The sequence below is a fragment of the Barbus barbus genome (assembly GCF_936440315.1).
Source record: "Barbus barbus genome assembly, chromosome: 28".
Classification (NCBI taxonomy): domain Eukaryota; kingdom Metazoa; phylum Chordata; class Actinopteri; order Cypriniformes; family Cyprinidae; genus Barbus; species Barbus barbus.
The window spans coordinates 26,024,302-26,157,888 of record NC_136756.1 but is presented as its reverse complement, the minus strand read 5'-3'; the positions used below and the strand labels follow the sequence as shown (position 1 = coordinate 26,157,888).

Below are 133,587 nucleotides of genomic sequence, written 5' to 3'. Positions count from 1 at the left end.
TACGAGCTTTGATACGTTAGTTTTTTTTTTCAATCCTATTAGCCAAACCATGACACTATATGGCACAAGTATACATGCTATTGTTTTCCCTCATGAAACCTGGTTTATTGTACACATAATGGGTATTACTGTTATTTCAAGTACTATTATAATTATTATTGTTGATTAAATTAGTGGCAGGCCACTGGGTACCATTGTATGTTAATATCCCAATGAAATCTGTGCAAGATCATGAAAATGTTTATGAATTAAAGTAATAAAAGAGCAAAAAGAGTGTCTCATTTATTCAAAATTAAATTGTATGGGTCAAAGTTATAGATTGTTCTTTTATGCCAAAAATCATTAGTAAAGATCATGTTCTATTAAGATATTTTGTAAATTTCCTACCATAAATATATTAAAACTTAATTTTTGATTAGTAATATGCATTGCTATGAACTTTATTTGGACAACTTTAAAGGCGATATTCTCAATATTTCGTTTTTTTTTTTTTTTTGCACCCTCAGATTCCAGATTTTCAAATAGTTGTATCTCAGCCAAATATTTTACCATGCTAACAAACCATACAATAATGAAAAGCTTATTTATTCAGCTTTCAGATGATGTATAAATCTCAATTTCCAAAAATGTATCCTTATGACTGGTTTTGTGGTCCGGGATCACATATATTTATATTTGCATATAACGAGGAGATACATACATAAACTAGCTAGGCCTATATAATAATAGTTTATCAAATGTAATAGGTCTGACAAATACATAGAATTTATGCTTCTAAAGCTTTTTTTAAAAAGTACCCTGTTTTGTCAAAAACATTTAATTTAAAATTATTATATTTTTGTCAACATTTCATCGTCAATGTTATTTTAATATGGTTATTCTTTTCATTCGAATATCACAGCCAGACACAGAGCTTCATCATCTAAAACTGAAGAATGACGAAACAGTTTGTAATGTTACATCAAAGGCTGACCTAATGTTTGAAGTAAACAAGTATGCTCTCGGTCGTCTATTGGCTGATCGCTGTGAAGCCCCGCCCACCCTGCACAGCCATTGGTTCGCTCGTCTGTCTGTCCACACTCGGCTGATCATGGCGCGTCACTGTGGGGTTTTCCAGTCAGATTTACTCCCCTCAGTGTGCGGAGAAGAGAGAGCCAGACTCTGATAGAGGAACTAAGGACTTTGGACTCCCAAGACGCAATTATTTTTCATCAGGCTGTAGTGCAGACTGATAAAGAAAACCTCGACACGGGAATCTGGGGAAACGCTTAGACCAGTTGTGCAGTAAACATCTCGCTAGCGGTCCTCTGTTTTAGCCTCTTCCGAAAACAACTGGTTTTATTTTGTTTCTGAACTTTAGCTCAGATTAGTATCATTCTCGGTTACTCTAGCTCGTTTATTTTGCTCTTTTTAAGTACCAATTTACACCTGGAGAAATGTCCAGCCTGTCCTCAGTCAAACCCGAGAAGGGCAGACCGGAAGTGTCGTTACCTGGGCAACAGGCGCCGCACGAGTTTCCTCAGACCGTCTACGTCATATTAGACTCAGCCGAGTCTGTCAATCTCATCAGGTGAGTGAACGAGCATCACATAAACTCTCTGGTTTTAATGACTAGTTCAAACAACAAAGTGATTTAGTGTTGTTTTGCCGCTACATGCATTAATCTTAGTTCACTAGATTAAAATTAATTCATTTGTCGAGCATCTTAAGGGTACTTCATGTTAGAGATGTAAAGTATTGACAACTCCTGGAAGATCAACTAGATACTTTATAAGCACATCAGTGTACCTGGATGCTTGGGATTAGAGCAGTGGTCTCAAACTCAATTCCTGGAGGGTCACAGCTCTGCAGAGTTTAGCTCCAAATCACACTTGCTTGGAAGTTTCTAGTAATCCTGAAGACCTTGATTAGTTGGATCAGGCGTGTTTGATTAGGGCTGGAGCAAAACTGTGCAGAGCTGTGGCCCTCCAGGAATTGAGTTTGAGACCAGTGGATTAGAGGATGTTCTTTGTTGCATCAACATTTTGCATTCATTGCAGTGCTGATCGTAAAGTTTTAATGTGTAGATTCAGAATCCGACTGTTCCTTTTGGTTTTGCGTTTTTTAGGGTTATGCATTTTAGTTTTAGTAAAACTTGACTGTACTCAAAGGAGTGTATGCAGTTATTCAAAGGTCATTTCTATTCAAATTATTAAAATATTATGATTATTATGCTCAGTAACCAAAAGCAGATGTCGGACATTGCAAATATTGTTTTTGTGCAAGTCTCTAAATATAGCCTGCCACAGGAAGAAGCCATGGCACATCACAGTACTTTAATGCACGAGAATTCAAATGCACTCTTGACTCAACTTTATTTCTGTAGCACTTTCAGATCATAATGGGTACCAAAGTCCATTAAAAGTAACCCCGTACATGAAGTCAAAAACAACAAAAAAACTATATATTATTGAAAGCTAAAAGAAAATAAATGACTTGTGTAGGCTCCCTGAAGTGCCCCTAATGTGAGAATTTTCTGAATATTTGAAATGTTCAGAATATCAAAAGAACCATCTCCTTAAATTCCTCAAACCAAACCTCAAAGCCATTTAACCGGCATCAACCTTTAAAACTAACCTCCCTCCCTTCCACCCTGCCAAAAAAAATTCCTCTGGAATGCCTGTCTGTGTTACTCCGACCCACAAGAGCCGTTTAACCGGAGGCTTTGTTTTGTCATTTCGGTCCTGAGCCTCAGATTTCACGGGATATGACTCAGCAAATCTACCCACACATTTTCCCTTTTTCTTTATCCCTGTTTTTGCTGTCCTTCCTCTCAGGGTCTTGCTTGCATTGACTGAATGCTTGCTGAGCACACGCTATTTTGCTCCTCTTGTCCCTAAAAGCATGTGCTTTTCATTTGCTATCCTCAGGAAAAAAACATGACGTCCAATTACCATAAAAGTTTACCTTTTTATATCTTAAATAGCCATTGTTGCATAATATGCTTTCAAAGTTCAAGATTCTTTGTCACATTATCACACTGGTGTTTAGTACAATAAGAGTAAAATAAAGTATTACAACAAGGAATTATATTAGTGATGATACAATAAATACATCAGACTAATTAAACGTTTTTGAAAGTATAAAGTCTCTTTGTTTACAGTTAGAAATAATATAAAACTGATTAAAATAGATTGAAATGTGGCGGTGACTACTGATATTGGGCTTTTCCATTTGTCTATTTTTAGTAAAGCTGTAGTTTTATTAGGGGCAGTCCGCAGCTGATATTCTTGGAAAACACCGGTTATTTAAGTTAGGGAAGATTTTCTAGTATTTTAACCGTTTTCGTTGAAATTGGGGTATTGAGCGAAAGTTAAGCAGACTGAAATGCTCGAGTCTCTAAAGGCCGGGTACTTGCCGTACTACGCTGAAGGTTTGGCTCATGAATATTAATTAGCCCTCCCCAGACCGCCAAAGCGACTTACAATGTAGAAGCAAACAGGCCAATGAAAGAGCAACAAAATACTAGTCTCAGTTAGTCTAGCACAGTTCACATAGGATTTTTTTTTTTTTAAAAAGCTAGTATTAATTGGTCAGATGGTGGCGAAAAAGATGTCTTTAGATGTTTTTTTTTGGAAAATGGCTAAAACCATTTCTAGCATTCATTGATATTCACTTGTGTATGCATATTGTATCTTATATTTTAACAATATTGTATTAAAATGTGAATAATAGATGACTATAGATGAAGAAATATATTAATACAATAACACATTTTACATACTAATTCGATTTCTTATACTCTTTAAATAAGTATAATTTATTTAATCATTGTCTGTACATCCACAGGAATAGGTGTAACACAAAAACACAAAGTCATGCCTCAAGTCTCCAATCTTTATTAAGCAGTTTACACTATTTATACTTTGCATACAAAGAAATGTAACCTCCTTATCCTGTGTGTTGCATTGTACTATGTTTTAGCACCCATTAATATTATTTCCATTAAACTCCACAGACGAAATGCTACTATCAGTGTATTAAACGAATTAATCAATGGACGTTTTGTGTTAATATTTGCCGGAAAATGCTGCAAGTGTACCTGCTGTTGTTGTCTGACCCGATTAATCCCATTCAACCCGAGTTATTTGGAACTATTGAGAGTTCCATGAACCACGTGACCGCGCGGCGGCGAGATCAAAGCGTGTCGCAACTCTGTTTCTCAGCGGCTCTGTCAGCTGGCCAATTAATGAATAGCGAAGGCTTGGTCAATGAATAATAATTTGGTATTCTGACTGACAGCTCCAGGAAGGTTATCAAGCAACGTCTAAATGAGCTTTTTAATATACATGAGCTAAACCTTCATCATAGTATGTTTCGTAATTTCACCGGAGGATAGGAGCTTCGTGTGCGCGGAGTGGCATAAACATGGCCACCTAGTGAAACCAAAACACTAGCGAAACGTAAAATCTCGCCTTTACACCGTGCAAATCATCGTGACAGCGTCGTATCAATCCGGGATTCAGATGCAGATCATGAGTTGGTGGGGTTTACAAACCGGATTTACCGGAATACTTCATTTTAATAACGTTTGATCTGATTACATCACTTGGATTATTCCACTATCCAGAGGAGGCTTTAGGTATGTCATCTAGAAATGCATTTAGAGCTCTCTGTGGATGCTATCTTATTTTATGCTCATGTTGTAGATGTTTTTGCCACCTTTCTGTTATAGTAGCATACTGGTAAGGTAGTGGATGTGTCTCAAACCCTTGTGATCTGCCTACATAGACATCACTCTTTGGGATCAGTGGCAAAAATGTTGCATAGATGAGAAGCTGACTAGTTTTGGGGCATTTATGCTCTTTAAAGTTTTGATAGCCAAGAATGCTGTCCATGTAGGCACACTAGATTTAGACTGTTGATGCATACATATGCCCTAAAAGACTAGTGTATGTTCTTCATACACTAGTCTTTTAGGGCATATGTGTGTGTGTGTGTAAACGATTAATCGCATTCAAAATAAGTTTTTGTTTACATAATAAATGTATGTGTACTGTGTTTATTTATTGTGTATATATAAATACACACACATACAGTATATATTTTCAAAATATTTACATGTATATGCGTTTATTTATATTATATTTTATATGTAAATATATTTGATAAACAGAGAATATTTTTCTTAAATATTTACATTATAAATATATACCCGGCGTACACTCATATATTATGCAAACAAAAACTTTAATTTTGGATGTGATTAATCGTTTGATAGCACTAAATATATATATATATGTATGTATGCATGTATGTATGTATGTGTGACCCTGGACCACAAGTGTATATCAAGTGTAAATTTTTTGAGATTTATACATCATCCGAAAGCTGAATAAATAAGCTTTCCACTGATGTATGGTTTGTTAGGATCGGACAATATTTGGCCGAGATACAACTATTTGAAAATCTGGAATCTGAGGGTGCAAAAAAAGTCAAAATATTGAGAAAATTGCCTTTAAAGTTGTCCTAAGAAAGTTCTTAGCAAGGCATATTACTAATCAAAAATGAAGTTTTGATATATTTATGGTAAGAAATTTACAAAATATCTTCATGGAACATGATCTTTACTTAATATCCAGGGTCACAAATATAGTAAATATGTAAAATAAAGGGCATTCAGGTCTTAAGTCAAGTCAGCTTTATTGTCAATTCTTCCACATGTACAGCACATACATACAGAGAATTGAAATTGCGTTACTCTCAGACCCTTGGTGCATACAGTTAACATTTAAGATACTGACAGTAGACGTTCAAATACAGATAAACGTTCAAATACAGGTAAATACAGTCAAAAAAGCATGCTTAAAGTAATAATAAATGAATGCGTTTTAATTAAATTAATGCTTTTAAAACTGGTTTTATGTGTGTGTGTATGAATATGCATGAATTAAGATTTTGCATATTTAAAGTGCATGATGATAACATTAAAACTTTGGTTTGGGTGTATGTATTAAATGATAGATTGTACTGTATTCTGTGTAATTTATAGGCATGGTTTTTCCCGCCATCAAAGAGAGTGATGTATTAACAGTATTGGGAATGAGGAACTGTGGTTAGTGACTGGGAGTCTTTATTAATTCCAGGATTTTACTTTACACCCCTCCTGTTCACGGTCTCTGCATCAACATGTCAGATTACAGGAGAAGTTTGTGGACTGACAGTAATTGATGTAGCTGTGTTCTTCTTTTCTCAGTGTTGAACCCCTTCTTCCTGAGTCTGGGATTGTGGCAGACATTGAGGTAGAAGACGTTTTTTCCAACGATTCGGACACTTTCTACGAGCTGAAGAGTCAACCCATCACCCCAAGGTGAGTCTGGTTACCACAATTATAAAAGCACACTTCCTGTTTGTTTCTGTACTTTCATCTGCACATTTAGACTGTGACCGCATGCCAGATACGCTTATGAGAGAACCGCAATCGTATCTGATTTACTTCCTGCATGCTCTGTATTAGATGTCTAGAAGTTTTGATCATATTTTGCTGCATACCTGTGACGTATTGATTTGGTGTACGGTATAATCAGCATCACCCCGCGGGAGTTTACTGGCAGTTAATGTACTTCTGAATTGTTGAGATCTTTTACATTCTTCTGGTTTTTTGTATTCAATACACTGCTTATTTTATGTGAAATTAAGCACTGTTTTTGTGCCCATTTGTGTGAGTGCCGCATGTTTAGTTTTTTTCTGCGACGAGGCAGGTCAGTGCATGTTATCCTGAAGGTGTTTAGACTGGGCATTGGGTTTCTGTTGACAGAACTTCCCAGTGTCTGTTTTCAGGGACTTCCCGGTGATTCAGCACAAATCTAAACACCCCGATCAATCATAATACCTCTTTCCACAGCTCTTCTTACTAAAAGACATATTGATTATGGAGGAATCTGTTTAGGATAGTGGTTTGTGTTTGCAGAATTACATAGCCGAGTGTTTTTTAAGATAAATCAATTATACGAGTGTTTCAAAGTTCACACGCTGCTGTCTCCCACAGTCTTATCTGACAGGATGATCAGCCTGACATAGTATTCTTTGTTTTTTTCTTCTTGCAAACAGTGTGTTTGAGGCAGCGTGGTCTTGGCTGCTTGCTCTGGGACTTCCCAGAATGACTCATCAGAAAAAACGAGTCCGTGTGAAGGGAATGTGAAGGCCGAATTGTAGGAAATGTGAGACTGTACAGAGAGATTTGATTTATTTTGCTCTGTTGTTATGTAAGCAGTGTTCATTGATAGCACAGCTTGATAATGTTACAAAGGACATTTTCTGTTTGTATTATTCACATTCTTAAGTCTTTTAGGAAAAAAGTGTTTGCTAAAGGAGTAAAATGTTGATGGTTGTATTTAAACACTAATAGTAGTTTCAGAGGTGATTGTTTACATTTTATTTAAATAAATGTATATTTTTAAATGCATAGTTTTTCAAAAGTTTTATTCATATTTTTTTATTTTATTATTTTTATAAGTAATTTATTTAGATTTTGATTAAATATTATGAAAACAAACATTTTGTTTCTTTGGAATAACGTACACTGATGAAAATGTATACCAGGAATTTGAGTGAATACGTAATTACGAAAGTAAATGCATCAATTATGTTGACATGTTGACAACATAAAATAGCATTTGCACTGCATTTAACGTCCACAATGTGATGTGTTTCCAGGTATGCTGATGGAATAATGTGGAGCAGTCTCATTATTGGTTAAATATATTCTCCCGATTTGCTTCAGGCAGAAAGTCATTAAATTGTTCTTCAAAGAAGAATGCAAAACAAGACATAATAAATAATAAATTTACAGTAGTTTTTGGTTTTATGAGAAATGCAGTTTTGAAGTTTGACGTGACAAGTAAAATTTCATGCTATGGCAAATAGAGCATTATTTTTAACCGTCTTGTTTTAAGTTGATGTTCTCATGCTGTCTGTCTTAAATTGATCTCTGTCTCGGCGGAGAACTCTCAGCCCTGTGTTTCAGAAATAGCTTGTGGTAATATGATTACAGCGTGGGGGTGTAGCGTGTTACTCTAAGCTGATTTACATTCTCATCGTCTGCCCCTGTAGTGGCTCTGTGACCTCTGCTGACCTCGTGACCCCAGCCGGCTCCGTGATGACGTCACGCGTGTTGATGAGGCAGGAGCTGATGCGACAGCAGGCTCAGGACCAGGAGAGACGGGAGGCCCAAAAACAGGCCTCTAGTGCTCAGCAGCGGCCCACTGACGCCACCCCTGCCATCTCTGTCGCATCTGCCCTGCCGGCCACCCCGACCCAGGTGCCTGTGGAAGTGCTGAAGGTATGACCATCTATAAAAAATAAACATGAAATATGATGATTTGGATGTTGAAATACTGTTTACTCTATGGGTTGTCCTGTGTTTGAATCTCAGGTTCAAACTCACTTGGAAAACCCGACAAAGTATCACATCCAGCAAGCTCAGAGGCAGCAAGTGAAGCAATACCTCTCTCACACCATTGGCAATAAATTAGCCAATCAGACTCTGGCGACATCGCCCTTGCCCCAGCCCACCTCCGCCCCTGAGTTGGCCCCTGCCGCCAGTAGCACTCCCAGCAGCCCGCTGGCTGTGCTCAGCCTGGGATCAAACAAAGAAGAGGTATGAACTGAACCCAGATCAGATGTTTCTGTTTTAGCATTTATATTGCCAAGAAAGTGGTTAGCAGCATAGATGATGGTTTTGAAGCAAAAGAAATGTACTTTAAAAAAAAAAAACTTATTCATCAAGGATGCATTAAATTGATAAAAAGTGAAAGTAAAGTCCTTTACAGTGTTACAAAAGACTTTTATTTCAAATAAATGCTGTTCTTCTGAAATTCCTATTCATCAAAGAATCCTGAAAATATGCATCAGGGTTTCCACAAAAGTAAGAAATTTCCACAATAATATGAAATATTTTTTTGAGCAGCAGATCAGCATATTAGAATGATTTCTGAAGGACACTGAAGACTGGAGTAATGATGCGGAAAATTCAGCTTTGCGTCACAGGAATAAATTACATTTTAAAATATATTCACATAGAAAACAGTTTCTTTAATTTTTAATAATATTTCACAGTATTACTGACTTTACAATATGTTATAATATATATGTTCTAATTAATATGCTCAAAAACATTTACCAACCAATCTTACAGTTCAGACTTTTGAACAGTAGTGTATGCAGCCTTGGTGAGCATAAGACACTTCTTTTAAAAATAAAAACATTAAAAAACTTTACCAACCCCAAACATTTGAATAATAGTTTATCTTAGTTTATTTATTTAATTCTCCAAATTGTCATTTTAATTGTATTACATCATGGCAATAAAGTTATAAAAAATTGTAAAGCTAAAAGTCATTGAGCCAATGCCATAATAAAAGATGACCCATTTACACAAACAGTGACAGCATAGCATAATCCTCTGTGCTCTGACCTACTTTCACACGCACAAGTACAATATAACCTTTACTATCTCTGCTCAGTAACTACATTTTAGTGTTACTTGATACCATGATTCTAGGCTCCAGTCCCTTCTTCAATGTAACTCTAGCATTATTTGTGTCTGTTGTATTGTCCGCCTGGCAAAAATCGTAATATTTGATTGGTTAGAAAAGTACTCACAAATATTTATATTTTTGCATTTGGTAGAAGCTTTTATCTAATGTGACCCTACATTGAATTTGAGGTATGTGATTTATTAGCTCATGCATTTGTGCATGGAATTGAACCTGTAGGCCTGGCTGTTAAAAATATTGTTAGCGGTTCAAATTTAAATTAAAAATAGGGATTCTTACTTTTGAAATTAATATTTTAACATGAAATGGCTTTTGTGGTGAGAATTTTCTGCAGGAAGTAATGTAGATGGGCTTGATTGTCTTTGCTGGGATTTTATTGGATCATAAAAAGTTTTGCTAAAATAATAAAAACTACTATTATTGGTTCATTTTATTTCCCTCCACCTGTTTGCCCTTAGATACATTAGCAGAGAAATCAAGAGATGGCTTTCTTCACCTCTAGACCTGATTTTGATGGTAGCTTATGAAAATATTTACGTAACGTGCTCTGATGAATCGTTGATGATAGACCAGGAACATTTAATTTAGAAAGTTAAAGGTGTCATATTGATTTTATTTATATACATTAACATTCAAAAATGTGGGGTCTCTTCTGCTCAACAAGGCTAAATTTATTTGACCCAAAATACTGTGAAAACTTTCAAATAACTGATTTCTCTTTTGATATATTTTAAAATGTAATTTATTTCTCTGATGCAAAGCTGAATATTCATCATCATTACTCCAGTCTTCAGTGTCACATGATCCTTCAGAAATCATTTTAATACGCTGATTTGCTGCTCAATAATTTATTATTATTATTATTATCAGTTGAAATCAGCTGTACTGCTTAATATTTTTGTTGAAACTGTAATGCATCAGGATTCTTTGATGAATAAATGAAGGTTAATTTGAAATAGAAACTTTTGTAACATTATACATGTCTTTATTGTCATACACATGCTTTGGCCTATTTTCACATGAAAAATTACAAGGTAACCTTTACAATTCCTGCTCCTAATTACAATAGAGATATTCCTGTAGATTTCTTCAACATACAGTATCTCAAATCTGCCCCAGTAAGATAACAGCACATCCACCATTCACTTTCATTCTGAATATGATAAACAACTTGTGTGAGAAGTCAAAGTTTAGCGTTGTGTTATCAAACAATGCTATATTGACAGGAAAAGGTTTTACTCTCCAGCCAGCTTGTACTTTAGGCCACTTATGTTGCTAGACATAGTCTGTGAATTTCACATGCTTACAAAGCCGTGCTAACCAGTAATTATTGTCCTAATAATCTCAAGTCTTAAGCCATTTAGAGTATGCTAGACAACTAATGAAGTGTTTGGCTCTGAGACTCGGAAAGATCCTTTTGAAGAATGCGCCTCGCGTTTGCTAAATACAATAGCGCGCTTTGTCGAGTCTGCGTGAAGTCGGCCAGACTCTCTTGGGCACTTTGCTTTTGGTACCACATTGTGCTGGTAAATATCACACTCATGGCTCAATGACCCCAGCACACTTTGCACTTTGTGTGGGCTTGGCTATTAAAGTCTTTCAGTCCTGTATTTCTCCTGTGTACGTACTGAAGGACCCTTCCCAGTCAAAACCACTGACTGGAAAACGCTACGATGAAATACAAGCTGGCTAAGGTTCGAGACTTTTATCCGGCTTTGAATCGGATGTCTGTGTTTCTCATCTCCATGTGGCCGGTGTGTCACTCTGGAAACTGCTGTGTAGTGTGTTATTTAAACATCCATCTGACTCATGGCGGAAATCCACTTTAAAGCAGATTTTTGTGTCGCGAGGAATCTAAAACTTTATCTACAAGCTGTTTTTTTTTCTCTGTTTTAAATGCACAGATCGAAGACGTCATCGATGACATCATCAGCCTGGAATCGAGTTTAAACGATGAATTTATGACACTGATCGACTCGGGTTTGCAGCTTCCCAACACGGTATGTAGCAACATCCTCAACTTTGTGAAGGATCAATTGAGCAACGCAAATGCTTTTGTCATCTATTTCTTAAGAACTGAGTAAAGTTTGTTGAACTTATTTTGCATTTAAATGTATTTTTAATTCACTGATGATAATGATGATACAACAGCCATTTATCATAATTTCCCGTAATTAATTTAAGCCCACAATTCTGCCTTAGTCTTATGCAAGCAAATTCGTCTCCAAGTGAATCCTGCTCTGACATGCCATTGCTTTGGAAATACAATTTGGGTTTTCAAATCAGTAATTTTCAGTTGAGTCTGGGAGGAGTTCAGGTAGAGGCGCTTGTGTAACCAGTTATGATTAAAAGTTAACTTAGACTCATATGCTTGCATATTGTCAGTGTAGTGTTTGCATTCGGGACGTTTGGGTTGAATGTGGGCTTGAAACACTGGAAGCAAATATAAACTTCTAACACATGGCTCACAATGGGTGGGGTCGGCACGCCACGGAGGAGTGACGGAGAGTCGCCGCACACACACACACACACACACACACACACATGCAGAAACACTGGCCACTGAACGTGTGTGTGCACAAGTTGATTTCTGTGGCAAGCTTGCCCTTTTTTTTTAAGTCTCCAAAAGATATTTCCCCATTTCTAAACGTCCCTTTTCACGGAGAGACGCACAGAAAGAGGAAGCATTTTGCGGGTGTGTAAGAGAACATGAGGATTCTGGTTTTACTGCCGGAGAATGAAAAGAAAAAAGGCAAGATTGAGGTAAATTTGAGTGTATTTTATTGCTTGTCCTGTGTAAATGCCGTGGGAAGATGGTAGGTTTGGGTTTTAGTTTTGCTTTAAAGACAGATTGATTTGTTTTATGGAATTTTAAATAATCTTAGCATGTTGTGAACGATCTGTTGGGTTTATTTGAGCATCTCAATTCCTCAGAACAGCAGATTCAGCTTAAGGTGGATTGTAAATAATTGATTTCTGCACACTTAATCAGTTTTACAAAATAAAAAGTCGCCTTTCAGGCTGGCTCTGTTTATCAAGATGAATGAAATGCTTTTTCTGGTTTGAAACTTCAAGCATGTTTATGAATCTTCTGTAACTGGTTTAAATATTCCAACAATGTCAAGGTTGTAGTTTGTAGTTTTGTTTTCAGCGCTCTTAATGCATCTGCTGCTGCTCATTTATGAAACGCAAGCAGGATAACTTGGTTATTGTGTGGAGATTTACATGAATGTTTTTATTAAGAAATTAAACAAATTTGTGGTTAGATGTGCTCTGTGTTCTCAAATGTTCAGTAAGGACTAACAGAGGACAGTTATGTATTTGTATTTTTTCCCTCTGAATTGCTTTTTATTTACGCATATTTGCAGATATTCCTAGCCTTGTCTGGCTTGCTTCACTTTACAAATAAGCGTGCACACAGAGCCGTTTGGCCATTGTTAAAGATCAGATATGAAGGTTCATGTTTGTGGTTATCTGAACTGAATGAAGGTTATCCTTACGGTGCACCATGTGGCAGTGAGGCAGCTTCTGACCAGATAATGCAGTGGGCAGGGTCCTGGTTTAATTCGTTGTGATTGGTTTTCAACAGCTGCCGGTCTCAGGAAACCTCCTGGATGTGTACAGCAGTCAGGGCATGGTGGCCCCCACCATCACCGTCAGCAGCTCCTGCCCTGCAGACCTGCAAAACGTCAAGAGAGAGCTGAGCGGTGTGTATCTCCATCTGTGGTCTTCCATCTCTTTATTTTGCTGCTTCCTCTTCCTCATTTCTCTGGCACCGATCCTTCACTGGCCAGCCGAGTCAGTCTGACTGTATCAGCAGAGTTACACACCACATTTGCCATTTCCCAATTTCACAGCATTTCAGATATGCAACAGTCATCGTTGCATATGATTCATTGTCGTATCAGTGGATATTTATGCTTTTGCACTAACTTGTGATTAAGTGATTAGTCTAAATACCCATCATTCATTAGTCACTGCCCAGCGTGGATTAAAAATTTAAACAAATTATAGAAGTAAAATTATGTTTTAGTAGCAGTTGCAATAAATTAGCAGTGACATTTGGAATAATAGAAGTGCAGATGTTCTTTGTGAATGTTATTTGGCTAACTTAATAGCTTAAAGGTGAAGTGATATACTTCCTTTCTCATTTTACTATCAGAGGCCACGATAATAAATAAGGTATTTGTTGGTTGATTCTCACAAAAAGTCCCACATCTCAGTGAAACGATGCTATAACTTTAATTTAATAAGTAGTATGAGTTTGAGACAACCATCGGAGACGGAGAGGATACCTGTTTGGAAACAGTCATTATTTTGGCATTTTTGTCTGGTGATGCAAGTGACAAAGAAATTGCACACTTCCCCTGTAAGATTAAATTTAAATTGCTATATTGTGTTTTTTTTTTTATAGATGCCGAGACAAAAGCTTTTATGAAGGAGAGACAGAAAAAAGACAACCATAACTTGAGTGAGTTTGATTTCTTGCAGATTTTACCTGTAGTTTCTCTTTCATCTCTGAGAACTGTCATCACTATGTGCACATGAAAACCTGAAGGTTAATCAACCTCGGTAGAGTATAAGGAAGTGAATTATATTTCAGTTTGTCTGTAACAAACATCTTGCCTGTCTAGTCATTCCCATCAATTTAATGTATGTGTGTTTTTGTGTGTTTTGCAGTTGAGAGGAGAAGAAGGTTCAACATTAACGACCGCATTAAGGAACTTGGAGCTCTCATTCCAAAGTCCTCTGACCCGTCAGTATCACTGCTCTCGTTCTCACTTCTGTCTGGTTTTCAACAGTGACTGTTTTCAGTGGTGAATGAATTCAATTTAAAAGATCTTTTAAGTTATGACAGTACAAAAAGTCTTAAGAGTATTATTTTGTTGTATCTGAATTTTCTTTTTAAGTGGTAATTGGTTTTAGACTTTTTCCTCCCTCTAGTTGTCTTATTAAGATCATTTTTAATGCAGTGCATGTGTCTATAAGAGTGCCTGCATGTGTTTTCTCAACAGCGAGATGCGCTGGAACAAGGGCACCATCCTAAAGGCGTCTGTTGACTACATCCGTAAGCTACAGAAGGAGCAGCAGAGGGCCAAAGAGATGGAGACGAGACAGAGGAAACTTGAGCACGCCAACCGCAGCCTGCTGCTGCGCATTCAGGTATGCTGCCGCATAGATTTCCACAAAAACTCTTTTACTCTATTTAAATCCATTCCGCAAATTTTCCCCAAATCACCACAGAAGTATTATTAGTAATAATAGTATTATTTATATACTGTTATTGTACTATTTATAATTAGCTTTTATTTTCAGTTTTCATTTTTACTTTAGTTTGTTTTAGCAGTTTTGTAATTTTTTTGGTCATTTTTATTTTTTTGTCGTCATTTTCTTAATAGTTCTATTTTTTTTATTTTTTAATATTCCATTCCACAGGTTTTCCCCAAAATCTCCATGGAAGCAGTGTAATTTTACTATTATTTATGAACAATTATCATACTATTTATTATTATTATTTGTTTTTTAGCTTCTATAATTTCATATTTAGTTTTGATTTGAATTTTAGTTTAAGTTTTAGTAATTTTGTTATGGGCTTTTTTTTAATTTTTTTATGTTTTTCAGCATTTTTATTTAGCTTTTTGGTTTTCGTAATTTTAGTACTTAAAATGACACTTATTTTATTTCAAGGCAATTTTTTTCTCGATTTCTTTTTTTAATGAAAATTATTTTATTTATTTATTTTTTAAGTAAAAGTAATTTTTTAATATTTTTAGTTTTAGTGAATAACAACATTACACAGGAAATGTGAAACGTGAGTGATGATTTAGGTTTCTTTTATTTTATATATTATTTTATTTTTCATTTAGGCACATTTTAGTTTATTATTTTACCCCAAAATTTCCCTCCTCTTCTCAAAGTTGACAGTAATATGGAATGGCTTGGAGCAATGGTCTAGCGCAGGGGTGCCCAAACTCGGTCCTGGAGGGCCGGTGTCTTAGCTCCAACCCCAATTAAACACACCTGAAGCAGATAATCAAGCTCTTAATAGGCATACTAGAAACTTCCCAGCAGTGTTGAGGCAAGTTGGAACTAAAGTCTGCAGGACACCGGCCCTCCAGGACCGAGTTTGGTCACTCCTGGTCTAGCGGTTAAGCACACGTTCCAGACATACTTAAGACTAAATGGACTGTAATTTGCTTCCAGCTTGAATTATGTGTCCTGATCCCATACCTACTTTCTTCCACACCATTTCTGTCAAAAAAGAAAGATGTATTTAAGCGACATTGACAGCGATTAAATCACTGAAGGTCGAAGAGTCTGTACACTGTTGCTCTCTGATAGCCACTCATGCTAAACTGCTGTATCCATGTGTATCAGGCAGCAGTTAAATGTCTACAATCCCGCCAGTAGTTTGCATAAAGCTGACCTTTGTTTAACTCTAATTGGCATCTTGAGACAGATGTGCCTAATTGTCTTAAGTTGTGATTTGACATGCGTGTTGTACGGATGTAAATGCAGTTTAATGATTGAGCCTGTGTGATCGACAGGAGCTGGAAATGCAAGCTCGTCTCCACGGCATCTCATCATCTCAGATCTCTGACTCCACACTGACCCAGACTCAGACTTTAACTCTGGATCACAACCCCAGCAACGACCTCTCCAAGACCCTTCTGTCCCTCAACCAGACCACGCCCTCTTCGTTTTTATCTCCGCCTTCTTCCACCTCCTCAGTAGGCGGGACGGTCACCAGCCCTCTGGACCTCGGGACACTCAGCTTCGCCGAGCTGGACGACCCCGTGGCCTCTGTGTTCAATCCAGCCCTGATGGCGGATATGGGGTTAGGGGATATTTTGATGGATGACAGCGGCGCTCTGTCGCCCGTAGGGGGCGCCGATCCTCTGCTTTCCTCGGTTTCCCCGGGAGCGTCCAAAACGAGCAGTCGTAGAAGTAGCTTCAGCATGGAAGAAGACTTGTGACGTCTTCAAATCGGACGATAGTTTTGCTTTACGTTGCAAATCCTGCTTGCACGCTCCTTTGTCGGCCAGTAGAGGGTAGTGTAATCCGAAGGTCTTTAGTAATCGCCGTACTGTAGAAGTCTGAGATCCTCAAGATGTTTTATTTTTTCTAGAGGTGACACAAGTATAGAAAGACTTCGGGAGCAGACACTGACATTTAGAGCCTTGTTTATTATCTGGACCTCTGATAAATATATAGAAGAATATATGTACATAGAGTAGATTTAGTGCTAAACATCTATTTTGTGTTTTTAATATGCAGTTGTATATAAAGTAGCACTATAATATTAACTCGTGGACACTCACCACATGAATTTATTAGACATGTTGGGGGGGGGGGGGGGGGGGGGGGGGGGACATGCCTGAATAGTAAAACATATGATTATTTTTAGTTTCAGACCTCACTCAATAGTGAGCTCCAAAAGTGTGAGATGTCAAACCTGGAAATATGCAGGATTTTGAATCGTAAATGAATAAAAGAAACATAAAAATATTTTAGATTCTGCATTTAAAAAGAGACAAACCAAATACTAAGGACTTTTAAATTATGCTAATAATATACACTATCATTCAAAAGTTTGCAGTCAGTTTTGAAAGAAATAATACTTTTATTCAGAAGTGATGCATTAAATTGATCAAAAGTGACAGTGAAGACATTTATAATGTTAAAAAAGATTTCTATTTCAAATAAAGCTTTAATTTCATCAAAGAATAATGTATCACAGTTTCCACAAAAATATTAACTTTAATTTAAAAAATAATTTAAATATAAAGACACTGTTAATAATTAAAAAAAAAAAATTATTGAGCAGCAAATCAGCATATTAGAATGATTTCTGAAGGATCATGTGACACTGAAGACTGGAGAAATGATGCTGAAAATTCAGCTTTGATCACAGAAATAAATTCTATATTCAAATGGAAAACATTTATTTCAAATTGTAATAATATTTTAAAATATTTACCGTATTTTGATCAAATAAATGCAACAAATGACTTATTTCGCAAAGGTAAAAAAACCTTTTTTAACAGTAGTGTAATTTCTAATAAATGTTATATTAAATGATAAATGTCTCAGACGTTTGGAGCTGACAGTATGTCAGTGTTTACAATAGTAGCTCATCAAATGCAAAAGGGACAATTGTGTTTTGTTTTCCTTTTTTTTATATGTGTGAGTGTGTGCATCTGCACATCATGCATCCGTGCATTTGATAAAGGTGGCAGTAAACCTGTTCCAGAACCTGCTTTTAATGTTCTCAGGAAAGAGCAAGAGACCGAACAGAGAACATCCTGTTCAGCTCGGCTTTCATTTCCTGCTGGGATTTTTGTGTTGTTCTGTGAAACTGGTGTTTGATTCTGGACTAAATGAAACCCAGCTTCACGTCGAGGGTCTGAAAGATGCATGTTTGATTTACAGGGATCACTGATGGCACGAGGAAACACTTCAAGAGTCAAAGTAGTGTTTATATCATAAAAAAAACAATACGATCAATAAGTCATAGCAACGAAACTTTAACTCGTCAAAATAATTAAACCAATTTCAACTTCTTGTTTTAAGTTATATGAGATTCAACTCAATTTTTTTTAAGTCAGTTTAATATAATTGAAGCTGAAATGACTCGTACAGCCAATTTGATATTTAAAATATACTTAAAAATTGAAGTTGCAGTAGGTGGAATTTGTTTACAATAACCTACTGTATTTGTGCCATTGATCTGCATCGCGTCTCAGCCTCTCTAACTTTGATTTTCTCTAGTCATGTGCTGATGTCAGATTGTCTATGCAAGTACTTTCATAGTGAAGTAGCAGAGGTTTATGTGAGCAAATGACAGTCATGTTTCCTTTGACATTCAAAGACCTTCCAGCTCTGAATATTGTTCTTGTTCTCTGCCAGAGAGCAGCCAATGAATCATCAAACCCTCATTCTCGTGAATTTCTTACTGCAATCCAACGTCTTTACATCCCTTATCAGGAGTAGTGTGACATTCAGAAGTTCTGTTTTCATTTCTGCAGAGACTCGTTCTGCTATTAATGGCTTTTATACACGCTTATAGTCAGATGCTGTTTTATAAACCCTGTTTTTGAGCTAAAAGCAAAGGAAATCAGAAGAAAACCATTCGTTTTTTTATGAATCTGTACAATGAGATATGACAGTTTTTTTTTTTTTTTTTAAGGTTTTGGCATTGAATTTTAAATATCTAATATTTTAGATCTGAATAGGAGGAGTAGTTTTATTGTGTACATTAGCAATAGCAGCTTGGGAAACTACTGTAGTTATGCAATATTACAGCTCATCTATGTGTTGAGGTCTTCTGTGTGTCTAGATATTATAAGCTGATTAGCACAATGGCTAACGTACATTCAGAAAAGAGTTTTTACCACGTATATCAAGTTATATCGTGTATTTAAGATTAAACAATATATTTTCACTGCTGTTTACTGAAAAATAAAACCGAATGACGTTAATATCCACAATGGAGGATGGTTTTAGTAGCTAGCTGGTGAAGAGGCAAAGAGATTAACTTTTCTAAATGTGTAGAAAATACCTTTTAGAGGTTAGTTTATGATAAAGCTGTCAAACCTTGCAGAAATCTTTGACCTAATTTAGTGTTTTGGTCAAAAATGAAAGTTCTGGTAAATCTGTCGTTGTGCTATATTATCACCAAATATTGGATTCAATCTTGACGACTTGTTTTCTTTTAATTACCACAGGTTTTATATTTGGATCTGATTGGTCAGGTCTCATTCATCTGAGTGGATTTTGAGTGAAAAAGCATTATTTGTGGATAATTTTGGCAATGTTCTCGCAAAAACTGAGGTGGATAAGTCCAGATCAGTGAGGCCTACAATCAGTCAGTTTAAAAAAGAAATACAAAATATGTGCTACGTGAAAGAAAAAAAAAAAATCCAATATTTGGTAATAATATACCATAAGAAGATTTTTTTTTTTTTTTTGGTAGGCTGGTCATTTTTGACTGGGAACACCACAAGTGTAAGTTTTTTTTTTTTTTGGCAAGTTGTGAGTAAAATCAGTAGGTTTTAGTCAAATGCAATAACATTAACAAGCATGTTCGGAGAAAAAGAAAAGCCCCTGGATTTTTGGGATCTATGCAATGTCTGTGTGATCCCTGTATCGTCGTGTTCTGGTGGTTTTGTGTGTTGTCTACAGCTCGTGTTCAGCCGCCTTGTGAGTGCATGATCACCGCTAAAGCTCAGTAACCATATGGAATCGCCTCCTCTGTGGCTTTTTCAGCTAAATTATTAAATACTTTTGTATATATTTCTTTGATGCCTCCATGTTGGATGTCCAGCGATGGGATTTGGGCATTTCTTGTGTGTTTTGGAGGTTGTGGTGCCTGATAAAATGTCCTCAAACGTTCATCAGTTCTGTGGTCGGTGCTGTTAAAAGAGCTAAAACTGTCTACAAATTCATTACAAACCTTAAGTAAGTGTCCAACTGTACTGCAGGAGACTAGAGAAGACTTAGACAGTGTTTACATTCATCTTGTCAATATGTTCTTGATCATATCCTGTAGATGTCCACTGTCCGGTCAGGCTTGAGCAAAGGGAACGTATGTTGTTTATTCTGTATTTCAGTATGTCCGCAGTGCTTGTGGATGTTTATTCCTGCATTTTCTTTACAACATTGAAACAAGCAACAGTTATGCAGATTTCTTTTTGTACTCTTCATTATATAGATTTTTTTCTTTTTTAGGAAAAATGTATAAATAAAGTTGTAAAACAGCTATGCGTTTGTATGAGTGTTTTCATGTTTTAATGCAACTCCATATATATTTTTGCAAACATCTGAAGGACAGAATGCTTGAAAATGACAGTATAGTGCTAAATAATATAGTTTCCACTTTTCAGGATCATTCAGGCCTCAGTTTAGCCCCCAAAACATGACAAGGTGAACAAGCCCTGGTCAGTTTGTTTATTTATTAAAAAAAATATTTTGTGCATTTATTTCATGTTTTATTATTTATTTTGAAATCTCATTAATAATTCTGATCAGATTCTCATTAATGCAATACAGTAATGAATATCATCCTGTCGGGACTCAATTAGCATTATTTTTTTAATTAAACTAAATAAATTTAAAGCCATATAACAAATGCTTTAATTTAAATAATATATCATTAACTGCATTACAGTAATAAACACACAATGTTCTTCTAATGAGATCTGGGGGGACCTATCCTGGGGTATCTATCTACCCATCCATCCATCCAAAAACTCTTCATGGTCCTAAAAAGGCTTTCTTTTATTAATGCAATATAGTTATATTTTTCTTTTGATTTAGAGTGAAATATGCAAATTAATCCACATGTGAAAATCGATATGAAAAATTTCTAGGTACATTGGGCCACTGTTTTATTTATTTATTTTTTCTTCGAGTGTACTAATACCATCTGTACACAGTTTTATTTGTATTTATGAAGGTTGCAATAGCAGTTGTTTGTCCAGCAGAGGGCAGTAACATCACGTCTTTGTGTGTCACTCATAAACTGAACTACCAAGTGAATTAGTTTGGTCTTGTGAGTTAAACTACAGGGAATGCTGTTTAATTGTCAAACTCAGCGCTGCCGCTGAATTTGTGTTGGTTTAGCCTGACCACAGTATAACACCATATTATTGTTATTCCAGCTCCCCTGCTATAAAATGTGTTTCTGTTTCTTCTGAAATCTCACTTCCCCATATTAACTGTGTTAGTTTTGGACGAGGCCTGCCTGGGCTGCGCTGCATTCTGGGTAGATCTTCTCGATTGTGTGTTTTAATAGTTCACTTGATCCTTCATCAGGGAGCAGGAGTGTCTTTTATCACGGATAGGAGATAAAACACTGGGATGGGAAGTGTCCGCTTTGTTCTGAGATGAGATGCCAACTGGGCTGTTTTTATTAGCACTTTGAGGCAGGCCAAAATTATTTTCCAAGTGTGAAAAAAATCAGAGTCCCAGAGTAATTGAAGCATAAATCATAAAGAAGTTGCCTGTAATAAAATGCAGGCCAAGCTGTGTATTGCATTTAATTCAAACTAAGCAAATGACTGTTTGCACAGGTGGGTATACTTTTTAAAATTAATAATTAAATTAATATTTTTATATAGGCCTAGTTTTATGTATTTCTCGATAGTTTAAAATATTTTTGTAAATATTTATTTTCATTGTGTTTTTAATATGTTAATATGTTTTAATGTTGTTAATATTTAAGTAATATTTTGAATAATATTTGATATATGTGTGTATATATATATATATATATATATATATATATATATATATATATATATATATATATAAAATTTAAATAATAAATATTCTTATTACATTATTTTAATTTAATATGCTTATGTTTAATGTTAATTGTTTTTAACTATAATTATGTTTAATTGTTTTACATTTTATATATGTGTTTTATATACATTTATATGTATACACACACACACACACACACACACACATATATTTATATGCATATATATATATATATATATATATATATATACACATACATATAAATATATATGTACAGTGGTGTGAAAAAGTGTTGGCCCCCTTCCTGATTTTTTATTTTTTTGCATGTTTGTCACACTTTAATGTTTCAGATCGTCAAACCAATTTAAATATTAATCAAAGATAACACAAGTAAACACAACATGCAGTTTTTAAATGAAGGGTTTTTTTTATGAAGGGAAAACAAAATCCAAACCCACATGGCCCTGTGGGAAAAATTCCTCCACAGCGCTGTAACAGACTCATTGCAAGTTATCGCAAACTCTTGAGTGCAGTTGTTGCTGCTAAGGGTGGCCCAACCAGTTATTAGGTTTAGGGGGCAAGCACTTTTTCACACAGGACCATGTGGGTTTGGACTTTTTCCCACCTATGTATATGTGACCATGGACCACAAAACCAGTCATCAAGTCAATTTTTCGAAATTGAGCTTTATACATCATCTGAAAGCTGAATAAATAAGCTTTTCATTGATGTATGGTTTGTTAGGACAATATTTGGCTGAGATACAACTATTTGATCATCTGAAATATGAGGGTGCAGAAAAATAAAAAATATTGATAAAATCACCTTTAAAGTTGTCCAAATGAAGTTCTTAGCAATGCATATTACTAATCAAAAATTACATTTTTATATAGTTACGGTAAGAAATGTACAAAATATCTTCTTGGAACATGATCTTTACTTAATATCCTAATGATTTTTGGCATAAAAGAAAAATGGATAATTTTGACCCATACAATGTATTGTTGGCTATTGCTACAAATATACCCCAGAGACTTGAGACTGGTTTTGTGCTCCAGGGTCACATATATATATATATATATATATATATATATATATATATATATATATATATATATATATATATATATATATATATAATATGCAGTTAGAATATTTTTATTTGAACTTTTAATGAAAGTTGGTCCATATTTGGTCCATCTAGGATTTCTTAAACAAGAGAAACAGCATCACTGTAAAGGACAGAAGTTTTAGACGTCTTATAAGTGTGGTTTTCAACCTTGAGGGGCCAAATAAAGGAAGTTCTGATTATTTCTTCACCCCATTTGAATGTTGCGGTGCTCCTCGGCCATGAAGAATCTGCAGAGTTTGTTGTTCTTCATGGGTGAGAGTCTTCACGACGTCAGCACTCTTTCTTCTCCAAAACCTTGAATGAACAAAAGGAGGATTGTGGTCAGTCGTCTAGCGAACCCTTCATGCAGCCCCTGAGGAAAAGACGTCACAGATTACAGGAGACTCGCCAGATGCTCAGTTACATTGGGTTTGGAGTTCGTCATTTGTAAGCCACTACAACAAAAGCATCTACGAAATGCATAAAATAAGAAGTTCACTTCAGTTTGATTTCTGCTACTAGTATAACAGGAATATAAGGGTCTAAGTAGAGCAGACCTACTGTCCTACTGACATGTTCAGCTCTGGCAGGACATTTGGGCTTTGATGTATAAAACTGCATTTTGTCTTTTTTGGTGCAGTGATGCTGAAAGCTGCTTCCTGTCCCAGCAGACACTGAGTGGCGGCAGCTCTTTGAAACAGCAGGCAGGAGCGCTGGGTCAGAACCGGGCCTGGATTAGGGCCGTGTGGCCTATCCTGTCGCCCCAGCACTGTCATTTCAGTCACTTCCTCCACTTCCTGTTGACGCCACTTGGCACCATCTGTACAATAAACATTGCCTTCCTGCAGCCCACGGTCCAGGAGGTAAGACTCATCTCCACATGCAATCAACCTGATTGCTTTATATATATGGGTCAAAGACGAGGCGTCCTGTTTCGGTGTCTGCATCAAATTCAGTTTACAAAGGGATTTCATAAACATAAAAAGCAAATGAAATGCAAGTATCTACTTTAATGTTTCAAATAACTTTCATAAAAATATGGGTGAAATAATGTTTTATCCTCATTGAGCGTAACAAATGTCAAAACAAAAGAAACACTTATTCTAATCTGTACTAAAGAAAAAGTGATCATATTAAATGTCATATTTTAAATGATTAAAAATGTCTTGCAGACAAATGGGTAAAATCTAGTAGTTTTAAGGACAGTGGCAATGATTGTTAAAGACTTAAAATGACAATTAATTAATTTGAGTCTTTTAATGTCATCTATAATGTCGTCTTTTTCTAAATATGTCTGACAAGATTTTTATATATATATATATATATACAAACTATATAAATGTCATTTTAGTGGGTATCTTCTGTAAATCATGGTAAAATGATAGACATTATTTTTTGCACAGATAAAAAACTGAAAACTTAAACTTTAATTATAGTATTGTTTTGATGCTTAAGAAACATTTATTATTATTATTATCAATGTTGAAAGCAGTTGTGCAGCTTAATATTTTACTGTGGAAACTGAAATACCTTATTTAATATTTTGATGATGAAATAGTGTTAATTACAAATATAGTTTACATATATGCACATGCATATGTTATGGATAAATGTTTTGTATTATCATAATTAATTAATAAGATTAGCTCTCTGTTTTTTTCTTTTTGTGCTTTTAACAAAACAGATTGAATGATAAAATGAATGATAGATAGATGCATTGCTGTCTACAGAGGGTCAGAGAGCTCTCAGATTTGATCAAAAATATAAAAAAGTAAAAAAAAGTAAAGTCGTGACGTATTGTCAAGTATGGTGACCCATACTCGAAATTGGTGCTCTGCGTTTAACCCATCCAAGTGCACACACACAGCAGTGAACAAATGCACACACACACACACACCGTGAACACACACACCCGGAGCAGTGGGCAGCCATGCTGCGGCGCCCGGGGAGCAGTTGGGGGTTCGGTGCCTTGCTCAAGGGCACCTCAGTCGTGGTATTGAGGCTGGAGAGAGCGCTGGACGTTCCCTCCCCCCACCTACAATTCCTGCCGGCCTGAGACTCGAACCCGCAACCTTTCGATTACGAGTCCGACTCTCTAACCATTAGGCCACGACTTCCCCACATATCTTAATTTGTGTTCCGAAGATGAACAAAGGTCTTATGGGTTTGGAACGACATGAGGGTGAGTAATTAATGACAAAACTTTCATTTTTGGGTGAACTACCCCTTTAAGTGCTTTTAGCGAATTTCCATCGGAACTTCACGTAATCTTTTGATTCCGATCGGAACTTCGGAGCATGTATCTCGAATCTTTTTTCTGATTTATTTTTATTCTATATTTATTTATCTTTAAGGCAATAGTTACAAACACAAAACAAAGAAATAAAGTACACACAAATACAAATCCCTTAAGACAAAATGAACTGTGGTTTTACTATAGTAGACTTCTACTATAGTAAAACCACACGTAGTAATGCCTTTAACTGAAAATTGAGTGTTTAATCTTATTTTTATACATTACTGACACTCTATCCTCCAATTTGATACGGTTAAGTGCCTTGACACAATCTGTATTGTTAATAAATAAACTATATAAATAAAGCTGACTTGACTAGTAATCAGGTTTTTTATTTTTTGTATAACCAGTTTTATTACAAATACCATAGTTAAACTATTTTTAAGGACACAGGTTAAATATAGAGACTTTCTGTGTGGGTACTTTGCTAAAACAAATAAATGACATCATCCTAAAGTGACAAAAACAGCAACTCACTTCAATATCTGACTTAATATATTTATAAATTATGTCCATACGCTTAGTTTGAATTTTGGATTAACTCAATTTGTCGCTTGCCCTCTTCATATTTAAGATAGTTTCCAAAGTCAGACATCACTTGTTATGATTTTCAAGGGTGTAGAATTTAGTAGGGATGCCATGACATGTCCCTACCAATATCCAGTGACTACTAAATTGTCCCTAGCAATAATATTGATTAAACAATTAAATGTCTGTTGTCTGCCACTATGTCCCCACCAATGCCAAAATCAAACCTACACTGCTAAACACATTTTCAAATATTACAATTCGTTATTTGCTGACTTATATAATCAATAAATCAGTGATGGAGGGCAGATGTGGCGTTTTTAGCTGATGTTTATAATGTGTAACCCACAGCGGGATGAAGGGAGGTGGTGTCAGTAGAGCTTGCGTGGCTTTTGTTGGACTCTGTCCCTCTGCCAGATTCAACATCAGCTCTCTCTAGAGCAGTGCCTGCTGTCTAAACACTGGGCAGAGTCATCTGGAGAAAGCCTGCGAAATTCAACATGCCCGGAGGAATATGCAAGCGCTTATAGTCATCCTGACGGGTTATTTTTGCAACGCCTAGCCTTCCTGCCACACACACTTTAGATAAGAGTGCTGAGAACAAAGCCTCACGCCTCAATCTCAGCTGTCATGCTAAACTCTTCAAAACACAGAGAATGTATTATTAAAACACAATGTTTCTTCAGGACAAATTAAATTCAAGATTTTTTTCTTAGCAGCATAAAATCACAGTTGATGAAAATGTTTAATGCAGGCATTTCAAGCATGCATGCTTGCTTCATTATTAATGTAGAAGAGTCTGACACATCTTTAAGCTTGCTGGAGGAAAACTTTAAATCTTAAGCTCTCACAAGGGCAAGAATTATTCCACTTAAAGGTGGATTCTTTTGAGCACCAAATCAGCATATAGAATGATTTCTGAAGGATCGTGTGACACTGATGACTGAAGTAATGATGCTGAAAATTCAAGAATAAAATACATTTGAAAATGTATTCAATTTCTATTGTATTTTTTGACCAAATAAATGCAGCCTTGGTCAAAAATGTTAAACACGATTTTCTTACTAATATTTGTTTATAATAATTAATTCTTAAATCATGATACATTTACTTGAGAAGCAACCTAAGATATTAAGACTTGTCTGAAATAAGCAAAAAGTGAGTTTATGCTTAAAACAAATCAACTTAATTTAAAGGGAAAACAAGAATTGTCTTATTCTTATTTTATGCATAAACTCACTTATTTTAGATTTTTTTCCCCCCAGAAAACAAGACCTAATACCTTAAGTACCTGAAGTACTTTGATTTAACAAGGTTTAGATAAATCATGTTTTGCAGCACTGTCAACTTTTGAACGGTAATGTTAATGCAAGTGCAGTAAACTAAATCTTTTGCTCTTCACTGTTAAAGATGAAGTGTGTCATTTCTGTGCCACTAGTTTCACCAAACAGAATTTCAATAGTGATAAAGAATTCCTGAACTAATGCCTTTGGTCAATTCTCCAATAAGCGAAGCAGTGATTCACATTTAAACATGGATTTGTGTGCATTTTAACAAACACAGAATAACACACTTCAGGTTTAAGGCCTCAGAGAGTAGCCTCGTACAGAATAGGCCAACACTGATCGATGCAGCAAATTCCTTCTTCATACTGAATAAATACAAAATGCGGGATAACAATACAATATATATCCAACGCTTACAGTCCTTTGAGCACTTGATATGATTCTGTAGAGAATCCCGTTTAGGTCGGGAAACAGATGGAGCAGCATTCCAAACAGATCTCCAGACAGTCTGAAGACTGGCAACAGTCCTCCAGTATCCCACAATCCAGCAGGGCAGAGCAGGTGTCCTCAGCGCAGCACGCCAGACCACCGGTGGCCGCTTCCCCACAGCAGCAGAGAGCGTCACACTCCAGACCGCAGGCCAAACACTGAGCCACGGCCGAACACCACGACAGCACCTCGCAGAACAGACAGGCCAGGATGCAGTGCGCACAGCAGTCTGAAATCAGACACAAACATACTGCGTTTATGACAATATTTGAAACAATTTGACATGCAATGATATAATTAATTGGACTGTCATATTATTTGAAAGATTTAAAACTGTAGATCTAATGCAAAGGACTTTTTGATGTTTTTGAAGGTCTCTTCTGTTCCCCAAGACTGTATTTATTTAATCAAAAATGCAGTAGAAACAACAATATTGTGAAATATTGTTGCAATTTAAAACAACTGTTTTCTATTTGAATCATTTAAAAATGTAATTTATTTCTGTGATGCAAAGCTGATTTTTCTGCATAATTATTTCGGTCTTCAGTGTCACATGATCCTTCAGAAATGCTGATTTGCTGCTCAAGAAACATTTCTTACTATTACTTTTGGAAACGGTTTTGCTGCTTAATATTTTTGTGGAAACAGTGATACTGTTTTCAGAATTCTTGAACAGAAATGGGGGAAAAAACAGCATTTATTTGAAATAAAAATGTTTTAATATTATAAATGTCTTTAGTATCACTTTGATCTATTTAATGTGAAAAATAACTATAAAAGTATTACATATTGGCTTTATTTTAGAATTTTTTTTGAAATTACAACATCCTGCCACTGTGCAATTTTTTTTCCAAAAATGTTTTATGCACTTTTATGCACTTTTTCCCCCCAACCTTTTTATGCTTTAATTTCTTTTGTGTGATGGTTTTAACTTTGATGTTAATATAATCAAGAGAGTTACATTATAATTTTTTCACAGTATTCAAACTTTACTGGCCTTTATTAGCATTTAGTTATGTTTACACTTATATTACCCTCTGAAAACTTACAGCTGTCTTTTTTTCTACATTCAAAAATATTGACTATAAATAATGTAGTAAACAAGGTCATTTTTGTAAGTCGTTTCTATTTCAAGCACACAAAAACATAGTGATACCACTAGAATGTTGTTATTTTATCTATTTAAATCATGTGAATTCCTTCACAACATTTGAAAAAAATGTCACAAACTCATGATTTTATCAAAACAGAGTGTTTAAAGTCACTGATATCTAATATAGAAGAATATATTTATCTGCTAATGTGAGTTAGTCATCAAACAGAGATGTTTGACCTAATGGAAAGAATTATCAAGCGCTGACGTGAAGGGACCATTAAACACATGAAGATAAAACCACAGGCCCGTCCTAGTGTCGCTGAAAGATAAGACCAGGCCCTATATTTACGAATAGCCCTGTGGGTGGAGGCCTCTTTTCAAACATGCCCCACGTGCTCTAAAAATACATAAAAATATTGACACTAAATGGTTGATGGTTTGATTATGGGTTGAACCAAGAGATATATTTTTGAAAGAGCTAATGATTTTCTTACCGTCTCCAGCTACTCTCTGTATCTGCGAAGCATCAGCTTTGAAGCTCTGCTGGCTCGTGGAGGTGGAGGGCGTGTGTTTTCTGTGAGGATGTTTGTGTCCGTTGCACTTTGCATGTCCGTTGCATTTCTGTTGTGTTGTTGGGCGAGGTGTCGATCCTCCTGATGAAGAAGCCGGCGGTGTACGGATGATAGCAGACCCATTGGCTGGAGGAGAAGAGCCATTGGGAAGACTGGGCTTCACTGAAATGTGTTCAATTCACATTTTAATATAGGCCTCTTAAAATTCAGATAATAAGACATTTAAATACATTATAGATTGTATAAAATGTAAATACCATTGCCTTTCTCTATTTTGCGTGAAATTGTAGGCATGTGGTCAGGAAGCAGTAAAGCGTCATCATTGGTTGTAACACCGTCTGTCAGCGACTCGTTGCTTCTGCTGTGAACAATCTCAGCTGAGACAGGACCTGTTAGTCACAGACAATTATTTAAAGGAATAGTTCATCATAAAATAACAATGTACTTACTCTCAGGCCATCCAAGTTGCATATGAGTTTGTTTCTTCATGAGAACAGATTTGGAGAAATCTAGCATTACATCACTTGCTTGTAATCGATCCTCTGCAGTGAATGGGTGCCGTCAGAATGAGTGTCCAAACAGCTGATAAAAACATCACATCAATAATCCACACCACTCCAGTCCATCAATGAATGTCCTGTGAAGTGAAAAGATGCGTGTTTGTAACAAACATATCCATTATTAAGAGGTTTTAATTTTAAACCATCACATCTGGTCAAAAAAAAACAAAAAGTGTCCATAACAACGCTTCCTCCAGTGAAAAACTCAATCTCCTGTTGTTTCTTACATCAAATTTTTTTTTACTGTTTTGGACTTTGCTTGTAGATGCTGTGCATTAATATTATGGATAGACATTAATTGATGGACTGGAGTGATGCGGATTACTTGTGGATTATTGATGTGATGTTTTTATCAGCTGTTTGGACTCTCATTCTGATGGCACCCATTCACTGCAGAGGATCCATTGATGAGCAAGTGATATAATGCTACATTTCTCCAAATCTGTTCACAAACTCATCTACATCCTGGATGGCCTGAGGGTGAGTAAATGTGCAGCAAACTTTCATTTTTGGGTGAAATGTCATTATGATTTCAAATATGTTGCCATGTAAATGTTACAATTTTAAATACATTTTCTCCAATGCAAACTAAGCTTAAAAGCTACATATGCTCAAAAATATGATTCATAAACATCCTTCTCACCAGTGATGTCAGGGGTGGCCTGTGGTTGTGTCGTGTGGACATGATTCTCCTGGGGCACGACCCTGTCTGGTGTGCCGTCCTGCTGTTGGACTTCCATGGCTTCTGTCTCCATTTGAGACGCTTGACTCTAACTCTGAGAAAACATCCAGAAAGACGCATTTAGCACAGATGACTGTGTGGAGTCAGTCTGGGTGTTTGTGGGGTAAGGGAATGCTAATGGAAACCTCTAATATGATGACTTTTATCCCCCAAGACAATCCAAGAAACATTTCAAAATGTGACGAGTGCACGAAAGACAATTATGCTGCTGCTCTGAAATGATCTGAGGTGATTTGGGAAGGTGACTCATCTGAACATCCTAATGAGTCAGACAGATCTGACAATATTATCAAAGCCCTGAGTCTTAAATGCTTGTAATTATCTGACCCTGATTCTGAATCAATGCATGTTCCAACTGTACCATTGCTAATATTTTTTTAATGTTATTTAATACTAAGTGTCTATAAAATTAATTAGAATAAAATATATCCGATGCTAATGAGATCTAGGTAGCCTACAGATTTTTCTGAAATATAATAAAAGGACAGCACTTTTAAAACATTGACTAATACTTGCTTTAATATTCCTTTTTCAAGGTAAATTAAAAATGCACCCTTTAACATTAACAAACATTATAACATTGATATGATTAATGTATATTTTAGATGTAAGACATGACATATTAATTTATTTACATCTATGTATTGAACAGAAGCGATGATTAATAATAATTAGTAGTATCACAACAAACAGTGTCGTAAATGTGTGTGCATAAAAGATTAACGTTTGAATTTAATTATGCAAAATATTGTTTGTCTAAATTAACCACGCGTTATTTGGAAAATTAAAGTTTGTACATACATTTGCACTTAAAGAAGTAAACTTTCAGACTCTCAATTTCTACTGACCCAGAATGAAGCGAAATTACCAAAGCATAAAGACACAAGGCTGAATTGAAGTTTTACCTTAACTCGAATAACTCCAGTCTTGTACCGAGGACGTTTTAATTGACTTTAATTCAGAATGAATGCGCGAGCTGCATCTGCTCTGAGCGCGTGCGCGTGGAGATCTCTAGCGCGTGCGCGTGCACGACATCCTTCCTGCACTGCAGGGAATGGACAACTTTAGTAACTATTTATTTTATTTCGTTGTGGTTTATCACGTGATTTTCCAGCAGTACTGTGCTAAAACAGAAAAAAAAAGTCCTAAAATGAAATTCTGGTTTATATCGCATTTATCAAACTTTCTGACTGTTGTCTGACGCTATTTTAAGGATTAATTGTTATTCATAATTTAATAATTATATTACTGACTATATTTACTCCAATTTCTTTCAGGCTTTCTCTCTGAATTGGTATTATCAGCATTAATTAGCCTACATAATTATAACACTCTCATCTGATTCTAATAGTAGAAATATTAATAAACTTTTCAACAATCAAATCACTTAAAACATTAACTCAATGCAAAATACAGGTATTTTATTAGTGTTAAAATATTTATTTGTTTGTTTATTTTACTGAATAACATTAAAAGGAAATGTTTGATCTCTTTTTGCAGCTACCAAAGTTTATTTTATATCATTACAATACTATTATCGTTTTTATTAATATTTTTGTATTACTATTTTCCTTTTTTATTTTAGGTTTAGTTATAATTTGAGTAATTTTGCTGTGTATTATTTATGAAAAAATGTTGACTTGGGAACTACCTGAAATAAATAACGGTTAAGGTTTATATATATATATATATATATATATATATATATATATATATATATATATATATATATATATATATATATATATATATATATATATATATATAATTTCATTAACATTTATTTTACGTCAAGTAACGAAAATGTATTTTATGGTTTTAGATTTAGTTAACTTTGTCTGTGTGTCGGTGCGCGTCACGTCCAGTAGGTGGCAGCGGATCATTTGTCATCTAAACCGTAGAAGAAGAAGTCAGAGGAAGCGGAAGTACATGTTGTTCTGCTTTGTAAACAAACGGAGTGAAATATTAAATTAATTCACTGCACACCTGTTTAGTTCACCTTGGTTATGACAGCCTATTAGTTTTTGTGCTTCAGATGTTCTGAATGACTGTGGTGGCATTCCTTTCTTTTGGACATTAACCGGACAAATCTGTCATGGTACGTGAAATATTTGTACAATTGTTGTTGTTTTGTCATTATAATAAGAACTGGGCGGTACAGTGGTACAGGTGTATCACAATATTGAATCAAGATATGTGAAAGAATACCATGGTTCTTGTCAAAAACATAGTACTGTTTTGTTAAAACGATATAAAAAAAAAAGGTCAATAAAGCTGGTGTGTGTGTGTGTGTGTGTGTGTGTGTGTGTGTGTGTGTGTGTGTGTGTGTGTGTGGAGAGAGAGAGAGAATGTAATACAAATGTAATGACAGCTTACACAAATGTGCCATCGTTCAAATGGAGGTTTGGCATCGCAAAAGTATCAGAGAATACATAAAATGTAGCAGCATAATAAACTGTGTTTATACAGTATGCAAAATATAAATTGTACAGGTAGACTGTATAACAGGAAACTTGTTGATACGTAAATGTCTGGATTGAAGTAGTTACAGAACATACAGATAATGTAAAATTAAATGCACATTCATTTCCTTCTCTTATAGGACAGTGAAGTGTCAGATTTGGAGCAAACTCCTGGACCGGAGACGAGTCTGAACCGGAGCAATGCACCTGTTTATTGTGTTTGTCGCAAACCAGACATCAACTGCTTTATGATGTAAGATGTGTCTCTCTTCAGGTGTTTGCATGCAGTTTTTTAAGGATGCTTTTTCTTTGTAAAACTAAATATTTTTAGTTGCGTGTTTCAAGTTATTTTCATGTACACAGTGGCTGTGACAACTGCAATGAGTGGTTTCACGGAGACTGCATTCATATATCAGAGAAGACGGCCAAAACTATCCGTGTTTGGTACTGTGAAAAGTGTCGAAGTAAGGAAATTTGAATTATTCATTTTATTTTATATAATTGTTTTTATTTGTTTTGTTTTAAAAATTCTAATTCAATTTATTTTATTTTTAATTATTAAGACTTTATGATATTTGTTTGTTTATATGTTATTTTTTTAAAACTGTATGACAGTATAGCATCAACAACAGCCCTGAGTATGTACATCCTGCGATCTAGGTAAAAATGAATCCTTAGAGATCAAATTCCGCCCCAAGAAAAGCAGAGAGAAAGAATCGGAGGCAGACGGGACCGATAACCAGCAAGACACTCCGGATTTCAAGTCGGATGGACGTCGTGGGTCACGGGTGAGAAAGTTTGATTGATAAAGCTACTCTCTCGTACAATGACCTTTGTGAAGACCGTGACTGAAAAAAAGTGTTGTTTGTTGACCTTTGGACTGGCTGTGGGGAATATTTGGGATTTGTCCTCAGATTAAGCGCTCAGCTCGCATGTGTGGAGAATGTGAACCCTGCATGCGCACAGAGGACTGTGGACTGTGTGACTTCTGTAAAGACATGAAGAAGTTCGGTGGCCCGAATAAGATCAGGCAGAAGTGTCGGCTGAGACAGTGTGAAGTGCGCGCTAGGGTGAGTTTCACTTTTCTAAAAGAGACAACATCCAAGTTATAGTGCCAGTGATTTGTCTTTTCTCTCATATGCCTTTATGGTATAATGTTTCTTGAGCCTGTGTATGAAATGATGCATTTCAGCAATTATTCCCAAATGGTTCTGTAAGTTTTAAGATGTTTTTATTGATTGTTAGTAGTTTCCATTTAGCAGACATCAGGGCAATTTCAGTACACTTATTACAGAGAAACTTAGTCTGAAGTGAGTCTGGGTTATTATAGTTAACTAAAACTAAAACCATAAAAGCATTTTTGTTACTTAAAATAAAAATAACAATAACTGAAAAATAAAATAAAGTCTTAAAAACTTGCATTTCTTTTATTTAATCTAGTTGCCAAGGAAACATTTCTCATTTTTATTAAGTTTAAGTTCATTTACTAAAATAACTGAAATAAAAATAAGTTACTATATAGATAGATATTAAAATATGACAAAGACGTATCAAAATTACTAAAATTTAAATGAAAATCTAAAAAAAAAAAAATATTACACATTTTTATGTAAATTCAAATAAATTAATTATTTAACTAATTGAAGCTATTAGTTAAAACTATAATAGTATCTCAATTGAAATAACCCTGGGACCTACAACATTTCCGTTTCCAGCCCTTTTTGAACCACTATACATCCTATTTTTAATTTTTCAGAAAATGTTGCGAGTCAAGGATGAGGAGTGCTCCATGTCTAAGGGCAGAGATTATCAAGATGGCACGCTGTCTGAAGACTACAGTGAGAATGAGCTGGAGCTGTATCAGCAGTACTGTGCTGGAAAGTATGGAGACCACAGCACGGTACCTGCTTCTCCTCACTCTCACAGCACACTTAAGAGCAACATAAAATACCTTTTTACCAAGATAGCCCACTTGGATATCTTGGTTAAACTTCTGGAGACAGATTTCAAGCAATGCAAGAACAGCGCCTATGTTCTTGAATGGGAAACAATAAAAATCTACTGTTTGCAAAATGTATCAAATCATCAATAAAACCTCTAAATGTAGCTTCCTTAGATCATGCTAAATGTTTTTTTAGGTTGATGCATGTGCAGTAAATAAATTACTCAATGTCTGTAGGATGTGATTGACGATACTTCTTTTGGTAGAAATGGTTGTGCCTTAACTTTTTGTGTTTGTTTTTATTTTTAACCAGGGTTGGAACAGTGGTGATGATGATGATGGTTCATACGCTGATTCGTCTATGAGAAAGAGAGCTGTTAAAGTCAAGCACGTGAAAAGAAGAGAAAAACGGTCTGAAAAAAAGGTAAAGACTTAAAAATATGTAAACTTTTATTTACATAAATTTTTATTTAACCTGTAGACAAAATATTTAAAACAAAATGTTAAAATATACATTTTACATTATGCGTTTGTGTTTTTTGATGTGTATCATATTTGATGCATCAGGTTATGTGGATCGTATGGTAGGCTAGACGAGAATATAGAGCTCAATTTTATTCAAAGGCCCAAACTGAGTAAAAACATGCGGAATATATACAGCAAATATATTTGGTGCAGTTGCTGATATTCATATGGCCAAAAAGTAAGAAGAAATTGTGAAATTTACAGATGCATTTACAGTATAGCATAGTGTAAATATCAGATGTCTCACTGTATCGCCCAAAAACTTGGTAAGGTCTTGGTAAGGTGATATTTAAAATCTTATTTTAATTATCAAAACTCTGTGGGGGCAAAACATAATGCAGTGCGATCAAATGACAATTGAGAGACGTACAAATAAATGGTTCATATTAATAAAAGGAAGGTTCATATTTGATATCCACATTTTAACAAAAAAAAAAGATGATGTTTGGATGATCAAGTAAATCTAGTTACTTCAGTCTAGAAAGTGACTTCAAGAAGAAGTTACTTCAGTCCAGAGAGTGTTTAATATTGCTAACTATATAAATGTAATTCTTAACCTGAAGAAGGACTTTTGAACAGAAGGCATGTGTTTTGGCTTGAAGCAAATTGTGCTTAAAATGGACTTTGTTTTCATTCATAAGAAAGAGGAGAATAAGTCTCGGAAGCACAAACCCAAACAGAAGCACCGCGATAGGGTGAGACACACTGAGCGGGCAGAGGTTCGGGACAGCGGAGGAGCCAGACAGTGTCTCGGACCCGGATGTGTCGTAGCTGCACGCGCCAACTCCAAATACTGCTCTGATGACTGTGGCATGAAGCTCGCTGCAAAGTAAACCTGGAAATGCTTTGCATTTGTAGAGAGTTGTATGTAGGAGATTAGACAGACCCTGAAAATGTCTTGTTGTCTTGCCAGTCGAATCTATGAGATCTTGCCCCAGCGTATCCAGCAGTGGCAGCAGAGCCCGTGCATCGCTGAAGAACAGGGTAAGAAGCTTCTAGAGCGAATCCGCCGTGAGCAACAATCAGCTCGCATGCGACTCACTGAAATGGAGAAACGGTTCCACGAGCTGGAAGGCATCATTGCTAAAGCCAAACAGCAGGTTGTGCATCACGATGAAGAGGTGAGGGCCTTCATAAACATAGTCCAGTGCATTGGTGTCAGCATTCTGTTGCTTTGAAAACACTGTAAATACATTATAATGGATTTGTTTATTCTTATATTTTAAATGAATAAAATGCAATTAAATAAAATGTAATTTACTCCTGTGATGCAAAGCTAAATTTGCAGCAGCATCATTACTCCAGTCTTCAGTGTCACGTGATCCTTCAGACCACATAACAGTGCCCATTGCTTTTCTTTTCCCCACAGGTCAATGAGGGCGATGATGACACAGATTTGCAAATCTTCTGTGTGTCCTGCAGTCACCCAGTTAACCCCAAGGTGGCGCTGCGTCACATGGAAAGGTGCTATGCAAAGGTATGTTGTACTAAGGTGTCTGTTTTTACTAATCATGATGCATAGACCTTTAAACAGTGGTCACATGTTTTAGTGTTGTGTTTGTAAAATAATGTGATGTTCATGTTTCGTCTTTTCCTTTTAACCAGTATGAGAGTCAGACATCATTTGGCTCCATGTACCCCACTCGCATAGAGGGGTAAGTAAATATATGTATGTGTGTATGTTTTATATTCATAATTGTATTTTTTTAGATAAATTATTTTCCATGTTTTTGAAAGAAGTCTCTTATACTCACCAAGGCTGCATTTATTTTATCAAAATACAGTAAAATTTTTCAGCACCAATACTCCAGTCTTCAGTGTCACATGATCCTTCAGAAATCATTGTAATGAGCTGATCTGCTGAGACATTTTTTCTTATCATCAAAGTGGAAAACTACTATACTTTTTTTTTTTTTTTCAGAATTCTTTGAGTAAAACATTCAAAAGAACAGCATTTATTTGGAATAGAAATCTTTTGTTACATTATAAATGCCTTTACTGTCATTTTTGACCAATTTGATGTGTAAAATTAATCTTTCAGAATATTTATTGACTATATGCCTGGAGTTCTCATCTAATGTTAACATACTTGTTTATTTCTCAAGAGTACTGTTAATTTCTTTGTATTTTGTATTAATTTCTTTAATTTAATTGTATTTAATTTCTTTATATTTTGTCATATATGTAAAATGAAGGAATCATTACATGCTCCGTTAGTGCCTTTTGAAAATAGCCGATAATGTTTTGCACAAAATCTTTAAGTCTCATATTATTTCTGCCCTTTTTCTCATGGTATATAGTGCTACACGGCTTTTCTGTGATGTTTACAATCCACAAAGCAAAACCTACTGTAAGAGACTGCAGGTTCTCTGTCCAGAACACTCCAGAGACCCAAAGGTACTTTACCACAGGCATTTGATACATAAACACCCAATCTGCATAGATATTAAGGACATTATTCGTAACTGTGAATGCATGCATGCAGGTCCCTGCGGATGAGGTCTGTGGGTGTCCATTGGTTCGTGATGTATTTGAACCCACTGGAGAATACTGCAGGGTGTCCAAACGCAAGTGTAACAAACACTACTGCTGGGAGAAACTCCGCAGGGCCGAAGTGGACCTGGAACGAGTCCGAGTGGTCAGTGCATATGCAAAGGAATCATTTATTTGAAGGAAAGAAATTATTTATTTGGGCCAAAGGAAATAGTTGTGTAATGATAAACTCAAAGCCATTTCAAGACAAGATTGCATTATCCTTCATCAGTCTTACAGTTAATCTTTAATTTATTCACTCATTCCCATTATCTCTTCTCTTCCCCTAGTGGTACAAGTTGGATGAATTGTTTGAGCAGGAGCGCAATGTAAGAACAGCCATGACAAATCGTGCAGGTCTCATGGCCCTCATGCTGCATCAGACAATCCAACACGACCCAATTACCACAGACCTGAGAACTAACAAGGACAGATAAGGTTACTCTCATTCCCTTTTATCATATTTTCATCTTTTATCCATTCCGTTTGCACATGATGTTCAACCATGAAGCAACTCTCCTGACAGTCTGAGGTTTTGTCTTTGATCTTACAGAGAAAACGAACCATTGCTGCTGAAGTCGCCTCACGTTTGTGAAGAGTCAGTGTCTTAGTAGTTGAAACTGTATTTCATGAACGACACTAATTATGTTTCTGAATTGTACATGCATTCATGTAAGCCTTGGCTTCTCTCTCTGAATGGTGCTGTAACAACACTGAATTGTTGTGCTTACATTTTTTAGATTTTTAAACAATCTCATAACCATGTATTGAGCATTAAAAAAGTAAACTAGAAAAAGCTTGACATATTTTTCTTGCTGGTGAAATGTCTGTTACTTGTCTTTAGATGGTATTTCTTGAGCCTCTACACTAAGGTATCATTATTAAGGGTTTGTTGGGTTTTCTATAGTCCAAATTTGGCCAGATTATTTTAACATTTTCTAGACTAATTACAATGATAAATCTGACCAAAGTTTAGATTCTGGTGCGTTTAAACAGTACATTTATTTTTCATATAGGGTGGCATGATTGATTGAAAACTGGCTCATTCAAAAATATGTATTAAATATTATTTTTTATTTTATTTTACTTAATTATAACTCTGCTCCATGTGATCTATTAGAGGTCACTAGAGAGTAAATGTTAAAGTACCACTTTCTCTATATATAGGCCTATATTAGATATATCTCATCGGGTGAAACTGAAACAAAGGCCCTTCAGTTATAACACATTATATTTGCCATAGCAAAGATATGTTTATTTGACCCTGATAACTTTTGGCGTTTGAATTTGATAAGTTATTCTTTTAAATAAATAAAGTCCCTCTCGGATTTGGATTCTAAGTATGTGCAAAAGTCATTTGGTATAATTTTTGGTAAGTATCTCCGTAAACTAATAACTCAGATATGCTCGGAACAAAATCTGGTGTTATTAATCTTGGATAAAGGGCGATGGCACGCTATAATTCACTGTAGCGATGCACGAGACAGCGATTTTCATATAACGCTACACACGCTTATCAAATAGACCAACCAACAAACTCCGAGGACCTGCAGTTACTGTTATTCTAGCTTTATTGTTTTACATTAAAGGAGTATCGCTGCAAGAAAAACTACCGCTAAATATAATTGTTCGAAACCTCGGTCAGGACCGACTTCCCACGATGCTTGTGTAGCGCATGCGCAGTAGATCCCCGAAGTATCGCTGATCGGAGAGAAAGACTGCGCGAGCCGCGATGAGGTAAGAATGTCTAAATACTGCGGGTCTTCGGTGCACCGTTTGCTTTCGTGCATGGCAAAAACGCGTGCTTATAAAAAAGCAGATAGCGTCGTAATTTCGAGATATTTCTGTAGTAAAAGAATCGAAAGATCGGCGTGGTTTCGTGCAGCAGAAAGTCGTTTGCGAGGCTGCGTCGCTGAAAGCAATGGGGAGCGTGGAAGGGGAGGGTCAACAGTGAAGGGGGGGCTGCTTGAGCTCATTCAGCACAGCGAAATGGACGTTGTGGAGTCGTGCAAAATAAACTTATCGTGTCTTTAACATCTGTCACAATTAATAAAGAACGTTGCTAATGGAATACGCTTGCAAAACGCGCGAGTTGTGATTGTTCCGTCGTTAAATGTCACGTTGTATCGCACGCGCGTCGGGACAGCATTCATCTGCAATGGAGGCTCGCGACACTTCTTACGATCTGTTTGTTTTGCTCACCGTTCATTTTTATCACGTTATCGCAAGACGGAAATGTTAGGAATTGCACAAAATATTTAATAACATTAAGTTTGAAGTTTATTTGCACTAAAAAAGTGCATCGCGCTATTTTATTAACATTTCAGCAAATTGTTCTATCGGTACTAAGACCACGAGTCCAAACAAATCAACTTGCAATTAGCGTGTTAAGTCATTAAAAAAATATTGCAAACATATATGCATAATAATATTAATAATAACACAGCATCGTCAACTTTTAACAGATTTCGCATCTAAATATTAAATACAATGCAGAATATGTTTACTAATGTGTATGAAACGTCACTCTTCTTGGGGCATACTTCTTGTAAAAATTGATTAAAGCTTAAACAACGATTATTTTATCTCACACTGCCAGAGCAACAACACAATATTCCCAAATGATCATAAACAGTGATCTGATGATTGCATAGCTAATCAAAATGCAAACGAAAGTTTTTGCTTCTGTTGCATCACATCAAAAGGAAAACGGTTAAACGTGCATTTAGTTTTTATTATTCTTTGTGTTTCAGTATGTGAGTGTCTCTTGAGTGTAATTGAGACAATCTACTGATTTTAGAATAGTTTGAATTAATAAATATGTGCTTTTTAGGTTTATTGTGGTGCATTTCTGTGTTTCATAGCAACTAAGTCAAACTGTATATTTTGCAACAAAATCTATAGAGATATGTGTGAAAATCTAACAGACATTAATTGTGACTACATTGAATGAGCTTATCCAGAAGAGTTTACAGTTTGATCATTACTAACAAAACTTGGAAAAATCTGTTTCACAGTTGCATATTTTCTTTAGAAAATTATCATACATTTTATGCTTAAAGATGAAGAATTTAAAGTTGTGTTGATAATGAGCGACTGTATTTGTTACATTTTTGCTATGTGTGAGAGATGACAGAAATGACTAGTTTAGTAAAAGATGAAGAAACTAGGCCTAAAGTTGTGTTGACTATTAGCCGCAGCATTTGTTCATTTTTGGTTATATTAGAGATGACTGAAAATTGCTAGATCAGTATATTTTCTTCTTAGTAGTTAAAAAGATGAAGAAACTAAAAGTGTGTTGATAAAGAGCTGCTAAGTTCAGCGTTTGAGATTTTAATGTTACTGAACCGATTCGGTGAGTTACTTACTGACTTGCTAACCTTATCAAGAAATCATCATTTTTACAATATAGTTTAGTTTATTTTGCACAAGGGAAATATATATATATATATATATATATATATATATATATATATATATATATATATACAATAAAAACACGATAAACAAACAAAAAATATATAATACAATCCATATACTGTGCAGGGAGAGGCAACAAACCCAAAGGGCTCCACCTAAAAACAAATAAAGTCATGAAACTAAATGAAGAGCTAGATTGCAATAACAAATATATAGATACAAATGCATTACAACATATGTCGAAAAACAAAAACTGAATATACTCAAAATAAACCATCTATGGTACATAAAATACTAGATGAATTATTACAAAGCAGCATTTAAATGAGCTTTTATAACATATTAAAGAGGAAAATTTTTTTGCTAGATGAGATAAATTATTCCATAATTTAACACCCCTAAATCTTATCAAGTATTGACCTCTACAAATCACCCTGATTTGTATAAATATACAATAATCATATACAAATCACCCTGTGACCCACATTTGAGATGAATCCCACAGCGAGATTTTATTATTGCTGAGATGTTGATTACATCTGTTTTGTTCTTCTAATTGTGAAAGTGCTTATTACATTGGTCAACCTTTCAACAGTTTTTTTTAAGCAGCGGTTGTCTTAAACAGTTAGTCTGTTTTAATTACATATAATTAGGGTGTCAGGAAATGAAGTATTTTCCATTGAACAAACTTTAACAAGTGCTGGCTGCTTGCTGCACTGTAGCGCATTTCTTAGTCATAGTAATTGCGCTGCATTGCAGATATCGAATGTTGTCAGCCCATTTGTATTGACCTCCCTGCTATCGCTGCTGGGCTCAATTCTGTCACCATGGCAACCGCTCGTTTCAGCCCCGTTCTATAAATATTCTCCTTCACGCTAGTGTAACGTGTTTCTGCTAGCTTGAGTCTTTGCAGTAGCCCAATTTAATAGAGGGGCTTTATTTGCATCGGTTGCGTTGCATTGGCAAAGACTTTCTTAGAAGCTGTTGCTTAAGTGTTTTTATAAAATAGTGATTTGTATGTATATACAAGTATGTAAAAAATCATCTTTCTCTTTAGTCATCAGTGACTGTTAAGTTGTATGTGTGATTGGTTTGCAGTTCATCTCAATACAAAGTGTGTCGATAGAAATGCAGTATCTCTTTAGAAATGCATTAACCAGAAAAATGACCACAGACTGTGCTGTAATAATAATTTATAATTTGATGTTTAATTTAGTTCTTCCTTCTATTGTCTGCATTCTCTTTACAGGTATAATAATTCATAACCACTAAAGACATGGATGAAACACTGGATTTTTGACATTTTATGCAACCCAAGCTCTTCGTAACATTTTGATGAAATTTCTACTTCCAACTTCTATGGAGAACAAAGTCATTTTTCTCGTTTAAAAATGTGAGCCCGCGGTTCAGCATCCAGACTCTTCCTGGCATGACTCAAAACCATTGGTATCACAAATCTACTAGTAATACAGAGGCCTCAAGGCCCGAGAACGGGATCAGACATGACTGATGAGCGGAACAGGGCGTCAGCTGAACCGGAGACGACCAAACCGGAAGAGACTGTGCCGGTTATAGCAGAGGTTGATACTGTCGTTGAGGATAATGCTGTGGAGAACAGTGCACCTGGAAAGGTGATGGTCGAGTCACCGCCTGATTGGCTGAAGCCAATGGAGGAGGATGAAGATGATGGTGGTGAAGGTGTCAAGAGCAGTGACTGGATCGCCAGAAAGACCAATAATGATGTGTATGTGCTCATTTTTGTTTGATTTTAGTGGGATATATTATACTTTGTGTTAGAAGTATAACAATATTATGTCACAATATAGTAGTGTGTAAACTTCACACAACGTGATTAATTTCACACCAAATATGTGACCCTGGACCACAAAACCATTCGCTGGGGTATATTTGTAGCAATAGCCAAAAATACATTGTATGGGTCAAAATATGCATTTTTCTTTTATGCCATAAATCATTAGGATGTTAAGTAAGAGAAGATCGTGTTCCATGAAGATATTTAGTAAATTTCTTACTGTAAATATATCAAAACTTAATTTTTGATTAGTAATATGCATTGCTAAGAACTTCATTTGGACAACTTTAAAGGTGATTTTCTCAATATTTAGATTTTTGCAACCTCAGATTCCAGATTTTCAAATAGCTGTATCTCAGCCAAATATTATCCTAACAAACTATACATCAATGGAAAGCTCATTTATTCAGCTTTCAGATGATGTATAAATCTCAATTTCGAAAAATTGACACTTAAGACTGGTTTTGTGGTCCAGGGTCACGTATGGTAAACCCAGCAGATCACATGTCAATATTTATTATTAATAAATGAAAAATAAAATACATTATTTAGTAAAATACTATTTTTAAAACATAAATGACTTAATATATAAATAATAAATATCAAATTTTCTTTGTAAAGATTTGTACAGATTTCTTTTGCTTCCATTTGAAGCTTCTCAAATCATGCTGTAGAATATGATTATCAAGTTTTATTTGTGTAACTTTCAGGAGTGCTTTCATTAATCCAAATATGAAGACATTCAGAAATGCATTACATGTTTTTGTTGACTTTTTCACTCAAAACTGAATATTTAAAAAAGTGCCAAATAGAAGTATATTTACAAGTGGTCTCACACTTTTGGACCCTATTTTAAGTCTTTTTTTTTTTATGAACATTTAAATTAATTTGATAATAACTGTCCATAGGCTGATGACACACAGGGGAAATTTTTTTAACGATCAAACGTTCAATACTGTCTGGATACTTTAGATTGGTTGTGGGTCCTGTGTCTCACCTGGTTGCCCGTTGACAGCAACATAGCCCAGGGTTGCCTGGCAACATTGTTCAAAAAGTTGCCCCATGTAACATCAGCCTTAGATCTGTTGATTATGTTGACTTTCGCACTTTCCATATCCTCACAGTCCTAAAGTAAAACGACGCAGAGGGCGGCCTCCGATTGCCAGAAATGCTAGACATGGACTTACTCGTTTAGAATTCAAGAAAGGATTGCATGCAGATCGCCCTAAAACTAAGGTTTGTGTAGCTATCTGTCTTGATTTGGGTTTTGTTTGTATTGTTAGAAAGAATATTATGTATGCACAATGGGTCAGAAGTTTGGAATGATGAAAGATTCTTAAAGAAGACTCATGCTCACCAAGGCTGCATTTATTTGATCAAAAATACAGATAAAAACACTAATATTGTGAAATATTTTCTGTTGTAATTATTTCCTGAAATGAAAAGCTCGTCTAGTCATGATGCTTCAGAATTCATTCTTACATTGATCTGCTGATTTGCTGCTTAATTGCTATATGTGACCCTGGACCACAAAAAACAGTCATAAGGGTCAATTTTTCAAAACTGAGAATTAAACATCATCTGAAAGCTGAATAAACAAGCTTTGATGTATGGTTTGTTAGGATAATATTTGGCTGAGATGCAACAAAATCTGGAATCTGAGGCAGCAAAAAAATCTAAATTTTGAGAAAATCTCCTTTAAATTGTCCAAATGAAGTTCTTAGCAATGCATATTACTAATCAAAAATTAAGTATTGATATATTTACAGTAGGAAATGTACAAAATATCTTCATGGAACATGATCTTTACTTAATATCCTAATGATTTTTGGCATAAAAGAAAAATTTTGACCCATACAATGTATTTTTGGCTATTGCTACAAATATACCCCAGCGACTTAAGACTGCTTTTGTGCTCCAGGGTCACATATGTAAATAAGTCTTTCTATTTATAGGATTTTTTTGTGAATTTTATAATTTAATATAAAATCAACATTTTTGTTTAAATGCGTTAATTAGTTGAGAGACTGCTACTTTTCTAAATAACCATGAGTAAAAGTTCCAGAATTTTTTTTATTTTAAAAAAAATAATTTAATTTAACCATGTATGATACTATTATGATATTTTTAAAAGATTCTCTTCTTTTCTATGTGGTTGTTTGGCATATGTAGACTGTTTGTACTCTACCGGAAAGAACACGGTCAAGTCTCGCATCAAGAACTGCCATTCCCGTCCCAGATCCAACCCACACGCCTGAGGTTTTACCTCGAACACCCAAGAGCATCATTGACAACCCGACGTCGACATCCCAAAGACTCATCCCCATCTCACCTACAGGGGACAGCAGCCTCTCCAAGACCCCCAACGCTGAATTTCCCAGCCCTCCGCGCCTCACGAGGGTCTCGCCGCTCAATATCGACACATCTGGAACACGGAATTTCATTCACTCTCCAGCTGTAAAAGTGGGCAATGTTTCCCAACAGATCGTTTCCTCTACTGAACCTGGGAAAGATGGCACTGAGCCGCCCCTTCGACTCTGGCTTTGTCCCTCTCTGGAGCCCATTAGTCCTACAAAATCTCAGGATACATTCTCAGATCAGACTATAAATTCACCAAATTTCCCGGAGACTACACGTAATGGAAGAGCGACCATAAAGGAAAGTCTTCCTTTTCTCAGGTGAACAAATCTGACTAATTTTATACCACCTAGAAAGTCTATTTTATATGCTCTAGTTTGAACTAGGACCTTCACGCATCCGGGTTTCTGCAGGTCTTAAAAAGTTGTCCTTAATCGTCATTCCACAAATTAAGGCCTTAAAAAGGTCTTTAAAAAAGTCTGCAAAGCATGCATTGCAAGAAATGAATATGTCTGATTATTTTTGTCTTGTTTTTTTTTATTTGACATAAATATCTAAACTAAATTAAGATATATTTACTTGGGATGCAAATTGAAGAAATTAAATCTTGTTTTTTGAGAATCAAAATGAACAAAACTTGTTTTCCCCTTGAATTAAGTTGAGCCCATTGTTCTTGTTTTAATCTTAAACTCAATCTTGATCAGACATTTAAGGCCATTTTCACGCTCCGTGTGGAAAGGCACTGGAAAATAAGACAAAAATACTGAGTTTTTTTGCAGTTTGATCAGATGGTACATTATTTCCATATTTTAGGGTATAGGTTCTAGGGTGGGAGGAGAGATATTCTGCAAGTGTTAAGGCCATTGCACACTGAGTCTGAAATTTTTGCACGTAAAAAAATTTATTTGACCTCACCTTGTGTCAATCACGTTTACACACTGCCTCCGAAACCTTCGTCCGTCATAAAAAAATTAGGATCAGGTTCGATTTTCTGTGTTTTTGTATCCGTAGCATGCATTTTGATAGGAAAGGATGACGAATACGGAAAAACGTATGCGAAAATTTCGGACTCAGTGTGCAAGTACCTTTAATAAGCAGTTGTTTTTGTAAAATTAATTAATGAACAGTATTGGGGAAAGTTACTTTTAAAAGTAATGTTTTACAATATTGCATTACTCCATAAAAAAAAGTAGTTAGTTACACAGTTACTTTTTATGGAAAGTAATGCATTGTTACTTTTGCGTTTCTTTTTCTCACCTGGGCTGGGCTTTCTTATTTATTTTTAATAACTGAAAAACCCAAAAGTTATATTTTTGGCAAAGGCACCCTAGTGCACAAATGTACTTTTAGACAACTTATTGACATACTCCCTTCAATTTATTTTTAAAATGTACTTTACTTGGCCTAAAAAAGTTCCTTCATACCTTCATAAAATCAAAGTTGTTTGTCTTTCTTTAGTAAATGTGAAAGCTGTGGCGGCCCATTTTCTGCTCAGAAGTTCGGAGACACATTGTGCTTCAGATGCTACAGGACTAAACGTATGGGAATTTGAAATTACACTCTTCATTCCAGCAAACAGCAGAGGATAAGTTTGATGTTTGTGTGGTTTGTGTTGTCTGATTTCTCCATTTCTCATTTCTGCAGCAGAGAAGAAGCACTCTCCTCCAAATATTGTGTTTAGGAAGGTATGTACCATTAAATAGTCGTCGCAAGAGCTGTCAGGCCTGCTTTTCCTTACTTTCTGTCACTAATTTTTAAGACTGGGATAAAACAGGAAGTTCATGTGCCAAACAAAATTTGGGATTCATCTGTTAAATAAGATCAGAGGTATTGATCTATGTTTTGATCCTGTTTTTTCCATCTCTGAACGTCAAAATGTATCATATTTTGTCTTTTAAAGTTTAGTATGTGCATACGTTTTATACATGCATATACTAAATATGTCAGTTACACTTTACAATAAGGTGTCATTTGTTAACATGAAGGAGCAATGATCAACACATTTATTACAGTATTTATTTATCTTTGTTACTGTTAGTTCAAAAATAGTCGTTCATTGTTAGTTCATGTTCACAGTGCATTAACTAATGTTAACAAGCACAACTTGTGATCTTAATAAAGCATTAGTAAATACTGAAATTAACATTAATGTTAATAAATGCTGTAGAAGTATTGTTCAATCTTAGTTCATGCTAACTAATGTAGTTAACTAATGAACCTTATTGTAAAGTGTTACCAAGATATTTTATATTTTAATAAAAAAAAATATTTAGCAAATTTTTTTATGCATTTCCTATGTAAAGATGGTGCTTTTCCCCATGCCTCAATGCTATTGCATAGAAAGTTTTTTTTATTGTGCTTTCCAGAAAGTCATTCATGGCCTTTATCACTCATCTTTTCTGTGCTCTTGTTGTTGTTGTGAAGTGTAAGTGAAGCAGTATTGCTTTGTCTGTGTTCATGTTAGCTGTATGAGAGGTATAAGGCTTTGGCGATACTTTTGCGTTATAATATCTGAGCTAAAACAACCTAGTTTCCCTTAATTTCTGCTCTCAATATATGAGCTAAAACAGTTTGCCAGATTATCCTTGATTTCTCTGCTAGCATTCTTTACTCATTCTTTTATTTTCTTGATTATTTTCTAGCAACACTATTTCCCTTTATTTCTGATTCTGTTGAATGTAACACCTCTGTTTATATTTCCTTTGCATAATTTTTTTATGCTTTTGAATGTTTTTTATTTTAATTATTATTTTCAAGGTGGGGCAGGATCAGTGGGAGGTTGGGAAAACAAAACATCCAAGAAAACAAATGCTGGTAATAATAATATGGACACATTCATAACATTTTTAGGCTGACACATGAAACTGCAGCATACACAAAAGCATTGCCAAAGATGATCAAATAATCTGTCAGTAGCTGAACTACTTAACACCATTACCATAATGTCACTCTGTCTCCTGCAGAAACCACATCCCAAATACAAGAAAATGGTAAAAACGGTGAGTGTACATGCTTTATGTAGCTAAATCCGTGTATTGCATACTTCAAGCCTTTTCAATGTAAATCAGTTCAGTGTATAACTATTCATTCACGAGACTGGTGGATTCATTTTGTGCTGCTTATAGTGCAGAAATGACACACTTCACCACTGTTGCAACATATTCAGGAAAAAGAGCAGAGCTTAAAAGACTGATCCAGGTTTTTGTTGTATGTGTGTTTCAGGATTTTGTCCCTGATGGTGATGACGATGAGGATGACTGGGTGAGTGGTTCAGCATCACAATCTCTAACCTAGACAATCTTCCACATGTGTTCTGTCATCTGTTTGATAGTTTATACCTTTTTAGCAAGTGAGGGGCCTTTTAGTATAATTGTAAAAATGTCAGATGTAAAAAAGTTTTTTGATATCTGCTGAAAATCTTTGTAGAATTTAATAAACTAGATGTATAATATTTTAAGATGAACATGTACTGGATTGAAGCAACTTGGGTTTACTTGATTAACCATACATAATTTTTTAGAAAAGTCATGTTAAAATGTGAGCATGAAATATGCTCATCAAGTTTTTGAGGAACGTTTATTTGTCCCTCAGTCATCATTGTATTGGATTATATGTTTCCTCTCACAGCAACCACTACAGCGCTTTGATCATAAAACTAAGCATTTAAATATCATCTTACTGTGAAATATTACTGGAAGATATAGAGCGACAGCTGATATTTATATGCATTTTATGTAAGTAGTCTGCTATACTGTTGTAAGATCTCCTTGATTTACATTCCAAGCTATCAGAATTTCATATAAATATCTGCAATTGCACCAAATTGCATATTTTTGTTCTATTTTGTTCTAGCTCCATATTGCCTGCTATCATAATATATGAACCATAAAAGTGTGATGTATCAGCCAAAAAAATTTTAAATATCATGTATATTTTTAAAGGTGACCTATTATGTGAAGTTTTAGCTCAATATACCCCAGATAAATTTTTACAGCTTGTTAAAATTGCCACTTTTAACACTGTTTTGAGTGTGTTGCTTTGAGTGAGCTGTTGCTCCCGGAGAAGAGGGCGGAGCTTCTAGAGCTCTAGCTCTGCATTAGCAGTGCTAGCCTTTGCAAATAAACATTCCACTATTAATACAAGCCTGTTATCTTTACAGAAAACTGCTCAGTTTCAAAGTCAGTCATCTGATTATACTGTGCATAATAAATTTGCTTTTATGAATTACACAGACGGGGAGCACGGCGGGATAAAAATAATAGCATAGCTGGTCTCATGCTATCACAAACTTTATAAATCCCACTTCTGATCGTGAGCTCCTCGGTGACGTGAACAGAGGGAGAATCTGAAACGGTTCGTTTGGAGAGACTGTTTATGATTTATTGATTTTCTAAAAAAATGAGTTGGTGGATTTTTAACATTATAGGCTGGTTGTTTTCACACACTGCGGTCACACAACTGTGTTCAAACACCTTATAAAAGTGATTTTTGCATAATAGGTCCTCTTTAACAAATGCATACTTTTATTTATTTTGGCTAAAGGCTCAATAAACTCTTCCATTTCAAAAAAATATGATTTTCTGATTATTATCAGCTGATTTGATGTGTCAGACTTTACATGGTTAAAGCATATTATGAATTAGACATGGAATATTCTTTTCCTGGTTATCGCTGAACTCATAAAACCACGTGAAACCTTTGTTTTTAAGGTCTACTCACATCTAACAGAATCTTTATTAATGGAAAAACACATTTTCTCTGTCTACTCTTGATTTCAGGCTGCAAAGAAACGCAATCGCAGGATGTGCCGGCAGTGTGTTGCATGTCTTCTTGAAGACGACTGTGGCAAATGTGACTTCTGCATGGACAAGCCCAAGTTTGGTGGCAGTAACAAGAAAAGGCAGAAATGTCGCTTACGTCAGTGCAAGTTTCAGTCAAAGCTTCATGCTCATAGAGCAAATGTACGTATTTATGTGATTAACATCTAATGGAATCACCACATGCCAAGTACACATATGCAAGATGCATTTGGCAAGACGTTTCTCGTTTTATCGTATCATGCAGGGAATGCTAAATCCATCCCTTCCACGAAGAAGGAAAAATGTGAAACCCAAGCTCAAGAGACGGGGTAGACCAAGAAAACATCCTCCCCCTTGGGAGGATGATGACGAAGTGTCTGATAAGGATGCTGATGAAGACGACTTGAGGCATTATAAGATGAATGGCAGGAAGGGAGGAAGGAGGAAATGGAATTACACTTTTAAGGAAGATGAAGAAGATGTGTTCGTCGAGGCCGTGATTGATGACGACGAACCGTCCATCACAGAGGAGGTTTCTGATTTTTAAATGTTGCACTAAAACAGTGTAGTTTTATGCTGCTTTCACCTGAAGATGGAATTACATGCTCACAGATCTGGAGCTGATAAACTAAATTATTAGTTTCTCTGGAATAGCGAAATGGATGCATGTGCTAATTTGTTGTTGATGACGGTAAATTTTCTCACTGCATTCATTTACAACTAACTGCTTGTGTAAGGGCATAGAACTGTGCCTGAAATAAAATGCCATTATAGAAATATGTGTTGAAACTGCCTCTATTTTGGTCATATGGCATCACAAAAGTCAAGTGAGAAACATCAGAGCTGCCATTCATTTCACAACTTGTTTCCAGCTTGTGGATATGGGATCAGAAAATGATCAGTAATTATGGTTATTTCGATATGAGGAGATTGCAGCATTACACCAAAGTCACCATCAACCATGTAATTCAATCCAGAAATATGAATTAATTAGGTTCTTAAATATATTCATGATTGTATTTAATGTTATATTTCAATAATAACTATTTTTTATAGGATCCTGATATTTTGGCCAGTGAGAGGTCAGTGATGGTGTCTAATGAGATGTACTCAAACACCTCTGGACTCAATGCTCAGGTAAGGTTTTCGTCATCATTTTCTAGACTTGGTTCTGAAACGAGTTTCATAGGCCTTAAAAAATCTAGTTCTTTTTTTTTAGCCAGTCATCGGTTTTTCCAGAGAAAGTTAAATTTTGCAACATCCAGTTATGTATGGTTTGTGTTGGTGGCCATTGAAAGCGGATGTTTGTGTTTCACAAACAGGGATTATACTACAACGTGTCAGGCGTGCCGGCGGCACCTCATATGCTTGGATCGGTAGCTCTGTGTAACAACAATCCGCTGCCGATGGGTGAGGTTATCAGCTCTCTGCCGATGGGGGACGATGTGACTCAGAACGGTTTTCTTCAGATTGAGATGGTGAGAGTGGGATCACCACCATCACATTACACAGAAGAACCTCAGAACACAGAACAGCACGTGTCAGATTTTCAACAGGAGCCCACGCCGGTGGTGAGTCTGTCTTCACTGCTACTGAGTACAGTACTGTTGAAAATTTTGAAAGTCTCTTCTGATCCCGAGGTTGCATTTATTTGATCAAAAATCCAGTAAAAACAATAATATTGTGAAATGTTATTACAATTTTAAATAATTTTCTATTTGAATATATTTTGAAATGTAATTTATTCCTGTGATCAAAGCTGAATTTCCAGCATCATTACTCCAGTCTTCAGTGTCACATGATTCTTCAGAAATCATTTAATATGCTGATTTGCTGCTCAACAAACATTTCTTAAAATAGTTGTGCTGCTTTATATTTTTGTGGAAACCATAATACATTTTTCAGTGGAAAGTTCAAAAGAGCAGCATTTATTTGAAATAGAAATTATATGTAACATTATAAATACTGTCACTTATGATCAGTGACATGCATATTTGCTGAAAGAAAGTATTCATTTCTTTAATTCATTCCTATAATTTTAATTAATTTGTTATTTTTATACCTTAAATTTGAAGTAATATTATTTATTATATTTTATAATATAATATTTTTTTTAATCTTACTGACTCAAATTTTTAACAGTATTATTTCATTTATATAATTTTCATTTTATTTTTTCTTTCTTTGCATATCCAGCCTTTTTTTTTCAGACAAACTTGAACATCATTACAGTGGGGAAAAAATAATTTGATCCCCTGCTGATTTTGTATGTTTGCCCACTGACAAAGAAATGATCAATCTATAATTTTAATGGTAGGTTTATTTGAACAGTGAGAGACAGAAAACAACAAAAATCCAGAAAAACGCATTTCAAAAAAGTTTAATTTGCATTCTAATAAGTCAAGTAAGTATTTGACCCCTTTGAAAACCATGACTTAGAACTTGGTGGCAAAACTCTTGTTGGCAATCACAGAGGTCAGACGTTTCTTGTAGTTGGCCACCAGGTTTGCACACATCTCAGGAGGGATTTTGTCCCACTCCTCTTTGCAGATCCTCTCCAAGTCATTGTCAGGTTTCGAGGCTGACGTTTGGCAACTTGAACCTTCAGCTCCCGCCACAGATTTTCTATGGGATTAAGGTCTGGAGACTGGTGAGGCCACTCCAGGACCTTAATGTGCTTCTTCTTGAGCCACTCCTTTGTTGCCTTGGCCGTGTGTTTTAGGTCATTGTCATGCTGGAACCCATCCATGAACCATTTTCAATGCCCTTGCTGGCTTCAGTTCCCTGGCCCTGGCGGTACATGGCCCCGTTCATCGTCCCTTTCATGCGGTGCAGTTGTCCTGTTCCCTTAGCAGAAAAACACTCCCAAAGCATAATGTTTCCACCTCCATGTCTGACGGTGGGGATGGTGTTCTTGGGGTCATAGAAAGCATTCCTCCTCCTCCAAACACGCCGAGTTGAGTTGATGCCAAAGATCTGGATTTTGGTCTCATTTGACCACAACACTTTCACCCAGTTCTCATCTGAATCATTGGCAAACTTCAGACGGGCCTGTACATGTGCTTTCTTGAGCAGAGGGACCTTGCGGGCACTGCAGTATTTCAGTCCTTCACGGCGTAGTGTGTTACTAATTGTTTTCTTGGTGACTATGGTCCCAGCTGCCTTGAGATCATTGACAAGATCCTCCTGTGTAGTTCTGGGCTGATTCCTCACCGTTCTCAAGATCATTGAAACTCCACGAGGTGAGATCTTGTGTGGAGCCCCAGTTCGAGGGAGATTGACAGTTATTTTGTGTTTCTTCCATTTTGTGAATATTCGCACCAAATGTTGTCACCTTCTCACCAAGCTGCTTGGTGATGGTCTTGTAGCCCATTCCAGCCTTGTGTAGGTCTACAGTCCCATCCTTGGACAGCTCTTTGGTCTTGGCCATGGTGGAGAGTTTGGAATCTGATTGATTGATTGCTTCTGTGGACAGGTGTCTTTTATACAGGTAACAAGCTGAGATTAGAAGCTGTCCCTTTAAGAGAGTGCTCCTAATCTCAGCTCCTTTCCTGTATAAAAGACACCTGGGAGCCAGAAATCTTGCCGATTGATAGGGGATCAAATACTTATTTCACTCATTAAAATGCAAATCAATTTATAACTTTTTTGAAATGCATTTTTCTGGATTTTTGTTGTTGTTCCATCTCTCACTGTTCAAATAAACCTACTATTAAAATTATAGATTGATCATTTCTTTGTCAGTGGGCAAACGTACCAAATCAGCAGGGGATCAAATAATTTTTTTCCCACTGTATATAATAAAATATCTAAAAATTTTTAAAGCAAAAGCACACTTTCAAGTAAACTATTCCACATAAAGGAGGTTTTATTTATCTATTAATTTAATAAAAGGACTATGCATATTTGTCATTGTGTTTGTAAAGCGTTAGTGGATCATCTTCATCTTTTGCTATTCTTATAGCTTTGTAAACTTGAGGAGAACTCCTCATACATTCACTAAAAATCACCAGTTCGTATTTTGTTTCCTGACATTTTTTTGATGTTCTTTGATTTTATGGTTTAATTTTTTTTTTTTTGTGTATACAGTGTAATTCAGACATTTTATTAAAGTGCCCAAAAGTGTCTAAATCATCCGTTGTATACTTGAATGTAAATCATTCAAGATGAAATGATTATGATGATTTCATAAGACTTGTGTCTTCAGCGCAGTCAGAGACTTCCACAGCTACCAACCATGTCAGACCACGCAAATGTCACATCTGCTTTTGTAGATCACCCAGATCTTCAGTCTGGCGGGAGGAGAGAGCGACTGCGACCGAGACCAAGGCCTGATGGAGCTGTTCACTTCCCTAGGCCAGACCGTGCTGCCCGCTCACTGGGTGGGCGTCATGGCCAAAGGCCCCGTCCTCCAGCTCCTGCAGTGCTCCAAACTCTCCACCATGGCTGACACGGTGGTCCAGATCGAGAAGGGCTTCTTCTACCAGGTCAGCGTTCAGAACCAGCCTCTGCTGCTGATGCACGCCATCTACTCGCGCCACCCCACCTGCCTGGAGACGGTCGACGACGTGGTGTCGCTCTTGCTGGACTTGGAGAAGCTGGGCGTGTGTCAGGGCTACCAGAACTTCCACATGGGTCCTCCGTGGGAGCCCAGAATGAGCGTGCGAGCGGCTCTGTGCGATTTGCTCATTCCCAAGGACGAGGAACAGTGTCCGAAATGCACACAGCCTGTAGAGGGTTGAACAGAGAATTTACTCTACGTTTTCGAACATCTATAAGTAGTTTGATAGACTCTTCCACCAGTTCTTATAGTGCTTATAGTGCAGTCAGAGCTGTTTCTGACCTCCATGATGAATCAACATCTAAAATGGTGCTTCTTTTTTTGTTTTCTTTTTAGAAGTTAGTTACACAACTTTCGAGAAAGGACTCGCAAACCACTGAGTTTTACCAAAATCTCTTCTTTTCGTTGCTCTCCAGCTGGGATTAGGACATAAATACATTCAGTTCTCATTTAAACTACCTCTCAATCATTTTATGGACCAATTTAACCTCCCAGGTGCCCTTATTGTAGTTTATTGTAAGTTTACTGTAGTACTATGAAATGCATAGAAGCTTGTTTCTGCCATGGGATAAAAAAAATAAAAAAGGTAATTGCAACTTTTTATTACCAATTCAGAATTTTTCATATGTCATAATTCAGACTATTTTTCTTGTAATTGCAAAATATAAACTCAGAATTCTGAGAAGTTCGAATTGTATAAACTCACTATTTTTTGTGTGGCGGAAACGATAAAACAGAATTGCGAGATGTAAACTCAGAATTTAGAGTGAAAATGAATTACGAGATGTAAACTTGGAATTGCAAGGAAGAACATCAGAATTCTGAGTTTATATCTCATAATTCTGAGGGGAAAAAAGGCTGAATTGTATGATAAAGTCACAGTTACCGTATTAATTATTTTGTACTGTGGCAAGAACGGGCTTCCTGTTTCTGTGTTCTGTACTGCCTTTATTGTGATAAATTTGGGGTTGTACGTTCAAATTTAAAATTGTTTGAAGTCAATTTTAAACCAAAATCATTCAACCTTTAAAAATTCAGTTTTTTTTATTTTTTATTTATACCTTACGCTGAATTTAATTTTTACCCCAAAGCAAGCACGCTATCTTTCATTATGTTTTTACGTCTTTTTTTTCAGGATTCTCATTACATGAGTGTTTTTATGCAATGGAAGATGCACTCTGGTCTTTTTTTGTCCTGTTGTTAATCACACCTGCTTTCATGTGACTGAATTGTTACGCATGATAAAGTGCAACTAATGGCACAGCGATCCGCAGTGCATCTGTGGGCAGTTTTGCTGTTGTGCGTATTATTCCCAGCCTACAGTAGACATCCGACCGGAGGACATTTCATTGATCTGCCTTTATACGGTTTACCTATATTGTAATTCTTCCTAGGAGATAAATCGATGCAGTTAACATTTGACTAGTTTTTATGTCAGCGCAACGTTTTGTTTTTCATTTCTGAGTGATTTGAATTCAAATGTTTAAAGCTATTTTTTTTTTTTTAACCTCTACCCCTGGAGATCTGTACAAAATAAGATGTAAAATATACATAATAGTCTGAAATTATTTATAAATAGAGGATGTAAGCTAGAGGTGTTTCTGAGGGCATCTCTGTATTGTAAATCTTATCTTGCTCTTTTGGTCTGTTTAACCTCGAGTTCAGTTTTTGAAACACTGTAAAGTAAGATTTTTATGAAGGGTGGGTAAAATAAAAGTTTCTTTTTTCATATATACAGACAGTTCTTCTATTAGTTATTTATTTCTTTATTTTTCTGAAGTGACAATCAGAATCATTCTTGATCCGTGATGTAATGCAGGGGTTTTCAAACTTTTTGGTCCATGAAAAATGTACCAAGGAGAAAAAAAAAAAGATTTTACAACATTTTTTTGATGTGGTAACTTGCAATTAATGAAGTATGATTTAATGTGATGCATTTACATAATTCAGTTGACAACATTTGTAACAGTAAGACATTAAAATTTGAATTAAATTAATTTAGCAGTAAAAAAAAAACTAATGACAAGGACATGCTGTGAAAAGCAGTATATAAATATAAATTCAGATTGCATCCAGCAGTTCTCTAATAGTGAGTTAACAAACATGTATGAAATATACTCTCAACTTATGTACATTTCCAGAACAATTTGTAATAATTTGTTTTGGCTTTATTACAGTGGCGAAATAAAAGGCAATTATTTATTCAGAAGCTACATGTATAATATAATGCTTGATATTTTTGCCTCGCAGTATAAATTGGTCTTTATGCATGAAAATATAAAGGAGGCTTTAAGTTTCGTAGCAAGATGGTGATCATATATTATTTAAACCCCCTCTTTGTCATTTCTACAGTATTACACCAGAGGGCCTCATTCTCTTCATTTTAGCAACGCATATAGATACAGCAGATGCTTATGAATGGATCATTTTGGTCTTTGCTTCTTTCTTCAAAGACTGAATGGAAGACAAAACTGTATATTTCTATATTTGCTGTGACTCTTGGAGACACCTGCAGTCAGTTCCTATGGGTTAAGCAGCGAGAGAGAGAGACTCATTCATGGTGTTGTGCATCGATGTGAATGAGCTGCTTTGTTTCCAGACGGAAGTGAGAGGAAAGTGACCCCAGTGACCTTCCGTCTGATATCTGGCTTTCGTATTCAGTCACAGTCTGATATTCATATCCTCCTATTTTAGCGTGTGTGCTTTCAATGGATCTTCCCGTTACAGAGTGACCTTACCAGTTACTGTCAACAAACTTTGTTTCCTTAAAAGTGGCTCGATTTTGTAATTGCATTGTTATATTTTCGTATTCTTTTAAATTATTATTTTGTATTATTACGTCTCAGGTACAGCTTTTGAATTTTTGTGCAGGATTTCAGGCTTGTGTAGAGGATGAAAACCATTAACGAATCAAACTCGAGCAGAGATATTGAACGGGAAGCTGATTTATCCTCCGATTCATAATCTCCAACAAGGCTTTATGGATTATGGCTGCGGTTTAACCCTTGAGATGCCAGAGAAGGGTCAGTAATCAGGCACCAAGCTCAGAATCAATAACACAGCTGATGCATAACAATTTACAGTTTCATTGTGCCTTTTTGACAACATCTCTGTTTCGGTAGGAACGTTATTATACACATATATATATATATATATATATATATATATATTACACTTAATTTATTATAATATAAAATATTATACATAGGCTATATAATTTAATATTTTATATAGGATATATATATATATATATATATATATATATATATATATATATATATATATATATATATATATATATATATATATGGTTATTTGCCATTTTTAAAAATCATGTTTTTTATTATTTTATCATGTTTTTATTGTTTTGTTGTGCTAGTTAGCTGTATTTTTTAGTTATTTTTTAACCTAATCAAAATACTGCAGTTTGATTGAAATTAAGTGGAATGCACAATGAAAAAAAAAAAAAGATTTTGAAAAATGTTAAAAAATATCTGTTTTTGCAAATGAACTCTTCATATATATATATATATATATATATATATATATATATGTTGGCACATTTTATAGTAGGCAATGTCTTGTGATATTGTGTTATGATAAACGATAAACATGAATATTACATATTTTCTCATTTGTAATTTATGATGGTCTTTATTTAAATATTGGTTTAATTCAATAAAATAAAGAATAATAGTTTTTTGTATACATTTGATCTATATTTATATAGACATTAAACAATAGATATTCACTATTTGTTTTCCAGTGTTTCCAGTAGTGTGGCGCTGAACGGGTTAAACGAGACACAAGCCACTAAATGTGGATGAAATGTGATTGGTTTGGTCCCTGTGTGTAGATCAAGTCAGGATCAAATCTCCAGCCCTTGCAGATGGAGGGTGTAGAGGGGCTGTGTAAACACTGGGGTGTGTGTGTTGAAGAACAGGCGATGATCATCATGATCTGGGATCGATGAGCAGAAGACAGTCATGCAGCTCAGTGAAGGACTAAAGACGCTCTGGAGATGCTCGTGAGATGATGCAGAGGGACGCACGTGGATGACTCCAGCATCCTCTCAGGTATTTAAAAACGGGCAGATAAAGATGCAGATGTTGTGATCGCGAGGCGCTTCGACTGAACAGCTGCATTGATCGGATGTTGCATTGAGGAGCTGCTCTGTTTGCATGCATCACATGGTCTGCAGTGCAAAACAAACACATTTGAGAATGAATTCCGCGACAGTGTGCTGTTATTTACACGCGCGCTGTGTGCAGAAATGTTATTGTTTTGCGTGCGTTTTTTCGGCAGCAAGGTCTGAATTTGTGGTTGTTTGAGTACTTATGCAATTGACATTTATATTGTGTGCTCTGGCTTTAAGTGTTTTTTAGTTAATATATATATATTTTTTAACACATTCTTATCGTGCTGTATAAAGTCTGACCACTGATCTCAGTGCGGTTGGCAGTGTTTGGAGATGTGAGTGTCCTCGCGCAGATTTACGCGCAGGATCAGGTGCATTAATGGGGTCACACATGCACCTCAGCGAGTTAATTATTGGACTAATTAACAGGGAGTTGTGTTTACTTATTATGTTAATATGCTAGAGTAAAAGTGTAACTTGATGTGTGCAGTTTTTGGACATGGACAAGCGTGGGAATGTTCCGTTGCTCCTGTGCAGAGACTTGGGCGTGTTCAATTTTCATCCGCACTTACTTTTCAGCGTTAATGTTTTTTTTTGTCGCCCCTGGCCATGATTATTAATAATAATGTGACCTACAAGCTATTTCAGACGCCATTCAAACTTTATTTTGAAGATAATGTCATTCGCTATCTATTTTTTATTGTATTTATTTTTGTGCGTGGATACTAGTCTATATGTAGTTTTGTGACTATTATTTTGATTTGCAGATGTGAATATTAGTTGTTATTTAAGTCATTTTAGATTTGGCTATTTCAGAGTCTCCTGCTGACATTTTTTGTGCATATTAAATTGAGACTGGTCTTTATTTGAATCAAGAACATGATTAGGTATATTGAGACGAGTGTAGAATTATACAAACAGTACAGAACATCAAACCATTAAGGCTGTACAATTATAAAAACAAAAGAAAGTATACAAAAAATTAACTATGGTTTTACTATAGCCATGTTTTTTTTACATCCACAACTTTACTACAAAAACCACTATATGATTAGTGTGGCAAAACCATGGTTAATTACCATGGCATAATAACTATGTTTTTTTCACCCTCAAGAGGACACAGGTTGAATACAGAGATGCAGTTTTTTCACTGTGGACCAACAGAACTTTTGATAGTTTCCATTTACTTGTCTAGATCAAAAGAGAGGTTTAGAGCCAGGTTTATGTATATGAAATTTAGCTAGCAGGAAACAGAAATTAAGTTAAATACATTTTGATTGGTCTTCTTTTGCCTCTCTTTAACCATTTTATTCAAAGGTTATAGTATAATGTTGTATAATAGTGATTTTTGACTCACCCAAGTGACTTTTCCTAAAAAAAAATTCACTGATTGATTGTCATATCATACAGTATTTGATTTATTATACTACATTTCAGAACAGTGATGAACGAGTGCTAGGAGTGAGTGGGTCTAAACCTAAACTTTACCACTACTCTTTGGCTGCCTTGCAAGTACTGCTATATGCTCCTGGAAATATAATTTTAAACATAATTCCCAGTTGTGAGTTTAAAGTTCCTCATTGAAACTGAATGTGAATGTTCTTTGTACAAAATTGCAAGCATTTGCACATATTTGTGAATATATCTGGAAGCTGTTTTGCTGGATCACTCTCATATCAGTGATAACCCAGTTAAAGGGTTTCAGAAATTAAATCTGAAACTAAAAACTCAACTGTATTTATGAAACATACAATTAGACCTGATGTTTCTCCAAGATATTCTGCCTCACTTTTATGATACAAACACTCACTAAAACATAAATATTTGAAGTCTTTCTTTCTGTCTCAGATCTCTAAAACACTGCCATGTGAAAGTAATATTATCACTAAACGTCTAATACATCATGTCTCTCTCTTTAGCTGGAGGAGCCAAGGAGCCAAAATCTTAGCCCATTATCCTCTTTACAGATCATAAGTGTAATCAGAGGATTACGCTGTACTGGAGAGAAAGAGAGCAGCTCTGAATGTGCAAACTGGGTTACGCCGCTGTAGGGGTGAAAAGGTCTTGCCGAGTATAATTCTGCTAACCTAAATTAAAAGGAGCGCTCACACTAATCTGTCTCTTCCTGACCTTATGAGAGGGTGTGTGTGGATCCGTGGAGCTGGTGAACTGATTATGTTGGCCAAATGCGTGGGTGAGGTCTGGCAGAGGTCTGGTTTTAGCTCCGTTTTGTGTTGGGATGGGTTATTTGGTGTATGTTTGGCTAATCTAGCGCAGAGGATGCTGGAGGGTTTCAAGGACAGGTGGATTTGCAAAAATGGGGCATTTATATGAGGCCGTGTGAGGATACAAGGAGAACAGACAAGAATAGACTAGATCCTCCCATTCTCTGGAGAAAAAGTTGATGCTTGCCTGTGCAAATCTCTCAGGAACAGTGCTGACGTGTTCTGGGTGGTTGCCAGGGTGTTGTTATGCGGTTGCTGGGAGTTTTCTAGGGTGTTGCTATGCTGTTGCTAGGAGTGTTCTGAGTGGTTACCAGGGTGTTGCTATGGCATTGCTAGGAATGTTCAGGCTGGGTGTTGCTATGCCGTTGCTAGGACTATTCAGGGTGGTTTTTAGGGTGTTGCTATGATTTTGCTAGTGTTCTAGGTCACTCCTAGGTTATTGCTATGCTGTTGTTAGGAGTGTTCTGACTGGTTACCAGGGTGTTGCTATGCCATTGCTAGGAGTGTTCATGCCGTGTGTTGCTATGCTGTTACTGGGAGTGTTCAGGGTGTTTGCCAGGGAGTTGTTATGCTGTTGCTGGGAGTTTTCTGGGTGGTTGCCAGGGTTGCTGTGCTGTTGCTGGGAGTGTTCAGGGTGGTTTCTAGGGTGTTGCTATGCCATTTCATGAGTGTTGCCAGGATGTTGGTATGCCATTGCTAGAGTGTTCTGGGTGTGTTGCCAGGGTGTTGCTATGCCATTGCTAGAGTGTTCTGGGTGTGTTGCCAGGGTTTTATGTCATTGCTAGAGTGTTCAGAGTGATTGTCAGTTTTGCTATGTTGTTACTAGGAGTGTTGAACAGGTTTGGGAATCGAAAATCGATTCCGATTCCAGAATCGGATACTTAAGGTCAGGAATCGGATACTTGTTGTCAAATTTAAATTTCGCTGATTCAAACAGTAATGAAACAAGTACATCTTGAGTGAGTCATTGAATCATTCATTCATAAATTACATGTGATTTAGTTTAGTTGTCTTATGTTTTTTTCTTCAGAATCATGAGAGAACCACAACTTCCATTGGGAAAAAAAGAGAGAGAGAGAGAGAGAAAAAAAAACTAAATTCATCATGCAGTTCTATTTTGCACACAAACAGCTTTTAAAGAGTCCAGTTTTTATGTAGCCTGTTGATTTTTGTTCATGGTATTCAGCTCCAATAAATGTTTTGCAAAAAAGAGACACAGGATAAATGTTTGATATCATTATTTAATCACATTGGAATCGAAACTGGGAATCGAAAAGAATCAGAATCGATAAGCAGAATCGGAATTGATTAAAATTTAAACAATATCCAACCCTAGTGTTGAACCTTATTGTAAAGTGTTAAGGTGTAACTTAAATCTTACACTGTCCGTTTTCTTTTGCTGAGCCAATTAGTTAAAAATGAATTAATGGCACAGACATTTGAAGAAAAACCTATCTCCACCACATCAGCAAAGTTTAAGCATGTTAACATGATAGTTTGCCCCAAAACAAAAATACTGGCATCATTTACTGGCAAATGCTCACGCTTGTCATTTCAAACATCTATGACTTTCTTTATTTGACTTTCATTTTTCAGAATATCCTTTTTGTTCCACAGAAGCAATACATTCATACTGTTTCAGCATTAGCATTTACACAAACTGTTTCTGACTTAAGACTTAGGGTAATGGTTTGTTCAAGTCCCTAACCCTAAGAGCAACAGGAAAAGTGATGCTTGCCTTAACACTTATGTCTAAGAGAAACAGAAAAAAGAAGCTGTAGACAGGCAAAAAAAGTTTAAAGCAGAAATCAGAGGTGAGGAGAGAAAGAGTTTGTGTGTGGAGTATAATTGCAGCAGTCTCAACCTCTCATTGTCTAATTAGACATTCAGAGCAGAGCAGCTTGTGTTACTGGAGGCTCAGGGAATATTTTCAACAGAGTCTAAATCAAAGTGGCCTCTATCCCTGTCTCATCCCTTTCCTAGCCAACACACGGGCCAGGATGTGCTATAGGAAATAGTGTGGGTTGCTTTGTGGGTTGCTTTGCATAATAAAGAGTTTCCTGAAGTGAAGGTGTGTAGCTTAGCACTTAGAAAATGTGCTTCCAAAGTCCCTGGAGGTCAAACTAGTACATACAAGAACTTTTAAAGGAATAGTTCACTCAAAAATGAAAATTTCCTCAACCTTTACATATCCCTAGGCCATCCAAGATGTAATTTTGTTGCTTCATCAGAGCAGATTTGGAGAAATGTAGCATCACATCACTTGCTCAGCAATGGATCCTCTGCAGTGAATGGGTGCCGTCAGAATGAGAAACCAAACAGCTGATAAAAACATCCCAATAATCCACATGTAATCTACACAACTCCAATCCATCAATTAATGTCTTGTGAAGCCAAAAGCTGCATCTTTAAAAGAAACGAGTGCACCATTAAAGTGTTTTTAACTTTAAACCATTGTGTCTGGTCAAGATACGACTCCATAATCCATACTAACACTACCTCAAGTATAAAAGTCCGTCCCTGTTGTCCTCTCACATCAAAATCCATTTTAGAGTGGCGTTTTATTGTGGCCAGCCTAAGGCACACCTGTGCAATAATCATGCTGTCTAATCAGCATCTTGATATGCCACACCTGTGGATGGATTATCTCGGCAAAGGAGAAGTGCTCACTAACACAGATTTAGACAGATTTGTGAACAATATTTGAGATAAATAGTCCTTTTGTGTACATAGAAAAAGTCTTAGATCTTTGAGTTCAGCTCATGAAAACTGGGGGCAAAAACAAAAGTGTTGCGTTTATAATTTTTTTCAGTGTATGTTTTGAACTGTTTTCTTGCAAGCAGTGCTTGATCTGTGCATATTCCTCTCCTGATTCAGAAAATACAACATTTTCACAGAAAAGAAAGCAATATTATGGTTAGAGGACTAGAGCCAGAGGCAATAGTTTGAAGTTAAAAACATATTAATGATGAATTTGTTTTTTTCTAACATGCATCTTTTTCACAAGACATAATTGATGGACTGGAAGATTACTTGTGGATTTTTGTCTTGTTTTTGTCATCTGATTGGACTCTGATGGCACCCATTTACTGCAGAGGATCCAATGATGCAATGCTACATTTATCCAAATCGGTTCCAATGAAGAAACAAACTCAGCTACATCTTGGATGGCCTGAGGGTGAGTAAATGTTCAGCAAATTTTCATTTTTGGGAGAACTATGCCTTTAACAAACCCCACAGCCCGAGTGGAGCCTCTAGAGATGTGTAATGTTTGCCCGCTCAAGAGGTTTGGGGTAGATAAGGACGTGCAGTGGAGTTCACAGCGGCAGCGCCAGGGTGTCAGTGACAGAGCTGGGTCAACACTCAGTCTGCGTCTCTCGCTCTGGGCTCAGTTTAATGAGTTTGTAATCACTCTCATGTCAGAAGGATGCTTGCGCCCAGGAGGCTTGGACGGTGTCGGAGCGGTGAAGGAGTGCTGGAATTCATTCTGCTGAGACTCACGCTGTGCTGCTGCTGCTGCGCTGTTATTGAAATATGAAGGCTTATGAGTGATCTGAAAAGAAAAGAACACCTAAACCCCACAAAGGTTATGAAACAAATTACATAAATATTTGTCATACCTTCCAAAGAATAATAAATATACCTTTGGTCTCCTGTGAGCTTGAGAGAAAGAGAGAGGTATGGTAATGTGAAACAGCTCTAGGGAATCAGACAGTATGAAAACAGGTCGTGCTGATCCAAGAAACCTCATACAGAAAGTAGATTATCAGTTAGAAATGGATGAGCTCTGCTTTGGTGGTGGAAGATACTGTTTTTAACAATAACTTATAAATTAGAGCATTTTAATGTGATAAAGTCCATGACGTGGTCTTTAGTCAGGATGGAGGGCATGTCCATTCATTCATTCATTCATTTATGCCTTCTACATTTATTTATTTGGTGATTTGTTTGTTCCCTTTAATATTTATTTATTTATAAATGACTTCTACCTTTTTATTTATGTATATTTATTTAAAATGCCTTCTACATTATTTGTTCCTGAACTTTTTTTATATTTGTTTATTTAAATATGCTTTCTAACTTATTTTGTTTATTCACTCTATCATTTATTTTATTTATTCATTCATTCACTCACTCTTCCTTTTTTATTTGTTTATGTGAAGTGATGGTTCACCTAAAAAAAAAAATGTTAATTTTTTTCCACGCAAAATTAGTTGAATGAAGAAAGTTTGAGAAAAAAAGGTATATTTTGTATGGAAATGTTATGCTGTTTCTGTCCATGCAGTGAAAGTCAACAGGGTTCAATAAACAAAAAATAGTTTGGAATAATTTGAGGTTGCATTAATGATAGAATTTTCAATTTTAGCTCAACTTTAACATCAATGAAAACAAGACTGTGAGAGACAAACGTACAACCTGTTCAGTGGGTTTTACTCTTGTGTTTGTGTGGTGTTGATTGTTTAGCCAGCAAAACTTTGAAAATATGACTTTAAAAATTTACAAAATACAGCCTTGTTTTCATTCGCATCAAGTAAATATGATGTCAACACTATGGAGATCAAGAGATAAAGTTCATATTTACACTAAATCTCAATCAACAGATTTAAAACATCTTTGCTGATATTGATTGCTCATCTTAATCTTTTAAACCGGTGCGATGAACTTGACACCAACTAAATAAGTCGGATTCACATAGACATATAAGATCCTCTTAGACTGTGGTAACATACACGAATATCAATGCTGCGAGATGAATTTTTAATGAGGCTGGTGTGTACTTGACACAGAATCACTTGCCTTGCCTTACTTGCATATATATATTCAGTCTTATTAGCTGATAAGTGGCAACATTCCCATGTAGGTCGGAATAAATGTAAATTTCTTTTGAAAAAAGTCCCTGTTAATTTCTCAAGACTTTTAAAGGAGACCTCAAACAGTGCATCAAATTATTTCAAGAACAAATCTCTGAGCTATGGCTTGCTAGCTGTGTTTATTTTATAGTTCTAACTGTATGTCAGCAATTGTATCATTTGTGTCTAAGGAGAAACATTTGAGGCAGTGTTATTATTTTATCCACAACTGAGAACTCCATTAACAGCCTCTGAGAAATGAAACTGTTGTGATCAATGAATCTTCATTTGTTCTAAACTTTAGTAGTGAACACTGTTTTAGTGACTATTTGGCTGCAGGTTTGCTTTTTGTAAAGTGAGAAGTATTTTTTCCGTAATCTAGAGTCCAAACACTGATGCAGCTCTGTTGTCTAACTGCTGTTTTAGGGGATCAGCCGATGGATGTGTGCGGTATAGATTTTAGAAGATTAGAGGCTTTTAAGGGCTTTTCCCACGTCCTCTAGAGCATTAACTCCTGGAAGGACAGAGCTGTGCCTCAAAACCTGCCACTTAACTTCAGCTGTTTGGGTCACAGGAGGTCTGAAGCTACTTTTCACCCCACTATTAGCTAAAGCTCACTGAATTTCTACAGATGAGAGCCACACACCTGAATGCACAGCCATTATAACAATATATAATTAAATGTGTATATATATATAAGAGCATTTCAGTGCTTACACATACACACAGACATCTCTGTGTGTGTGTAAGCACTGAAATATATTTAATTATATTTAATATTTAATTGAAATATATTTAATATTTAATTTTTTAGATAGTAAATTATATATATATATATATATTACACACACACACACATTTATTTAGAAATATATGAACATTTCACTGCTACATATGTGGGTAATTTACATATAATTCATTACATAATTACATATAATTTACTAAATATACATCATTTGCATAGAAATTATGATTTATATATGTGTGTATAAATAAATTACTTTATACAATGGATGGATAGATAGATACTTTTTTAATTTTTAAAAAATGTGATTCAACTGTTTTATGTACATTTATTTATATTTATATATATATATACACACACACACACAGTGCCCTCCAAAAGTATTGGAACAGTAAAGTCAAAATTGCTCTGTTGGCTGTGGAGTCAAGATATTTACAAATATGATTAAAAGATGAATATGAGACAAAACTACAGAATGTCACATTTTATTATTAGCCGTTTCAACACATACATGTTTTACCAGCTAAGAAGTTCAGCACTTTTAGAGTTTCATCCCTCTATCTGATGTGAGCATAAGTATTGGAACAGTTGCCTCACAGGTCTTTCTAAGTGATCAGCTGTGTCCTGTTGCATTAATTCTTCAGATATTAAAAGCAGGGAATGTGTCGTATCAGTTATATCCATTACTTCTGTATTCTGAATCTTGCATTCGATGATGACACACACAAACCAGGATGAAGATGAGGGAGTTGACTTTGAGAGAAAAGCAAGCAATTTGGATGCTAAAAGAAAAGAGGAAGTCAGTAAGAGCTCTAGTAAGAACAAAGGGCATGGAGAAATCAAGAGTTTGGAAACCACCAGCAACCAACAACTACCTGATCGGCTGAGAAAACAACAGTAGTTGATGACAGACAAATCATAAAAGCTGTGAAAATGAATCCTAAAAGACGCGTCTGTAAAATCACCAACAACTTCCAGAAAGCTGGGGTGATGCTCTGACAATTTACTGTCCTCAGGAGACTTTGACACAGAATAACAGATGCTACACAGCAAGATGCAAACCTCTGACCGGCACCAAAAATAGAAAGGCAAGATTAGAGTTTGCAAAAAAGCACAAAGGTGAGCCAGAAGAGTTTTGGAACTGTGTTTATGGACCGATGAGACAAAGATGAACCTTAATCTAAGTGATGGGAAAGTAAAAATGTGGAGAAAAAAAGGGAACTGCAAATGATCCCAAGCATACAGCCTCATCTGTAAAGCATGGTGGAGGTGGTGTCATGGCATGGGCATGCATGGCTGCCTCTGGAACAGGCCCTTTCAACTTTACTGATGGCTTAATGTATGATGACAGTAGCAGAATTAATTTAGAAGGGTACAAAACCATCTTGAACATGAATTTCACCAGCTGGAGAGGAGAGTAAAGGCAGAAACTCCCCAAAACAAGCAACAATTGGAATTGGCTGCATTAAAGGCTGGGAAAAGTATTTGAAAGGATGAGAGCAAGAGTCTGGTGATGTCTATGGCTCACAGACTCACTGCTGTGATTGTGCGCAAGAGATCTGCAACTAAATAATAGCTTTTAATCTTTTATATCTGCCTTATGTTCAACTGTCCCAGTACTTATGCTCACATCAATGATTGGGATGAACTCTAAAAGTGCGGTTCTTTTTATTTGGCAAAACATATGTGTTGAAACGGCAAATAATAAAATGTGACATTCTGTAGTTTTGTCTCATATTCATCTTCTAATTATATTTGTAAATGTCTTGACTCCACAGCCAACAGAGCAATTTTGACTTTACTGTTCCAATACTTATGGAGGGCACTGTATATATATATATATAAATGCTGTCAAGTCAAACGATTGCATCCAAATCGCATCCAAAATAAAAGTTTTTGTTTACATCATATATGTATGTGTACTGTTTGTTTATTATTTATATATAAATACACACACATTCAGTATATATTTTGAAAATATTTACATGTATATACATTTATATATTTATATTATTATATTTTATATAAATATATTTAATATATAAACAACATATTTTTCTTAAATATTTGTATGCATGTGTTTGTATTTATATATACATGATAAATATACACAGTACACCTTCATATATTATGTAAACAGAAACTTTTATTTTGGATGCGATTAATCGCGATTCATTGTTTGACATGTATGTGTGTGTAGATGTGTGTGTGTATATATATATATATATATATAGATATAATGCAAATTTAATGTCTAATTGATTGAGTAATGCACACTAGCATGCATGTAATGTGTGGGTCAAAATGGTTTGTGTTCCTTCTAAATTCATGTATTTTGCTCCTAAAGGACAATAAGAGTCCCTCCAAAGTAATGCTTTGACTGATGGGCGTATTGGAAACAAACTGACTCCTGCAGCTCTCCTGAAAGCCTCATGGGATAGAAAGAAGGGCAGTGTTCAAAGAAATCACCCGAGTGAGGCAAATTGAGGAGACAGTTTGGAAGGCAGTGTGGCCAATGGCTACGACAGCTCAGGGGAATTTAAAGTGACCTGTCCGAACTCTAAAAGCGAGTAACTTTGTGGACAGGCATCCTCAAATGTGGGTTCATTGTTAGAACATGCTTCCCGAGTAGATTCGCTTTGCAAGGTTGGCGTTTTTGCATGGTTTCACCGTATGAGTGCCTCGTTGCGTGAATTTGACCCCACCGGTTCAGTGCAGACATCTGGATGAGAGTCAGTCACCCAAACATGATGGTGACGGCCTAGATCCGCCCTCCCTGTGCCAGCACCTCAGGGGTGAAAGGTTATTGGCTGCGCAGTCAGAGCTGCCAGCCTGCGATATGCCACTATTTTTAGTAGGGGATTTTTCGTGTTGTTGCCATGCAGCGGTTAGACTCCCATTCGCTCTCAGCTCAATGTGTTGCTCCTGCTCATTGTGCAGTTTAGCATCACGGCACTGTGATGTCGAACTGTGACGGATCTCTAAGCTTCACTCGAGCAGAAAAATGTAGGTCATATTATAAAGCAAACACCTAGAGAGGCAGACAGAGAGACTGGCTACAAGGCATTAAAACCTACTCCAGCATGCACATTTTAAAGATGTTTCCTAACTTGCCGTTGGCTGCCTCATGGAGGAGCGAACCAGTGAACGAGCAGGAGGGTGGGTGTGACTGTAGCGGGGCAAGAAAACCTCACAAATGTGGTGCAGTGGTGTCAAGGACAGGCTGCCTGCTGGAGAAGGAATGAGCGCAGTTATAAAGCACTCAGAAAATGGAAAGTGTAAAACAAAAGCAAACAGAGCGCAGGAAATGTCCCTGGGCCTCCAGATACAAAGAGATGCAGTTATGTCTTCATCACGTGCTCTGACTTACACAATCCTGTCCTTGAGTCCTCGGTTTGTGTTCGAAAGGTTGGACGAATATTCTTCAGGGTGACCTAAGCTGAACCTAATATTGCACACATGAACATTTCAGTGCTGAATACTTGTGCAATTTACATATCATATATGTAGTGCAAGTGTATATATATATATATATATGCAATTATTATTTGTGTTATTATTATTATTATTTAAATATATTTCTATTTAATATAAATTCTATATTATATACAATGTTACCTTACTGGAACTCTACATTATTGCCCATATTGAGCATTTCAATGCTGAATACTTGGGCAGTTTACATATCCCACACACCCACACACACACACACACACTCACACACACACACATATATATATATATATATATATATATATATATATATATATGAATTAATTTGTCATCATATTTTAAGTTAAGTTTGATGGAGGAAAACAAGCAATTCCTACAAATAATAGAAAGATGATCCATTTACATGAAAATATTATATATATGTGTTTAATTTTTATATTAATTTTTTTTTTTTTTTAATTCATCTAATTTTTTATTTAAATTTAGTTATTTTTAACAGATTCTACACCCAACTATTAACTAAACTCACTGACAGTTTGCTCTCCAGCTTAATATTTTCCATATCTGCACATCAAATGTTTTTTCTCAAAGCAATGGTTTGTTTTGTTAGTGGGGCTCATCTTTGCGGGTAGATAATATTTTCATGTAAACGGATTATCCATTTTTATGTTATTGTGAATATCTGTTATGAATTGCTCTTGTTTTCCTGCATATAAATCATACTTACCTTAAATAATGATGACAAATTAATTAAGTTCTTTTCTCTTGCTGCAGCGTGTTGCTGTAAAAGATTAATTATATGCAATTAATTTCTCTTGGCACATGTTGTGTAGACTGTGGAGATTTGTTGTTGCTGTGTGAATTAGTGTTAGAGTGAAGCCAGGTGGTGATCTATTTTTAAAACGCCCTTCTGACCTGTGTTCTGGTTTTAGGATTGTTCACACCTCTATGAAGTGCTGCAGGCAGGTTGTTGTAATGCTGCTCCTTGCCAGAGAGGGCATGCTTGCACTTGCATTTGCAAACAAACACATTTGACTTGATTGGGCACTCTGGACATTTTTCACTCAGGTGCATCAAAACAATAAATAAGATTTCACATACATATTTTAGACTATACCGCAAATATTAGGGGTGGAAATGAGCAGCAACTTGATAATATTATATTATATTTGGGTCATAATATCCTAACATTGTTTAAAAAATAATTCAAAATTATCATATATTGCAGTCGTTTTTACTCATTTGTTTCATGTTCATCAGCTCTGGAGTACAGTAAAAACTCACTTTTTAGTGAGAGAATATTCTGAAAATATTATAATATTAATAACCCTATAGTGATATGGTATTTTATAATGATGCAATTTTATAATATACATATTTTTTGTATGTATATTTATGCAAATTATATATAATTTCTTTTCCTCCATTTTCTATGCTGTGACCTACCTAGAGCTTTTTACTGCACTGCAGCACTCTTTGGCTGTAGTTTATTGTGTCTGTATTTCAGGAGGGTGCTTATATACTGTAATCTGTCCATTCTCGGCAGGCATGATATTCCATGGATCCATCACAGTGTAAAAAGCTTTACACTCCATTATCAAAATCTGTCCTGCCTTGTGTTTTGGACACCCTCTAGTGATGAAGCATCACAGACAACCTGGCAATATTGCTTACTGTGATTTTTTTAATTCAAATCATTCAATTACATAAACCATTCTGTTTTAGACTCATTGATGTCAAACCACAAATCCAATGCTCGTTTAATGCTTGTAGGTATCATATATTAATGCATTTCCTCTAATATTATACCACAAAACAAGCCTTTAATTGGATTTGTTGTTACTTTACCTTGCTGCCTTTGGTTTTGTTGGCTGATATCTTTGTTATTCTTATAATCATCAGTGCTGTTGATATGAAGCCATATGACCTGCATTCCCCCGCTGCTGCCCAGAGAGGTTTTCTGAAGACTGTGGGAACAACACGTCTTGACAAGTTAAAAGAGCAGTGAAGTATTTGGGTTATTTTTCAGTGGTTATCTCAGCCTCCCTCATGAGCCGCAGCTGTTCAGCTTCTCTGAAGCACACAAACACAAGCAGACTGGGATTAAAGCAGGTGCGTTTGGCCATTTCATCTCATCAAAGTATAACCATAAGCATAAGAGACATATAACATTACTAACATCTCTCTCTGCTAACAGAGGCGACTCATGAAAGCCAGATGCTATTGAAACACCCCCTGATTACCATTTTGAAGCCTGGTGCTGGTTGAATCCAAGCATTAGGCACAAGTACTGTAACTATTAAGATAACAATAACAATAACTACTAGCCTCCATGCCAAAGCAAAGCATCTGTTTGTTGCAAGTGTGTACTCCAGTAATGTTGCCTGTTGCTTTAAATGCTCAAGATATTGTAAATACTGTCATTAATTACTCACCCTCATGTCGTTCCAAACCCATAAGACCTTTGTTCAACTTCGTGAACACAAATTAAAATAGTTTTGATGAAATCCGAGAGCTCTCTGACCCTCCATAGACAGCAAGGGTACTACCACGATCAAGGCACAGAAACGTACTAAGGACATTGTTAAAATGGGCCATGGGACATCAGTGGTTCAACCATAATTTTATAATGCCATGAGAATACTTTGTGTGTGCAAAAAAACTAAAATAATGACTTTATTCAACAATTCTTCTCCAGCGAGTTACCATCTTCCACCATTATGGAGAGTACTACGATGCGCGTGCTTTCCTCTGCATGTAAACAAGGTGCAACGCATTTATGTTTTACGTCAGAAGCTTTGTCAAATTACGGTTTAACCAATTTCCTTACTGCATTTCTGTACCTTGACCGTGGTAGTACCCTTGCTGTCTATGGAAGGTCATAGAGCTCTTGGATTTCATCAAAAATATCTAGGCTAAATTTGTGTTTGCTGATTGGACATTGTCACGTTAGTGAAATTTTCCGTGCAAAAATAAGTCTCTCACTGTCAATGGCGTAGAGATACATGAAGCACAGTTCACACCAGAGGTTGCGTTAGACTTTAATTTTGGCCATCATTTAGCTGCAGACACCTCAGATCAAGCGATTCGCTTTACTAATATTCGCCTGTGCGTAATCAAAGGCATAGCAAAAGACTTTTATTTTTGTTCTGGAGATGATCGCGCGCTCTGCTGCCTCACTGGAGCACACTCGCCACCAACTGGACATGCCTAGGAGTTACAGTTATAAATTACAATAGATCACCCTTAGTGTAATCTGCCAAAGTGACGGATGGCCTTCAGATTTTTCCGCCACTGCTAAAAAAAATTCCATCAATGACAGAGAATTTCCGGTTAACGCGACCTCTGGTTCACACAGAAATCACTTTCAAATCTGATTTCTATTTGTCTGCAGGGCAAATTCATTTGACCAACTTGGTCTTTGTCAACTTTTTCCCCTGACGTTAACTTGCGCGTTCCTGTTGGAATGCCTGGATTTTACCAGTGCTCTTTTGATTTGTGCGACCCTGCCAGATTGTGCTACCTCCCATTAAAACAGTAGGCAGCTGCAGTACAGTTATTTGTATTACAGTAATTTTGTGTTATTCGTAGTTGTGGCTAGAAGGGATACAGTTATGGCCGGAAACCAACAATAAATAAATTGTTCTACCTAGTAGATTGTGTTTTATTAACGACTACACCTACCCCAACCCTAAACCTACGCCTTACAGTAATGCACATACAGTAATTGTTGTTCACCGTGAGAAAATGTATGCAATATTGATGTGCGCGTGCGCAGTAAGCACTGGTAGGACAATCTGATGGATAGGATCAAATGTCAGGACACCGACAGAATTTCGCATATGACTGCACCTTTATAGTTGTGATGTGGACTCTGATATTCTTTTGAATTCAGAACGCTTTTTAAAACATTACCTTTATCGTTGTAGTTGGCCTTAATACTGTGTGATGATGATGTGTTATGTAGTCTGGAGATGTGAGCTTGATAAGTTGGCACTGCAGCAGCGGGTGGTGGAGGAGGAGGGTGAGCGGAGGACACGCTGTTTGGATTTTTCTGCTTGGCAACTCGTGCCCCTCCCGTTCAGAATCAAAGCGGAGCGAAGAGGGGAACGCATGCTGTTTGAAGCTCTGCTCGCAAGTCTACGCCGGCTCCTGGCGGGAACGCACGCTCAACCACCGAGAGCCAGAGCGAGAAATTCTTCCAGGGCAGTGGGGCACTGCATGAAATAATAATCAAAACACTTAGATGAAAAATAGTCTGTGGCTGAGACTGCTGTGGTGCTGACAGAAGCTTTAATCAGAGGAAATTAATATATGCAAACAGTCTCACTGTGGACACAGACTAAAGTTTCTATTGTGCTAGAGCAGAAATTGTCTGTAGCAGTGGTTCTCAACTAGTTTGGCTTATGACCTAGATTTTGGGAAGTTGTGATTTTGACAAGATTGTGTCGGTCCAACAATATTCAAAATTAATATTCATAAACTGAATAGGAAAATTAACTTACAGCCATCTCTTTCTAAATTCTCATGAACCAATAATATGCAAAGTACTAGTTTTAGAGTAACTTGAATAGTTTGAGTGGTAGTTTAATAAGCATAATACTAAATAATTTTAATTATTAATGCTTATATGTTGTTTAGTTGCAATTTTTGTAATTTTATATTTTATAATTAATTATACATTATGCTGTATGTATATATTCCTTTCTTACATTTTATATTTTTATAATTAATTATAAAATATAATTATACGTTTATATTTTTATGCTGTATATTTGTAGAATTATTTGCATTTATATACTAATTTGCATTCTATATACACACAATTCATATATTTTTATATGTTGTTATTTTATATTATTAGCCATTTATATTATTAAATATTTGTATAATTATTTGCATTTATATAATAATTTGCATTTTATATGCATTTATATATTTATATGATGTATTTTTCCTTGCTGTCTGTTATATATCAGAACGGATACTATACTGTGGACACTCATACTTGTCATTTATGGGCTTGGATGAATGTATGTATATGTTTTGTCGCAGGACAGGCAGTTCATCAAGTGATTCATGACTTTAAGAGGAAGTAGAGGAAGTGTTGCCCAGGGATGTTCACATGACTGTATGCTTGTCTGTCATCCTGTGTGGAGTGGCGTCCTGTTGAGGGCATGTACATCTGCAACACCACACTCTCTGAAACTCTTTTCTCTCATAGAATAGATAGACAACAGACTTTTCACTCTGTCGTTGTGTATAGACACAACACACAGTATAGGGAAGAAGTTCACAGATTTAATAGATCTGTATTGATCTGGTATAATGCAGAGTTCCTTGTGCAGGATGTGTACAGAATTGTAAAAATGAGTGGGTTTTGCATTTATGTCATCTGTGGAAATAATGCTAAGGAGTTGCAGGTGGTTGCCAGGGTGTTGCTATGCATTTTTATCCACCAGGGGGCAATGTTTCTAAGATTGCTCAGAAATGTAATAATGCTCGTCTCCAGTTTACAGTTAGACTCTCATTATTAGCTTTTTAGTTGATCACTTTTTTTTAGTTGAAAAAATATATATATTATCACCCAGCTCTAATCTGCTAAATGCGACTATAAGGCATGAAGATATCATAAACATTAATATCATGATTGTCTGTAAAGCTGCTTTAAAACTATATTGTGCACTCTTCAGAAAAAAAGGTACAAAAGCTGTTACTTTTATGATATCTTTTCAAAGTGTGCAAATTTGTGCATGTTTATCCCTAGACGGTACATATTAGTACCTTAAAGGTCCATGCTTAGTACATTGTGCAATTTAGCACCGTTTAGTGGCAGCATTTTTACCTTTTTTTCTGAGAGCGTTAAAGTGCTATATAAGTACATTTGACTTGACTTGAAAATTGAGATTGAGAAGATTCCTCAAAAGAAAACATCAAAGATTTTGTACGTCATAAGAAGAGATGAGGGACAGAGAATCTTGCATGAGCTGTGGTGACTGGGACAGCCGAAGGGAGATGTTTGCCATCTGTTTAACAAATCGTGACATAAACGCGCTCCACCCCACTCACAGGTGTTTGTCATTAACCAAGACCACAAATGCTGCCCAAGGGGAGTGACCTTAAACCCAACAGCTGCCCATTCAAGAACCCCAACATAAAACAGAGCAGTGCTCAAAGAAGGATGTCGACTCTGCCACAGATTGATGACTTGGTGTCCATCCATTCACCGAAAGAAATGGACTGAGACGGATTTTCAGTGGGACTCCTTAAGCGTTGGCATGGGATGAAACAAACCATGTTTCAAGGCCTGTGAGCCGAACTGCTTATTATAACATCGAAATCACAAATCGTAATGATGTGTAAAGGACTTTAATTATTCATATACTGCTACACAAAGAACAGACTAAATATAAAGGTGTGTTTTCCTGCTGCATTTTTTAGCAGATTTAAACAAACGCACTCACACCTCCTTGATGTCTGAGTTTTCATAGGAATGCAGGAGATTTACGGAGTCTAAGACAATAGCTCCACAGCAGCCAGGCATCGTAGGAGGGAGATCTTGGGGTAACAGCTGATTCTGACATATTTAATGCTGCTCTTTTAGTTTCACGCCAGTTGACTCACTCCTCTCTCCATCTTTCTTTTCTAAAACCTCTCCAGGAGTAATCCGGGGGAAAAAACCTCAGATCCAAACTCTAAATGCTCCTCTACACTAATCCACAGCTTCGCGCTGGGTTTATCTGTGTGGTCACAGCACAGCAGATAAAAGTCCAGTGATCTACTTAACAAATACTCAATCTATTCTTAAACAGAGGACTTTATTTTAAGAATTTCAATGTGAAAATACATTTAACCCCATTTTAATGTGCTAACACAGATATTGCAGTGTAAACGCTGAGGCTGTGGCTACATTTAGAAAATAAATGCATTACTATTTTATCAGTGGACTCTACTAAATATAACTGCGTAAACATTAACATTGTACTTTTTTCATAAAGCTGCTTTGAGACAATGTGTATTATAAATCACTAGTTTACATTTTGTGACGATATAGACAATCAAGCAGTTGAGATTTGCTAGATACCACTTTAGTGTACTGTATGTATCCAAGTAATCTACTTATAATTTTTCTTTTTTTCAGGATTGGTTAAAAACTATTTCAGAGGATTTTTTTTGGGCAGAAATCTGCTCATATTTTTGATAAAATGCTTTCAAAAGCAAAACGTTTTGAGCTGTCAAGTTATGTAAAGGACATCTTTTTAGAATAAAATAATTGATTTTATTTTTAAATAATTGATTTTATAATTTATACAAATATTTATTATATTATATAAATTATAAAATCAAATAGAAATATTAAATATATTTTTATATAAAAAAAATATATATAAAAATGGAAATTAAAGTTAATAAAAACTTTTAAAAACTATGGACATTAAAAAAACAAATACTAATAAAACAATAAAAATGACAAGAACACACTAAAATACCAACATTTTAACATGAAATGGAAAATATGGAAAAAACAAACAAATTCAAAATAATAATAAAGACTATTATTTTAAATCCTACATCAATGATACTAAAAATAATAATAGATGGGAGTGATTATTAGATGGAAACTGGAATAATCCACCGAGCGCAGGATGACTCATCAATAGTTTTTTGTTATTTTTCCCACCAGACAATATGCAATTTAAATTCATATTTGTTCATAATTAGGAGGAAGCTTACAGAAATGGATTACATATTTCAAGGTGTCCTTGTTACAGTGTAATTCTACATTTAAGTACTGAGTAATATTAATGAACTATATGGTTAGAGTTAGGGTTTGGCTTAGGGTTACTTGCATGTAATTATGCATAATTTATTGTACATTTAACGTGTAACAGGCACACTGTGTTACCAGAGTGTGTACTGTACATGTTACATTAGTTTCAGAATTTCAGGCTGTATATTGTCATGTTGATTGGAGCCTCTGGTAATGGTTAATTGGATAAGCACAAAGCTGGAACCATGACACCGCAGACACCGGTGCGGTATTGTCAGTCTCATTAGGAGGAGACTGTTGTCCCGTCCTGTGGAGTGATTGATGAAGAGGCAGAGGGGTCTGGTCCCAGCAGGGTTTCTCTAAGTCTCTCTCTCCTTCAGCGGGACTCGTTGTGAGAATGTTCTTGCGGAGAATTCCAGGAAGGGCAGGAGATGCACTTTGTTCTGATCTCCAGCTGAACTTCCCTTCATTGAAATCCTCGCTCTCAAATTAAACTGCAGAGCTGATGTAAATCCCAGACGACAGGCTCTCCTCCTGTACAGCGGCTCCGTAAAAGCTCTCGCTAACCATACTGACCATTAGAACCAGAGTCATCTGTAATCCTGCCTCACTTCATGTCTAATTATATGGTGGGAGTCAAGTATAATAAAGTAGCTGGTTAAGATCAAACCATCTAATTAACGGATTAAACCTACTCACACAGCCTTTTATGAAATGTTAATTAATGATCAATGCTAGCAGGGTCTTCCCAAATGCCTAAAAACAAAATATATGGCATTAAAAGTGTTTACTTGTACTCATTTTTGAGTGTGTGGTGATGCTTTGCATTTGTCACTTACTCGTGAAAATCACAGTTCAGGAACATTAACAGCAGACGTGTTGAGCTGTGGCTGTTTCCTCAGTTAGGCTATGTAACAAGGGCCTTTTTAACAAATGGTGCTTATAGTCAATGGACTTTTAACAAAAATAAAAATAAAGAAAACACATATTCACAAAATGATGTTTCTTTTTCTTCAATATATAACATGATTGTGTATTACTTACCCTTTCATTGCCATTTTTCAGTGTAATATGAGCTCTGGGCAGCTTAAAGGATCAAACTGTTGTTTCATGTAGATGACATCCTTTACATGAGAATAGAAATCCTGTTTTAAAGCCAATTGGTTTGCAAATGAAGGCACGGCTCTGTCCCTTAGGGAAACTGAAGGTAGCCGAAACACAGTCTCAGTTTTCAGCACCTAAATTACCATGAGGCTGCTGCTCTACTTTCTTTTAGACATCTCTGAAACCTCAAGAGTCGAGAGTAATTCAAACACATATTCAATGGAAAGCACAACAGCGGTGTTGGAGAAATTTAATAGCATACCGGGTGTGAAAAAGTACTAACAAATATCTATAATTACAGTAATTTTTTTATATGTACTGTTATTTTTATAAAATTTATTTATTATTAAATATAAGTTATTAAATAACAGCAATATGAACTGCTGAATATGCTGTGTTTCAGAAGTTTAATATTTAATCCAAAATAGCATGATTTTTTATAATTATTTATTTTTATTATTATACATTTTAAAAATGACAATTTAATGAGTTAAAAGAAAGTGAATTTAATTATTTTAATGCAATGCATTCAAGCAAAACACCTCTGCTTCCGTGCAGTCGGTCAGAGACGAGAGCTGGAGATGAATTTAAAGAAATAAAAAGAAACTTTAAGTTTATATATGCGCAAATAAATTGACCATAGAGAAAACTTACCTGATAAATATAAATTTTATTATTCAGTTGTTGCGTGGTAACTCTCCTAGAGCGTCCTGTTACGTAACCTTATTAAATATTCATAAATTATGGTAGGATTCCACAATAGTATCCATTCGCCCCGCTAGAGCCCACCTTTCAGCCAATCAGTTCAACGTATCCGGCGGACGTCATGTTACGTAATTAATATTCATAAGGCTTACCCTGCGCGTGTGTTTGGATCGGTCCGCTGGAGTGCGCTGAGTTCAGAGCGAAAAACTGCACTGAAAAATCACCGGGTCTGAATGGCTCAGCATTGGACTACTGCTTTATCATTCAAACTCCACAACTTTTCAGTTTTAACTTCGTCAGCGGAATTATATCATTACTGACAGCTGAGCGACGCAGTTGCCGGTGTTTTACCTGCTCTGATGAGGATCATTTACAGCTGGTGCATGACTGCAGTCAGACTGACTTCCCTTTAAACTCAGCAGATCAGCACTAAACATTTAATGTTACAGCCAGGTAAGATTTCTAGAATGGCACCAAGCCAATTATAGTTTTTTTGGTACTTTGGAAGTATTGTGGTATATAGCCAAGTACCATGGTATTACCACACTACATTTTTTTGTTTGTTTTTTTTTGTATGGGGACAAATCAGTTGGATTTCATGACGTTTTATCAGGACATTATGTCATAATAACAGCTTGGTGTGATCTTTGTTTTTAATAATGTATAATTTTGTGGTGTAGTTAAACACACCTTATGAGAGGAGTGTTATACTGCAGCTGCTTCTCACTTAAATCACATTTTATAGGCCGTAATATAGAGAGATGATCGATATGTTGCAAAGTTTGATGACATGAGCTCGGGATACATCTGTAGAAAACCATTAGGATGCCAAACTGAAAATCCAGCCCTTCAGGGAAGAGGATGTGATAACAGGATTATTATTTAATTTATTAGGCACTCGGGCCCGATGTGTTGTGTCTGTTGGACTGGTTGGACAGCACTAACAAGACCTTCAGGGACTTGGACTTTGCTGACCATTTTGAGCAGCAGCACATGAGCATTTGCTCACCATTCAAGGTGGTGATTTTCACACAGAAAGCCTTTGTGTGGTTTGGTTTTTAGTGAACCTCCTTGAAGGTTTTTCTTTAAACAGAAAAGAATAGATCGGTTAGACTTCCAACTTTTGTAAATATTGATCAGCTGGTGATAGGCTTATCAATAGGCTTATTTGTAGCTGTCTTCTTTTCTATGCAAGCTTATTGATCACTGAGCAGCTGTCATTGCAGTCATATATTGTTTAATCATTTGTGTTTCAGCTGTGGTTTAAGTGATCTAAGCTCGTCTGTCTATATGCCGTCACTCCAGGCAAAATCTGCCAGCAAAGTTTGAGTTGACTTGCCTGCAGCGTCACTTGAAGAAGTTTATTGTTGCTTTGTGCTGAAAGAGATGATTGAAGTGTTTGTAGAGCTACCTAGAAACCAGTTTCTGTCTGTGTCACATCCCCACGCTCAACACACACACACACTCACTCACACACACACACACACACACACTCTGATAACCTCTTGAGACCACGAATAGTCAGTTCATTAAAAACAAGACCTAAACAAAACCTTGATTTAATGCAAGTCTTTATAATCAATCAGGTTAATGAATAGATATAAATTAACTTTTCTCCACTATGTTGGAGCAAGTTTATATTTAATTTCCCATTCACTTCCTCACTTAAGCAAATGTTATTCTGCTGAATCTGTGATGTATCTCTGATGAAGACGTTTCTGTGATTAATCCGACAATGACCCACAAACCCATATTGACCATAAACAGACGATGCCAACACTGGATTACTTTTATTAATTTTTTATTACTAATGTTTGCTAAAGCAAGCATTACGATTACCACTTTTACATTTAGAGATTGTGATTTGAATAAACCCTATGATTTGAATGAGATATATATATATATATATATATATATATATATATATATATATATATATATATATATATATATATATATATATATATAATAACTTAATAATTATATACTATAATTATATAAGAATTTATACATCATTGGTGTATGGTTTGTTAGGACAGGACAATATTTGACAGAGATACAACTATTTGGAATCTGAGGGTGTAAAAAAACTACCTAAATATTGAGAAAATCTCCTTTAAAGTTGTTCAAATGAAGTTCTTAGCAATGCATATTACTAATCAAAAATCAAGTTTTCATATATTTACGGTAATAAATTTACAAAATATCTTCATGGAACATGATCTTTACTTAATATCCTAATGATTTTTGGCATAAAAGAAAAATCTATAATTCTGACCCATACAATGTATTTTTGGCTATTGCTACAAATATACCCCAGAGACTTAAGACTGGTTTTGTGCTCCAGGGTCATATATATATATATACATATACATATACATATATATATATATATATATATATATATATATATATATATATGTATATGTATATATATATATATATATATATATATATATATATATATATGTGTGGTAGTAATATATATGTGTGTGTGTGTATAAACACACACACACACACAAATATATATATATATATATATTATTAGTTTTTATGTAATAAGTTTTTTTTATAAGTAAATAAATAAATCACAAAAAAATCATATCGTAATTACGTGTATGTAGTTGTTGTTGATGCTCAGTTGTGCCTCAGTGGCACTATCATGTTCAGTGTAGCTTGCCATCAGCACGTGTGTATGTGTAAGAAGCAGCTGTGAGAGTCCCACCTCTGTCAGGTTTACGGGTCACTATAATGTGGATGCCAAGACAACAGTGCTGGACTCTTGCTCCATACCTCCCATAATCAGCTGCTCGCTATATTGCCAACAAACATGAAGCTGCTTAAGGGGCGTGAGTCCAGTGACCATATGTGAGACAACTGACTGATCTAATGACATACTGTTGTGGTTCTGCCTGAACTGTGAATCACAGGCTGATTTACCAGTGGATGAGTTCTTCTGCTGTTGTTACTGATGGTGTTTGTGTGTTTGCAAGTGTAGTAGGCCTATGTCATATCATAATATTTCATATTTGATCTTTTTGAGATTGACTTTAGAAATGTTAACACCCCCTTGTGTTATTTACAATGTTTTCCCAATATATATTACATTTTGAGTGATGTAAGGAATAATTGACTTCGGTCCGTATAATGCACACGGTCCGGGCAACTCTCCATAAATCTCATATCGGGACACAAGAAATAATAAAGCTCATTTCATTTGAAATCCATTGTGGTGGTGTATAGAGCCAAAAATGTTAGAATTGTGTCGATGTCCCAATATTTATGGACCTGACTGTATATGTATATATATATATATATATATATATTTATTTTAATTTAGCCAACTGCAAACAGGACAACGCAAGCCTCGAGGAAATCTGAAGAAAGCCTGTTCTCTGCATTTCCAAGAGACTATACCTCCACAGCCTAATGTTGTATTTTACTAGTTATAGCCCTGAATGAATGGCCAGAATGACCCTGATCATATTCAAACCACCCTCTCTCCCTGGAACAGACTTCCTGGAGCATTTATAACCTTTGTAAGGGTCATTTTTAAAACAATATAATTACCTTATTAAATGTTTTTGTCAAATATTTAAAAATAACCAGTTTCATCAGTCAAATACAATACTATAGACTGCATTTAAAATGATTTACACAGGCTGTTTAATGCTGATCATGTACTGTATGTGCATTTACACAAAAACTGCTCAAAAAAATATTTATTATCATTATCACTGTTGAAAAAAGTTGTGCTGCTTAATATTTTTGTGGAAACCATTAGAATGTTTTTCTCTCTTCGATTCATATAAAGATAAAAAACAGCATTTATTTGAAAGCTTTTCTAACATTGTAAATGTCTTTACTTTTTAGAGTATTATTTAAAAAAATAAAATAAAAAAAAATTACTGACCCCAAACATTTGAACCGTAGTAACGCAAAGAACTTAAAGGAAGGAAAGCAAATTAAATTTTATGCAGACACCCGTTACGGGGCTGACGAGACGTGAGACATGCGGATCCATATGCAAAGCTTTATCATGAAACATGGTCATAAAACAGGCAGGGTCAGAGATCGGCAAACAGGTATGGCAAGGACAAGACAGAGCAATCCGTGGAGCAAGCGTGGGTCAACGATCAGCGAACAGTATCCAAAGGGGCAAGGCAGAGAGATAATCCAGAGTCGAGAGCAATAATCCAAACGGGGAGCGAGCAGAGTCCAAATGGCAAGGCAAAGGGGTAAATCCAGGAAACAAAGGCAGGTATCAAAAACACAGGAAAACAGGCTAGGCAAGACTACGACTAGGGCTCCGTAAAGTTGCTATCGCTAAATGAGTGATAAGTGCTAAACAATTACAGGAACAAAACAGAAACACGGAATGGCACGGTAAAGCAGCGCTAGGTGAGCACTAAACGCAGATCAATACTCGGCCCAGAGCAAGAGGAAGTCCCAGGTTAAATAGTGAGTGCGTGATTGTGAAATGAGCATCAGGTGTGTGTGATGAGTGAATGGTGACAGCTGTGATCTGTGCAATGCATTGTGGGAACTGTAGTCCAGTGTGCTGTGTAGTGTGAGAGTCAATGTGGTGAACGGGTGACCTCTGGTGGTGATTGTCCGGAAGAGCATGGACCAGATTCGTGACAACACCAGGAAACAAAGTGTTTAATGTGATCTCATTGTGATGCCACGTGGGGCATTCCCAAAGACGCCTACTTTAGTATACTACATCACTTATTATGTACACAGATTACTGTGCAACATGGAATGCCAGTGCGTGTCAGAACAGTTGATTTCACTCCAAAAAACCCTGAACTTATGATTAAGTAGTAAACGTTTATGATCATAGGTTAAAGATAAAAGCACATTTCAGCTCACATACTGTATTTGCTTGATCATCAATAGGTCATGCAATTACTGAAAGATGAAATGTGCAATTTTTTTTTTTTACAATTAATGACTGTTTTCAAATGGGTTTACTGAAGACTCTATTAGTTGGACCAACAGATAGTCCTGCCCTTAGCTACAAATAGATTACTAATAGTTGTCTCTGCATATTGAGCTGGAATATGAGGTATTTTAACATTGAAAACGTCATAGTTCAGTCATATTCATTGGTATTTCTGTCAGTAGCACTTCCAGACAGGGCGGTTTCCACCTTTGCACCCATTCAACACCTTAATTAAAGCATGATTTCTCTCTGTAGTTTTGTATTTGGCGGGTGGAGTGACTTTTAGCAATGGGGTGTATATGTACAGCACACAAAAGTGCTGACGCCTACAGTCCAACCCAACCCAGAATGATCTCAGTGTGCGCTATTAACCAACTGGCTCTTTGACTCACCGCCATCACAGTCTGAATGTTTCCACGCTCAAATAAAGAGCCTCAGATGCTTATACGGTAGTGCAGAAACTGAACTTGAACTGAAGTTGTCTGAAGTGGAACATTGATCTGAAACGGGATGAGATCACCTTCAAACACACAATTTCACACACATACAAAATCCTTCCCATTGGCTTTGAATATTCAAATGAGGTTCCAATTTGCATCCATGATTCCAGCGGCTTGAATGCGCCCAGTCTCCTCTTTAAAGCCCATGTGTTTCTCTTTGAGGTCTAATCCGCTCATAATTATCTCATGTTTTCAATGCTCTTTCATTTTTCTCCTTCTGGATATATCTGCACTCCTCACTTTGTCTCTGTAATTTTCTTTAAGACACCACTGAATAATGCAAATAAATGTTTTATTTAATATTTTAATGAACCATAGCAAACAATGCTTGCCACTAATAATAGTGCTTTAAAATTTAGTGATTTGATTTAATATGCAAATTTATTAAATCGCTAAACCCAAGTATGGCAAGTAATTCATCTGTTTTGGTTACAAACATGAATGGTGGCCACAATAATTATTTTTCTTAGAAGTCTTATCTTATGATTTTTCTGTAAAAATCCCATATACTGACATTGGAAGTGGGACCTGAGCTGTTGTAGAGACTTGGTGAACCTAGAAACCACCTTAGCAACTGCATAGCAACACACTTAAAACCTTTAAGAATCAGTGTAGTTTTATTATTTATAAAATATTGTAGTTTTTATTATTAATTTGAATGTTTTATTTACATTTTTCTTTTTAATTTTAGTTAAATTTTGTTTGAACTTCATTACATTTGAGATTTTTAATATCATTTTATTATGTGTCATTTTAAAATCACAATGTAGTTGTAATTTTAATTTAATTCATTTTTTTGTTACATTTGTTATTTTTTGTCATTATTATTATTTTTTAAATATTACTTTAAAATATTATTTAAAAAAAGTTTTAAAAAATATTATTTAAATTTAATTTTAGTTTAATTTGAATTAGTAATTGAATCTAAATATGATTATTAAAAAAAAACGTTAGACTTTATTTCTGTTTTCTGTGTCCTACTTGTTGCTGAAGTACTTGTCGTCATTTTTTAACATGCTCTGCTCAACCTGCATTGATTCATTGCTCAAATTTTCACCACTGAGTTCAAAGACTTCAAAGAAAGCTGTACATTTTCTTCAGGCATCAAGAGCCTATAAAAAATGTTGCCGCACACACAGTGTTCTGATTTCGAGCAGCTTCTGCATTCAGAATCACTGTTATGAAAGCCAGACTTAGACTATTAATGGTTGGGATAGATTTCTCAATCCCTGTGTGGTCTTTATATGCTGCAGCAGTGCAGTGCTTACAGTCTTTGCCAGAATCGAGTCTCTGAAGGCCATCGTCTTTGTGCTGTTCTCTAGAATGCTTATTTAATATGATGCTTTGGCTGTGGATCAATATGGAAGAGATTTCAGAGGCAGGGCTTTTGTTGTCGAAGCCTCCTGTGTGGTTCGCTGTAACGTGCCACCCAGCGGTGGATAGATGTTGTAGACACCGTCAGATGAATGTTTGTGCAACATGTGTCTTCCAGATGTACAGGTAGTTGTCCCATCCCCCATAGAACTGTATTTCCTACCCATCATCTGACTTGAAAGAGTTTTATCTGCATAGAGGCCTTTGGATGTGAGATAAAAGCATCACTTATCGTCCGTGGCCTCACAAAAGGACTATGATTAGGTTTTCATGTGGGGGACTTAATTGTCATGGTGCACTTGTAGTTTGTTGTCTTTTACTAGCATGTTGGAAAAACGTGTTCAGCGCTCTGGTGGATTAAATCCAGGAAAGTGAAGCCAGGATTTTCTTGAGGCAACCAGCATGAATCACAGTAAATAGATGTTTGCTAAATCTAAAATTGTGGAATTATTTAATGGTACAATAACTTTTTTTCTCTCCTTTTTTTATTTTTTTTTAGCTTTAATCAAGATAACTTTTCCTCAAAAAGATCACAATGTCTTTGACCACTAAAACTTATTAGGCTTGCTGCTGTTTCTTTAAAATTAATATTTACTGAAAATGTGCTCTCCCTCAGGCTATCCAATAGGTAGATGGTTTGTTTTTTTATCAGAACAGATTTGGAGAAATGTAGCATTGCATCACTTGCTCACCAGTGAATCCTCTGCAGTGAATGGGTGCCGTCAGAATGAGAGTCCAAACAGCTGATAAAAACATCACAATAATCCACAAGTTATCCATATATCTCTAGCCAATTGGTTAATGTCTTGTGAAGTAAAAAGCTGCGTGTTTGTAAAAAAACAAATCCATCAAGATGTTTTTAACTTCAAACCATTGTTTCTCTATTTTTCACTATCCATAATATTGCTTTCTCTAGAGGAAAAAGTCATGTTGTCTGAATCAGGAGAGGAATATGCGTGGATCTAGCACTGCTGACAAGTGAAAACAGTTCAAAACAAATATGTTGTATTGATTTAGATTTTTTTTCACTGGAGGAAGCATTATTATGGATTATAGTGAAGTGATGGTTTAAAGTTAAAATGCCTTGATGCATTTGTTTCTTACGAACATGCAGCTTTTCACTTCACAGGATGTTAACTGATGGACGGGAGTTGTGTGGATTACTTGTGATGTTTTTATCAGTTGTTTGGACTCTCATTCTGACGGCACCCATTCACTGCAGAGGATCCATTGGTGAGCAAGTGATATAATGCTAAATTTCTCCAATTCTGTTCTGATGAAGAAATAAACTCATCTACATCTTGGATAGTCTGAGAGTGAGTAAATTTTCAGCAATTTTTTTTTTTTTAAATGAACTATTCCTTGAATCCATTCATGCTGAATAGAAGTATAATTCTTTCTTTTCTTTTTTTTTTAAATCTTACTGACCCAAAACCCATTTTTGTTGCTTAGTTTCCATTGATGCTCTGGGTGGACTGAGGACATTTGCTGACTTTGCAATGGAAAGAAATCCGTTGCTGCATGTTTAAACTGTGCTGAACGGCAGTATGATGAAGCCAGCATCGTGACCGAACGTGACCTTTGAGCGTGAATGCATCTGGTCGTGATTGTGCTAGGACAATGAGGGCTTTGGCTCTCTTCACACTAAATTTGGACACCATGTTTACCCTCACACCTGTTCTGTGTCCAACAAGCTTCGTTTTTAGTTTCTGTTTATGTCGATAAACATGCAGAGGGACTGAGTGCATCATCTGGAAAGCATTCTGCTCTTAACTACATATTTGTGTGCACATCTCATAAACATCTTTTAAAAAGAGCATACACATACACTATAAATCCTAAATGTGACGAAAGCATCGGACAGAATGATTTAGTGTGGCATAACAGATCCAGAAATTTAATTTGATGCACATGCAAAAACTGTTTAATTACAGCAAATTTAAAGTTACATCTTGAATTTTTCATATTCCATGGAAGTTGATTTCACATATACTACATTACAATTTTTATGTTTTCAAAATGCTCACCAAAGCTGCATTTATTTGATCAAAAATACAGTAAAAATGCAAATATTGTGAAATATTATTTCAGTTTAAAAGAATTTGTATATTTTTTTAAATGTAATTTATTACTGTGACGCAAAGCTGAATTTTCAGCATCATTACTCCAGTCATCAGTGTCACATGATTCTTCAGAAATCATTCTTATATGCTGATTTGCTGCTCAAGAGACATATCTTTTAATTAGCAATGTTGAAAACCATTGTGTTGCTTATTTTTTTCCAGGATTCTTTGATGAATAGAGAATTTATTTGAAATAGAAGTTTTTTGTGTCATCAATGTCTTTACTGTCACTTTTGATCAGTTTAATGCATCCTTGCTGAATTGAAGTATTAGGTTTCACTTTATTTTAAGGTGTCCTTGTTATACATTCAAGTACTGAGTAATATTAACTACATATACTTACTATATGGTTAGGGCTAGGATTAGGGTTTGGCTTACAGTTACTTGCATGTAATTATGCATAGTTTATTGTAATTATAATAGTAAGTACATGTAACGTGTAACAAGGACACCTTAAAATAAAGTGTTACCAAGTATTAAATCGAACGCTTTGAACAGTAGTGTGCGTGGGTTATAAACTGCATTATGAAATCAGCACCCAAGAGAAGTATTGCAATGTGTCTTAGTGCAGATGGTTCTGGATCAGCAGAAAATATTGTCTCAGCACCTCAAAATATCGTCACCTTCTGTAACTCTCCAGTATCTTTATATCATTCCTGGTTTTTCATGTGTGAGCTTTGCTTTAGGTTCAGATTGAGATCGTGAAATGGGGGGGAGCTGGTTCATATGTTGGGGCCATCTGCTGTCTGCAGCCGTCCTGACTCCTCTCAGCCGGAGCTGTTGTTGCTGCCAGTCAGAGGAAATGTGCCCTCCTCCGCCCAGCCTGCTGAGAGGAGACGGAGCAGATTTTTGAGAGTAGTGAGGAAGAGAAGGATATGGAATATCATTAAGTTGCTGGTATGGTGAGAAGCAAAGAGCATCAAGGTGTGAACTAACTAGTGTTTCCTTTGGGGACCCTTGGGATAGCCCTTGGGCTGGTTTCATGACCAGGAAACTCAGCTGTAGCTGCATGGTGCATGATGCAACCATTGCAGTAAACGGCCCGTGTTTCCTTTATAAATTGTGCCAAAAGTTCAGCATGACCGAAAGGTTCATCGGCATCTCCTGACCTGTGCGTAAAGGCCAGGACCTGATTCATGCATGAGTAAAGCAGTCAAATGACTACAAGCCTCATGGGGTTCGGAAGTTGGTTTGCTTTCTTTTCACTGCGTTTTGATTTTCATTGTGAAGGAAACTCCCAGTCTCTCGAGATGAAATCTAGCTGCTATTACTGTGAATTTGGTTTCGGAGAGACTTTCGATGGCGGTTAAACATAGAAATATGCGGTCAGGCCAAAGTGGCGTGAGTTTACTGCATATATACCACATGTCCTTGAAAATAAAACCAAAGAGAAAACAAGATTTTGAGTTTCTGCAGTGGTCATTTGTGCTCCAGATCAAATCAATAGAGAACTAAGTGGATTTTAATTGGTTCCGTACTGTTTAAAGTGAATTGTGAAGTGTTTTTGTTTTCAGCTGATGAACAATAAAGACACTGACAACCAATCAGAATCCACTCATGCTTTAAAAAACTTGAGTACTTAAATCAGAAGATGACATTTGCAACTTCAAACAGATAAACAGAACATTATTTTCCAATGGAGTATGCTAAGATGGTTATTGTAATTATAGTTATTGTTCTTGGTGTGAGCATGCCTCAAGTAAGAAAATAGAAGACAGAGGGAGTTCAACTTGTTCTTGCAACTTGTTTAAAAACAATCTTTATTTTTGGAGTAGCGTTTGTTGCCAGAAATCACGCACTTCACCTTTAATTTGCATAGTGTTTGAAAGACATCCCCTTTTATTTAAAAGGCATCAATTATGCAATTCTCAAGAATAAAATAACATACTTGGTTTACCAAATTTCCTGTCTTCCTCAAAAGAGAAATGGTTGTTTTGACCATTTTGGATCTTGGGAAACGCTGTCTTTGTGGAAAACCGCAAAACTTTTAGGATTGTGTGTTTGATTATGTCTCTTTCTTGTTTTTTTTATTGTTGGTTTGTTTTTATTTTTCTCAAAGCTATTTATGAGCAATAGAAAACATTAAAGCGATAGTTCACCCAAAAATTAAAATACTGTCATCATTTGCTCACCCTCATGTTCCAAACATGTATGAATTTCTCTCTTCCATTGAACATAAAATATATTTTATAGAATGTTTGTAACCAAACAGTTGCTCTTAGCCATTGACTTGCATAGTATGTTTTCCTTACTATGGGAGTGAATACCACCAGCTACTGATTTGGTATATTCTTCAAAATATCTTCTTTTGCACTCAACAGAAGATAGAAACTCATACAGGTTTGGAACAACTTGAGGGTGAGTAAATGATGTCAGAATTTTCATTTTTGGGTGAACTATACCTTTAAGATCTTTACCGATAATTTACATGTTCCAGGCCATTCCGAACCTTATTTGATGCTATTTGGTCTCAATTGACCTTCATACGGAAGAGCAACGCCACGCATGCATCTGTTTAGCACCATTATCTGGATCAGTGGTGTGTTTCTTAAAAGCAACTATGGTCGCAAGTTACGTCATTACCAATAGAGTTCAATGGGATTTACCACCATAGTTAGCTAACAATGTTTTTGGGAAACGCGCCCCAAGGATGGCTTCAGGCAATAGTTAGGACAGCCGGATTTCTGTGCACTCACTTTCTTTTATCATACATGGGGAAAATGATAGTTTGTGTATCATTTCAAGATGCAGATAATTATAAACATAATTTTTTGTTTTATGCAGAAAATGTGAATGATGGTTGTCTCGCCTACTGTTGTAGGCTGTAACCAAAGTGTTTGTAGTCTGAGTGGTTGCTAGGTAGTTGCTTACAGGCCCAAAGGATTCAAAAGATATTCTGGTTTAGAAAAACCTTTTTTGACTAAGTGTATTTGTCATTAGTGTGACCCATACAGTGTGTGACTGCATGTCATTTTGCAGTGAAGAAAGTACGATGGTTTTAGTGCAGTCCAGTGATGTGGAAGCACAGCTGTGTCCACACTTCCTCGTTAGTGTGGGATTAATTACCGGAGGCACAGAACAGTAGAGAACACGTCTGTCTGATCCCGCTGGGATCAGAGAGGTCGCAGAGAGTCCAGGGAGCAAAAAAATCTGCTGACCCCCCACTCTTCAGCGCTTTCTGCGAGAAGGAAAGATTCAGTACAAACCTTACTCCCCAGAGGAGACCATTCTGCAGTCCTGAGGGAAAAAAGTTGCCATTCTGTTTCAATTTGAAATTGTTGATGTTATGTGAAATATCAAGGTCGTGATTGCAGCGATCAATCAGGAGATTCTTGCTGAGGGAGGAAATAAAGAGGAAACAAAACAGAAAGATGGATGTGCTGTCTGTTATGTTGTAGATCGATCTATCTGTCTGTCGGTCTGTGTAAAAGCATGCAATGCTAATTTTTATGACTTTTTAAAATATAATCTGATATAAGAACATATTTGATTGGTTTACCTATATATTACACACACATATAAAATATAATAAAAATGTAAATATTAAACTATTAAAAATGATGAAAATATATTAATTCCAGGGTCAATTCAATACAGCCAAATTTCAAGGGAAAAATAAAAAATATCCTATAAAATGCCACAAATGTGTGCAATACGACCTCTTTACATATTACGGATTAGGCAACAGGTTTACAGAGAACATAATGGAGATGATTAGAGGAACACATGCGGGAAGACTAAAAAATGGACAGACTGTGCTACAGGCTCCGACATGAGAGAGTGGAATGCTGGCAAACATTGTGAGGACCGCAGAACATTTGTCATGACATTTGGTGAATCTCACACACACACACGCGCACAGCTTGTCTGGTGCATATTTATAGTCCCAAATTAATGCTGGCTTGCAAAATCTACATTTTATCCTAGATTTGATATTTTCCAGACAATGTGAGCAGGGTTTGACTGTGCAGAACTTCCCACCATGATGCTAAGGTGTAGTGAGTTATTGTCAGAGCGTTGTGGCTGCTTTAAGGATTCTGGCACGTTGCTAGGGCACTGAGTGGTTGCTAGGTGGCCCAAGTAAAAAACACAAAATTATATTGCAGTCTCTATATTGCCTCATTCAGCATAAATCTATGAGAAGAGTTTGCCCAGTTGAAAACTGTGCAAGAGCCTTAACACCAAGTGATTATTTCCTTCGCAAACACCACTAAAGAAACAAAAACACTCCCAAAATGAGTACAACTATTCAATATGAATATGAGATCAACATATAATGCTGCTATTATGAGAAATAACTTCACGGCCAATTTAGAAAGGATAAATATTGCGAAAGGGTTTAATCAAAACATTTGAAGATTTAGGTAAATACTACAATAAATGCTTAGAAACTGGCAAATGCATCGGTTCTTCAAGATCAGGGATCTTATCAAGCTCAAACTGACAGCAGCGTGACTCCATTAGCTGAAACCCAATACTAGGCAAACCAAGACAGGCATAGACACTGTGTTTGCTCTAGCAATACGCACATATTTGTGTTACATTATCGGCCTGCTCGCTTTTATTTGTCCTCCCCTGACCCTTGAGTGTGTGTGATGGGCACGATTAGGTCATGACTGCATACAATAGCCACATTGTTCTGTTGCTTTCTTTAATTTGGACGCGTGCTTCACTCATCTGCTGCTCTTTTCTCCAAGGTAGTTCGCATATGACTCATATGGGACTTATTGATCTTTCTTTATAATTATAGAATTATATAATCGGAGACACCCATCATTCATGCAGCTGAGATAACTACTTTCTGATGCACTAGATGGGCGTCGAGACAGAAACAGTTGGGTGTTTGGCATTTATTTAAATTGCAGACAGGAAAGCGTGTGAGTTGCAGTATTTGAGGATTTTCGACCTTTCTCCTCATTGTCCGTGCCTCCTTGTTTACGGCTGATCTTTAGGAAATGACTCGTGCCCTGGGAGAGTGTTTTTGTGCATGAGGGTTTCTGCCGGCATTGTTGTTGTAGGTCATTCTGAGCCTCCCATTTCTGTTTGCCGCACTCGCTTCCTGCTTCACGATCCACTTCCTGTCCGGAGTTCCCACAGCAGTTCCATGTGAATATGAAAGGGGGAAACACACTGTATCACACATGAATGTGTCTTGGGTCAACCGGAGATCTTGAAAGTGAAAATAAACTAAAAATAAAATCTCAAATCTCTTACATATGTTATTTAAGCAGTATTGTTTTAGCGTTTATTATTTGTTTATATACTTTTATTGCATTTATAATTATTTTGAATTAGCGTCTATTTTTATATTTTAATTTTAGTTTAGGTTTTAGTAATTTTGTTCAATGTGTTTTCATTGGATTGTTTTTTGTTTATTGAAATATTCTATCTAGCTATAATTAATTTTTTATTTCAGTTTTAGTGAGTTTAGAATTTCAATTTATTGTAAGTTAGGCAACATTTCTAATTTTCAAGGTTTAAAAAAATTATATTAAATAATACTCTCTCTGTCTGTGCATGTGTGTAAGCTTTTTAATTCTTTTATTTTTTAAATAGTTTTCACTGCAGTCAATAAGAACAACAATGCTGAAGGCTCTAAAGAAACTTTAAAATCTTTGGTTATCCACTGCAACACTGCAAGCTTTTTAATATCTCAATTGTTTCTCATAGATTGAGACTTTTAATGATGTGTCAGATTGTTTTCATTTTATAAAGACTTGCAAATGTGACCCTGGACCACAAAACCAGTCTCGAGTCGCTGGGGTATATTTGTAGCAATAGCCAAAAATACATTGTATGGGTCAAAATGATAAATTTTTATTTTATGTCAAAAATCATTAGGATATTAAGTAAAGATCATGTTCCATGAAGATATTTTGTAAATTTCTTACTGTAAATATATCAAAACTTCATTTCTGATTAGTAATATGCATTGCTAAGAATTTCATTTGGACAGCTTTTAAGGAGATTTTCTCATTATTTAGATTTTTATGCACCCTCAGATTCCAGATTTTCAAATATTCAGCCAAATATTGTCTGATCCTAACAATACATCCATACATCAATGGAAAGCATATTTATTCAGCTTTCAGATTATGTATAAATCTCAATTTTGAAAAATTTACACTTAAAGACTGGTTTTGTGGTCCATGGTCACAAATGTTCATCTTAAAGAGATCTCGGTGTCTCAGATTTTTTCCAAGATACTAAAACTTGTAATCAAAGGTCAAATATCTGAACTCAAACATTTCTCATCAAATTCCACCAAAACCAAATGAACTGAGCTGCAATTCATTTAATTTCATAGCTCTGTACTCAAAATTGTCAAAAAGGCTTTCATATCTAATTTTTATTCTCCTAAGAAATTGATAAATCAGTTACATCTCCTAAACCTCACCTGTCCTATCGCTTAGATTTAGTGCAACTTTGTAGTCAGTCTGAGATTTTGTGTTCAAAGCCTGTCTCTAGATCAGAGCTCTTATGTGTGGATGGTCTCCAGTGTGTCATGTGGTTTGTTTTATGTTTCAGGGCATTGAGTTCGTGAAGCGTTGCGCAGCAGCACCGTGGCTCAGTCGCAGTACTGCAGCACCCCCCAGCCGCAAATCTGCTTCATGGCCACAAGTCCAACCCTTTCCAGTACATATGACTGTTACCAAAAGGTGAGAAGGTAAGAAATGTATTTAAACTATTTACACGCTTGTCTGGTTTTAATTTACTCTAGCTGAGTCTGCTGCCAGAAAGATTTGTCATTGTCATGCTTTCTTTGTTTTCTTCGTCTCTCTGTAGGTAAACTTACAATCAGGAGGCAGTGAGGTGACGCAAAAGACGTATGACATGGAGGTCAAAGGTCACCTGATAACAGGCCCTGGTGAGCACCTACATGTATCTGTGTGTGTTTGTTTGTTGATAAGAGCTTGTCTTTCTGCATAAGACCTGTACTTTGTAAATTGTTAGTCTGGCAAGCTTGTGTGTTTTGTTTTTGTGTATTGTGGCAACCAGGTGTTCTCACATAGACCTCACAAAACCTTACTGTGGGGACATTTGGGAGGTTTCTAAGAGAAGGACATCTTCATGAAGGGACTAAATATTATTAAATTGGAAACTGAAGTTTGCATTTGCAAGTGTTGCAGAAATTTACCTTTAAATCTTTAAATATTTTACATGTAAAAAAGGCCAAGAGCTATCCAAAAAGGAGAAGGTTAAGGGTATGTTTTTCATGCCTTTCTCAGTTATGCATGATTTCTTGGCAAGAATTTAAAGAATTAAAGATTTTAAGAACTACTTAAAATAGGGCCTACTTAAGATTTATTTATTTATTTTAACTTTTCTAGCCCTTGAAATCACAATTTTAAGACAATCCTGACAGTTGGAAAATATAATAATTTTTTTTAAATTATTTATTTATTATCTTTAATTGCTATTAAAAATTAGAACCTGTACACTACAGTTCAAACGTTTGGTGTCAGTAAGAACACTGAAAAAAAAAAAATAAGGTAAGTGGTCGCAAACAATTTATTTTAGCTACATTTAATTTAAAAAAAATTTTTTTTTTATTTAATCAACTAAATTTGTTTATTTAAATGTAGCTAAAATAGATTGATTACAACCACTTACTTTAAAAAAATGTAGTAAATTCAATGAATAATTTTTTTTCAGTTAATTTAGTCAGATTGATTTCTTAAGGATCATGTGACACTGAAAACTAGAGTAATGATGCTGAAAATTCACCTTTGCATCACAGCAATAAATTACATTTTAAAATGCATTCAAATGGAAAACTGTTATATTTATTGTTTAAAAAATGGTTAAAATTTTTTGCTATATGTTTGATCAAATAAATGCAGCCTTGGTGAGCAGAAGAGGACCTTTTAAAAAAAACTTTAAAATAAGTTGATTTGAGGTCCCTTCCATGATATATAACATGATGTGTTTGTGTTTTTCACAGAGCTGCAGGCCGCTATGGACAGTAAGCAGCGTGCGGAGCGGATGGTGGAGCTGCAGGAGCGCCGGAGGAGTCTGCAGTCGCTGCTCAACACTCGAATAGCAGAACTCAAACGTGTGTGTCTGCAGGAGGCGGTCAGTGTCAAAAAAGAAATCAGAATTTAATGAAGTAGATTCTCAGAACTCGTTCTATTTATTAAGAGCTAGAACAAGAAACTTGACATGATAAACTTTGTATTTCTCCATGGTGTCACTGGCGAACCACACATCGGTGAGCTGCCAGATCATGTGACGCCGCAGAGATGCTGCCACATGCCCAGCTAATCTTTGCTCATACTTGTATCTCAACAAGCTTGGCTTTTGAAATGCTGGTTTTACACCGCATGTGTTACTTGAGATGTGTGTGCTTTGAGTCATATCATAGAAATGAGTGATTGTGATTCTCTTTTGAAATAATGTACATGTCATACTCTAACATTCACAACGCAAAACTTCCTCACAAGACCATTTATGAATATTTAGCTGAAAAAAATAGCTGTAAATATATCAAAACTGAATTTTTGATCAGTAATAATATGCATTGCTAAGAATTTCATTTGGACATCTTTAAAGGCGATTTTCTCTCTCTCTCTCTCTCTCTCTCTCTCTCTATTATATATATATATATATATATATATATATATATATATATATATATATATATATATATATATATATATATATATAATATTTTCAGATCAGATTCCAGATTTTCAAATAGCTGTATATCGGCCAAATCTTGTCCTACCCTAACCATTGTCCTACCATTCATCAATAGAAACTTATTTATTCAGCTTTCAGATGATGTATAGATCCCGATTTCGAAAAATGTACCCTTATGAGTGGTTTTGAGGTCCAGGTCACATATGCTCAACAGTTTGGGCACATCAACGCCTATTCAGCAACTTACCAGAAACATCATAATTAATTTCATATGCAAAAACGTTAACAGAGCTCCTATATACGATATAGCAGCAATTAATTCTAAGGGTGAAAAAATAAGCATGAAAATTTAAATATTGACACTTTTTTTGTTGTGAAAACTTGGAATATGCTAAATATAATATTCTACAAAAGTGGATATGCCTGCTTTAAAATATTACAAATAAAAATGAAATAGTGTTAAGGAAAAATATACTTGTTCATGTTTGTTCTTCATTAATTTTGTCAGGAATTGACGGGGGAAGTTCCTCATGACTATCCTCTGGAAACCGGAGAGAAGCTCCCTCATGTGCGGTGCAGGGCTGGTCCGTCCCGCAGCGGGTCCAAACATAACACCAAAAATGAGGTGTGTGCGTTTGAGATGATATGGATGGCCACTAATATGATATTGGATACGTGATGGGTAAATATCATAAATTGCTCAATGTTTGTGCTGGCTTAGGAAGAGGACATCTCTCAGCGCAAGACAAAGAAAACTCTGTTCAGTGGCGCCCTCCGCAGACACATCGATTCAGAACAGAATCCTCCACACAGCAAACGAACAGTTCATAGAGGATGCCACACAGGTGGGTTTCAAGATTATACACATGAACTAAACACCATTTCATGGGCAAAATTTGTTTGGGAATATTTTAATTATGTATACAGTATACCCTACCGTTCAAAAGTTTGGGGTCTAGAAGATTTTCGAAGGCTTTTGAAAGAAGTCTTTTATGCTCACCATGGCTGCATGTATTTATAAAAGAATACAGTAAAAACAGTAATATTATGAAATATTATTATAATTTAAAATAGGTGTTTTTTATTTGAATATATTGTAAAAATGTAATTTCTGTCATGCAAAGCTGAATTTTTAGTCTTCAGTATCACATGATCCTTCAGAAATCATTCTAATATGCTGATTTGCTGCTCAAGAAACATTTCTTATTATTATCAATGTTGAAATTTGTTGGAAATAGAAATCTTTTGTAACATCATAAATGTCACTTTTGATCAATTTAATGCATCCCTGCTGAAAAGAGTATTCATTTATTTTAAAAAATGTGTTTAAGTTTACTGTATGGTTTAAAAACAAAAAGTACTTTAAAATGTATAATTTATACTAGCTGCTCAACTAATTGACAAATCAATGTTTGTCTCAGCCCTAAGCAGTGTTTTAGTCCATGGTTAAACTGAGCTACCTAGCTGTAAAAAAGCTGATGTAATGAATATAGATTTGACTGAAAAACCCCTGATGAATGTCAGTCTGGATTGTACTGAGATAACGGACATCACACTGAGACACTCAGGTTAACAGATCAAACTAAGCAAAGGTTATAGAGATCAGATTAAAGATAACATTGAATAAAGCCTTACAGGGATTCTTCATATGTAATGCTAAACTCGTGTGACTTAGACTTTGGTAAATAGAGACAGGATGAAGACTGGTTTACAGTGGATCAGACCAATTTAGTGTCAAGCTGGCAGTCTGGCTCTGGACCATGGGAACACTTCAATGTGTATGTGGTTAAATTTAGAAGAGAAAGTTTTCTCATGTGTGCAAACATGGAAAACAGTCCGCCTTAAATGAGACACGTGAGACGGGTTGGTTGTGTAACAGGAAGTGTTGAGGAACCAGCCTGTTTCCGCCCATTATTACTATAATGATGATGCAGGTTCAGTGAAAAATAAACACAAACAAGTTTTTTTTTTTAAATGTTAAAATCATGAATAAGTATTTCCACAATTTTGTATATCTAACACATAATGACATAAACAATGTTACAATATAACAACATGGAGCCAGTACAGTGTGTTTATCTAACCTCATGTATGAGTTTCATAATGTGTGAATGTTTATGTCCTCAGATAACACAGTGAAGTCAGAGAGCAGCTCCACGTCTGATTCCACCAATCAGGACACTGGTGAGTTATGGGACGGGTCAAAGCTTTGCATTAGCAGGATAATGAATTCGAGAGACTGAAATAAGAAGCACTATTACAATGGCAGGATGAGTTGAGTGGACGGAGAGACCCCGCGGGGGTCATTAGTCTTCACATCAATGAGTCAAAAGCCTGTTATTAACACTGACTGAACTAATCCTCTCCCTATGGCATTTTTGATTCTCACACATTCGCTCTCGCTTCCTCTCTCAATTTTTGATCAAGAAGTGTTGTCTTTTATTGGCATGCTGTAAACGTTTTATACACAGCATTGTCAAAGCATCAATACAAATAACGAGAAAAATAAGGAAAAAACAGTATTTGTGAAATATTACAATTAATAAAAAAACTATTTTCATATATTTTAAAATGTAATTTATGATGCAAAGATAATTTCTTTGATGAATAGAAAGTTAAAAAGAACAGCACTTATTTGAAATACATGGCAGTAATAGTTATAAAGACAAAACAAATAGTTAATATAGTAATTAAGTCAATGATTGTCCTTGGTTCCTGAAGGTGTGGCATTATAACTATGAATTTTGCTGTAATTGATACATAGGCACCCTCCTTTTAAAAGCACTTGTGTATGTTCAGTGGCCCCAAAATCTATTTATTGGTTTAAAAATATCAAACCAAGTTGCTTTTATTCATAAAGAAATATAGCACAAATATAGCTTATGCAGCATTTGAGCACAGATCACACCGAGTTTGTTTTATTTATTGCAATGAAATGATAAAATCTTCTTTATTATATACTGTTCAAAATGCATTCATTTTATTCAGAAAGGACGCATTAAATTGATCACAAGTGACAGTAAAGATTTCTACAAAAGATTTCTATTTCAAATAAATGCTGTTCCTTTGAACTTTCAGTTGATCAGAGAATTCAAATAAATGCAGCCTTGGTGGGCATAAAAACTGCCATGTTTTTAAGTCTTACTGACCCACATCTTTGAAGTGTGTAGTGTATCTTTAAAGTTTATCTCTGTGAAGTAGAAAGCATGCTTCTGACTCAACCTCACAAGTCTCTCTCTCTCTCTCTCTCTCCATCAGAAGACACCTCTGACAGCCTGTCGCCCTCACAGCCCCAGCTGGTCTCGGGGAGCCCAGACAACAGGTTTTCTCGAAAACTCTCCCCTGTGGAGATCTATTACGAGATGAAAACACGCCGCAATTCTGTGGCCAGCTCAGCCAGGTACACACTCAGCACAATCTGCTTTCAGGCTCAGCACAAGAACGTAGGAACAGCTGTTTTTCCACTTTATGGTGAATCAGGATTGACTAGCTGGCCTGAAATCACCTCATTTAGATAAAAAAAAACAGTTTAAGTGGTTTGTAATTAAAACCTGATTTTAGAATAAAGGCTCTGTAACACTCAATGACATTTAGGCAGTAAAGGAATAGTTCACCCAAAAATTAAAATTTGCTGAACATTTACTCATCCTCAGGCCATCTAAGATGTAGATGAGTTTGTTTCTTCATCAGAACAGATTTGGAGAAATGTAGCATTACATCACTTGCTCACCAATGCATCCTCTGCAGTGAATGGGTGCCATCAGAATGAGAGTCCATACAGCTGATAAAAACATCACAGTAATCCACATGACAAACATTGCACTTCACAAAGCCGATAATTGAAGGACTGGAGTTGTGTGGATTATTGTGATGTTTTTATCCTCTGTTTGGGGACTCATTCTGATGGCACCCATTCACTGCAGAGGATACACTGGTGAGCAAGTGATGTAATGCTACATTGTAATGCTAAATGCTACATGGGCAGTCGTGGCCTAATGGATAGTGACACCCTCAGGCCATCTAAGATGTATGTGAATTTTCAGCAGATTTTAAGTTTTGATAATTGTTGTTTTAAGCTAAAATACATTGTTGGCAACTGTAACAACTTCAGCTGTGACTATCATAATGTAATCATAATGTAGGAGTGATGTTTCATTAAATTATTATTGTTTTAAAAATAATAAGACTACAACATTTTTATCATCAATCAGTTTTATAAAACGGTCTTTGTCACCATATAACAACAATCCAGGTTTGTTAACTGTGTGCTAGAATCATAACTTTTAAGTCTTATTTTTCTCCCAGCCCGAGTCACTCTCTTCCAAGAAGTGTGTCGAATCTGGAAGGTAGAAGTGTCCCGGCAACTCCGCTCCTGTCCCGCAATGGAATAGTAGGAGTGCACATCAGGTTACAAATGCGCAAAACACGCATACACAAACATATGTTACAACACTGCACACATCAGCTTGAATGCTGACTCAGATCAATGCCAAGTAGACACTTGGCTAATGGTTTATATTGTAGTTAAAAGCCCTGAATTGATAATGGCACAAACATTTTGATTAAATTACTTATTTGCAATAATGTGTAATGAAGTAATGGATCTCTAAGGAGGTTGAGTGTAAAGCCCCATTATTTCGTACTCAATTTAATTACACATACAGAGCAGCTTGTTGTGCTGCAGTGCTGGGAGGCACTGCTATCAGCATATACACTGATGCATTGTGTGGCTGTCAGTTACTCAGTGCGTCGCTTGGGTAGCTTAAAGGGACAGTCCATCCAAAAGTGAAAAGTCTGTCAGTATTTGCTCACCCTCATGTCGTATGCATATCTTTGTTCTGTAGAACACAAAGGAAGATATTTGGAAAAATGGTGGTTCCCATTGACTTACATTGTTTGTCCAATGGAAGTCATTTAGAACTGAAATTGTTTGGTTACCAGAATTTGTTCAAATATCTTCTTTTATGTTCCACAGAACAAAGAAAGTCATACAGGTTTGAAGCAACATGAGGGTGAGTGGACTCCCTTTAAATAAGAAATACAATTTTGCTGCTTCATTGATGCTTTTTGAATTTATGTATTAATTAGTGTTTTCTAAAGCAGCCATCACTATATAACTATTGCTGATACTTAGGGTTAGGGTACTGATTTTACCAACCCCCTAACTGTAAATGGGTAGTTGACACACAAAAATTGGACTGTGACCTATGGTGTGACATGGCAAAAATTTATACATACAAATAACATGAGAAAAATGTATCTTTCTTCCTTAGAGAGTTACAAATAGCATGAGAGAGGTTTATCTTCAATCTTAGAGGTTATTTTCATTTTTCCGTCACACCATAGGACACATTGATACGTCATCTACCCAAATATTAAACTCTAGCATGTAAGAATGAGTTTTGTTTCTGCTGTTCTGGTTGTCACATTTGTTGCTTTTCAAATGTACACTACCATTCATATTGTTTTTGAAAGAAGTCTCTTTTGCTCACCAAGGCTGCATTTATTTGATCAAAAAATACAATAAAAACAGTAATATTGTGAAATATTTCTTACAATTTAAAATAATTGTTTTATATTTTAAAATGTCATTTATTCTGCGATGGCAAAGCTGAATTATTTGATGAATAGAAAATTGAAAAGAACAGCATTTATTTGAAATAGAAATCTTTTTCCAACATTATAAACATTAACATTATATTATAATTTATTATTGACATTATAAATTAAAACAGGTAACATTGTCTTTACTAACATGTCTTTACATGGTAATTTAATGCATTCTTGCTGAATAAAAGTATTAATTTCTTAAAAAAATAAAAATCTTATCAAAGGTGTTTGATTTGCACTTTAAAAAAACAAAACAATAAATACTGTTTTATACAACAAAAAGTGCTCTACAAAAACCCAGTAAGCAAGGACAACAATATTACACCTAAAAATACATACTATTAATAAATGTGTTTGTCACTTCTGATGAATTTAATGCATCCTTGCTGATTAAAAATATGAATTTATTAAATTGTTTATTTTAATGTCTTGTTTATTTGTGTAGGTCAGAATCATCTAGCGGCACTGCTGCTGTGAAGCAGTGGTCAGACAATCCCGAAGCGTCCCATCAGGTGCCTCTGCAGTCTCAGGAGGGGTCGTCCTCAGGGCCCTACGAGCAAGGGCACAGACGTAGCAATAGCTCCGAGACGTTACTCGAGTGGCATGGCACCGCAGCGGAGGACAGAGGTCAAAGGTCAGGCATGCCTGTACGGAACGGTCCATACAAGAGCTCTGAAGCCATCATGGACACGACTTTAAAACAAGTGCAGCGGAGCAGCCCTGAGCGGCAGGTAAATGGGCACACCGAGCTGGCCCGCATTCGTTCGGCCGCAGGAGGTCGAGGAACCAACGGAGGTGTCGGTTACAGTGAGATCCTCATGGATTATGTGTGGGGGAAGCAGCAGAAGATGCAAGCTCAGCAACAACAAAGATTGCAGGTGCAAAGTAATGCAAAATCCCGGCCGTGGCCTGATGGTCCCAATGCTCCTCCGCCTCCCTACAGGAACGGCTTTGCCCAATCGCAGCAGCTTATCCTGGGAAACGGCCCTCCGGCCTACAGTCCTCTAATGCTGAGAGGAAAACCCGGCGAGCCACGGAGGGTCAAAGTGTCGCGCACCAAATCCTGCGGCCCGTTCGTTCCCTTGCAGCAGCACCAGCAAGAGTCCATCCTGCTCTCTGCATACAACGAAACCACCACCTGCAATGGTACTGCCATTAATGCAACGCATAACCAGCAGATCGACCACCTCCACAGACCACCCCTTTACCCTCTCGACTCCTCCGCACCCACGACCCCCGACGACCCCACGCGCAGCCTGCACAAGGCCCTTGCGCTGGAGGGTTTGAGAGACTGGTATCTGAGGAACGCGCTGGGACAGACGGCTAACGGAGGGAAGGGTAAAGAGGGGACTCGGACTCAGCGCAGGCGTACCACGTCCTCTCTGCACAACTCACACCCCCATCCATCGCTCAAACACCAGCCACAGTCCTTCCAAACAGACACGTCCTATTCACAGATCCCCCAGTCGGCCACGTTTCATGGGCACCCTCTACATGGCAGGTAATTGCAGACTGAATTAAAATCTACATGCATAAAGTAAAAAAAAAAAAAAAAAAAAAGTAATATAAATGCAAAAATGTTTGTGTATATAATACACTACCAGACATTTTAGAAAACGTAATGTTTTCTAAAGAAGTCTCTTCTGCTCACCAAGCCTGCATTTATTTGATCCAAAGTACAACAAAAGCAGTAATATTGTGAAATATTTTTACTATTTAAAACAAGCATCAGCATCATTACCCCAGTCTTCAGTGTCACATGATCCTTCAGAAATCATTCTAATATGCTGATTTGCTGTTGAAAAAATTTATTATTATTATTATCAATATTTAAAACAGTTGAATACATTTTTTTTCAGGATTCTTTGATGAATAGAAAGATCCAAAGATCAACATTTATCTGAAATAAAAAGCTTTTGTAACATTATACACTATACCATGCAAAAGCTTGGAGTCAGTATAATGTTTTTATTTGGGGCGGGGGGTTATAGAAATGAATACTTTTATTTAGCAAGCATGCTCTAAAATTTAAAGTTTAAATTGGTCAAAAGTGATGATAAAGCCATTTATAATGTTACAAAAGATTTCTATTTCAGGTAAATTCAGTTCTTCTGAACTATATCTATTCATCAAAGAAACCTGAAAGAATTATTCTCAGCTGTTTTCAACATAGTAATAATAATAATAAATGCTTTTATTTTAGCAGCAAATCTGAATATTAGAGTGATTTCTGAAGGATGATGTGACTAAAGAAGAGACTTCTTTAAAAACAAAACTTTTGACTGGTAGTGTACATTTTAATACAGTTGTATTAATTAATTATTGCATTAGATATTAATACGTTCTTTTCTGCATATACTATTACATTTTCTAATGCATTTTTCATCACAATATTTTGAATGAACAGGAATAATAATATATTTTGAATGAACAATAGTATGTTTTTAATAATAAATAATAAATAACTGTTTTCTATTTTAATACTGGAGCCAGTCCTCAGTGTTACATGATCCTTGAACAAGAATTACCAATAAACAATAGAATATTTTTAAAGTGACATTTTCAATTCAAGTTTATTTGTATAGCGTTTTCAGCTTCTATTTTAAAATTTCTAAGTTATACTTCGTAGTAGCTTAGCTTATCAGTGGTGACTATGTCTAGATGATGTCCATATGGCAGAAATGTACAGTAAAATTCATCAGTTAGTTAAAGACATGTATCCATACAGACGGTGAACACTATTGACTGCAATGTTATATGATTTTGTGACCTCTTCTTTCTCGTCACTTATAGGTCGATGGAGCTTTCTTTGTACCAAGATACCTTTTCATCTAAGATGCAGGATATGACACTTAAAGAGAGCAGTAATGACAGACCCACGCCAGGCACGCTGGTCTGACGCGCAAACAAACAATCTCACACTCATGCAAACACAAAGAGACTACAGCAAACACCAGCTTACGTGTGTATAGAATGGCAGACTGAGAGAATGGACTATTAAAAAAACTTTTTGCTTCCTTTCAGCAGTTTTCTGACAGAAACCAGTCTAGCATCCTTGTTATACTAACATATGCTAAGTATACTTGTACTCAAGACCCTTTTCAGCATGAAATCAAGCTGTCTTCTAGTTTCACATCATCTCTGGGTTCCTGCAGACTTCTTATGATAGTTTCCCTTTTAATCAGTAAAAGTAGTAGCAATCTCTGGCAAAAGAGACCATATGTCAGCACATTCCTATTAGTAAACAATGTTGAGTTCATTCTATCAAACTATTTCCAGCCTTGCTATGGATTTGTCACACAAATTATACAAAGAGTTTTTGTTGTTCATGAGAATCCAGTATCGGTCGCTGGTGAGACCTTCTACAAGTAGTACTGGACATGTAAGGCCCTTTGAAAAAGAATCAGGATCTTCTCAATGTTTTTATGGAAATATTTCTATGCAAATTACAATCAAGAAGACTGTGTTTAGACAATTAATAATTTGAGTTTTGGTTTTGTCATTCTGAGTAGCAATTTTTAAATATTTAGGAGAAAAGAACCAAGCCAGATCTGATACTTTGATGGGCTGTTATAGAGTCAGGGACTCATGAAATGTATAATTCCATTAGTATCTTTATTACTAAATCACAACGTGGAGGAGTATAAATGTGCTCATTCAGGATGATGACATTAGAATGGCACAAGGGTCGCTGTGCAACATCTTTATCTGTATCACTCGTATTTATGATGCTTTCTTCCTCAGGCTGTAATTATATATCAGTATTAATATACACAGTCACAAAGAAAACAAAGAATAAATGACATTTGATGTATTAACATTTCTACAAAAATTAAACCAGAATGAAAGGTTGAGAACATATTTCACTCCATAATCACAAGAAAATTGTTTTAAAACAGTTTTATAGATCTATATTAAGTTTTGCATGATTAAAAAAGGAAATCAGTACCTGAAAAAAGATTTGCATATCACATTTTCATGACAAGAAAAAGCACTTCTCATTACTGTAAGAGAGGAAAATAATCATATTAATGGATTTAAGGATCAACATAGTATTTGTTTTGCTAGATTTATGCCGATTTTAAAAAATAATCCTTTCTGGGCAGGATTAGTTTGAATTACTGTAATAAAAATATTATGTGCATGATGACTAAGAATAATGTGAAATATAAAAATGCTCAAAAGCAAAACAACTGGATGCATTATGATAATGAAAACTAGGAGGGAATGTGCTTAGTTTTCATGAAAATCATGTCAAAATGCATAATAATAATAATAGGTCTTAAAAAATAGGCCTCATTTACGGAGAAGATCATTTAAAAATATTTTTTTAAAGGTCTAATAATAAAAATAGTAGAAAAATACGCTTTATTTAGGGAAAATATTGTTTAAAAAAAACACAAAATATAATCATTTTTCTTTTGACTTTGTGGTGAAATATGACTCATGTTACACGTTTTTCTAAACTCCTTCTAAAACTATCAGGAATTTATATGAATGACCACTAGGAGGAGCCCCATGATCTGTTTTGAGGGGGTTCTGGATCCATTCAAATCAGCAGCATCCACTGCAGATGCATGCAAAGCGTCCTGCCAGGTGCAGTGCTTGTCGCAAGAATCACCAGCTTCTTGTGTATAGCGCCTTAATTGCAATTGTTCATTGTTTTTCCTATCGGACCGACTGCAGATGTCAATATTTCCTGTATGTTTCAGTAATTAGATTGCATGAAATGAAAAGGGTTAATTAACCAAATCAGGACTTTGGCAAGACTAGTAATTTTCCCGTACCCTCCTTTAGAATTTATTTGAATTGTGATACTCAGAATGTGGCGTTGCCTACTAATGCCAGGATGCCAACCTTTGACCATTGTGCCTAGCAAATGTGGCGGGGAAGACTTGTAGAAACAATGACTTATCACTATGTGTATTTCTCACAGCCAGTTTAAATCAAGAATTAGGCTTCTGCTTATAAACTACCGATTTTATTCTCTCTTTATGAATGAAAAACAACAACAACAAAAAACAGGCATGTGGATTGCTGGCTAATCCACTCTTAGTAGCTGTAGTCTGCTATGTTTCTTAGTGTTAGTGCTCCCTTCAGGAAAAAAACTTGATGTACCAATGCATGCGGGTATCTGTTCTTCTTTTCCTTCTCTATTGTCCCTGATTTTTTATTTGGTTCACTGTGTTATGATTATGTAGGCAACTTGATGTAGGTCTTGAAAAGCTTCTACGTGTCAGATGCCTTCATGAATATATCTGTAGAATATAACACTGAGAGTTGAATTTACTGAAGCAATCTAAACTTTCTCAGATACTTTGTCACCAAATGCTGCCGTGCTTGTCTCAGGACTACACTGAAAGCTGCTTTGATTGTGGTCTGTCCATTTGAATCAACACCACTGATGCATGGAAGTGTCTTTAATAGAAATAACGTTTCTTTTCCTATTTTTTTTTTTATATATATAAAAACAGAGTTTAACACCCGTGAGACGGTTGCAGAACGTTTATGATGCTTGTAAAACCTTGCTGAGGACATTTAAGGCTATTTCAAATGTTTTGAAAGATCATGTTGCACTCACCTGACACATGATTATTTCGGTTGATAACATAGAAAACTATCAGATAATGATCTAAAGGATGATGAATATGAAGGATAACAGCCTTTTATTTTTGATTAAAGACTTAATAGCTGTTGATTCAAACTGAAGGCAAATAAAACCAATGAAGTTTGTCATATCTGTTTTGCTTTCATGGTACCAAATGTTACAACTTTTTGAAGATGTTCCCTACATGTTTTGGACACTATTGAAGATTTTATTTCCCCAGTTTCAATTTTATAATTCCTTTTCCGAAACCTCTTTATTTGCTGTTTCCCTGCTCATACGTTTTAAACCTTTCCAACTGTATATAGGCTAATTTGCTGTTTTCTCTTTGGTTTTCAACATTTTATATCTCTCTAAAAAAAAAAATTAACGAAAAACCAAGACTGTACAAAGTTTGTTTTTAATAAAGTGTTTTTGGTCATATGTCTGTGTTATTTAGCATGGCCTACATGTACTGACTGGATGACTGAAAGGTCTAGATTCAAGGGTGTATAGGTTTGATTTTGGCATTGGTGGGGACATAAATGGCAGAAAACTATAGTTATACAAAAAATAAAACAAACGGTTACTTCACTTTTACTGTAGTAAATCCACGGTTACTTTTTTTCTTAAGGGTTCTGTATTTGTGTAATTCCTTTCTTTTTCTTTGTTTTTATAACTGTACTGGCTTAATGGTTTGATGTTTTGTACCGTTTAATAAAAGAAGAAAAAGATTAGCGATAGGCGCTCTGAAGTCCCGATCTGAATGAAAAGATTCACGAACCTGCTTCGAAGTCCGATCTAAATCAAATGATTCACAATCCATGTTCCGAGGTTCCGATCTGAATCAAATACGTGCTCTGTAGTCCCGATCTGAATAATTTGTGAACCATATATTTTCAGATTGGGACTTTGGAGTGTGGATCATGAATAATTCAAGTCGCAAAATGTTTAGCGAACCCCCGCTCCAAAGTTCCGTTTTTAATTAAATGATTTGCGATACACGCTCCGAAGTCCTGATCTGAATCAAGTGATTCACGATATGCACTCCAATCGGAATCAAATGATTTGCAAACCCGCATCGAATTAGGCTATATGATTTGAACCTGCTTTGAAGTCTTGATCTAAATCAAATGATTCGCGAACCTTCCATTCGGAAGGGCTCATCCCTGTATGCCCTAATCCCTTCAAAGGGTTTACCCTCCGGAGTGAGAGCGTCGAAGGGATTAGGGCAAAGGGCATATTTTATCATTCAACTGAGCTGTGCACGTACAGTGGTGTGAAAAAGTTTTTGCCCCCTTCCTGTTTTTTGCATATTTGTCTCACTTGAATGATTCAGATCAAACAAATCTTAATATTACACAAAGATAACCTGAGTAAATACAAAATGCAGTTTTTAAATAATGATTTCATTTATTAAGGGAAAAAAGCTGTACAAACCTGCCTGGCACTACATGAAAAAGTAATTGCCCCCTAAATGTAATAACTGGTTGTGCCACCCTATGCAGCAACAACTGCAATCAAGCGTTTGCAATAACTGACACATCGCTGTGGAGGAATTTTGGCCCACTTTTCTTTGCAGAATTGTTTTAATTCAGCCACATTGGAGGGTTTTCGAGCATGAATGGACTGTTTAAGGTCATGCCACAGCATCTCAATTGGATTTAAGTCCGGACTTTGACTTGGCCACTCCAAAACCTAATTTTGTTTTTCTTGAGCCATTCAGAGGTGGACTTGCTGGTGTGTTTGGGATCATTGTCCTGCTGCATAACCCAAGTGCATTTGAGCTTGAGGTATCAAACTGGAGGCCAGACATTGCCCTTTGGGATTTTCTGATAGAGTGCAGAATTCATGGTTTCTATCATGCAGGTCCTGAAGCTGCAAAGCAGCCCCAGACCATCACACTACCACCAACATGTTTGACTGTTGGCATGATGTTCTTTTTATGAAATGCTGTGTTGATTTTATGTCGGATGTAATGGGACTAACATCTTCCAAAAAGTTCAACTTTTGTCGCATCAGTCCACAGAATATTTCCCCAAAAGTCTTGGGAATAATCAAGATATTTTTTGGCAAATGTGAGATGAGCCTTTGTTCTTTTTGGTCAGCAGTGGCTTTTGACTTGGAGCTCTCCCATGGATGCCGTTTTTGCCCGGTCTCTTTCTTATTGTTGAATCATGAACACTGACCTTAATTGAGGCGATTGAGGTCTGCAGTTCTTTAGATGTTGTTCTGGGTTCTTTTATGACCTCCTGGATGAGTTGTCGTTGCGCTCTTAGAGTAATTTTGGTAGGCCGGCCACTCCTAGGAAGGTTCACCACTGTTACAAGTTTTCTCCATTTGTGGATAATGGCTCTGACCGTGGTTCGCTGGAGTCCCAAAGCCTTAGAAATGGCTTTATAACCCTTTCCAAACTGATATATGTCAACTATTTTGTTTCACATCTGTTCTTGAATTTCTTTAGATCGCGGCATGATGTGTTGATCTTTAAGCATGCTTCAATTTGTCAGACAGGTTCTATTTAAGTATGTCTTGATTCAACAGGTCTGGCAGTAATCAGACCTGGGTGTGGCTAGTGAAATTTAACTCAGCTTTCTAAAATAATGTGGTTAATTACAGTTATTTAATGATTTAACAGGAGGGGGCAATTTATTTTTCATTTAAACATTTACAGCAAAATCAGAGTAAAGGCAGTTTTAGCTTTTTTTTTAGGCAGAATTACAAAATTATAATGGCCTATTTTGTCAGCTGATGCTAACTGGCTAGCTAACTAGCTACCTGATACTAACTTGAGGTAATTTTTAAATATAAAATCAAAATAGTTATATATTCAACCAACTAGTTAGAATACATTTGATTAAAAAACAAAGGATTTGATGTTCAGATCAGAATAACTAATTGCCCCTTGCCCCCTAGGGGCGTTTTACGCCACAGACTATGTTTGAGAAAAAAATTGTCATTCTGAAAATATAATTATAGATTTATTAAATAACACATATGTGCTACTCCCTATCTACAGGCCTTACTGTTCTCATATCATATATAACTGTGATGTTCTACAAAACAACAAGCTTTAAAATGCTCTTTTTTCTTACTGCTGAAAATTAGATCATTTACTGTGAAATCCGTTTTCTCTCTGGTACATCACCAGCGTAAGCGTTATGGTGAAAACTGGGGCGAAGTTGGATCCAGATCCATCTCCTTCCACCTTACATACACCTAAACCTACCCGTCTCCACCCCTGATCCCTAAACCCACCCATCTCCAGTAGCCCCTCACTGCAGAACAAAGATCCAGGGGTGGGGTTGGATCCACATCTAGGGGGTGGAGATTGGTAGGATTAGGGGTGGGATTCTACCAATCTCCACCCCTAAACCTACCAGTCTCCACCCCTAAACCTACCAGTCTCCACCCCTAAACCTACCAATCTCCACCCCTAAACCTACCAGTCTCCACCCCTAAACCTACCAGTCTCCACCCCTAAACCTACCAGTCTCCACCCCTAATCCTACCAATCTCCACCCCTAAACCTACCAATCTCCACCCCTAAACCTACCAGTCTCCACCCCTAATCCTACCAATCTCCACCCCTAAACCTACCAATCTCCACCCCTAAACCTACCAATCTCCACCCCTAAACCTACCAGTCTCCACCCCTAATCCTACCAGTCTCCACCCCTAAACCTACCAGTCTCCACCCCTAGATGTTGATCCAACCCCGCCCCCTGGATCTTTGTTCTGCAGTGAGGGGCTTCTGGAAAACTTCTATATCACTCTTGTCATTGTCAACATAGTCCATAGTTACAATAAAAAATTATTTGATTTTATCTTGTGGTTATTTTGGGAAAAACAATAAGAGGGCGTTTCCCCCCACTCTAATAATCATTTAAAAACTGCATGTTGTATTTACTTGCATTATCTTTGTGTAATATTAAAATTAGTTTGATGATCTGAATCGTTTAAGTGTGACAAATATGCAATAAATTAAAAGCGATATGTTCACGTCCATGTATGTGCGTCCTTTCCAAGACTATTTCTTTAACTTCTCAGGTGTGACCTATTTCAGATGAGGCCGAAATTACAACAACAGTGGTTACATACACATGTATTTCATTGTTTGATCCAAATGACTTCTGGACAATTTAATTGTTTGATCCAAATGACTTCTGGACAATTAAGTAGGAGTTTATCCAGCCCATGAAATAAATTGTTTAATAAACATTAAGTAATATTTTCAGCTGATGAGGTATTACCCATAATTTTTTAATATTGTATTATGTAGTATCATATTAATAAATGTTTTCTGCATTTATTATTACCACCTTTGGCTATATTGTGTTACCTGCAGTCGTGCCAAAGCTGTAGAGTGAATTGAATTATAGATAAAACTCTAGTGATGATGATGACGTGAGAGTAATATCCACCTATCGGCGCAGTTTGATCTGATGGACCCAGACACACACCGGCGGCTATTATTCTGCATTCGGACCGTTTATTGAGTTAAATGACAGGGACTGCATGTGCTCCTCACGATGAGGGTCTGTCACATTTCCGATCTGCTGCGAAAATGACCTTTACGTGGATTAAAACAGACGGAAAGTTGGACGGAGGAAGTTGAAGTGAATATATTAGCCAGCAGCGCTAGCAGCGCGGCTCAAACGACACTTATTTGATATTTACATGCTGTTTGATTCAATATAGTGGAGATGTAAACGTGTAAATAGTGTTTTATATAGTTTTTGTGTCAACCCGATGTTTGTTTTTAGTGCTCTCCAGTTTATTAGCTTGACTTGCTAGCTGTCATTTGAACTAAGTTACCTCACGTTGTTTGCCACTTTCAGTATATTTTACGTAAGTTGACTTATAAAATATTAACATTTAACACTTTTAACTTTATCGTATAAACCAACATTTCACAGAAATCGTTTAGAGGTGTTCTGTCATAACATTGAAGTGTCAACTGTCTCAGATGTTTCTCCTTTAAAACTCCTTAGCTGCAACAAATATAGACACAAATGAGACTGTTGACATACAGTTACAGGCCTTAATGCGTATGATATAGGCTCGGATTGTTTGTTAGAATGAGAAATATATGAGTTTATTTGTCTTCTGAAACTTAGAGGCGACACTTGTGAGATTTCAGGGTCATTTCAACAGAATTACATACAATTCTGCATTTAATCTCATTGCTGGCTCTGAAACGTTTGAGATTTACATGTTAGACATGCTGTCAGTTTGCTGAAATCACATTTATATTAGTTTACTTGAATAGACGTCCATATAGCTGTGTACATTAGCAACTTGCTTTTCAATAACTTTCATTTTGAATGATCTCAGTATTGATAAGCTACAAAGAAAAATGTCTGTGTACTCAAAACTGCCCTCCGAGCTGAAGAAACCCCTTGTGAGAAACACCATTGTCCTTCTTGTTGCGCTATATGGGGTGAAAAGACTTTCCCCTTACATATATGGCAAGCTCAAGGGAAGGACTAGTAAACAGGTTAAGGGCACCGACCCGGTTACCGCCAATGGAGAACCCCAAGAAGTGGAAGCTGCAAAGAAAAAGAAAAGCTCCCCGGCTGTGAACCGCGAATTCTTCGAGAGGTTGATTTGTCTCTTGAAAATCCTCTTTCCTCGGCTTTTCTGCAAAGAACTCGGCCTGCTCGGTTTCCACTCTCTAGCTCTAATTTCACGCACCTTTCTCTCCATCTATGTAGCCAATTTGGATGGGCAAATAGTGAAAACCATTGTGAAGAAAGACTCCAGGGCGTTTGTGGTTGAGTTAACCAAATGGCTGCTCATCGCCATTCCCGCCACGTTTGTGAACAGTGCCATCCGTTACCTGGAGGGTCAGCTGACCCTCGCATTTCGCACCCGATTGGTCACCCATGCCTACATGATGTATTTCAGTGATCAGACGTATTACCGTGTAAGCAACATGGATGGTAGGCTGGCAAACCCTGACCAGTCTTTGACTGAAGATGTGGTGATGTTCGCTGGTTCTGTGGCTCATCTGTACTCAAACCTGACCAAGCCTATCCTCGATGTAGTGGTGACCTGTTACACCCTCATTAAATCAGCCGAGTCGAAAGGTGCCAACACCACATGGCCCTCCATCATAGCTGGCATTGTGGTGGCCCTTACTGCCAAGATACTAAGAGCGTTCTCACCCCGCTTTGGTAAACTGGTGGCCGAAGAAGCCAGGAGGAAAGGCGACCTGAGATACATGCATTCACGCATCATCGCCAATTCAGAGGAGATTGCCTTCTATGGAGGACATAAGGTAAGTTTTCTGTCTCTATTTACTCACCTTCATGTCTTTCCAAATGTGTATGACTTTGGAACACAAAAGGAGATGTTTAGCAGCATGTTCATGCTGCTCTTTTTCGTACTGTGAAAACAGACCGTGACCAGCAGCGATCAAGCTCCAAAAAGGACCAAAACGTGAAGTTGTTCAGTCATACATTTCAATCTGCTTCTCACACAAAGCTGTCTTATAGTTTCAAAGGATTTAAAATATAAAACATTATTTTTGTGGTGCTTTCTTGATTTTAAAACTGTGGCCCACATTAAAAAATATTTAAAAAAGAAAATTATATATTATTTTTTATTTAATTATAAAATATTTTATTATTGTTTATCTTAATATATTTATTTTTGGCCTATATTTTATGTTGTGTTAGCTTAAGATATTAATTAAATGTTAATGCAGTGTATTTATTAATAGAATTAACTAATGGAATATTATTGTCTCATACAACATAACATTATATTAATTCTATAATATATTAATACATAATTATATAAAAATGTAATTTTTCATATAAATATAATTGGCTTGCTTGCTGGGGTTCTGTAGAATGATGTATGTTTTATAGAATAATATTCATTGAAAAATGCATTTTCAGCTTTAATCACTTCTTTAGACTTTATTACAATGACAATATAAAGGTCAGTTATTCAATTAATTATACACTACCGTTTAAAAGTTTTGTGTTAGTAAGATTTTTGGTTTTGAAAGAAATGAATGCTTTTATTTAGCAAGGATGCATTAAATTGATCAAAAGTGGGAAAAATAATTTATTATATAATTTAACATTAAATAAATAATGATTATATAATTATAATTACATAATAATAATTATATAATTATAATTAATAATAATAATAAATAATTTAAGAGGAATTTATGTCACAAGATTTCTATTTCAAATAAATGTTTTTCGATTTAACGTTTTATATATATATATATATAACTAAAAAGTATCAATGTTTTCACAAAAACATTAAGCAGCACAGCTGTTTTCAACATTGACTTTTTTTTGTGTATTCTATGAAAGAAAAAGTCATATCCTGCAGGTTTGTGGGTGAGGGTAAGTAAATGATGGCAGAATTTCCATTTATGGGTGAACTATCCCTTTAAGACTGTAAAACAGGTGTTTGAGGTCATTTTGCTCATGTGTCCCAATGACAAAGCAAATGTCCCTGCTGAACAAACAGTGCCCCATGCCTGCAATGGGAAATGTTCCCGAACTTCACAGTCATATGGCCAGAGAAATGGTTCATAGAGAGAGGTCATGTGATGTGTCTGAATACAAAGAAGGCCCTGGAATTGGGCTTTTTGGAATCTTTGACCCGAGGCTTACACTTGCACACACTGCGCTTAACTCTCCTTAACCTACATGATGATTTTAATGTGCTCTGATGTTATGCTTAAAAATATATGTTTCTTATTAACACAAAAAAGTAATGGAATGGCATTATCTTGAATCAAGAAGCCTGATTGGACACTTTATTATTGGAAACCAACCTGTGTGTGAGCTCAACTTGATGTTATCTTGTTGCCTGTGTATTTGCGTGTATGCGTGTCTGCGTGTGTGTTTGCGTGCCTGCGTCTGTGCCCTGCGCAGATCGAGATGCTGCAGCTGCAGCGGAGTTACACGGCGCTGTCCGAGCAGATTAACCTGATCCTGTTCAAGAGGCTGTGGTATGTCATGCTGGAACAGTTCCTGATGAAATATCTCTGGAGCGCATCGGGCCTGGTCATGGTCGCCGTGCCCATCATCACTGCCACCGGATACTCTAAATATGGTATGGATTCAATTATGATTATCTGTAGTTCCTGTTCTTCTCTCTGCGTCTGTGGCTCTAGATGTTTTGGCTGTGTGATTGTTTCAGTCTAAAACTTCTTTGGACTTCCTTGAGCGTGTGCTGATATGGTGTTCTTAAAGGGGACAGTTTGGTACAATTAAATTTTTTTTGTACCTGATGTTCGCTTATATAGTAGCATTCAAAGTCTGGAGTTCATGTTTTTGAAATTCTATTATGCTCACCAAGGCTGCATTTATTTATTTGATTAAAAATATAGTAAAAACTGTAATATTGTGAAATATTTGTATATATTAAAATGTAATATTCCTGTGATGCAAAGCTGAATTTTCAGTGTCTTCAGTGTCACATGATCCATGAGAAATCATTCTAATATGCTGATTTGCTGCTCATTATTATTATCAATGTTGAAAACAGTTGTGCTGCCTCCTTTTTTGTGGAAACCGTAAGACATTGTCACTTTTCAATTTAATGTGTTAGTATTCATTTTTCATTTATTATTATAATCATTTTTTTTACTGACCCCATACTGCTCTCCATAATACTGCTCTTTCACCTTTATTATATTTACTTCTATTTTCCTCACAGTCTTGTTCTTGTGACATTCATTCAGATTCAGAGGATGTAAAACAGGCAGCCCTGGGGATGAAGGAGGAGGACTTGGTGAGCGAACGCACGCAGGCTTTCACCACGGCCCGGAACCTTCTGAACGCCGCAGCTGATGCAGTAGAGAGGATCATGGTCTCCTACAAAGAGGTGAGATTCATTTCACCTGCTAACTTAACAAAAAGTGCTTTCAAATCTAGATTTTGTCAGCAAAAGAACAAACTAAGACTCAACATTGACATGTAAATGTGGCAAACCTAAACACTGTGCATTCAAACCTCCCAGTAAATCATTTCCTGACTAGTCACTTCAGTCAAAGTCATTGCTTATACATGGTTTCATTTGTAAATGTGGCTAAAAAGTACTGATCTCATCACAGGTCACAGAACTGGCTGGATATACGGCTCGTGTTTATGAGATGTTTGAGGTGTTTGAGGATGTGCGTGTCGGAGTGTACCGTCGTTCGGCCTCAGAGGTGAAACCAGAAGAGACCGGGGTGGCTGGGAAGATAAAACATGGCATGAGAGTGGAGGGACCGCTGCAGATCAGAGGTGTGATCAAGTTTATTTTTATCTGTTTTAGTTGTATATTGTGTAAAGGGGGTCGCACACCGAACGAGAAGCGCAGCGCCGCGCAGCGCCGCGTCTAGGACAACTCGAGGTATCGCACACCAGACGCGTACATTCTATAATTCGAAACATGTTCTGAGCTGCAAGATGGGTGAGTTTTAACGTCATTTGTTATTATTATTATTATTATTATTATTTTAAACATATTATTTTAATTGATAATAGCTGAGTTTTCAACGTTAATCAATGAAAAGTATCTGTGTTATGAAAATCTGTTATTCTTTTGTTGTAGCTATCTGTTGACTAGGCAATTTCAACATTTCTTATTATTATGCTGTAGCTACTAATATGAATTTTTTTCTCAATAAAAACAAAGATGATACATTTTTGTGTGTAAGGTATGCTTATTTCTTTGTTAACTTCAATTATAATCATATTCCTTTTGAGGTAACGTTAGGTTGTCATAATTCAACACGATTGTTTACTTAAAATAACAATTGTCAGTTTGTGGTCAACATTATTGTTATTTTTAAGGACATTATGAAGTTAAGACAATGTCTGTACTGTACGTTATTTTATGATTGTACTGTACAATTACATGCAGTTGTTGCTAGACTGTCACTGAACATTTTACCTCAGATCGTAAATTAAACATTCTTACCTGAAAACCCGATGACATCGGCAATCTTCCCCCACGCTGATGACTTCCTTATTATGTTGTCTTTGAAGAATCTGTGGTTTGTGGCATATAATTCTGGGTATTTCCCTACTTCGTTGATTAGTTTTTCGTCGTCCATTGCGGTCCGCTACTCCGCTATTTAAATGACCTGAAGTGTGTTGTAACGGTTGTGTCCTGATAAATCCAGTAGGTGGCAGCCGACGACAGTGAATGTAATATTTTGCGTATATAAAAATGTCTCAAGAGAAATATAAAAGATTAAAAGGATTACGTTTATTATACATTTAATTAATATGTTTTCATTTTATTCAAGCTGTAAAACTAATGTAAGCTGTACAGTATTTAGCAGCAGTGGTATCTTGGTATAGGCTAATGTATTAACAACGATTTGAGACAAATATGATGTTATTTAATATAAAACAATGCAGATGGCGCGCTGTGGCGCGGCAGGAATTTGAACAGTGTCCTGAGTCGTTGCTGGGCGCCGCGGACAGACGCCGAATGACGCCGCCGGTGTGCGCACACACATAGAAAACAATGTGTTCGAATTTTAAAGACATGGCGCGACGCGACGCGGCGCTGCGCTTCTCGTTCGGTGTGCGACCCCCTTAAGTGTCATAGCTATGTTTTAAATAGTGTACTATCTACAGCTTCAGAAAGTATGTATACTTTGGACAGTATAGCAGTTTTCTATATGCAGGGAATATGCGGACGGCTTACTACATTTGGGGAAATATATCCTTTACAGTCAGTGCATACTGCTTGGAATAGTGTATTCCACAATGCAATGTGCTCAACTTTCTTCCATTTCCAGTGTGGCTAGCAAGCTAGAAGCAATTTAAAATGTGATTTAGATTTTTATGTTTTTCATTATTTGATTGGTCTTCAAAAAGTGTGCAAAAAATTGGTTTTAATTTCAAAGCAGTAACTGGACTCCACTCGCACACATTAAATTGATCAAAAGTGACAGTATGCATTTATAATATCACAAAAGAGTTCCATTTTAAATAAATAAATACCGGTTACGTAACAGTATTAAGCAGCACAGCTGTTTTCAACATTGATAATCATAATAAATGTTTTTAAATCAGCATATCAGAATGATTTCTGAAGGATCATGAGACTCTGAAGACTGGAGTGATGATGCTGGAAATTCAGCTTTGATCACAGAAATAAATTACATTTTAAAATATAGTCAAATAGAAATATAATCTTACGATGTTACAGTTTTACTGTATTTTTGATCAAATAAATGCAGCCTTGGTGAGCATAAGAAACATTTTTAAATTTCAGATTCTTTCGAACAGTACTGTATATTAAGTACATACTGAACAGTACATAGTAATCAGTATGTTTATATACTATACTAAACATTTTCATGAAGTAACTGTCTTGTCATGTTTGTGTGTGTTTGTTTAGGTAAGGTGATTGATGTGGAAGAGGGCATCAAATGTGAAAACCTGCCCATAATAACTCCTACAGGGGATGTGGTGGTTTCCAGCCTGAACATACAGGTAAATTCCCATCTTAAACCCTTCTTGAGTCATTTTAATTTAGAATCTAATTTCACCAGTGCAAAATTGGCATGCGGGTGTAGTAGGCATTGCATACTTGTTACATCCAACTAAAACCGCTCTCCGTCTTCCAGCTAAGGAGACTGTATATTAAATTATTTCTATCACTCTGCTGCAATATCTTGTGCTCATGCAGAGTAAATGAGTCAGTGGTCTGATGCAACATGCTGTTCTCTGCATGATTTATGCTCATGTGAAGTGTGAATATGTCAACGAGGCTGTTATCTGTTCTTATTTCTCTAGCCTAGTTCTGCGAGTACTTCACTGATAATACAGCATTGCTAATCAGCGCCTGACCTTTTGACAGTTTAAAGAGGGTTTAGGAGAAGATATATTATGAGACCCCCCGTGGAGAATTTGTATTTAAGTATTTTGCTCATTCACTCTTACTGTGGCAATTTTTGCTTGCATCACCTGTTATCTTACATTAGCTTATCTTTATGGAATATTTGAATTAGGTTTCCCCGCCTGTGCGCTGGTGAGAGATATAGTCAATTATTCTGTACAATCCAAAACATGTTTGCAGGACTTAAAGCCGTGAACATTAAAGCTAGCAAGATAAGCGCAGAAAAATATGTTGGAGATTTTCCTTTGATATATTCTCACCACGGCTGTTTATTATGCACATGTTTTAGATAACGCCCGCAGAGCTGATACATCGATAGTTGACTGACAACGTAGACATGTGTAAGTGGGGTTTTTTTTAGCATCAGGTTAATATTTAAGGAAAATTACACTTAAACTGGTCACTTTTCTTAAACAGTCTTAATAAACTTTCAGCTTTTTGCAGTTTTGCAGACCTGTGGATTAAAAAAATACAAATATATTAGAATGAAATAAAATTAAATATAAAAAACTTTTTATTTCATCTAGTTTCCAAGGCAGCATTTCTCATTTTAATTGAACTTAATGTACTAAAATAATTAAAACTACTAAAATAAAAGTAAAATAAAAAACAAACAAAACAACACAGGCATGTATAAAATAGACAAAAGCTACTAAAAATTACAAAAAGTATGAAAAATTGTACTAAAATGAAAATTATATTAAATTATATACATAAAAGAAAATATTAAAATATTAATTGAAATGGTATAACCCTATTTCATTTGAAAGTATATAATTGATATAATATACTGTATTAAATCTTTCTATAATATAGAGTATAATTTCTAATATACATTTATTTATTAGAAATCAGACAACTAAGTGGCCTTGAATTTATAAATTTATAATAATTTATACTGATCAGTATTAAAATGTCTGTATGCACCTGTTGTGAATCGAGGGGAAATTTGGCTCAAAATTCCTGTGCGCATCGGTACGCAACTTACATACAGTTATTATAATATGAGACCCATTGGTTGTCTGTTAAATTTACTATTTCAGTGAGTATCTTGTCTTGAATGCGCTAGTTATGAATGCAGCACATTTCTTGAGTATGGATGGAGTATCTGCTCCCTTATGATTAATTCATGTTTCCTGCTAAATTCTGAGAAAAGGGTCATGAGTACCACAGTGTGACCCCCCTGTGGTCTGCCCCGGACAATGTGCTGATTATATTCCGGTCGTGCGTTGGTGTGCTCTTAGGGTTTCCACAACAGCACCTCGATTTGCAGGGGCGACATGCTGCTAATACCCTCTCATGGCCCTGATGTCGCAGTCATGCTCATGACACAATGAACATTACCCACAAAGCTTTCTCAGATCGGGTTTGCAGCCAAAAGCAGCCAAGCCAAGAGGAAGAGAGCACAGTAGACTATGATATCAAAAATAAAACCTATCGCGGAGGCCAGATGGAATGTGGCGATGCTTTGAGGTTGATACATTTTTGGATGAACTGTTCGTTTAAGATTAATTTGTCAGTTAAATCTGCACTTTGCTGCCAGACAGCCATCAGAATAGACTAAAGTCACTCGACCTCTATACTTAGTATTATCATTAACGCCGCTTCCAGATGTTTTGAACCCAGATGATTCACATTGGTTTGGTGTTGTGTTGAAGGTCTTTTAATAGTAAATGACGCTCTAGCAGGAAGCCGTGCTGGTTTATTTATGTGTGTCTGGTGAATGGATGCCTTTAGTATAATGACAGGGTGTAGAGAGGGAGCGATCTGCTTTTCTCAGTATGTTGTGCTGCAGAGAGGCCTTTGAAAACCATCAAGCGTTTCCCATCACAGTGGCTCCTTTTAACCCTGTGGCTTTACTGAATTTGTAAACACATTTAGCTGTTTCCCGTGGTTTGTCCCTCTGTGCATCTTTCTCTCTCACTCTGTGGGGGTGTTACGCCATCGGCTGCATGTATGTTCGTTCGTGTGTCTTTAGTAACATGTTGGGGGATTTTGGTCTTTTTCCTCCAGGTTGATGAAGGCATGCATCTGCTGATCACGGGCCCCAACGGTTGTGGAAAAAGCTCTCTGTTCAGAATCCTGAGCGGCCTCTGGCCCGTCTACAGCGGAGTGCTTTACAAGCCATCACCTGAGCACATGTTTTACATACCTCAAAGGTACTGACTGCACTCTGTGACCTAAAAAGCATACACTAAAAGTAAGCACTTCACTGGTGAAGGTATATGCTTGGAGTCTGTAGTACGTAGGGCTAGATTTTATGTCTAGGGTTTATCATATCAAATGATATGTAAAATGAAGCAATGTTCATGAATATCAAAATGCATTTCAAGTTGCCATTAAGTTGTTTTGCAATCCCTAATTTTCTTGTGACTTGAAAATTTGAGTGAATTGATTGAAAATCTGATTCAGTGAATTGCTTGCATCATCATTCAATATTCATTTTTGTATATTAAAATGTTTTATATCATTATTTCATTTAATGGGTAATATTGTTATTTATATTATAAATCATTTCAAATTATTTTTATATTATTTTAAGATTGTGTTGTGTATATATATAAAGAGAGAGAGAGAGAGAGAGTTAACGGCCGGCTAAATTTAGTCTCAAAATGAATTATTCTGTTTTTGGTTTCATAAACTCAACATAGCAGCTTCATCCTTGCATTTTTTTTTTTGCAAAAGAATCAAACAAACAAAAAATATTGAAAAAATATTGCATGACCACAGAATTTGAAAACCAATATATCATCCAGGCACCTTTGATGTATTTTTGTCATTGTGGTATGATTCTGAGATGAGCTTATCTTTATCTTGCATACGAACATCATGTGCATGCCAGTAGTGTACAGATCAGGTTATGATTGTAGAAGGCTGTTGATTTCTCTTTGTTGAGGTTCAGGACCCAGTACTGAGATGCAGTCTGCTGGATTTTGTTTAAGAATTAAGATCAATTAGAAGGCAGAGACATGGGTGTGCGTGCATGTGTTTATTTCCATTTCCCACGCCGTGCCAGGTTAATTAGTGCTGATGAGTGTGCTGATTAAAAAGAGGAGCACAATCCAAAAGCAGTCAGCACATATGGTGCTCCTGTGACTGCGTTACATGGCGGCTTCATTACAAACCCAACAGGAGTACAGCATTGCTTCGTGCTCATGATCACACAACAGGATGTGTCCAACATCATTTCGAACCAGCAGCTGCTTGTCATTTGGCCTGCTTGCAGTTCACTGAATGTCTCTGTATATCAGGACTGTTAACGAGAAAAAAGATTGAATAAGACTTACAACTGCTTTTTAGAAGATGTGGCTAATGCACATGTAAAATGTGAAACACAGAGGATAGATGGATAAATAGATCAAACGAGACATACAGTGAAAATAACAGTGAGAAATATGAGTGTTATTCAGAAGTAATATCTTTTCATCAACAGAATCCTGCTATTTTAATCCACTAAAAAAAGATGTGGACTCAAATTTCCTTTGAACTCATCTGGAACAAAGAGAACTAGACGATTAAATCCCAGGATTTTAGATTCATTGTTGTTTTTCTTCTCTTTTCAGGCCTTATATGTCGGTGGGAACGCTGAGAGATCAGGTCATCTATCCTCACTCTGTTCAGGAGATGCAGGAGAAAGACATCACTGACCAGCAGCTGGAGGACATCCTCAAAACTGTGAACCTCTGCTACATCCTGGAGAGAGAAGAAGGTAAGAGACGTCACAGGAACGTTTTCAGATATTCTCTTCAATCACAGGATGGGAATATATAATTACTTTTTCTGTGGTGAGATTGGAAACAACTACTGTAACCATGTATGTTCAGGAAGAAATATTCTCTGATTACCGTTCAAAAGGTCAGTAAGACTCGAATTTTTTTTTTTTTTGGAAAAATATTAATGAAACATTTATTTGACAGCGTTGTATTAAATTGCTCAAAAGCAACAGTAAAGACATGTATAATTTTACAAAATATTTATATTTCAAATAAATAGAATAAATGTTTTATTAAGTATCCTAAAAAAATGTAAAATGTTTTTTACAAACATGTTGAGCAGCACAACTTAATATTCTAACACATATAATAATAATAATAAAAGTTTGCAGCAATCAGCATATTAGAATGATTTCTGAAGGATCATGTGACACTGAAGACTGCTGAGAATTCAGCTTTGCATCACAAGAATAAATTACAGTTAAAAATATATTCACATTGAAAAAGTTATATTTCAAAAACATGAAAAATCTTATCGACCTCAAACTTTTGAACGGTAGTGAACACAATCTGATCAATGAATGTTTATTTTCAGCAGTGTTGCGGGATAAAAGCAAGCGCAGCACATTTACTGTACTGGATGTAACGTGTTGAACTACCAGATCTTTTTAGATCAAATATTAATAGCATGTAATTAATAATGCATGTTTAAATGATTCAGTAATATGGAAGAAGCAAAACTGCATTAAACATACATTATCGTTAGTATTTACACATTATTTAATACTCTCAGGTTGGGATGCAGTGAGCGACTGGAAGGATGTGTTGTCTGGAGGAGAGAAGCAGCGGATGGGCATGGCCAGGATGTTTTATCATAAGTACATCTCTTCTTTTTGACTGACATTATATTAAATATGACACAGACATATCACTTTCAGATGATTTGAAGCAGAGACATATATAACGGAAGTACCATTTTTTTACACCATGGTTAATGCTGGACTAACATTTATTTGAATCCAATTTAATGTTAGTTAAGAATCAGGGATGTTGCTGGGATATTTTCTCAGTAATGATCTTTCAGTTGCTTGAGATAATTGGTAGAATGACTTCCTCTGTGTAAAATAAAAAAAATAAAACTTTGAAGATGCTAAGTTATGATACATATAAGAAAGCTTCTCATGGTTTCTTTAAAGCCACTGAAGTGATAAATATTCAATTACTGAACGTTATTAGCATTTAACCGGATTCAGTGGGTGTTTTTGGAATCTATACAGCTCACTTTGCATTTGAAGCGAGCAGCTGCTTTAGGGGAGATTATTGTACCACTGAGATATTTATTAATGGAGAAGGAAAAAAACACAAGTCAGAATATAAAAACAACTATTGCCAACTATTGCTTTTAAGTCTGCTTTAAAAGTCCCCAACAACTTGTGTGTTTAAAGCTGATAAATCTCTGGTTTATCTCTAACAGGCCTCAATACGCCCTCCTGGATGAGTGCACGAGTGCTGTGAGTATTGATGTGGAGGGCAAAATCTTTGAAGCTGCAAAGGATGCTGGGATTGCGCTTCTCTCTATTACACACCGTCCTTCTCTCTGGTGGGTTTTCAATCGTATGAAAATGAATAGCAGTTCCTTTATTGCTAGTGGGAAAAAAAATTGTATTTATGTTCGTTCAGGACCTAAGCACTGAATCATAAACGCATAAGATTAAAGGGTTCATATGATGGAAAACAGGATTTTTCTTGCTTTTTTGATGTAGAAGTTTGATGTGCTATGTAGACATACTGTAGTATTCACAACACCCAACCACCAAGACTAGTTATCCAACAAAGCTGCAGTAATGGGTCGTTGAAGGTGCTGAATACTGCAGCATAAAATCACAAATAGGTGCCCTGAGAGAAAACACCTGTCTGTGTGATCGCAATAGGCAAAATAAAGAATCAAGGGAGCGGCCCATGCTTTTTTAGTCAATCGGAAAACTAGCCACGATGAATCATGTTATGCCTTTGGGTTATGGAGAAAGGGTAAGCGATCATCATGACGTTGCATCCATGAACACATAATAATAAAATAATACTTCTGTTCAGCAATTGATCAAATATGACAGTAAAGACTTTTATAATATTATAAAAGATTTCTGTTTGGAAATAAATGTCTTTTTGTGTACTTTCTATTCATCAAAGAACCGTTGAAAAAAAATGTATCACAGTTTCCAGAAAAATATGAACTGTTTTCAACGTGATAATTAGAAGAAATGTTTCTTATGCACCAATTCTGAATCACTTTAGACTGGATTAATGGCTACCGAAAAATCAGCTTTGCATCACAGGAATAAATTACATTTTAAAATATATTCAAATAGCATTCTGTTACTTTAATTTGTGCTAATATTTCACAATTGTATTGTTTTTACTGTATTTGTGATCAAATAAATGCATTCCTTGGTGAGCAGAAGAGTCAAAAACTCTTAATGACCCTGATCTTTTGAACAGTAAGGTATATCTATATCAAAACCCAATCTGTTTTTGACCAGTTGGTATTACCCAGATAAATGAAGATGTGAATTATGCTGTTATACAAATTTTTGCATATAGACTTCTTAAAAATATTCATATAATTTCAATGGTACAAGAAAGGGTGCAAAAAAAACTAAATTACAACAATTATTGTTGCAAGAAACCTGGATTATCCTTATAAGTGGATTTATTAAATATAAATAAATAATAATAAACTTTAGAAGTGCAAAACTTTCCAGATATTTTATGAAAAAGCCCATATGAGGACACAGCACAGCTTTAAACATGGTTTTATCCAGAGGTTTCTCTAGTAGTGTCTCTGTGTTACTTTTAAATCAGTCAGAATAACACGCCTTGTCCTGAACTTCCTCTGTTGACAGGAAGTACCACTCACACCTGCTGCAGTTTGATGGCGAGGGCGGCTGGCGCTTTGAAAAACTGGACGCCTCCACACGTATTTCCCTGCAGGATGAGAAGCTCCGGCTTGAGACCCAGCTCTCGGGAATTCCCAAGATGCAGCAGCGGCTGGTAGATCTGTGCCGCATTCTGGGGGAGGACAGCAGTCTGCCGAACCCAGGGGAAGTGGAGGAGGACAACGGGATGGAGGGAGAGAGGGAACAACAGAAGGAGGGGGAGGAGAAGGAGAGTGATGTGGTATCTGGTGGAAAAGGGAAAGACCTTATGGAGTGATTTGCAGACAGATGCATTCAAAGCCAGGTGTGAGCGTATATATGTGTGTGTGTGTGTGTGTGTGTGTGCGCCCACATATGTTTTAGATGCATGCATTGATTTAATGTGTCTCTAATAGGGTTGGGAATCAAGAACTTAATCAGAACCAGTTCCTTTTTTAAAGAAATAGCACAGCGGGAATCGTTTTAAGGACGTTTGGTTCTGTTAACCGTTCTAGAACTTTTGCATTCCACCAAGGATTCAGAAGAAACACTGCAATAAAATATGCAAAACAGATGAAGGTATCAGAGCCACCTTGAATTAACATTTGCCGTTGTTATGATGATCAACGCGCATCTTATTTTTTGTAGCTTGCGTGAGGATCAGCAATCAACGGTTGAGTGTGTAATTGTCGATTTCCATGATTTAAAAAGACAGCGTTAACCTTTTCTTTTTCACAGACTTTGATTACATTTAGAGTTGTGAGTCATTCAAAACTGAATTCAGGATGTTAACCCTTGTGCTGTAAAATCCTTTACCTAATTTGCTGTTCCTGGTCAAAAATGAGTAGTCGGCAAGTTTTAGTCCAATGCGATAAAATTAACCATTTTTGGCAAAATAAAATGACATTAAGTCGTTTTGAAATACATGGTTATAAATTTAGGTGAGACAGAGGAGCAGATCAAATGGGAACAGGTGAACCTGTTGTCTTTTTATCCAAGAATTGCATAAAACAAATTATTTCTGATTTGTCACTGTTGAAATCTCAACGAAATGTTTCAAAAGCACTGAGGAATCAGAATCGGAATCAGATTCCCATCTTTAGTCTCTAGAGAGAAAACGCACAGTGAACACTTCAAAGCTATTGTTAGCTGTACAAAGACAATGCAGTTAGTGCGTGTGTGTGTGTGTGTGTTTGTTTATGTAGTACTCAAGACTGGGTGTGTTTTGAAGGGGGTGGGAGACCGCTGCCAACTTCACCAGGTGCGGTTGATGATGAAAGCACCTATGAAAGCTGTTCCTCTTGCTCGTTATCGCTGTTCTCTGAAGAATTCTCTGGAAATCTGGGACCCAGGCGGCATGTGCGTCTGTGCGTTTGTCTTTAGGGAAAGGGTGACAGTCGAGTTTGGGCTCTACTGTTTTGTATCAGTTCAGCGGTGGCTTTTCAAACTTCTGAGGAGCTGCCATGAATGCTGTAGCTCAAATCCATGCCATGTTTTAACGTAAAATCAAAAAGGGGAAATTTGTCCACAGTGTAGATGATAAGTGTCTTTGTTTTTATCCAATACTTATAGATATTTGAATGGTGACCACATTCACACGCGCATGAATGCTGTGTACATGTCTACGGGAATATCCCAGTAGGATGTTGTAAACATCTTTTCTGTGATAATGTGCAAGTAATTGTGGTCAGTAAGAAATGGCAAATTTTTTAAATGTAGCTTTTATTCTTTAAACAATCAGCAAGAAGCTATGGAAGCTTGTTTGCACCGCAGGATTAAAAAAATAATAATAATTGCACATTTTTATTGTATAATTCTGATTTGTTTTCTTGCAGTTCTGAGAAAAAAGTCAGACGTGAGATATAAACTCAGAATTGCAAGATAGAAACAATTCTAGGAAGAAAAGTCAGAATTGTGGGATATAAACTCAATTCTGAAAAGAAAAGACTGAACTGTGAGATATACACTCGCAATCGTGAAAAGAAATCAAAATTGGGAGTTGGGAGTAAACTGTCTGAACTGGAAGATATAAACTCACAGGAAAAAATATGAAATCGCAATTAACTTTTAATTAAAAGTTAATTGTAAGATGTAAACTTAGTTCTAAAATAAGTCTGAATAAGGAAAAAAAAGCCAGAATTTATATTATGACACAATTATGAGATATAAATCCATAATTCTAAGAAAAAAGCCTGATATGTGAGATAAGTCATACTTTTATTTTTTTTATTCTGTGGTGGAAACAAGCTTCCATGAGAAGCACCTTAGAAGGAGAGTTTTCCATTCAAATTCAATTTTTCTTTTATCCTCATAAGACGGACATCAGTTGAACCGTCATCTCTAATTATGTCCATTAGAGGAGATAATGTTTTTCTAGTAATGAATCTTTCATGCTCTAATTTTATACAAAAAGCCAGAGGGTAGATCTGATGTGACTTTTTAGAAATGAAAAACAAGGGCTTGATTCTGTTGGTCTGAGCACAGGGCCTGAAGGAGCGCCCATAGTCACATGATGAATAAATCAGTTCTGATTTAGCCCAAGGTGATGCCGTCTGATATGTGCATTGTGTTAGTTGTAGGGTGAGGACCACTAGAGTTAATCTGAACCTCTTCCAGCTGAGACATTTCTTTAAAGTGTCCTTAGAATTTAAATCTTTTATGTAACATTTCAAAGTGCTTTTGTTCTCTTTTCGTGTGTTGACTTCAGAAGGTCAGTCACTTGAAAGATGTTTGACAATTGTAACATTTAATTACTGCTTTAAAAGAAATTTCCATTCAAAAGAAAAATCTGTCCACAATATTTGTATGGCATTGAATTTCATAATGTCTGTATTTCTTACTAAAATATTTTATAATGTGAGATTTTGCACACGTAATGCACAGATGATTTTGTATCTTGAACCACAAATTGATTATATTTTCATTGCAAATTCATTTCAAACTAATATTTTACCTTTGCTAACGCAAACTATTTTGTATTGCAATGTAATTGATTCAATATTGGACCCTTTGCACATTTGCTTGAATTATTAAAAAAATGTATCTCTGCAGTCTAATAAAACATTTCCTCTTGAAAACATATCTCCATTCATGTGCCTTTTTTAATAGCATATGCATTCAGAAGGAAATTCCCAAGTTGGTTCTGATGGCTTTTGTGCTTTCTCTGAACATAAACTGTCCACTGCACTCTTAATACATTTTAGAGTGAATCTCAAATCCTCGTTGCATAATATTTATATTTGGGCATAGGAAGCTTCTTTTTCTATTATACAGGCAGACAGAAACAGATAAATGGATAGATAGTGGGACAGATTGGTCACTTGTATGGTTTTCTATCCATGTGTAGACAAATGGATAGATAGATGGACAGACAGACAACTGGATAGATAGACAGACAAACAGATGGATGGATGGACAGGCGGATAGATAGACAATTGGATAGATAGATAGACAACTAGATAGACAGTCAGACAACAGATAGATAGATAGACCGACAGATAGATAGATACATACATACATAGACACAAACAACTGAATAGATAGATAGACAACTAGACAGACAGACGGACTACCAGAAATGTACATTTCCACTTGTAAAAATCTTTTTTTATTATTATTAAATCTGAACATTGAGTCATATGGAGGACATGTTAAACTATGAGAAACGCATATCTTCCCATCTCAGCATGTTTTTATGATTGAATAAAATACATTTTTATACGCATTTCACCCCTAAAATGTCAGGCCCTGTCACAGACAAATTTGTATATGTTAAAATGGTTACCTAATAAATTTCTTTGATACAAATAGCATTTTCTTATTGGTCACATGTCCCTGATTGTATTTAACATGGTTTTGTAATTCCTATAAGAAATATACAGTGGGTACGGAAAGTATTCAGACCCCCTTAAATTTTTCACTCTTTGTTATATTGCAGCCATTTGCTAAAATCATTTAAGTTAATTTTTTTTCCTCATTAATGTACACACAGCACCCCATATTGACAGAAAAACACAGAATTGTTGACATTTTTGCAGATTTATTAAAAAAGAAAAACTGAAATATCACATGGTCCTAAGTATTCAGTTACAAAAAATTTCTGCTGCACTTAAGGTTCCTAAGAGCACAGTGGCCTCCATAATCCTTAAATGGAAGACGTTTGGGACGACCAGAACCCTTCTTAGAGCTGGCCGTCCGGCCAAACTGAGCTATCGGGGGGAGAAGAGCCTTGGTGAGAGAGGTAAAGAAGAACCCAAAGATCACTGTGGCTGAGCTCCAGAGATGCAGTCGGGAGATGGGAGAAAGTTGTAGAAAGTCAACCATCAATGCAGCCCTCCACCAGTCGGGGCTTTATGGCAGAGTGGCCCGACGGAAGCCTCTCCTCAGTGCAAGACGCATGAAAGCCCGCATGGAGTTTGCTAAAAAACACCTGAAGATTCTCTGGTTTGATGAGACCAAGATAGAACTTTTTGGCCTTAATTCTAAGCGGTATGTGTGGAGAAAACCAGGCACTGCTCATCACCTGTCCAATACAGTCCCAACAGTGAAGCATGGTGGTGGCAGCATCATGCTGTGGGGGTGTTTTTCAGCTGCAGGGACAGGACGACTGGTTGCAATCGAGGGAAAGATGAATGCGGCCAAGTACAGGGATATCCTGGACGAAAACCTTCTCCAGAGTGCTCAGGACCTCAGACTGGGCCGAAGGTTTACCTTCCAACAAGACAATGACCCTAAGCACACAGCTAAAATAACGAAGGAGTGGCTTCACAACAACTCCGTGACTGTTCTTGAATGGCCCAGCCAGAGCCCTGACTTAAACCCAATTGAGCATCTCTGGAGAGACCTAAAAATGGCTGTCCACCAACGTTTACCATCCAACCTGACAGAACTGGAGAGGATCTGCAAGGAGGAATGGCAGAGGATCCCCAAATCCAGGTGTGAAAAACTTGTTGCATCTTTCCCAAAAAGACTCATGGCTGTATTAGATCAAAAGGGTGCTTCTACTAAATACTGAGCAAAGGGTCTGAATACTTAGGACCATGTGATATTTCAGTTTTTCTTTTTTAATAAATCTGCAAAAATGTCAACAATTCTGTGTTTTTCTGTCAATATGGGGTGCTGTGTGTACATTAATGAGGGAAAAAAATGAACTTAAATGATTTTAGCAAATGGCTGCAATATAACAAAGAGTGAAAAATTGAAGGGGGTCTGAATACTTTCCGTACCCACTGTAAGCAACTTTTTGGTCAACTGTAGTACACAAAAATCACAGCATACTCGCCAGGTACTCATATAGTTCTAAAAGAACTACCTTTACACCGTCATCTACAAAGTTAAAGAGATTAATTCATCAATATTTCCTCAAATAGTACATTTTTATATCATCATTTCCCGTGTGACAGGACTGACTTTATGGATTTCTTTGATGCAGAAAAAGTTATGTTTTGTGTTCTTAAGTTTTGATAAGCATTCCTATTTTAAATTATTATTATAATCTTAATGTTAATGTAATAGAGTGGTAAAGTTACTGTCACACAACCATTTAACAGCCATTAAAAGGTTACACTATTCAATTACTGTGTAGTTCTATGGAAATATAACTTCATAATATGTAACTATGATATAGCAAATGTAATCAATAGACATTTAACTGAATAGCACAATGTAAAGTAGCTGTGGTGCCACATCATATTACGGCTCAGTAACAACAGGGTAATACTATAGTAATATCTACATTATTACTTAGGAAATTACATGGTAATAGCCGAAATTGCATGTCATTTCCTTGGTAATAATGTAGATATTACCATGGTACCACTCTGTTATTACCAATCTGTAATATGAATACTGGGATGGTAGCCCTTTATAACCTTGAAGGCCCTGGACCTGGAACTGTGGCCTTTCTCTTAAGCCTAGATTTTTTTGCACTTTATCTTTGGTCTCGCTCATTGAACTCATGCATACTTTTCCTTCTTTCCTTTCCATGCCTCCATCTCTCCCTTTCTTTTTGAAGATGTTTTTCCTTTCTCTCAGGGTCTGCATTTAGTCGTTCACGACATTGCCTTCGTCTGCACTAACTGGAGCCATCTAACTGCCACCTGTATCAATTGGCATAATTACAGTCATCATTACTCAAGGCTAATATTGATGACAATTATATCTATATAGGCCTAGGTAAAAAAAAATGTCGATGAGCATAAAAAGCTTCAAATTTACAGTGCAATGTCTATTTATTCATATATAGTTAAATACATATTATATGCAAAAAAGGTAATTAAAAAAAAGAAAGCATAAAAACTGTTAACATGCAATCAAGGTATTTCAGTAACCTTTTTAGACATATTTTGGATTTAAAAGATTTTTTTTTGTTTTAGCGTGACGGCCTGACGCTTTAGCTCGTCCTCCTAA

General features: G+C 36.1%; 6 protein-coding genes across 13 annotated transcripts; 5 read left to right on the top strand and 1 right to left on the bottom strand.

Annotated features, from left to right (window-relative positions):
* The first annotated feature begins 979 nt into the window (after positions 1-979).
* On the top strand, positions 980-20,294 carry tfe3a (transcription factor binding to IGHM enhancer 3a). 2 transcript variants are annotated; one of them, XM_079382992.1, is made up of 10 exons: positions 980-1,570; positions 6,236-6,349; positions 8,092-8,320; positions 8,414-8,638; positions 11,441-11,536; positions 13,126-13,243; positions 13,951-14,007; positions 14,217-14,292; positions 14,552-14,699; positions 16,085-20,294. In XM_079382992.1, the coding sequence occupies exons 1-10, from the start codon at positions 1,437-1,439 to the stop codon at positions 16,511-16,513; spliced, it is 1,626 nt and encodes a 541-aa protein (XP_079239118.1). In that variant the 5' UTR covers positions 980-1,436; the 3' UTR covers positions 16,514-20,294. The 2 variants fall into 2 exon arrangements, with proteins under 2 accessions (XP_079239118.1, XP_079239119.1); XM_079382993.1 differs by lacking the exon at positions 980-1,570 and adding an exon at positions 4,522-4,621.
* Positions 20,295-23,126: 2,832 nt separating this feature from the next.
* LOC306848440 (uncharacterized protein) lies at positions 23,127-31,538 on the bottom strand. Of its 4 annotated transcripts, XM_079382987.1 has the most exons (6): positions 31,392-31,533; positions 30,388-30,520; positions 29,442-29,573; positions 29,107-29,346; positions 27,445-27,745; positions 23,127-23,232 (listed from the first exon to the last, which is right to left on the bottom strand). In XM_079382987.1, exons 2-5 carry the CDS (start codon positions 30,497-30,499, stop codon positions 27,486-27,488), a joined length of 744 nt encoding a protein of 247 aa, XP_079239113.1. In that variant the 5' UTR covers positions 30,500-30,520; positions 31,392-31,533; the 3' UTR covers positions 23,127-23,232; positions 27,445-27,485. The 4 variants fall into 4 exon arrangements, with proteins under 4 accessions (XP_079239113.1, XP_079239112.1, XP_079239114.1 ...); XM_079382986.1 differs by lacking the exon at positions 23,127-23,232 and having other exon boundaries at positions 24,584-27,745; positions 31,392-31,538; XM_079382988.1 differs by lacking the exons at positions 23,127-23,232; positions 31,392-31,533 and adding an exon at positions 29,634-30,218 and having other exon boundaries at positions 24,584-27,745; positions 30,388-30,513.
* An 840-nt stretch (positions 31,539-32,378) lies between these two features.
* On the top strand, positions 32,379-38,755 carry cxxc1a (CXXC finger protein 1a). Its single transcript, XM_079382885.1, has 15 exons — positions 32,379-32,584; positions 33,089-33,201; positions 33,312-33,412; positions 33,609-33,736; positions 33,863-34,018; positions 34,705-34,848; positions 35,204-35,314; positions 36,057-36,244; positions 36,329-36,536; positions 36,785-36,892; positions 37,021-37,070; positions 37,716-37,812; positions 37,901-38,053; positions 38,238-38,385; positions 38,501-38,755. Exons 1-14 carry the CDS (start codon positions 32,582-32,584, stop codon positions 38,382-38,384), a joined length of 1,707 nt encoding a protein of 568 aa, XP_079239011.1. The 5' UTR covers positions 32,379-32,581; the 3' UTR covers position 38,385; positions 38,501-38,755.
* Positions 38,756-39,626: 871 nt separating this feature from the next.
* Positions 39,627-57,103, top strand: LOC306848158 (uncharacterized protein). 2 transcript variants are annotated; one of them, XM_079382530.1, is made up of 14 exons: positions 39,627-39,684; positions 42,617-43,111; positions 44,305-44,416; positions 45,353-45,858; positions 46,997-47,076; positions 47,183-47,223; positions 48,296-48,352; positions 48,502-48,537; positions 48,761-48,799; positions 50,317-50,499; positions 50,603-50,869; positions 51,394-51,474; positions 51,660-51,908; positions 54,612-56,637. In XM_079382530.1, the coding sequence occupies exons 2-14, from the start codon at positions 42,870-42,872 to the stop codon at positions 55,077-55,079; spliced, it is 2,361 nt and encodes a 786-aa protein (XP_079238656.1). In that variant the 5' UTR covers positions 39,627-39,684; positions 42,617-42,869; the 3' UTR covers positions 55,080-56,637. The 2 variants fall into 2 exon arrangements, with proteins under 2 accessions (XP_079238656.1, XP_079238657.1); XM_079382531.1 differs by lacking the exon at positions 48,296-48,352 and having other exon boundaries at positions 54,612-57,103.
* A 1,680-nt stretch (positions 57,104-58,783) lies between these two features.
* LOC306848596 (coiled-coil domain-containing protein 120-like) lies at positions 58,784-109,114 on the top strand. Of its 2 annotated transcripts, none has more exons than XM_079383239.1 (11): positions 58,784-58,974; positions 95,363-95,501; positions 95,621-95,702; positions 96,780-96,910; positions 97,986-98,102; positions 98,199-98,322; positions 99,605-99,661; positions 100,736-100,877; positions 101,783-101,884; positions 103,533-104,588; positions 105,881-109,114. In XM_079383239.1, exons 3-11 carry the CDS (start codon positions 95,669-95,671, stop codon positions 105,984-105,986), a joined length of 1,869 nt encoding a protein of 622 aa, XP_079239365.1. In that variant the 5' UTR covers positions 58,784-58,974; positions 95,363-95,501; positions 95,621-95,668; the 3' UTR covers positions 105,987-109,114. The 2 variants fall into 2 exon arrangements, with proteins under 2 accessions (XP_079239365.1, XP_079239364.1); XM_079383238.1 differs by lacking the exon at positions 58,784-58,974 and adding an exon at positions 80,058-80,342.
* A 3,949-nt stretch (positions 109,115-113,063) lies between these two features.
* LOC306848573 (ATP-binding cassette sub-family D member 1-like) lies at positions 113,064-130,252 on the top strand. 2 transcript variants are annotated; one of them, XM_079383212.1, is made up of 11 exons: positions 113,102-114,954; positions 116,582-116,762; positions 117,394-117,536; positions 117,766-117,937; positions 120,054-120,148; positions 122,568-122,713; positions 124,118-124,263; positions 125,061-125,145; positions 125,742-125,867; positions 127,168-127,504; positions 128,411-128,478. In XM_079383212.1, the coding sequence occupies exons 1-10, from the start codon at positions 114,031-114,033 to the stop codon at positions 127,475-127,477; spliced, it is 2,328 nt and encodes a 775-aa protein (XP_079239338.1). In that variant the 5' UTR covers positions 113,102-114,030; the 3' UTR covers positions 127,478-127,504; positions 128,411-128,478. The 2 variants fall into 2 exon arrangements, with proteins under 2 accessions (XP_079239337.1, XP_079239338.1); XM_079383211.1 differs by having other exon boundaries at positions 113,064-114,954; positions 127,168-130,252.
* Positions 130,253-133,587: the final 3,335 nt, after the last annotated feature.

What these genes read in the sequence shown, in the direction of transcription:
- tfe3a (XM_079382992.1), top strand. Translation starts at nt 1,437, where the DNA reads ATGTCCAGCCTGTCCTCAGTCAAACCCGAGAAGGGCAGACCGGAAGTG. An exon ending in TGGGATCAAACAAAGAAGAG is followed by an intron (nt 8,639 to 11,440) that starts GTATGAACTGAA and finishes TTAAATGCACAG; the next exon opens with ATCGAAGACGTCATCGATGA. An exon ending in AAAAGACAACCATAACTTGA is followed by an intron (nt 14,008 to 14,216) that starts GTGAGTTTGATT and finishes TGTGTTTTGCAG; the next exon opens with TTGAGAGGAGAAGAAGGTTC.
- LOC306848440 (XM_079382986.1), bottom strand. Translation starts at nt 30,499, where the DNA reads ATGGAGACAGAAGCCATGGAAGTCCAACAGCAGGACGGCACACCAGAC. An exon ending in GGCCACCCCTGACATCACTG is followed by an intron (nt 29,574 to 30,387) that starts GTGAGAAGGATG and finishes TGTGACTAACAG; the next exon opens with GTCCTGTCTCAGCTGAGATT. An exon ending in CAAAATAGAGAAAGGCAATG is followed by an intron (nt 29,347 to 29,441) that starts GTATTTACATTT and finishes AACACATTTCAG; the next exon opens with TGAAGCCCAGTCTTCCCAAT.
- cxxc1a (XM_079382885.1), top strand. An exon ending in TACCCCACTCGCATAGAGGG is followed by an intron (nt 37,071 to 37,715) that starts GTAAGTAAATAT and finishes CATGGTATATAG; the next exon opens with TGCTACACGGCTTTTCTGTG. An exon ending in ACCTGGAACGAGTCCGAGTG is followed by an intron (nt 38,054 to 38,237) that starts GTCAGTGCATAT and finishes CTCTTCCCCTAG; the next exon opens with TGGTACAAGTTGGATGAATT.
- LOC306848158 (XM_079382530.1), top strand. Translation starts at nt 42,870, where the DNA reads ATGACTGATGAGCGGAACAGGGCGTCAGCTGAACCGGAGACGACCAAA. An exon ending in AGAAAGACCAATAATGATGT is followed by an intron (nt 43,112 to 44,304) that starts GTATGTGCTCAT and finishes ATATCCTCACAG; the next exon opens with TCCTAAAGTAAAACGACGCA. An exon ending in ACAAGAAAATGGTAAAAACG is followed by an intron (nt 48,538 to 48,760) that starts GTGAGTGTACAT and finishes TGTGTGTTTCAG; the next exon opens with GATTTTGTCCCTGATGGTGA.
- LOC306848596 (XM_079383239.1), top strand. Translation starts at nt 95,669, where the DNA reads ATGGAGGTCAAAGGTCACCTGATAACAGGCCCTG. An exon ending in GTGTGTGTCTGCAGGAGGCG is followed by an intron (nt 96,911 to 97,985) that starts GTCAGTGTCAAA and finishes TAATTTTGTCAG; the next exon opens with GAATTGACGGGGGAAGTTCC. An exon ending in TCATAGAGGATGCCACACAG is followed by an intron (nt 98,323 to 99,604) that starts GTGGGTTTCAAG and finishes TTATGTCCTCAG; the next exon opens with ATAACACAGTGAAGTCAGAG.
- LOC306848573 (XM_079383211.1), top strand. Translation starts at nt 114,031, where the DNA reads ATGTCTGTGTACTCAAAACTGCCCTCCGAGCTGAAGAAACCCCTTGTG. An exon ending in GGGACCGCTGCAGATCAGAG is followed by an intron (nt 117,938 to 120,053) that starts GTGTGATCAAGT and finishes GTGTTTGTTTAG; the next exon opens with GTAAGGTGATTGATGTGGAA. An exon ending in ACACACCGTCCTTCTCTCTG is followed by an intron (nt 125,868 to 127,167) that starts GTGGGTTTTCAA and finishes CTCTGTTGACAG; the next exon opens with GAAGTACCACTCACACCTGC.